Here is a 144,179-nt window from a genome sequence, read left to right on the forward strand (position 1 = left end):
TATGGACGTCATCATACCGATCTGCAAGACTCTACTAGACACTTGCTCATGACTTGTAGAGCCTATGAACCTAGAGCTCCGATACCAACTTGTCACAACCCAAAATTCACCTAGTCGTGATGGCACCTAACCCAACCCGTCAGGTAAGCCAATTAACAACTATCTAATTCAATTAATATTTAACTGACTCTAATACACTCCCCAAGAACTGGTAGTACAAATCATGAGCTTCTAAGATTAGAATTTACAAAATTGGTATAAAATAAACACATCATCTGTTCGAAATGTACATAAACAGATTCTTATAAATCTAAGGCTACCATGAACAAGAGGCAGCAACGACCGGAACGCAGGTACATCTTCAAATCCAGCTCCCGTCGATCACAGCAACATCAACATCCAATATCTGCACGCAAGGTGCAGAAGTGTAGTATGAGTACAACCGACCCCATATACTCAATAACTAACAAACCTAACCTTAGGTTGAAAGTAGTGATGAGCTGGAACACAAGTCGGGGTCCAACACCAATATCCAACAACATTTCATAACAATATAATTTTAAGCAGCACAAGTAATAACTCAACAATAACATGCTCAATTTAATCATGATTTCTGAAAATAGCTCTGCCATTCAAGTGTATCAGTGAAAACTCAAGCCTTTTACCGAAGTTGCCAAAAATATGAGTAAGTTTGAAACAGTATTTTTTCCAAAATTCCTTTCAACAATAAATAAGAAATTTCATTTTCTTTCCACATAGGAAGTGGAAAATGCATCAATATGCCTATATGCCAATATGTGTGAGAAGTCATGAATAACGTGATACCGTACAACATGAGAAAAATGCATCTCTATGCCTGTATGTCAAGTGTGCATGTCAACTCGGTGATAAAACCATATGCATACTCTCATAGTGTCATTTCACTCAGTCCTCCCAATCACTCAGTCCTCACAGTCACTCAATACTCCCAATCGCTCGGCACTCGCACTTAGTAGGTACCTGCACTCACTGGGGGTGTGTACGGACTCCGGAGGGGCTCCTTCAGCCCAAGCGCTATAACAAGCCAATCATGGCATAAATCAATGAAACATGCTGCGACGCGCAACCCAATCCCATAGATATGCTCACCATTAGGCCCTCAGCCTCACTCAGCCATCAATCTCTCCAGCCTCTCGGGCTCACAATGTCATGAAAATCAGCCCAAAGATGATGATATGATGAATCAATAAATAGCAACATATACTGAGAGATGATATGAAATGAATGAATATGACTGAGTTTCAAATTTCAATTTAAACAAATTCAACAACAATATGACCTCTGTGGGTCTCAATAATAATGGCATATAGCATCAACATGATTTTAACATGATTCTCAACTCAATATCTCTAGTACGTAGAGATTTCCATGATTTCAGATAAGTTCAGGTAACTACACAGTATCACAGGAATAACGGAATCACAGTTCACATGGTGCATACCCACACGCCCGTCACCTAGCATGTGCGTCACCTCAACAACAAATACATAACATGTATAATTTAGGGTTTTTACCCTCAGCTCTAAGATTATAAGAGTTACTTACCTCGAACAAGCCAAATCCAATACCGAGCAAGCTGTACAATACTCCGGAAATTCCATTCCACGCGTATCAACATCCATACGCCTTCCTATCTCTTCAATACAAGCCAAACGATTCGTATCTATTCAAACAACGTGCAAATTAATCACAATTTACTCTAGTCCTTACAATTTAACAATTTATAAAAGTTTCCAACTATGCTTAAAACATCGACAGTGGGGCCCACGTCTAAGAATCCGACGAAACAAATAAAAACCAAACACCCATTCCGATACGCGTCCAACCATATAAAAATTATCAAATTCCGACATCGGATTGACTTTCAAATCTTCATTTTACATTTTTTGAAGATTTTATAAAAATCGAATTTTTCTTCCATAAATTCACGGATTCATGATCTAAATAATATAGAATCATGAAATATAATCAATATAGGATAAGTAACACTTACCCCAATGTTTACCCGTAAGAATAGCCCAAAAATTGCCTAAACCGAGCTCCCCAACTCTATTTTTGTCAAAAATGGCTGAAAACCCTTGTATATAGGGACTCAGCTGTTTCGAGCGCCACAGGTAGCGTGGGGCGCTTCCTTTGGTACAGTTTCCAGAATTCCAAAATTTCCCAGCGCCCCACGCTACCCTGGGTGCTAGTGGCGATGGAAAATCATTCCCGACACGGAAATAGGCATAACTCTCTCATACGATATCTGAATTCGACGATTCTTTTTGCTATGGCTCCGTAATTTCAATGTGGATCTAATTATTCAATAAAAACTGAATTTGGATATTATTTTCTTAATGTGATACCACTTAAATCTTGAATAAACGACATCGAAACCGACTAGAAATATCCACTTCTACGTTCGATGACGAAACCTATCAAATCAAGTCTGATTGACCTCAAATTGTGCACACAGGTCATAAATGACATAACAGACCTATTCCAAATTTCCAAAATTAGATTCCGACCAAGATATCAAAAAGTCAACTCTCTGGTCAAACTTCCAACTTAAATTTTTATTTTAGCCATTTCAAGCCTAATTTTAATACGGACTTAAAATGAATATCCGGACACACTCCTAAGTCCAAAATCACCATATGGAGCTATTGGAACCATCAAAACTCCATTTCCAATATAAAATTCATTCTTCCGAACTAATCCCGAAACACCTGAAAAATCAGAACCGACGATTTACACACATCATAATTTATCATACGAAGCTATTCAAGACTTCAAATAGTAGAAAGGAAAGTGAAGGAAGAAAAATTAGGGAAAGAATAGAGAAGACGGAGAGAGAGAGAGAGAGACGGAAAGAGAGAAAGAGAGACGGAGAGAGAGGAAATAACTGAATCCCTATTCAATTCCTAATATAAAGGGATATTCATTAATACTAATTTGTATATAATTGATAAATTGTATATAATTAAGTTAAAACTTGGTTAGAGAGGATAAATAAGTTTCATATGTAGTATAAGAAGGTGAAAATCTCATTTCCTAAATAACAACCTTTTAGAGGAGCTACCTGGTGTCATTTTCTACCAATATCTTCGTTACTTCAAAAACTGGATTGCTAGTGTCACGACCCAAACTAACCCCTGTCGTGATGGCGCCTATCGTGGAACTAGTCAAGCCGACTCATTTCCAAAACAAACCGATATTTTTATTTCAAAGATAATTTTAATGCTATTTAACATAAAAACCTTCGTAAAGGAGTTCCAATCAAAATAAGAGTGCGGAAGGAAAAGCCCGACATCGGGGTGTCACTAGTGATGAGCATCTACTACAATCTGTCTAACAATATCAAGGCTAACTCAGCCTGGAAAATAGTTAAATACAACTAGAGGAAGATAAGAGGGAGAAGAGCAGGGGCTGCGATCGCCAACAGCTACCTTGCTATCTCCGAGAAAATCTGCAACCAGAACAATCAACAACCACTACCATGTCCAGCTACACCTGGATCTGCACACAAGGTGTAGGGAGTAACGTGAGTACGCCAACTTAGTAAGTAGCAACAATAAATAAAGACTGAACAGTAGTGACGAGCAATAAAGCATATAACGTTCATATCATGAAATCTCAGTAAAGTACAACATGCTTTAAAAATCAATGTTTGAATCAAATCATCTCGTTTAAACCCAGTTCCAGTAAAAAACATTTAAAGATATTTTTCCAACAGTTTTTCAAACAAAGGCTCAATGCAAAGGTGAGCAAAAATGATGAAATCATAAACATCCCCTCGGGCAAACCTCATAGTCACTCGTACCACTCGGGCATACCTCACAATCACTCTTGCCACTCGGGCATACCTCACAATCACTCATGCCTCCCAGTCACTCAACACTCGGCACTCGGCACTCGCACTCAGTAGGTACCTGCGCTCACTGGGGGTGTGTACAGACTCCGGAGGGGCTCCTTCAGCCCAAGCGCTAATAATCTGCACGGACAACTTACGTGATATAATAATAAAGTATGTTGCAGGCGAGCAGCCCCGATCCACACTCATCCTCACAATCAGGCCCTCAGCCGATATCAAACATGCTGCGGCGTGCAGCCCGATCCCATAAATATTCTCACAAATCAGACCCTCGACCTCACTCAGTCATAACCCTCTCAAGCCACTCGGGCATTTCAGTAAAACAGGGCATTCAGCCCAAAACATTGATGTGCATCAAAATAAAGTCATAAAACTAAGCTATGCGGTAAACAAGTATAAACATGACTAAGTACATATTTTCAATCGAAAACAATGAGAGGATAGTAAGAAAAAGCCCCTAAGGGTCCAAACAGCACTGGCGCAAGGCCCAAACATGGCATTCAGCCCAATATACATTGTGAAGAATGCCCAAAAATTCGCGAAGTGTTCGTATATACCTTCTGCCCAGGCATCTCGCACCTGCGGCCCCTTTTCTCGCACCCGCGCGACCGCACCTGCGATCCAAGAAGCCGCACCTGCGCAACTCACTTACGCGCCCAAACTCCGCATCTGCGGCAAACCCGTCGCACCTGCGAAGGTGCACCTGCGCGTTTCCTCCCCTTCCGCATCTGCGCCCCAGGTTTCGCACCTGCGGGATCGCAGATGCGACCTCCAACTCACACCTGCGCATCCTGCCTAGCCTAGCGTTGCCCGCACTTGCACACTCCCCACGCGCACCAGCGGCCTCGCACCTGCGACTCTTCCTTCCGCAGGTGCGAAAATAGTAGAAGCAGCAGCTCCAACTGCAAATTCCAACTTCGACAAATCCGTTAACCACCCAGAATCACCCCGAGGCCCTCGGGACCTCAACCAAAAATACCAAACAGTCATATATAAACATACAAACTTAGTCGAACCTTCGAATCACTCAAAACACCACCCAAACACCAAATTACCCTCGGATTCAAGCTTAAGAACTTTTAAATTTCCAAATTTGGCAACCGATGCCGAAACCAACCAAACCACGTCCGAATGACCTCAAATTTTGCACACACGTGACAAATGACACTACGAACCTACTCCAACTTCCGAAATTCTATTTTGATCCCGATATCAAATTTTTCATTGCCGACCGATATCGCCAAATTTTCAATTTCACCAATTCAAGCCTAATTCTACCACGGACCTCCAAATCACATTTCGGACGCACTCTTAAGTCCAAAATCACCTAACGGAGCTAACGGAACCATCAAAATTCAAATCCGAGATTGTTTACACATAAGTCAACATCCGGTTGGCTTTTCCAACTTAAGTTTCTACTTAAGAGATTAAGTGTCTCAATTCACTTAGAAACCACTCCGGTCCCGAACCAACTAACCCGATATAACATAATAAAGCTGAATAACACAAAAAGAAGTAGAAATAGGGAAAACGGGGCTATAACTCTCCAAACGACCGGCTGGGTCATTATATCCTCACCCTCTTAAACATCCGTTCATCCTCGAACGGGTCTAGAATTACACCTGGAGTCTCGAATAGGCGTGGATATATGCTCCGCATCTCCCGCTCGGTCTCCCAGGTGGCTCCTTCACAAGCTGACCTCTCCATTGCACCTTCGAACCTGCCGATCCACATCATAAGTCATGTCACCCTCCAACTAAACCGTGTTGAAATCCAAAACATGGGACGGATCTCCAATATACTTCCGGAGCATGGAAACATGAAATACTGGATGCACACTCGACAAACTGGGTGGCAAGGCAAGCTTATAAGCCACCTCCCCTATCCGCTGAAGCACCTCAAAAGGCCCAATGAACCGGGGGCTCAACTTGCCCCTCTTCCCAAATCTCATAACACCCTTCATGGGTGACACCTTCAGCAAAACCTTCTCCCAAACCATAAAAGACACATCACGGACCTTCCTATCCGTGTAGCTCTTCTTCCTAGACTCCGCCGTGCGAAGCCGCTCCTGAATTAATTTCACCTTATCTAATGCGTCCTAGACCAAGTATGTACCTAATAGCCTAGCCTCACCGGGCTCAAACCATCCAACCGGAGATCTACACCGCCTCCCATATAAAGCCTCGTACGGAGCCATCTGAATACTCGACTAATAATTGTTGTTATATGAAAACTCCACGAGTGGCAGAAACTGGTCCCATGAACCCCCAAAGTCAATGACACAAGCATGCAACATGTCCTCCAATATCTGAATAATGCGCTCGGACTGACCGTCCGTCTGAGGGTGAAAAGTTGTGCTCAACTCAACCTGAGTACCCAACTCTCGCTGCAGGGCCCTCCAAAACTACGATGTGAACTGAGTGCCCCTATCTGAAATGATGGAAACTGAGACATCATGCAGGCGAACGATCTCTCGGATGTAAATCTCAGCCAACCACTCTGAAGAGTAAGTAGTACCAACTGGAATGAAGTGCGCGGACTTGGTCAGTCGATCCACAATAACCCAAATAGCATCGAACTTCCTCAAAGTCAGTGGGAGCCCAACTACAAAGTCCATGGTGATCCGCTCCCACTTCCACTCTGGGATCTCTAATCTCTGAAGCAAGTCACCCGGTCTCTGATGCTCATACTTAACCTGCTTACAGTTGAGACACCGAGCCACAAACCCAACTATATCCTTCTTCATCCGCCTCCACCAATAGTGCCACCTCAAATCCTGGTACATCTTCGTGGCACCCGGATGGATGGAATACCACGAGTTGTGGGCCTTCTCAAGAATCAATTCTCGAAGCCCATCTACATTAGGCACACATATCCGGCCCTACATTCTCAGCACGCCGTCATCACCAATAGTCACATCCCTAACATCACCTCTCTGAACCCTGTCCTGAAGAACGAGCAAGTGGGGGTCATCATACTGACGCTCCCTGATACGGTCATAAAGAGAAGACCTGGAGACCACACAAGCCAATACCCGACTACGCTCCGAAATATCCAATATGACAAGCTGGCCCGCTAAGGCCTGAACATCCAATGCCAAAGGTCCCTCTGCTGCTGGAAGATATGCTAAACTCCCCAAACTCTCTGCCCGGCGACTCAAAGCATCGGCCACAAAGCATCGGCCACCACATTGGCCTTCCCTGGATGGCACAGGATAGTGAGATCATAGTCCTTAAGAAGCTCCAACCATCTCCGCTGACGCAAATTAAGATCCTTCTGCTTGAACAGATGCTGCAGACTCCGGTGATCAGTATAGATCTCACAATGAACCCCATACAAATAATGACGCCAAATCTTTAAGGCGTGAACAATGGCTGCTAACTCAAGATCATGGACAGGATAGTTCTTCTCATGGGTCTTCAACTTGCGCGAGGCATAGGCGAACACCCTACCCTATTGCATCAAAACACAACCAATGCCTATCCTCGAGGCATCACAATACACGGTGTAAGAACCTGAAACTGATGGCAGAACCAACACTGGAGTTGTGGTCAAAGCAGTCTTGAGCTTCTGAAAGCTCTCCTCACACTCATCCGACCACCTGAATAGAGCACCCTTTTGGGTCAATTTGGTCAAGAGCGATGCAATAGATGAAAATTCCTCCATAAAGCGACGGTAGTAACCCGCCAAACCAAGAAAGCTCTTAATCTTCGTGGATGAGGATGGTCTGGGCCAACTTTGCACCGCCTATATCTTCTTCGGATCCACCTGAATACCCTCACTGGACACCATGTGCCCCAAGAATGCTACTGAATTGAGCCAAAACTCACATTTGGAGAACTTTGCATAAAGCTTCTCCTCCCTCAATCTCTATAATACAATCTTCAAATACTGAGCGTGCTCCTCCTGGCTACGAGAGTACACCAGGATGTCATCAATGAATACAACAACGAATGAGTCCAAATAGGGCTAGAATACATTGTTCATCAAATGCATGAATGCTGCTGGGGCATTGGTCAGCCCAAAAGACATTACCAAGAACTCATAATGGCCATATCGGGTCTTGAAAGCTTTCTTAAGAATATCTGAATCCAGAATCTTCAGCTGGTGATAACCGGACCTCAAATCAATCTTGGAGAACACCCTCGCTCCCTGAAGCTGGTCGAATAAATCATCAATACGAGGCAAAGGATACTTGTTCTTGACTGTGACCTTGTTCAACTACCTCTAATCAATACACATTCTCATGGAACCATCCTTCTTCTTCACAAATAGAACCGGTGCACCTCAAGGTGACACACTAGGCCGAATAAACCCCTTATCAAGGAGTTCCTGAAGCTGTTCTTTCAATTCCTTCAACTCCGCCGGTGCCATACGATACGGTGGAATAGAAATGGGTTGAGTGCCCGGCACCAAATCAATACCAAAGTCAATATCCCTGTCAGGCGGCATGCCCGACAGGTCTGCAGGAAACACATCCAGAAAATCACGTACCACCGGAACAGAATCAATAACAGGAGTCTCTGTTCCCTCACAAAAGCCAAATAAGATAGGCAACCCTTCTCAACCATACACTGAGCCTTCAAATATGAAACTACCCTACTTGGTACATAATCTACAGAACCACTCCACTCAACCATCGGAATTCTTGGCATAGCCAACGTCACCGTCTTAGCGTGAAAATCTAGAACAACATGACATGGAGATAACCAATACATACCCAATATCACATCAAAGTTGACCATACTGAGCAGCAAAAGGTCCGCATGGGTCTCCAGACCCCCAATAGTCACCACACATGACCGATATACGCGGTCCACAATAATAGTATCGCTCACAAGAGTAGATACATGTACAAATGAAACTAAAGACTCACAGGGCATACCCAGAAAATAGGCGAAATACGAGAAAACATATGAATACGTGAAACCAAGGTCAAATAATATTGAGGCATCTCTGTGGCAAACTGAGACAATACCTGTAATCACAGCATATGAAACAATAGCATCTGGTCTGGTAGGGAGGGCATAGAAACGGGCCTAGCCACCCCCTGATTTGCATCCCCCTCTAGGGAGACCCCTAGATGACTGACCTCCACCCCGAGCTGACTGGGCGGGTGGTGAGGTAATTGGTGCTGAAATCGGAGGCTGACTCCTATGCTGAGATATACCTCCATGACGACGAGGGCACTTCCTCCATATATGCCCAAGCTCCCCACACTCAAAACAACTCCTTGGTGCTGGCGACGGAAATTGAAGGGAACCCCTAGCACCTGGATGACTGGTAGAAGAACCTGGCATGGAAGAGCCCTGAACAGGTGGAGCACGAGACAAACTCTGAACTGGAAGGTCACTAAGTGATGAGTGGCCCTGATGAGAACTGTGAGAACCATGGCCAGATGATGCACCCCGATGAAATGGCCGAGCTGACTGAGCCTGCCTGAAATGACGACCTCTACCGTGCTGGAACTGACCCCTAAAAGGAGCACCGCTGAATCCACCCTGACCACGAGGCCTCTTGGCCTCCCTCTCAACCCTCTCCTGACCGCGAACCATCTCAATATGTCGAGCAATGTCGACAACCTCATCAAAAGTAGCACCTGAAACCCTCTCTTTGGTCATAAGCAACTGTAGCTGATAAGTGAGACCATCAATAAATCTCATGATCCTCTCCCTGTCTGTGGGAACCAACCAGATAGCATGATGGGCCAACTCGGAGAACCGCATCTCATACTGTGTCACAGACATATCACACTGGCAAAACCGCTCAAACTGTCTGCGTAACTCCTTTCTGCGGGATCGAGGCACTAGCTTCTCCAAATAGACCACGGAGAACTGCTGCCAAGTAAGGGGTGCTGCGCCAACAGGCCTACGCCTCTCGTAAGTCTCCAACCATCTGAGTGCGGCCCTAGAAAACTGAAAGGTAGTGAATAAGACCCCACAAGTCTCCAAAATACCAGCAGTATGGAGTATCCTCTGACACCTGTCCAAAAGGTCCTTAGCATCCTGTCTCTCTGTGCCACTGAAAGGTGGTGGCTGGAGTTTCCCAAACCTCTCCAACCTATACTGATCATCCTCAAGCATAGCAGGAACCGCATAATCCTGAGCAACAACAATCGGCTGGGCTGGTGGTACCTCCGGTGTCTGAAGTCCCTGAATAACCTGCTCGGGTGTGCGAGCAACGGGAGTCTGAGTGCCTCCCCTGGCCTGAGAAGTGGATGCGGCCGTCGAAATAGAGATCGCCTAAGCAAGGCCAGTACACGCTGTCAGGCCAGTACACGCTATCAGAATCTGAGCTAGGGCCTCCTGAAGGCCTGGAATCACAATAGGCATGGGTGGTTCTTGAGCTGGTGCATCAACAACTGGAACCTGGTCTTGATCTGGGACAACCGGTGGATCTACAGGTACTGTCCCAGCTGTTGTATGGGCTGCACCTCTACCCCTACCACGGCCTCTACCGCGGCCTCGGCCTCTCGCGGCCCTGGCTGGCCCTCCTGACCAGTAGCACGAGTCCTCACCATCTGTGAGAGAATGAAATAACAGATATTTAGTTACTAGAATTAACAGATCCGCACGACAAGAATTCAAGAATGTGGAGTTTTCTAAAGGTTCTGTAGCCTCTCGAAGATAAGTACAGACGTCTCTGTACCGATCCGTAAGACTCTACTAAACCCGCTCATGACTCGTGAGACCTATGTAACCTAGGCTCTGATACCAATCTGTCACGACCCAAACTAACCCCTGTCGTGATAGTGCATATCGTGGAACTAGGCAAGCCGACTCATTTCAAAAACAAACCGATATTTTCATTTCAAAGATAATTTCAATATTATTTAACATAAACACCTTCTTAAAAGAGTTCCAATCAAAATAAAAGTGCGGAAGGAAAAGCCCAACATCGGGGTGTCACTAGTCATGAGCATCTACTACAATCTGTCTAACAATATCAAGGCTAACTCAGCCTGGAAAATAGCTAAATATAACTAGAGGAAGATAAGAGGGAGAAGAGCAGGGGCTACGATCGCCAACAACTACCTTGCTATCTCCGAGAAAATCTGCAACCAGAACAATCAACAACCGCTACCGTGTCCAACTACACTTGGATTTGCACACAAGGTGCAGGGAGTAACGTGAGTACACCAACTCAGTAAGTAACAACAATAAATAAATACTGAGCAGTAGTGACAAGAAATAAAGCATATAACGGTCATATCATGAAATCTCAGTAAAGTACAACATGCTTTAAAAATCAGTGTTTGAATCAAATCATCTCGTTTAAACCCGGTTCCAGTAAAAAATCATTTAAAGATATTTTTCCAACAGTTTTTCAAACAAAGGCTCAATGCAAAGGTGAGCAAAAATGATCAAATCATAAATAACCCTCGGGCAAACCTCACAGTCACTCGTGCCACTCGGGCATACCTCACAATCACTCTTGCCACTCGAGCATACCTCACAATCATTCATGCTTCCCAGTCACTCAGCACTCGGCACTCGGCACTCGCACTCAGTAGGTACCTGCACTCACTGGGGGTGTGTATAGACTCCGGAGGGGCTCCTTCAGTCCAAGCACTAATAATCTGCCCGGACAACTCATGTGCTATAATAATAAAGTATGTTGCAGGCGGGTAGCCTCGATGCACACTAATCCTCACAATCAGGACCTCGGCCGATATCAAACATGATGCGGCGTGCAGCCCAATCACATAAATATTCTCACAAATCAGGCCCTCGGCCTCACTCAGTCATAACCCTCTCAAGCCACTCGGGCATTTCAGTAAAATAAGGCATTCAGCCCAAAACATTTATGTGCATCAAAATAGAGTCATAAAACTGAGTTATGCGGTAAACAAGTATAACCATGACTGAGTATAGATTTTCAATCGAAAACAATGAGAGGATAGTAAGAAAAATCCCCTAAGGGTCCAAACAGCACTCGCGCAAGTCCCAAACAGGGCATTCAGCCCAATTTACAGAAACTCTTCTAAAACATATAAGTATCATATAGTTTCAACAAAGAATGCAACTTTACAGTTGCTATGGGACAGACCAAGTCACAATCCCCAACAATGCATGCCCACATGCCCGTCACTTAGCATGTGCGTCACTAAAAATAGTAGAATGATACAAAATTCGGGGTTTTGTACCCTTAGGACTAGATTTACAATCGTTACTTACCTCAAACCGATCAAATTTCTACCTTGCAATGCTCTTGCCTTTGAACTCGGCCTCCAAATGCTCCAAATCTATTCACAATCAGTACAATACCATCAATATAAGCCAATGGAATGAATTCCACAAGAAAAGCTACAAAATTAGACCAAAACCCGAAATTGGCTCAAACCCGGCCCCCGGGCCTACATCTTAAAATCCGACAAAATTCACAAAACTAGAAAGCTCATTCACTCACGAGTCTAACCATACCAAATTCATCAAAATTCGACATTGTTTGGTCCTTCAAATTCTTAAATTACTCTCCAAAAGTTCCAAGCCCTAACCCCTCATTTTCACTAATTACATGATTAAACAACGGGAAAATCACCATATATACGAGTATTAGGCTCAAGTAACTTACCTCAATGAAAACCCCCTTGATTCCCTCTTCAAAACTCTCCAAAATGCTCCAAATCCGAATAGAAATTGTGAAGAATGACCAAAAATTCGCGAAGTGTTCCTATATACCTTCTGCCCAGGCATCTTGCACCTACGGCCCCTTTTCTCGCACCCGCGCAACCGCCCCTGCGGTCCAAGGAGCCGTACCTGCGCAACTCACTTACGCGCTCAAACTGCGAATCTGCGGCAAACCCGTCGTACCTACGAAGGCGCACTTGCGCGTTTCCTCCGCTTCTGCGAAGCCGTCCCAACATTTCCCCATTCCGCATCTGCGCCCCAAGTTTCGCACCTGCGGGCTCGTAGATGCGACCTCCAACTCGCACCTGCGCATCTTTCCTAGCCCATCATTGCTCGCACCTGCGCACTCCCCACGCGCACCTGCGACTCTTCCTTCCGTAGGTGCGGAAATAGCAGAAGCAGCAGCTCCAGCTGCAAATTCCAACTTCGACAAATACGTTAACCAACCGGAATCACCCCGAGACCCTCGGGACCTCAACCAAAAATACCAACAAGTCATATATTAACATACAAACTTAGTCGAACCATCGAATCACTCAAAACACCACCCAAACACAAAATTACCCTCGGATTCAAGCCTAAGAACTTCTAAATTTCCAAATTCGGCAACCGTTGCCGAAACCAACCAAACCACGTCCGAATGATCTCAAATTTTGTACACACGTCATAAATGACACTACGAACCTACTCCAACTTCCGAAATTCCATTCCGACCCCGATATCAAATTTTCCACTGTCGACCCAAATCGCCAAATTTCCAATTTCGCCAATTCAAGCCTAATTCTACCACAGACCTCCAAATCATATTCCGGACGCACTCCTAAGTCCAAAATCAACTAACGGAGCTAAAGAAAAGATCGAAATTCAAATCTGAGATCGTTTACACATAGGTCAATATCCGATTGCCTTTTCCAACTTAAGTTTCTACTTAAGAGACTAAGTGTCTCAATTCACTCTGAAACCACTTTGGTCCCGAACCAACTAACCCGATATAATATAATATAGTTGAATAACACCAAAAAAAGTTAAAATGGGGAAAACGGGGCTATAACTCTCGAAACGACCGTCCGGATCGTTACAGCTAGCAAATGCAGATAAGCTGGTTGATTTTAGGAGCGCCACTGTGATGACCCAAAATGTCATCTTTAAATTTAATAATTAATTATGTTATCTAAGTACTATTTACCATTACTCGACTTGAGTGTGCAGTCCGTAAAAATTTTTCGGAAAGTTTTCAGGTGAAAAATGAATTAAAATGTGAATTAGAGCTTTAAAACTCAACTGAGTTGACTTTGGTCAACATTTTTAGAAAATAGACCCGGATCAGTGTTTTGACAATTTTGGTAGGTCTGTATCGTGATTTGGGACTTAGGCGTATGCCCGGAATCAAATTCCGAGGTCCCTAGCCCGAGATATGGAATTTTGATAAAATTAAAAGTTTAAGTTTAAATAGTGATCGGATGTTAAATTATGTGCAAACAATCCCAGAATAGAATTTTGATGATTCTAACAGCTCCGTATGGTGATTTTGGACTTAGGAGCGTGATCGGAATTTTATTTGGAAGTCCGTAGTGGAATTAGGCTTGAAATGTCGAAAGTTGAATTTTTGGGAAGTTTGACCGAGGGGTTGACTTTTTGATATCGGGGTCAAAATCCAATTTTAAAAATTTTCATAGCTCAGTTATGTCATTTATGACTTGTGTGCAAAATTTGAAGTCATTCCGAATTGATTTGATGTGTTTCGACACAAGATATAGAATTTGAAAGTTCAAAGTTCATTGATTTTGATTTGAGGTGCGATTCATCGTTTTGATGTTGTTTGATGTAGTTTGAAGCCTCAACTAAGTTCGTATGGTATTTTGGGACATGTTGGAATAATTGGTTAAGGTCCTGAGGGTCTCGGGTGGATTTCGGAAGGTAAACGGAATGGATTTCGGACAAAGTGCTGGAAATTTCTGTTTGCAGAAATTTCTGTTGCAGAAATTTCCTGCGTGGAGCCAACTTTGGAAGCTTATATCTCATAATTCATAAGGAATCAGAAAATGTTCAAAACATGAAATTTGTAGTCGTTTGATTATAGGTTCCAGAAAGTTAAACTATGCATTATCTGGACATTTGTACAGAAAGTTATGAGAGATTGAATGAAGGCTGGTAGAGCAGTTTCGCCAGAAATTTCGCTAGAAATTCTGATGCATGCAGCCGAATTTGGGAGCCTATATCTCGCAATACATAAGGAATCAGAATAATTGTAAAAATGAAAGTTGTAGTTGGTGGATTCTAGTCTCCAGAAAGTTAAACCATTTATCATTTGGACATTTGTACATAAAGTTATGATCAATTGAAGTAAGACTGGTAGAGCTGTTTTTGGTGGACTTTTAGTGACGAAAAATGGACTTTTAGTGACGGATTGGCAGAAACTTAAGGACCAAAAATGGTCATTTCATTCATTTCGTTTTGGATTTTTGGAGCACGGTTCTTGGGCGATTTTTGGGCGATTTTCACGGGAAAACATTGGGGTAAGTGTTCCTTATCCTATATTGATTATATTTCATGATTCCATACTCATTTACATCATGAATCCGTGAATTTATGGAAGAAAAATCAAGATTTTTGCAAAAATCTTCCAAAAACAAAAATTTAAGATTTGGAGGTCGAGTTGTTATCGGATTTTGGTAAAATTGGTATGGGTGGACTCGTAATTGAATGGGTTGTCGGATTTTATAAGTTTCGCCGGATTCCAAGATGTGGGCCCCACGGGCAAATTTTGAGCTAATTTCGGATTTTAATGAAAATGTAATATTTTCTTATGAAATTGATTACTATAATTTTTGTTGACTGTATCGAATTAATTATGACTAGATACGAGTCGATCGGAGTCGGAAAATCGAGAAAAAAGCATAATACTTAGTTAAATTGGAGCAAGTCGAGGTAAGTGACTTGTCTAACCTTGTGTGGGAGAAATTTTCCCTAGGATTGGTATTGATGTGATTATTGAAATGTGTTGAAAGTCGTGTGCATGAGGTGACGAGTGTGTACACGGACTAAATTGCGAAAGATTGTATTTTTAAATTGTGTAGATCACTGTTGCGCATTTATTAAATTATTTTATCTTGTTATATTCTTCATCATTGATCTGAGATATATACTTCAAATTTGTTTGATCTTTTCCTACTAATTATTTTACCTGATTAGTTGAAACTTGGTTTTTTTTATTCTGTGCATTATTTGAAGGTTGATTTTTTTTTAAATTAAATATTATTAATATGAAGTATTTGACATTTTTAAACTTGATATTGAAGCAACGTAGTAAAGATTTTGAAATATTATTTTCCTAAATTATTTACTCCTGAATATTTTTATACTCATTGGGAGGGAGCCGTGAGCTCTTTATTGTGGAAAAATATTATTGATGAATTATTTTGACATGAGCCGCGAGCTCTTTATTGTGAAAAACTATTATTGATGATTTATTTTGGCATGAGCCGTGAGCTCTTTATTGTGGAAAAATATTGTTGTTGAATTATTTTGACATGAGCCGTGAGCTCTTTATTGTGGAAAACTATTATTGATGATTTATTTTGGCATGAGCCGTGAGCTCTTTATTGTGAAAAAATATTATTGTTGGATTATTTTGGCAAGTTAAATTATTTGAGCACTTGAGGTGCAAATTGTGATATATTGTGATATTGATACGCATGCGGTGGTATAAGGTCTGGGTGTTGAAACGCATGCGGTGAGATAAGGGTGGCTTGATACGCGTGGCTAGTAGGGGTGACTACTAGAAGTCATGCGGTGTGATAAGGGTGGCTAAAACGCGGGATGCTATTTCGGGAAAAAAATATTTTCTTTAAATAAATTGTGAAGGCTCCCGCGGTGATATAAGGACATGAGATATTGTGAATTTATTTATGATTTGGGACTTCGAGGCAGTACCTCGGGAGTGCCCTTGTTGATATTGATTTATGGCCATAGTTGCTTTCGATTAATTGTTGTGATTTTCATAAAGTTGAAGAAAATTCTGCTTTGATTCCACGAGATATTATTTGTAATTATTTGATGTCATTAAATGTGACGTACTATTTGATTCATTTCCAATGTCATTTTATTTTACTACATTGATAAACATTTTACCATGCCATTATTATATTCCTGTAGGGCCTCACCTGACCTCGTCACTACTCTACCGAGGTTAGGCTTGGCACTTACTGGGTACCGCTGTGGTGTACTCATACTACGCTTCTACACATCTTTTTGTGCAGATCCAGGTACATTTTACCAGCCTAGACGTCAGTGAGTTACCTGCGCACGGAGACTTCGAGGTATATCTGCCAGCGTCCGCAGACTCCGGAGTCCCCTTCTATCATTTTATGTTGCTTCCTTATATTTTATTTAGACCTTGACATATAGAGACATTGAGAATAAATTCTTAGAAGCTTGTGACTTATTTCTACTGGGTTTTAGGAGTTGAAATTGTTTGAATTGTAGTTTATTTATTTCAGATATTTATTATTATTCCGAATTGATAGGCTTACCTAGTTTTAGAGACTAGGTGCCATCACGACATCCTACGGAGGGAATTTGAGGTCGTGACAAGTTGGTATCAGAGCACTAGGTTCATAGGTGTTATGAGTCACAAGCAGGTTTAGTAGAGTCTTGCGGATCGGTACGGAGACGTCTGTACTTATCTTCGAGAGGCTATGGAACTGTTAGGAAATATTTACTTCTTTGACTCCTTATCGTGCGGCATTGATTTAGCTTGAAACATATATCTTATATTCCTTTTTATCCACTCATGTATGACATTGCGCACTCAGTATCAGTTGTGCATCGACGGTTCATAATGCCGTATATGGACTATGAGGGAGCCAGAGATGCTCAAACATTGCCTCAACGTGTGGTTCCGACTGAAGATGCGGACGTATTGAGAGATCACCTAGTGAATCATGTGGGGGTGCAACGGACGTTGGCGTCTGGTTGATTTATACAAGCTGTGAAGGTTATTATTGAGGATCATTGGACGTTGTGACCTATGACTTTGCGCCGAGTAGGGGGAGTCCACTACCAATGAGTGGATTGCGGGGTCATGTATTATATCAGTTTTGGCCTGAAATGTATATATGTGGTACTGAAAGGTTCCCTAAAATTTACACATGTTTAAGACATGAGATTTTGTGGAGGATAAGGTTAGGACTTGCGGTATGTACGCCTCCTTAATAATCCAATACTTTAATATCAAAGGAGTTATAGAAACAACTCTAAATTTGTAGAAGGTCTACTCAGCGTGGACGTCACTGTTGTGGATTTTGGGGTGCTTCGGAGTAAGTACACTTGTTGACGAGAGTCTGGACTATGTGGTTCATGACAAGATTTGTCTGTATGGAGCTCTACTTTTGTGATCGTTGTGTATAAATAAGGGTAAGGGTTACCCTAAAGAAGAGTCGAAGAGTATGTTAAGAAATGGGTCAGCTCAACAATGTTAAGTCAGCATAACAAAAGAAGAAATTTGCCTTGGGAGAGATAATTCACCACCGGTGTTCGTGGTAAGCCTATGAAGAGGGCAGGCCAGCCAATGCAACACCGCCCACTTGGCTTAGTTCTCAGAAATGCTTTTGAAAGAGTTTGTTTCCCGGATTCTCCGTAATGCGTGGTGCATAGGGTTTGAACGGTTGCGTCATGTCACCATTGACGATGTCAGAATATGCCATAAAGTTTAATAAGTTAGCCCGTCATACTCCTACTTTGCTTCCTACAGCCAGAGGGCGAGTCCACAGACTCATTAAAGGACTTAATTATAATCGTAAAATTTTGTACGACTCGGGAGCTATAAGCTGATACTTCATTTATGCTAGTTGTACAAATTGCCAAAATATTAGAACGTGTTCGGGGTAAGGAAAAAGGAAACTAAGGAGACCAAGACGTCTCGAGGTTCTGGGGGATTCAGTGGATTCTACTCTGCAAGTATAAATCATTATGGCGGGGGCTCGGGCAGTCGGCCAGCCCATTCCGCACATCGGATTACTCGGGGTGCTCCAGTAAGTTCTTTTAATGCACCACCGACATGAGTTCCTACAATGGTTATTCCAGTTATCTGCACAGACTTAATATGAGCAGCCTAACCCGCAAAAAGGGTTGTTATGAATACGGTGATACTAGGCACATCATGAGAAAATTATTTCAAACTTGGGAGAGGCATATTTCATCAAAGCGCTCAGGCTACGTGCCCTATTGTAGTTACTACACCACCCACACGACCAGTTAAGGGTGGAGGACATACGGGTAAAAGGCGTCCTAGAGGTGGAGACCCAGCCGTTGATATATTTATTTTACGGTATGGCGGAGGTCGCTACATCAGATGGTGTCGTTACAGGTATGACCTCGATTTAATATAAAGGAATAATTTTCTTAAGTTGATTCGGTTCTCAATATCGAAATGAGTCTTCCTATTGTGCTCCAATTATGAATGAGCTTCATAATTCTATAATTTACTTATGTGTTTATCCCTGTTGGGAGATTTTATGGAGATAACTATGCCTATCATTTCGTGTTGGTCACTAATAAGAGCTGCGAGGCTAAATGTGGCTTTTTGTTACTCATTTTGGTAAATTTTGATGTAAATTCCGAATAATTAATTACAAATTATGAATTATATGCCCTACCGGTGTGGGGTTCATTATGTGTTGTGATTTGGTGTAACCGAAATTATTTAAAAGGAGAAAATAAAAATTTTCAGTTGGCACGATGTGCATATTACTTGTGATTCAGAACTGGGAACGAGATCCTCACATTTTTATATAAATTGATACGTTTAAACCGGGCTACGAGCTGCGGTGGAAGTTATATACGGACGAGATCCTTGTGAGAAAAATTCTTGTGTTTAAGTTCTCCCATGTGAAATTAAATTTGTACTATAGTACTAATAGGGAGTCATGCATGTTAGGTTTATTTGAAAATTCTTATATGAAATTCTCTGTGCATAGTTGTCAAATTCGTGTTGTAATTATTAATTTTTAACCTACGAGGTAGGTGCCCGCCTAGGTGGCGTTAAATGTGACTCGTTAATTCGGGTAAATAATTATGAAGTCTTCATGCCTCGCATCTAGTTATCAGTATTGTGAAGGTTTGCAACGAGATTTTTGTTAACATGAGGTTAAATGACGATTCTGTAATTGATTATGAACAACTATTAAGACCAAATTGATCCAAGAGGGTGCCCCATTTACAGGGTCAGACGAGTGTGAGTTAAGCTTTCAGAAGCTCAAGATCACTTTGACTCCGACACAAGCATTGGTATTACTTACATGTTCAAGGTCTTATACTGTGTATTGTGACGCGTCGCGTATTGGTCTCGGCGGGATGTTGATGCAAGACGGTAGGGTGATTGCCTACGCGTCTAGACAGTTAAAGGTACAAAAAAAAAAAGGTCCACGACCTTGAGTTAGCAGCTATTGTTCGTGCCTTGAAGAATTTGGCTCCATTATTTGTACGATGTCCATTGTGAGGTCTACACCGATCACCAAAATCTATAATATCTGTTTAAACAGAAGGATCTTAATTTGCGGCAGCGGAGATGGTTGGAGTTGCTTAAGGATTATGATATCACCATTCTCTATCATCTTGGGAAGGCCAATGTAGTGGTCGATGCCTTGAGTCGTAAAGCGGAGAGTTTGGGCAGCTTAACATATTTACCGGTAGCAGAGAGGCCTTTAGCCTTGGATGTTCAGCCTTGGCCAACCAGTTTGTTAGACTGGATGTTTCCGAGCCGAGCTGAGTTTTGGCTTGTGTGATTTCTCAATCTTCTATTTATGACTGTATCAGGGAGTGTCAGTATGATGACCCCCATCTGCTTGTCCTTAAGGACACAATTCAGCATGACGATGCCAAGGAAATCACTATTGGAGATGAAAATGTATTACGGATGCAGGGAAGGCTATGTGTGCCAAATGTAGATGGTTTGCGCCACTTGATTTTTCAGGAGGCTTATAGTTTGCGGTACTCCATTCATCCAGGTGCTGCAAAGATGTATCAAGACTTGAGACAACACTATTGGTAGAGGCGGATGAAGAAAGACGTAGTGGAATATGTATCTCGGTGCCTAAATTGTCAGCATGTGAAATATGAGCATCAACGACCGAGTGGATTGCTTTAGAAGTTGGAAATTCCAGAATGGAAATGGGAGCAGATCACTACGGATTTCGTTGTTGGGCTCCTACGGACTCGGAGGAAGTTCAATGCAGTTTGGGTGATTGTGGATAGATTGACTAAGTCAGCTCATTTTATTCCTGTGATTACTACTTACTCTTTAGAGCAGCTGGCTCAGGTATATATTCGCGAGATTGTCAGACTTCACGGTGTACCAGTATCCATCATCTCTGACCGGGGTACACAGTTTATCTCATGGTTTTGGAGGGCTTTACATAGAGGGTTAGGTACTCGTGTGGAGTTGAGTACAATATTTCACCCTCAGACGGACGGGCAGTCCGAACGCACTATTCAAATACTAGAGGATATGCTTCATGCGTGTGTGATAGATTTTGGGGGTGCTTGGGATCAGTTCTTACCACTTGCGTAGCTTGCTTACAACAACAGTTGTCAGTAAAGCATTCAGATGGCTCCGTATGAGGCCTTGTATGGTAGGTGGTGCCAGTCCCCAGTGGGTTGGCTCGAACCGGGCGAGGCTAGACTATTGGGTACAGACTTGGTTCAGGATGCCTTGAAAAAGGTTAAGTTGATTCAGGATTGACTTCGTACAGCCCAATCTAGACAGAAAAGTTATGCGAATCGGAAGGTTCATGATGTTGCATTCATGGTTGGTGAGCGGGTATTGCTCCGGGTTTCGTCTATGAAGGGTGTGATAAGGTTCGGGAAGAAGGACAATTTGAGCCTAGGTATATTGGGCCTTTTGAGATTCTTGAGAGAGTTGGAGAGGTGGCTTACAAACTTACACTACCACCTAGTCTCTTTGCCGGTCATCCGGTATTCCATATTTCTATGCTTCAAAAATATCACGGGGATCCGTCTCATGTGCTAGACTTCAGTTCGGTTCAGTTGGACAAGAATCTATCTTATGTTGAGGAACCAATGGCTATTTTGGATAGGCATGTTCGAAAGCTAAGGTCAAAGAACATTGCTTCCGGGAAGGTTCAGTAGAAGGGTCATCCAGTCGAGGAGGCGACTTGGGAGACCGAGCATGATATGCGCATATGTTATCCACACTTATTCACCATCTTAGGTACTTTTTCTAACTCCGTTCGAGGACGAACGTTTGTTTTAGAGGTGGAGAATATGATGACCCAAAATGTCATCTTTAAATTTAATGATTAATTATGTGATCTAAGTACTATTTACCATTACTCGACTTGAGTGTGCAGTCCGTAAAAATTTTTCGGAAAGTTTTCAGGTGAAAAATGAATTAAAATATGAATTAGAACTTTAAAACTCAACTGAGTTGACTTTGGTCAATATTTTTAGCAAACAGACCTGGATCAGTATTTTGACAATTTTGGTAGGTCTGTATCGTGATTTGGGACTTAGGCGTATGCTCGGAATCAAATTCCGAGGTCCCTAGCCCGAGATATGGAATTTTGATGAAAAATTAAAAGTTTAAGTTTAAATAGTGATCGGATGTTAAATTATGTGCAAACGATCCCAGAATAGAATTTTGATGATTCTAACAGCTCCGTATGGTGATTTTGGACTTAGGAGCGTGATCGGAATTTTATTTGGAAGTCCGTAGTGGAATTAGGCTTGAAATGTCGAAAGTTGAATTTTTAGGAAGTTTGACCGAGGGGTTGACTTTTTGATATCGGGGTCGAAATCCGATTCTGAAAATTTTCATAGCTCAGTTATGTTATTTATGGCTTGTGTGCAAAATTTGAAGTCATTCCGAATTGATTTGATATGTTTCGACACAAGATATAGAATTTAAAAGTTCAAAGTTCATTGATTTTGATTTGAGGTGCGATTCGTCGTTTTGATGTTGTTTGATGTAGTTTGAAGCCTCAACTAAGTTCGTATGGTATTTTGGGACATGTTGGAATAATTGGTTAAGGTCCCAAGGGTCTCGGGTGGATTTCGGAAGGTAAACGGAATGGATTTCGGACAAAGTGCTGGAAATTTCTGTTTGCAGAAATTTCTGTTGTAGAAATTTCGTGCGTGGAGCCAAATTTGGAAGCTTATATCTCGTAATTCATAGGGAATCAGAAAATGTTCAAAACATGAAAGTTGTAGTCGTTTGATTATAGGTTCCAGAAAGTTAAACTATGCATTATCTGGACATTTGTACAGAAAGTTATGATGGATTGAATGAAGGCTAGTAGAGCAGTTTCGCCAGAAATTTTGCCAGAAATTCTGATGCATGCAGCCGACTTTGGGAGCCTATATCTCGCAATACATAAGGAATCAGAATAATTGCAAAACATGAAAGTTGTAGTTGGTGGATTCTAGTTTCCAGAAAGTTAAACCATTTATCATTTGGACATTTGTACATAAAGTTATGATCAATTGAAGTAAGACTCATAGAGCTGTTTCTGGTGGACTTTTAGTGACGAAAAATGGACGTTTAGTGACGGATTGGCAGAAACTTAAGGACCAAAAATGGTCATTTCATTCATTTCGTTTTGGATTTTTGGAGCACAGTTCTTGGGTGATTTTTGGGCGATTTTCACGGGAAAACATTGGGGTAAGTGTTCCTTATCCTATATTGATTATATTTCATGATTCCATACTCATTTACATCATGAATCCGTGAATTTATGGAAGAAAAATCACCAAAAATAAAAATTTAAGATTTGGAGGTCGAGTTGTTATCGGATTTTGGTAAAATTGTTATGGGTGGACTCGTAATTGAATGAGTTATCGGATTTTATAAGTTTCGCCGGATTCCGAGATGTGGGCCCCACGGGCAAATTTTGAGCTAATTTCGGATTTTAATGAAAATATAATATTTTCTTATGAAATTAATTACTATAATTTTTGTTGACTGTATCGAATTAATTATGACTAGATACGAGTCGATCGGAGTCGGAAAATCGAGGAAAAAGCATAATACTTGGTTAAATTGCAGCAAGTCGAGGTAAGTGACTTGTCTAACCTTGTGTGGGGAAAATTTTCCCTAGGATTGGTATTGATATGATTATTGAAATGTGTTGAAAGTCGTGTGCACGAGGTGAGGAGTGTGTACACGGACTAAATTGTGAAAGATTATATTTTTAAATTGTGTAGATCACTGTTGCGTATTTATTAAATTATTTTATCTTGTTATATTCTTCATCATTGATATGAGATATATACTTCAAATTTGTTTGATCTTTTCTTACTAATTGTTTTACCTGTTTAGTTGAAACTTGGTTTTTTTTATTCTGTACATTATTTGAAGATTGATTTTCTTTAAATTAAATATTATTAATATGAAGTATTTGACATTTTTAAACTTGATATTGAAGCAACGTAGTAAAGATTTTGAAATATTATTTTCCTAAATTATTTACTCCTGAATATTTTTATACTCATTGGGAGGGAGCCGTGAGCTCTTTATTGTGGAAAAATATTATTAATGAATTATTTTGACATGACCCGCGAGCTCTTTATTGTGAAAAACTATTATTGATGATTTATTTTGGCATGAGCCGTGAGCTCTTTATTGTGAAAAAATATTGTTGTTGAATTATTTTGACATGAGCCGTGAGCTCTTTATTGTGGAAAACTATTATTGATGATTTATTTTGGCATGATCCGTGAGCTCTTTATTGTGGAAAAATATTGTTGTTGGATTATTTTGGCAAGTTAAATTATTTGAGCACTTGAGGTGCAAATTGTGATATATTGTGATATTGATACGCATGCGGTGGTATAAGGTCTGGGTGTTGAAACGCATGCGGTGAGATAAGGGTGGCTTGATACGCGTGGCTAGTAGGGGTGACTACTAGAAGTCATGCGGTGTGATAAGGGTGGCTAAAACGCGGGATGCTATTTCGGAAAAAAAATGTTTTCTTTAAATAAATTGTGAAGGCTCCCGCGGTGATATAAGGACATGAGATATTGTGAATTTATTTATGATTTGGGACTTCGAGGCGGTACCTCGGGAGTGCCCTTGTTGATATTGATTTATGGCCATAGTTGCTTTCGATTAATTGTTGTGATTTTCATAAAGTTGAAGGAAATTCTGTTTTGATTTCACGAGTTATTATTTGTAATTATTTGATGTCATTAAATGTGACATACTATTTGATTCATTTCCAATGTCATTTTATTTTACTACATTGATAAACATTTTACCATGCCATTATTATATTCCTGTAGGGTCTCACCTGACCTCGTCACTACTCTACCGAGGTTAGGCTTGGCACTTACTGGGTATCGCTGTGGTGTACTCATACTACGCTTCTGCACATCTTTTTGTGCAGATCCAGGTACATTTTACCAGCCTAGACGTTAGTGAGTTGCCTGCGCACGGAGACTTCGAGGTATATCTGCCAGCGTCCGCAGACTCCGGCGTCCCCTTCTATCATTTTATGTTGCTTCCTTATATTTTATTTAGACCTTGACATATAGAGACATTGAGAATAAATTCTTAGAAGCTTGTGACTTATTTCTACTGGGTTTTGGGAGTTGAAATTTTTTGAATTGTAGTTTATTTATTTCAGATATTTATTATTATTCCGCATTAATAGGCTTACCTAATTTTAGAGACTAGGTGCCATCACGACATCCAACGGAGGGAATTTGAGATCGTGACAGCCACCTAGAATAATTTTAGGTTGTTTTCTTCTATTTCTTTATAACATGAATAAATAAAGTTATAATTTAAATGCTAAAATTGAAGTTGGAGATAATATACATCCTAGTTCGGACCATAGGAATAGTCTGGGTCGAACACGAATTCATGATTTGGAATTTGGACAAAAAGAATTATTCATTGAACAGCCTAAAAGAAAAACACTACTCCTAATAACAAAAGAGCATCCTAACCTAAAAGCTTCTCGCTTCTTTTTTACTAGTCCCATTTAGCCCGTGCTGAGCATGTGCCCAATAATTTGAAGCTCAAATATTTAAACTCTTAGTGATTGTTTGAAAAGTTTTTATGTAATTGAATTTGAGTGTAGTTTATTGTAATTACACAATTTAATATATTTGTCTGTACATTTAATTACTTAGTCCACATAAAATTATGCATAATTAAAATGAGGTAACTACACTTTGCAATTATCAAAGGCAAAAATAAATTTATGGTAATAATATAGTATAATTACCATATGATATTTCAAATCTTATTTTTTTAAATATATTTTAAAAAAATTATTTTCCTCCTCAGATTTGTCTCTCGAAGCGTACTTCTTGCTCCTAATTCTAGCCCCGGTGCTCCTTTTGCCTTTTTTCTGCCTACTGCATACTTTCTCTTACTGTGATTTTTTTTAACCCTTTTTATTGTTTTATATATAGAGTTTTCTTGCCGCTAGTGCAATTGCTTGTACTCCTTCTTTCCCTTTTTCTCCTTCTAGATGGACTAATAAATAATGTTCATTTTTTTAATTGCTTGATCATGTAAGATTTCAATAATAAAGTAAAAATTACGATGTTGACAGACAATATATATGCAATGTAAGAGATAACTCAATAGAATTGATGCCAATAAATTTATTAGAGATTATTTTAATGACAGAAAATATTTTAGTTGCCAAGAAAATATTTGTGTAAATTATTGTGACAGAAAATAATATTTTAGTTGCCAAGAAAGAACCAACAAAGAAGTACACTTTTGAGATAATTAAAGTAAAAAAATCATATTTAGATATTAAAATTTATGAAGTATTGTTTTTTTGAGTAAATAATACTAAATATCACATATTAGTTACTCTGATCAATCAATACTAAAACAATATAAATCAAACGAAGAAATAGGAAAGATAAATGGGACCTCCGGGTGCATCACTGAACGATTAGGGAAAAAGTTGGGTGGGGTAGGACGTGGGGCCCACGTGAGGGATTGGAGTGTAGAAGTGTGTGTGATGTTTGATGACCTAAGCCCAGGGGCAATTTAGTCAAAACACTCAAAGATTATGTTGAAGCTACAGTAAAGTTCTTTTTTAAGCAATCATATTGCTCCATTTTAACCGAAATTACCAAAGCGCCCTTTTGGTGCCAAGCAGGCATGTTGACCATCAGCTGCTTATCGTCTCTTATATATGGCCAAACCCATAAGCGGCCCCTTAAAATTGGATCCACTTTTCATTTTGACACCTTTACTCAAATTTTTTTCATTTTGACATTTCAACTCATTTTCTCACGTGCCACTTAAACACAAAGCATGACCAGTTAAAAATACAAAGAGAGTGTAATTCACAAGCTGCTTATGTGGCAAAACAACAAATGAAATGATGACATGTGGCATTTGTTCCCAATTAATTTAAAGATAAATTTTGAGGAAAAAAAAAAGAAACTATATTTTTCAATTATCCCCACCCCCGTCATCTTCTCCGCTCACCCCATCCTCTGGTTCTATCATATTCCCACAACCACCAGAGCTTTCACCACCGAAATCTTCACTGGTTTCAATAAGAAATCTTCTATCACTGGCTTCAAGTTGTCATTTCACTTAGATAATTTCTCTCATTTCTCGAATTTATTTTGCCTTCAAATTTGACCATCATTTTTTATTTAGTTGATTCACTACAATATAGAGAACTGATATTTTGCATATCTGCATCAAGAAATCAAAGATGATATTCTTACATAACTAATGAATTTAACCAGTTTTAATTGGAAAGAGAAATCTATTGACATTATTGAATTTTGTAACATAGTTTTGTGCTCTGATGTTTCTGGATATCATAAATAGGAGTTACCCAGACTTGCTCATTTTTTATGTAATGATGGAGAAAAGATTTACAAGGACCGCGTACACAATTTCGTCGTTTATTTATCATATTAGTGGACATAGAAGTGAGAGGGAGGGGTAAGGGAAAATGAGGATGGCATTCGAAGGGTTGGTGGGTAGGGGAAGGTCAGAGGTGATGGTTGAGAGAGAGAGAGGGAGGAAGCAGAAAGAGAAATAAATCAAAAAATAAAAAAATGCAGCTTTCCACGCGCTCAAAAGAGGTGCAAATCACACAATGTGACAAGCCAGCTTTTCGTGTTTAAGTGGCACATAGAGGAATGAGTTAAAGTGTTAAAATGGAAAAGGCTTGAGTAAAGGTGTCAAAATAAAAGGCGGAGCCAACTTTAGGGGGCCGCTTATGGGTTTGTCCCTTATATATTAGTAGTAGATATACCGCAAATGGCTAAATATATTCTTGTACTATGAGAAAAGGTTTAAATATAGAAAAATTAACTCAAATAACTGCTCATCTAATCCCTTAAACTAAAAATAGTCGGCGAAAATATAATTAATATATATATATATATATATATATATTGTGTATAATCAATGTATACCGACTAGAAAAAGTAAATATTGAATCTGGTCGGCTATTTGTGTAACAATCCCTTAAATATACTTTTCGTTATACTTTGGGTCTAAATATACCCCTGTTGTAATACTATTGATTCAAATATACCACTCTTCTATTAAGTTTGTCTAAGGTGAACATCCAATCCTACGTGACACTGATATTTGATGAGGTGGATGTCACATGACATGCCACCTCAGTGCCCCTAATTTATATATAAAAGACTAAAATTTGAAATACAATATTTTCCATGGTAGCGACAATGGTGCAATAATGATGGAGGAGAAGAAAATTTTAGTGGTAGAAAAAAATAAAAGGAAAAGGTAAAATGAGTTAAGGGTGTTGAGGTGGCAAGCCACGTGGCATCCACCTTATCAAATATCAGTGTCACGCAGAATTTGATATCTACCGTGGACAAACTTAACAAAAAATATATATATTTAAATCAAAAATATAATAAAAGAAGTATATTTGAACTAAAAGTATAACGAGGGGTACATTTAAACTTTATTTCCTAATACTTAGAGTACATTTGACCTTTTCCGTTTTATGTATAACCTAATTCCTAATCCTAAAATAGAAGATGTGGGACATACATTATATACAAGTTGAGAAAGGGGAACATCGATTGTTACAGAGACATGTGTTTAAAAAGCTGACAAGTGTAAGATTGTGCTCTCCGGTTTTGCCAAGTAATCCGTGGTTGGTTTTATCCGCTTACCAGTCACGCAAATCAAGAGGTACACCGTCCGTTTCAACTCAAAGTGGTTGACTGGTGCAGTGGCCACCTAGAGACTAGAGAGTATTACTCACTTCACTTTTTAATTCGGAGGTATATTAAAAATAAATTTTTATTTTTATATATATATTAAAAAAAGATTTTTTTTTTTATTTTACCCATAATTTATTAACTAATATTTCTTGAATAAATAATAATTAATTATAGTTTTTCAATGTTCAATATTGAAATTCACAAATAACTTTTTATTATCACCATCCGTTAAATACAAAAGTCCACTAAATTCATCTTTAATTCTTTTGTTCTTTTTTTCTTCAGAAGTTATTTGGGATTTTGGATTCAATTATTGAGTATCAATTAATAGAGTTATTGTGGTAAAATTATCATGTAAATAATTATTTTTTAAAAGACCTGAAAAGTCAAAATGTGTGAAATAAAAGTGAATGTGAGGAGTATATGTTTGTTGAATATATTTTTTATTAACTAGAGCTTGTATGTATGTAATGTTCCAACAAAATTTATATTGCAATAACGTCAATTGTGCGCTACAAACACACTTACAAATTCATATTGTTTTATCTTAAACGATTACTGAGTTGCTTACAGGAAATTTTTTGATTTAAATGACAATTAAAAAAAAAAGAAAAACATAAGTACATACACAAGCAATACCACTAGACTGTTCTCATAACTCTTCTCACCCGTTGTATCAAACCCTTCCACCAACTCTGAATCCACTACACTCTTCTACAAAGCCCTTCAATCACTCAGTCAGATCGGACTTCGCTCCTCCTCTCATTTCTCAAAAATCATGGGTATTTCGATTCACTTTTCCTTTTTCTTTTCCTGGTTTCGCACACGAATTCTTCTTTTTACATCATGGACTCTGATTAATTAATCCTTTTGCTTTTCTTGTTTCTACTCTCACAGCCAAGGTTAAGATTGGAATTAACGGTAAGAGTTTGTGCTCGTCAAGTGAATTTTATCTAGCTTTGTTAGGTAATTTCCATGTTTTTTTGCTAAGATCGGTTTTGAAATATTGTTCTCATGATTTAGGATTTGGAAGAATTGGGCGATTAGTGGCCAGGGTTGCTCTCCAAAGAGATGATGTTGAGCTTGTCGCAGTTAACGACCCTTTCATCTCTGTTGAATACATGGTACTTGTCCCAAAAACCAGAAACGAAAATTTCAATAACTTCATTAATAATCTTGTGAAAGCTTAATTAGTTGATGGGTTATGTATGTCGGTGTTGTAGACATATATGTTCAAGTATGATAGTGTACACGGCCAGTGGAAGCACCACGAGCTCAAGGTTAAGGATGACAAGACCCTTCTCTTTGGTGAGAAGGCTGTTACTGTTTTTGGCTTTAGGTACTAATATTTGTCTGTTTACCATAGAGATTGCTTTAAAAATTTCTTGAGTCGAGCAGAATTCGTGATTGAACTTTCTTGGAATATGTGAAGGAACCCAGAGGAGATTCCATGGGGCCAGAATGGAGCAGATTACATTGTGGAGTCGACTGGTGTCTTCACTGACAAGGACAAGGCTGCTGCTCACTTGAAGGTTTGTAATCATTTTTAAATTGGTCTCTGTTCTTAACTGATGTTCCTTGTTTTAAATTATATAAGGAAAAAGTTCCACAATTATGTGCATTGTGTTTGTATGATCGTCAAGTTAAACATAATCACTCTGTATTACTGATGTTAATTGATGTTTGACGAGTACAACTTTTATTGTGATGATATACTGAAAACAGCATTGCAAAATTGGTTTCAGTGATGTTAACTGATGCTTGATGAGTACATCTCTTATTGTGATGACATACTGAACGCAGCATTACAAAATTGGTATTAGTGATGTTAATCATTGCTTGATGTGTACATCTTTTATTGTGATGAACGGAAGATCTATACCTGCATTTTGGTGAGCACGCTAGCACCTATATATGAATGATATTATAAGTATTTTCTTGGCAAGAACATTAACTTTTACAGAACATTTAATTTCGAGCCTTGGTGCAACTAAAGCAATTTAACTTTAGATAAAGCATATCTGATTGTTGAGTCAAATTAAGGACTCTGAATTAACATGGTATAGTGGTTACTACCCACCTCGGGCTCTGTATGCTAATTGCTAGTTGCTACTAATGCTATGATAGTTGGATTAATTGATTATTTTTCCTTTCGGCCTTAGCTTGAGTTGTTATCAGTGAATTAAGGGAGTTAATATATGCTCAACTTTTGTGAATCATCAGGGTGGTGCCAAGAAAGTCATCATTTCTGCCCCTAGCAAGGATGCTCCGATGTTTGTTGTCGGTGTCAATGAGAAAGAATACAAGCCCGAGCTCAACATTGTTTCAAATGCTAGCTGTACCACAAATTGCCTTGCTCCCTTGGCCAAGGTTCTACCCACCCGATTCTTCAAATTTGTTTTTTGTGTCATTGCATAACATGGATACGAGAATGAAACAACGTGTCACAATTTCTCATGTCATTCTGCAGGTTATAAATGACAGATTTGGAATTGTTGAGGGTCTCATGACCACAGTCCACTCCATCACAGGTAAGGGTAACTCTTGCTTTTACTTTTAAATATATTTCATTTGTAGCTTGCTCACTCAGTTCTGCAACCTGTTTTATATTATTTCAGCCACACAGAAAACTGTTGATGGGCCATCAGCCAAGGACTGGAGGGGTGGAAGAGCTGCATCATTCAATATTATTCCCAGCAGTACTGGAGCTGCCAAGGCTGTTGGGAAAGTCCTACCAGCATTGAATGGAAAGTTAACCGGAATGGCTTTCCGAGTCCCAACTGTTGATGTGTCCGTGGTTGACCTCACAGTGAGGCTGGAGAAAGAAGCTACCTACGATGAAATCAAGGCTGCCATTAAGTAAGCTTGTTGTCTGTACTTAATTTTCACAAGGGCACTAGTATGTGCAAGTCATTTTCCCCTTCCCCTCAAGGATTCTGTTATCGCATCAATAGTAGTTTGTAATGATGTATCTGTTAGTCCAAAATTATTCTTTTGGAGCTGCTAGATTGTATTGAGTTGCTAACGTTTGCATTGGTATATAACTTCTAAAGGGAGGAATCTGAAGGAAAATTGAAGGGAATTCTAGGTTACACTGAAGATGATGTGGTGTCCACAGACTTCGTGGGAGACAATAGGTGAGTTTGGGATTTTGAAGTGTTTCATGAACTATTTTCTCTCCATTTTATGTTCCACGAGCTCCACTAAAGTTCTTGCATGAACCTTGTCTACTGATCCACTTTGATCTTGCTCTTCTAATCAGACTGATCTGTATTTCTGAATGGAAATAATTTGCAGATCAAGCATATTTGATGCCAAGGCTGGAATTGCTTTGAGCAAGAATTTTGTTAAGCTCGTTTCGTGGTACGACAATGAATGGGGTTACAGGTAAAAACATAAGAGATTGTGTATATTTATTCATTATCATTCCAATTCAGTATATGCTCTGCGTGACTGCATTGTGTTAGAGTTTTGTGATCTGTACCTTCCTGCTAATAGTAATCCTTGATGGAATTGCAGCACACGAGTGGTGGACTTGATTAAGCACATGGCATCAGTTCAGTAAAAGTGGCAGTTTACTCATTGGTGGCCAAGTGTAGTGGTGCTGCTGTGAGGAGTCTGTTATTTGTTACTAGATAAAGCAGTTTAGAATAAAGTACTCACTCGGACTACAAGTGAGCGGCTCTTTGATGTAATTTAGGGATATCTGCACTCTTGGATATGGTTTGAGGTCATCAATTGGGTTGTTGTAGACTTCCCCACACATTCCGAGACCCAGTCTTTGCAACTCTGGATATGTTTCTTGTTTTTGTTGTGTTATGAATGTGTAATAAGTTTGGACCTTGCTTGGTGCTCTTTCTTTCTCATCTCCCTTTCCCCCAAATAAAGGAAAAACAAGATCACACTTACGAGTTATGACGTTCTGGCAAAGGAACCTGGTGCTTAGCCAACAGGTCCCAAGTATAAAATGCACGTCAGGTTCCTTAACAGCCCTGGAAAGCCAATGGGGAGAAGCTCAAGTAACCAAAATGTCTGCGGCCTCGTTCTCTTTTAAGCTTTAACTTGTTTGTTTGCTGCTATGGGGTTGACAGTAGAATTCTTCCTGGGATGTCCGCCTCCCAACCCCCCCCCCCCCCCCCAAACCCCCAATTCCACTCGATGTTCCTTTCTTCCGGTAGTATCACGGTGTCTTTTATGTTGTGTTTTCAGTTTCTCTTGTTAAAGAAATGAAGGGATGACTGTGGCGATGGCAGAGTTGGCAGGACTGCAGATCGTCTTGTGAATTTGTTTTAGCTGCCCATTTTGATCACGAGAATGTCAATAGGTTTGATGACTTTTGGTTGAGAGCTTAGGTGCTTTAACAACTAATAGTAGCAGAGCAGTTGTGTGGTAGATGAAATACTGAATTGACGTTTTGAATATATGGAGGTCGGGGTTCATTTAGCTCGTATTGTCCTTTTTAGCTAACGTTTAGCTCCCATTTTGGCTTCAATTTTTCAAATTTTATTTGAAAACATTGTTTGCAAAATGATCATGTTTTAGAAAGAAAAAAAATTCAAAAATTTTGTAGTTTCGCAGTTTTTGAGTGAAATTTTTTTCTACTGCTAAAAAATCTTCAATTTTTCTTTAAATAAAATGTATATCCAAACATAATTTTAAAAAATCCTTTTTCAAGTTTCAAACAAATCTATATTCAAACCAGGCCCAGATATGAAGAAACGTGAACTGCGCTCACTATTACACGGCCGTGAAAGCCCAAGCACGGACGCAGTCAGAATTACGCGTCCGCAAATTCACTAAGGACTTCCAAATAAAATTCCGATCATGCTCCTAAGTCCAAAATCACCATACGGAGCTGTTGTAATCATCAAAATTCTATTCCGGGGTCGTTTTCTATTATTTTTTTGTTCTTTCTTTGTTTCGGTTTATTTTTTCACTCAATTTATTTATGGTTTTGATCGAATCCGATGAGCGCCTACGTATCATGGCGCCGCATGAATCAGGTCATAACGTAGTTCAAGAATATTTGGAAAAGTTGTGAGAAACAAAGCCAGATTAGTTGCTCAAGGATACTCTCAACAAGGAGTCGACTATGACGAAACCGGGGTCAAACGAGCCAGGGCCGTTAGGACCGGTTTTAGTGGCCCTGGGGCCGGTCCTATATTTTGGGCCCGCCAAGGACTAGACCGGTCCCCTCGCAGGTCAAACGGTCCCAACAGTCAAATAAAATATATATTCAAACATAACTTTAAAAAATTATTTTTCAAGTTTCAATCAAATCTATATTCAAACCTAGCTTAGTACTTATTTTTCGGTTTGGGGTAAAAGTTCTCTTTTTTAAACAAGAGTTTCATCACGTATTCTGCTTAGTTGCGTAACTCGCAGTGGACTAGCTAACTCCCCAAAAAACACTGTTTTTAATATTTTGACAGCAAGATAAAATTGGAAAAATTCTCCAAATAATTTGAGGGAACAAAATCCATTTCAATTTCGAATTTCAAAATGGAGAGTACGGTATTTCTGCTGGACAAAAACAGTTGAAAAACAAAATATAAATTGAATGCTTCATTTCAATTTCAAATTTGAAAATGGAGAATAAATGATATTCCTCTGTTGGACCAGAACTGTTCTTTACAGTCAGTTTGAGATTTCCCTCTCCTTCCCTCACCCCCAAAATCTGGTTTAAAGTAGCATTTGTTTAATACCAAAAGACTAATGTAATCAAGGAATATTTCTTGGTCATAGCTCTGCATTAGTTGGTCAAATGTCACATTAATATCTGAGATTACAATTGAAGGTGTAAAACCGTAGGATAATATTTTATTACTGCAATTCGATTAATTGGGAGATTCTCATATATTTCTCATGTTCGTGTTTTCCGTCTATTAATTATTGTTAATTATTGGTCGCATTATTGTGAATTAATAAATTAATTATGACACAAATTTGATTGAATATTTTAGTGTGGACTAATAAGTCATTCAACTGTATCATTTCAAAATTTCTCCAATTTCGATACCTCCGCCAAATTTTCTTCTTCATTCTTCCTAATCATATACTCTTCTCTCTCTCTCTCTGAGCTGTTTCATCAAAACTCCATTCTCAGAAAACCCTCTACACCTCACTTCTCAAGTTCAAACCCTAACTCCATCCTTTTCTCTCTCATTAAAATACATTTAACTAGGTACACGGGCAAGACGCTCCACTATAAACAATTGATATTTGATTATTTTTAATCAAAATCGTTTTTGAATGGTTCTTCACTGATGGCGTCATCGGCGTTCAAATCCACTACTCGGAGAACCACCGTAGGTGGAAGTCCTGCCGGAGCCGACGACTCCTCCGGCTCCTCTAGTAACAAAGCTCATCGCCGTTCTAGAAGTCTGAGCCGATTCTCCCACGGGCCTCGGCGCTTTGAGGAGCCTGCGCAGGCTGACTTAGGCTACAATGCTGCTCCGCGTGGGAAATTTGTTAATACGACTAGAGGATCGGGAGTTCCTGAAATTAGCCTTGATGATTTGGCTATAGAATTCTTCTCTCAGGAGGAGGAGAGAGAAAATAGTGACCGTGGCCGGTCAGGAAAGCGTGCGTCGGGGATTGGGCATTGGGCGAGCGAAACGGCGTCGTCGACGAGGCGGGGTAGGTCAGTGTCGAGGCAGGGTTCGAAGACCTCTGCTAGTGATCGGAAAAGCGTTACTGCTGATCGTTCCCGGAGTAACATAGCTACTTCAGATGCCAGTTCGAGAAGGAGGAGGTCCGTTTCTGCTGTTCGTTATCAGATTAGCGACTCTGAGGTGAAACTTTTCTGCCCTTTCCTTCGCTTTTTGTCTATTCCTAAACTTTGATTAGGGAGTAGAACTGGAACATACCTCTACAACTGTTGGAGTGCTTCAAGTAATTTCACCAAAGAGAATGTTAAACTAGGAGCATCGTTTGGAAATGATTGAGATTTGCAAAAAGTAGTATTTGATGTTGAAGTTGAAACAGGGTAATTGGAATTTGAAGTTGTGTTTGGACACGAAAACCAAGTTGATGTTTTGTGAATGATTATTTGAAAAAACTTGAAAAACTCCTAAAACTATTTATATGGAAGTCTTTCACTTCTCTTCCCCTTTTTTAGTTTGTGTGGAGGCGAAGAGGGAGGGATGAAATTGAATTTAGCTCCAATGGACTAGGGAGGGATGAAACTGAACTTAGCTCAAATGGACTAAGTAATATACAAATTTTCTTTTACTGATCAGAATAAAGAAAATGTAATATACAAATTTTCTTTTACTGATCAGAATAAAGAAAATGTAATATACAAATTTATAAACACACTAGTTTCTGGACACGTGCGTTGCACGTGTATTTCATATTATGAGTATAAACTTTTGAAATGGCATAAATATTATTAAAAAAGTTATGTCAAGCATATATCATACAAAAAATTGAAGAGAAAAAATGCAAGCTGAAAACAACGAATGGTGAAAATGATATAGTTATTATGTGCTCAAAATGATTGGATAGAGTTTGAGTTGTAAAGGTAAACAATTCTATTTGGTTAGCTAGATATGTTTCTAATTATATTAATTTTCATTTTATGAGGTACAATCATGTTATATGATCATATATCTCACCTAATATATTTTTATAGACGATATTCTCAGAGTATGCTTCATTCTGACGAACGATTGCCCTATCATAACAAGAATTTTTGTTTACCGATTGACATTAGTATCATTTTTGAAAGTGCAATATCAAATTATCCATATAGCAAATATGGATAGAAATTGTAACTCTTTCGTACATACTATAGTTTTTCCGAAAGAATGTAAGAATAAGATGTTTGTACAAAAAATGCCAATTAAGTATAAAGCAACCAACAATAATAAAAATGGAACAAAAAGAAAATAAAAAATTTCCAATAAATGCGCAAAATGATACAATAATTAGTTAAAAATATGAATTGTATAGCCAATTTGAGCAACCTTACATCGACTAAAAATGGAAAAGAAGAACCAACATGGTTAGTATATTCAGCAAACTTTTCTCAAGGCATAATGCATTTGTTTTACTTCTAATAAACAAGAGAACTAAGTGAAGCAGAACCAAAAAGTATAAATGGATTGATTTGTTTTGGATGCTGCTTATTGACTCTACGATGGCCAGAGCTTTTCTCCTCTTCTTCTTATTCTTAACATCAGCTTGCCTTTATTCTGCTTTGCTGGCTTTTTGTCAACAGACTTCTTTGTCTTTGTAGCCATAAATATTCTAGAGAGGAAATTAGAAAGAAAAAAAATGAGTTAACAACATGCTAAACCAGAAATTAAAATTTAATGCGTAGATTTTAATAATATTTAGAGTCCTTTTTTTTAAGAAAAATAATATTTAGAGTCATATGCTATAATTTTAGCAGCAGAAAAAAGGAGTCATATGCTATAAGATTAGTATTCAAGTTAATGAAGTACTCCAATTCCTTGGACAAATGTGTTTCCCTTCTCCTTTTTTATTCCCCTTATTAATGAAAAGGCATCGAATACACTTCTAAGCAGAATATCAAGAAAAAAAATTATCGAACTTAGAACTTAATTCGAACTCCATGTCTGGAACTAAGTAATTGAAGCAAAAGATTAATTATACATGGGGTTTTAAGAATGCAAAATTAAGTGTGATGCATCTGAAAATAAACTTATTAATTGCCACTTCAATTTACAAATAATAACTATTGCCATTTTATTTTCAATTTCAACTACCATAAGAAGACAATAAGGAGAAAAAATAAGTAATACTGAGAACATTCAAAAAGAAGACTAACCATTAGAAGAATGTCTGCAGTGTTTATATTCAAGAGGTGGCTGCACTGACTTTTGAATTTATCAACTGGATACACCACAAAAATATAAGAATTGACTTAAATGATCCAGTAAGAGGTGTAAATAGCTCATGCTTTCTCCACTTAATCAGCATAAAATTCTCACTATTTAAACTTGACATGAGATTAATGTTCAAACGTGGTTTGATAAGTTTCTTTAGTATTTAGTGTTGGATTAAAGAGTCCAATCAATGTAGGAAGTGGAAGAGACTATCGGGCATAAAGGTGAATGTTACAAAATTTGAAGGGACTCTCGGGCATTAATACTGAATAGTGTAGCTGAAATTCTTTATTTAATTATATTTTTTCCTTTTTTATGAAGGTCAACAATAACAACCCAGTATAATTCCACTAGTGGGGTTTGGGGAGAGTAGTGTGTACGCAGACCTTACCCCTACCTTGGGGTGGAGAGGCTGTTTCCGATAGACCCTCGGCTCTCTCCCTCCAAGAACTCCCCACCTTGCTCTTGGGGTGACTCGAACTCACAACCTCTTGATTTGAAGTGGAACAAATTAATTTTAGATGGACATTTTCGTAATTTAACTTTTGATTTAGAGGCTTCCTACTTATAATATAGTATGATGATAAGTACACTGAAACCTAATTGGTCATGGCATCGGAAAGTAGACATCTCTTTTGGTTATTAATTTCCAAGCCGGAAGGGTCCTTTTTCACCAACACTGTGTTGATTGAGTACATTTGACCGGAAAGACTAAAATTTATGTCACTCATGTTCATCTAATGATAAATTAGCCTTAATGAACTCCTTCAGTGTCTTTATCAAAATATGAATTCCTTCAATATATAACTTCCCTGTATCATCAAAGAGAAACTGTGCATGAAATCCTATAACAAGAAACTATCAAATGAATGTTTTTAGTGCTCGTAAAAAATAAAGAAAAATTAAATTGAGGAGGCGTGCCTTCATGTACTATGTCTATATTTGTATGTTATTACCCTATTTTATGCAGAGATTTCTTCAAATGTAATGGCTGCCCCCTTTAACTTCTTTATTAGTGTTATCCTAAATGTCAGCATGTGTATTTAACTTAGGATGTTTGCAAATTTGTGAGGGTAATGTTTTCTTCTGAAAACTTTGAACTGCTGATAACTTCAGTAAGAAGTTTGAATCCGAAGTGCTTTAGAAGGTAGAACTAGCTGAAAACAAAATAATAAATGCTTGTTTCTAGCAATACATTACCTTTGTGGTGCATCTATCGAATGGTATTCTGTTACATTCTGTACTAAAAGTGTTTTTCTTGTTAACTCGGTTCCCAGTAGAGACAAAAGATTTAAGAGATTACTTTTAATCTGTTACGTCTTGATGGACTGCATCCCCGTACAAGTGCCGGTGAGAGGTAGCCGGTGGATTAGTCAGACGTGCGCGCAAGCTGGCCTGGCTATCACCGTCATAAAAAAAGTGTTTTTCCTACTTACTCTGTTTATAGTGCTCTTTTCTTCTGATGTAAGTGCTGTCCGGTGAATCAGTGACTTAATGTTAGGGTCAGTTTTATTATCCAAAAGAATATGGGGGATTTTCAGTGGTTTTAAGTGTTGAAATTGGATTTCTCCCATTGGATTGCAAGAGAATAAAGATGACTATATGTGGTGTGTAACATTTCCCAGTTTTTCGTCTTATACTGCGAACTTGTAACAAATTCTCTTAGGCTTTAAATTTTGTACTAATTGATGATGTCCTCCATCTTTAATAATTTTAGTTCTTACAATGCAAGCTCTCGATTAATTTTTAGGACAAGCTGACTGTGACTCAATTAATTCTGTGACAAAGCTCGCCTCGAACTTAAATGTCCTGGTTTGGTTCTTTTATTAAAGGTCTTTATCTCCAACCAGTGATTGGACATACCACAATAGGTTATTGCAATTTTAATACTGATTTGAAAACACACTAGTGCAACATGCAACTTCTGGCACATCTACATTTTCTATTGGTGTATGTCCAGAAAGCTTTGGGTTGTTTAAGTATTATCTATGAGTTCTTAAGATCACTATTTAAAAAGCAGAAATAAGAGAAAACTAAAGGTATCAGCAAATAAAATGTGCAGTGGAGACACTTTTTGATCAGCAATTTTCTTTGTTGTATGACAGAGTGATGCAGATCATTTTCGAAATTCCAGCAGCCGAATTGACATCAAGAAGAATCAGAGCATCAGGCTCACTGACTTCCCTTCATCGCTGAAACCAACAACTGTAAATAGTCCACAATTAAGGAGGTCTTTTAGCCAAAAAGACATGTCGCAATTGCATGATGGCTACTCTGTAAGCCACAACAATTTATATTTGCTTATCTTTGAATAGTAGGGAGCTTATTAGCTTAATGTATCATTTCTCAGTTGCTGTTGCCCTTTGTTCCCATAATGTTTTGATTTTTGTGTGTCACTACATGCCTTTTGGCAATTTACTAAATATGTAATTCTTCATTCATATTAGAGTCACTCTTCTGCCTTGACTGACGATGACACAAAGGATGCTCTTACCTGTAAAAATGGCATCGAGAAAACCATTCGAGCGGTTTATGCGCAGAAAAAGGTTTACTTTGTTATCTGTCGAAGTAGCACACACTGACTTTTTCTTATGCCTTATCAATCGTTTTAAAAAAAAATATATGTTTTTGTTCTTCAGGGTGAGCATCCAAATGGAGATGTTGTGAATGGTGAACTGTACGAAGCTATGAGAAAAGAACTCAGGCATGCTGTTGAAGAAATCAAAACTGAACTTGAACAGGTGTGTGATTTATTTGTTCCATGAAATAAGAAAAAATTACTTCTGCATAGTTAACGAGCTTGCTAACTATTTGATGTTTACTCATGCAGACCATGGGGAAGAAAATTAGTGGCGCCAAGTCAGGTCATGAGGCCAGAAAGAATCATGTAACAAAATTGGAGCAGGTATGTTTTCTCCATGCTTACATTTTCCCATCTTGTCGCACACGGGTCACTATGTTATGAGGTCTTTCTTCTAGTCTAATATTCTGCCTCCTTTTGCACACTGGTTCTGATTCTTCTTTGGCACTCACTATGTCATGCAATTTAATCCTTGGAAATTTAATGCCTCAACATTCTTTAATATTAAAGTCAGAGAAGTGTAATCAATATCTGCTTGATGAAATTCTGCAGGAAGACCAAAGAGGTAGGGCTGATACAAAAAATTCTGTTGTTGCGCAGAAACAACCACGTAGGAAGGTCTCTCCTTTTTTTTAGTTGAACGGCAATTTCCAACCTTCTTGATTAGCTATTATTCACCTCTATAGTAGATCCTTTATTACTAGCTTTTTACAATTTTCCAGAGAAGCAATGATAGAAACAGGACATCAAAACAATTGAATGAGGAGGCAGAGAAGTTTTTTGAGGATTTCATTGCAAATATAGAAGATACAGATTTTTCTTCTTTTGATGGAGAAAGAAGTGATGCAAGTTCAACATTAGGAGGAATAGCTAAGCCAAGGGACAGTTTTACTTATGGGGAAGCAGTTAACCAAAGTCCTGCAGGAGCTAATTGTCATCCTGTTGGAACTGATGGGGTTATCTTACCTTGGTTGCAGTGGGAGACAAGCAACGATGGTTCTTTCACTCCCAAGAATGAAGTGCCAACTCCTGTTAGTAGGAAAACGTCAATATGTGATGCAAGACAGGTAAACTGATACTTTGTTTTGATCTGGTATGCTTGTGTTGTGATGGGATATCAACTCCTATATACGCACTTAAGGCTAGATGTCTTTTATGGTTATATAGTTGGCAGAACTTAGTTCCTGTTAATTGCCCTATTAATTTTTGGGACTTCGTCAGCTCCTTAGCTTTAGCCTAGTTTTTGGCTGTAGAGCTGACTATGTCTTCATGTTTCTCTCTTTTGTACTCCTTGCATCTTCTTGATGCCTTTAATGCAATTGTCTTACTTCATCAAAAAGAAGAAAAAAAGGTGCTGCCTTTGGTATGACGTACTAGCAAGAAATTAGGTGCTGCCTTTAGCTATATTTGCTAGATGATTGGATTTCTTTTGGGAATTAGTTTCTTTGGTTGGCTTCAAGTGGTCAAACTAGGAGGATGTTGACTAACTCTGGTCAGGTGAGGAAGTACCATCATTTTGCCTATTTGGTGATTTATCTTGCTAATACTTCTTCATAAGGAAGACCTGGAAGCCTTTCCATCTAAAAATGCTAGACATTAAACAAATTCATTTACTTAACACAAATTGCTTGAAGTTACTTTTCCAGCCGTGCCATTTAAGTTTACGCGTTCACTGTAGTAGTGTGGTAGCCATATAATTTGTACATATATAGTAGTAGTAAATGCCATTCTATTCCCTTATGACATCTATTGTACTTTGCTCCAAATTACCTTCTTGTAGGACGTCACCTCCCCTCAGAATGATCGTAGTTATTCCATCAGCAGCCATGGGAGTTGGAGCCCAGCAATTCTGCACAGTCAACCGAAGAATAGAGCAATCTATACAGTTGAAGATGGTGGAGACGTATCCGGAGAACTTGAAAGTTGCCAAAGTTCAGGATTTGATATGGCTGAATATAACAGACTTCAACGAAGTGAAGAGCTATTGTTTGAAAGGTACAGAGAACGAAATAGAATTAGTTTAGGTGGTCTTTTACTTTGTGGCCATTTTCTCTAGTTACTTTATGTTGCTGATACTCATTTGCAGCTAGTAAAGTATATAAATTACTCGAGTTATTTTGGAGTACCAAAACTTACGTGTAGTCATTCTTGAAAGTTGGAATACGCTACAAAGTAGTTCATACATGCCCACACCGAGCATTCTATGTTTATTTTCCCTGCAATTTTGAAAATGTATCCTTCTGTGTTCATTATTTCTGATCACTATAATATGACGGTCAAATTCCCAAAAAAAAATTATGGATCAATTTGTTTTTTATTGCCAAAACTTTGTGACGAAGAGTTTCAATGATGTAACTAGCCATAAACTGAGAGAATTCTGTCAACCAGCCCCAACTCCTACTAGAAAAGAAAAGGGGATGATTTGTTTTTTTTTTTTTTTCATATTTTATGGCTAGCCCCAAAAACTTCATATTTTATGGCCATAAACTGTTTTTTTTCACAGTTTCAAAATTTTTCCTGCTTAAACGTCAAATATTTGCCCAAATGGGCAAATTTTGGCTTTTCTTCACATGCTATTCATTCATTAATTGCTTTGTTTGCTTTAGCTGATTACAGTCACGGAAGGATTTGCTAAAAGATATGACCTTAAATTAATAAGTAAATTCTGAGGTTTATTAAAGATCGTAGAGAATACTATTCTCGGGTTTGGAGAACTCGTAAATGGTAGATGCAATATTCCTTGGTTATGTCGCTAGAGCCTAGTAAGACAACTATGTAGTTATACTAATAGCTTAATAAAAATCCGACATTCGTTTTATATTTGGTTGGACACACACAATGGAAAGCGGGTTTCATTTTTTTCAATGCCAGGTCAATCGCATTTTGGTTTTTACCTGATTGTGTTTAACGGGCACATTTTCGGCAAGGTAAGATGTTCAATAGATTGAATACAAAGTGTTTAAATGAAAATAGTGCCTAATTTAGAGGGTAGTCATTGGTTTGGCCAAGAGCAAAAGGATAAAAGTTAAAATCTTCGCCGTATTGGCAAGTTTATAGATGTTTTTGACAGAGATGAATTCAATGCATGCGAAAAGGGATGATCGAAGTTTTCTGCGTCGTTATTGACGTGGATGAATCTATAAATTGAAATTCCTCCGCACTTCCAAGTTTTATCTTAAGATAAGTTTCAAATTTGGTAACATTTTGAGTTCTGTCATTTATTTTACACAGTTAACAGAAGAGGGAAAAAATTAACTGGATAGTAGTGTAACTAATAATGAGATTTGAACTCGTAACACTACAGTACAAATTAAATGAGAGAGGAACAACCTTGAGATGCTGAAACTATTATGTGGGTTAATGGGTTTCAATATTCCCAAATATATCATAGATACTGAATTCGGTAAAAAAAAATCTTAACATGATGCAATATAAGTGTACGTCCACATTATGAAACCACGAATTAAAGTTCTGATGTTTAATAATAGTGTTAATCCAATGTTAGTCGTCATCAATCGTAGAGTCATTTGATTTCATAGCACATTTGGTTCGTTTTACTGTAACCAACAATTTGCAAAAGTTCACTATGTGAATAACTGAATATGCATGCATGGACTGGTTAATTAGGTAGAACTCCCACCCTATCTTTGTATAAAGGGAATTAAATGTGGATTGTTATGTACTGTTTATCCGAAACACGGATAACAATTGGATTTATACGCGGCTCTAAGGATACGTGATATATTTTGGCACAAATTGAATATATATATATATATATATATATATATATTGAAATCAACTGTAAAAGAAATAAATACAAACCAAGTGAATCAATTAGCCTTGGCCCTCAAGTTCGATCACCCTCAAACCAAGTGAAGATTCCGCTAATATATGAACAGAGTAACCAAATATTGAAGGCCGAAAGAAGATAGTATATAGCTTTTTATTGTGTGAATGTTGTTTTTTTTCTACAAATGATCAGACCCCCTTTATATAGTAGAGAAGTCCTACTCTCAATATAATTCTAAATACAGTAAGAAATCTCATGATAGATTAATTAATTGGCCTCTCTTTGATATGCGCCGGGATTTCCGCCGAGATTCTCGCCCAATTACGGATATTCCGGCTTTCTGTTTTTTGGCTCGATAAGCTTTCCTCGATCTTGGCTGATCTCGATCTTTATCGGTCTCTATTTTGCTCGATCTCGATCTGGCCGATCTTGATCTTGATCGGTCTCTATTTTGCTCGATCTCGATCTTGACCGATCTTGATCTTGATCGGTCTCTGGGTCACGAGCCCGGCAATTTAACTTCACATCAGGGCTCAATATCACACGAGGTTGAACCTTGGTCTATCATATTCCTGTCTCGATTAGTCGTACGAAGGGCAAGCTCGATTTTGAACGTATACAGATAGTCCCCTCGTTTCTCGGAAAGAAGATGGCGAGAAACGATATGAATTTTCGAACTCCAACTCGATGGGTAATGACGTCAGCGATGAGTCTGATTATGACGTATGCGACGAAACGTCCCGTCAGTCCAGTTACCAAGGCATTAAATGCATGTCAGTTGCTGGTCGGCCATTACCGGTTCCGAACCGTCGCCAGCAACCTATAAGAACCTTATCTTTCCTCATTCAAACTTTACACTGAAAGCTCTTTCTACTCTTGCTTCTTCTTCAGAAAATTCCTTTGCTTCATAATTTTCACACCCAAATTTCTAGAACCCTAATCAAACCGCATATCATCCTAATTCTCTTTTCCCTTGATCATCAATGGCAAAAACCTCCAAAACCGTGCCGCAAAAAGAGGTCGCTTCTTCATCATGACCAACCGGTGGTGAGGATGCGGTGGAGCCCCACCCTGAGGAATTCATTCCGGTAGGGTGCCCAAACGTCTCGACTTTAAGGTCAAAAAAGCCTCCTCGGTACCGGGCCAATGTGAGGCGATCTCGAGGTACATGTGCTCAATCACCGAGAAAATCCTCGACAAAGTGAAAAAGGAATGCAACTGGGGAAAAAAGTATGTGGTAGTCCCATCGCCCGAGGAATCGATTACTACCCATGTGGAGGGGTTCCTAAGTGTTTACACTTAGCCTTTCATGTTGGGTCCCTTAGACCCGATCATCGTCGCCTTCTGCAAGAGATACGACGTGACCCTCAGCCAGATCTATCCTTCCTTTTGGAGAATAGTGATTCTCCTTCGATTCTTCTCAAGCAAAATCGAGGGGTGTTTTTTCACCCTCGATCACCTTATGTGCCTTTACATTCCCCGACTCTATCGAGGAGGGCTGATCAAGCCTGCTCGCCGAACTAACAAAGCCCCGTTCTCGAGCATAGATGAGACTCGTGACCGAGGTTGGATGGGCCGATTTGTCCGAATAAGGACGTCGGACCTAATCCCTGCTGAAGACATGTCGTTTCCTGAGAAATGGAACATGAATCGTAAGTAGTATTTCCCTTTGAACGTTCAATTTTGCTATTTTACTTTTCATTTTCTTTGTTGTGGCCCAGATGCCGGAACCGATTCCAGAACTCAAGCAATGGGTCGAGGGCCTAGTGTCGCAGATACCATAATCCGAGCGTGCTTGGATCGAGTTATCAAAGGGTCGATAAGAGGCCCGCAATTATGATAAGTTTCTCTCTTAGAACGGTTATCATTTGACCTTCTTCTCTTGATTACTCCCTTTTATTCCTTTGTAGGCCTCGAGAAGGATGTTGCAATGAGGCCCCCATATGGTGACGAAGAAGTCCTTCCATTTGCTCTGAAGCAGGCCAAAGAGAAGAAGAGAAAAGGGGCTTCGAGTTCCCTAGGCTCGGAAAAGAAAAAGTCGGCGAGGAAGTCTCGCAAGCTTAAGGGGTACGCTGGTGCTATGCCTTCGAACTTGATCCGCCGATTAAGGGATGAGCCCGAAGAAGGAGAAGAGGAAGATAATTCTAAACTAGTGGTGCGTGTGCGGGATGATGTTTTGATACAAAGGTCCTTCGAATCAGTGGAGGTTGATGAGAGAGCTTTGGCCGAAGTTCCTGAACCAAAAAGAGTTGAGGCCACTCCATCCCAAGCTGAGATGGTCGAGAGAGAGACCGGGGACGAGGCTTCCCGGGCAGCGGAAGATATCTCGACGGACGAGCTCGGACTAATCGATATTTCTGGATCCCCTCAGGTTTCGGACGCTATGATCTGTGAGGCCAATATGTTGGAAGGTCGCTCTTACTAGGGACTTCAGGGGGCGACTGATATCCATGGCTTCTTGGATGGGTTTGAGTCCGCTGCCTCAGAGGATGTCACCGAGTTTGGTGGTTTACCGGTACCGAAGAAGGTACCATCATCGGGCGTTATTGGGTCTTCATCGAGCCCAAAACTAGTGGACCGATTCCCGGCCCATAGTGTTAACCCCGACTGTAGGCGGAATATAGTGCTTTCTGTCCCGGTGGATGTCCGGATTTTCTCTCCCCCCGTAGGGATTGCTAGTTACTTTAGATCCTTGGTGACCGAGGAAAATCAAGCCGTGATGAACGCGATGGGAGCCACTTACTTGTTTAATGAGGCCCATCATGCTCTGAATTGGGTAACTTCGAGGGTCTCTCATTATTTCTTTTAAACTTTGGAGTTGTAGATAATTCTAACATCTTCTTCCTTATTTGTAGGCTTCGGTGTTGCATTATGAGGCTTTCCTTCGAATCTGGGAGGAGCACAAGGCTGAGGTTCGGGACCTCACTGAGAAAAATGATACTTACAAGCTTCTTAGTGAGAGGCTTTAGGCCGATTTAGTGACGGCTCGGGATGAGCATGTCGAGATGGCCGAGCAGGTATTCCGAGTTTTTCACGATAGTGAAGATAAATTGGAGATAACTACTAATGATCCGATTCTGCATGTTCGGCAGAGGCTCGAACAAATTGGACGGCTCCAGACGTATGTAGATGCGGTACAGGCCGAGGCGGAAGAATTCAAAAAGAACATGAACATCCTAGCTTCAAAAAAGGAAACTGTTCAAGTGCAATTGGAGTCGGCCGAAACCCAGCTCCAAGCTGCAAAAGAGAAGGCCCCAGTGCAGGTCGAGAAGCTCAAGGAGCTTCAGTCTCAGTTGGATTTGGCCGTTTATGATAAAGCAAGCTTGGCCAATGAACTCGAAGTGGCCAGATCTGAGGTGGTCGTGGCCAGATCTGAGGTGACCGTGGCCAATACAAAAGTTGATGCTAAAGTGGCCCAGTTTAGGGTCGACGTCGAGGCCATCCAGGGCAAGGCCAAGGGCATGGTGGATCATGCAAAATGGCAAGCTCGAAAGGAATCCCTCGAGAGAGTCATGCCCAGGGTTTCGATATTATGGCTGAGATCGAAAATGCCAAAGCAGAGGATGCCAGGGCCCGGAGGCTGGCCTTCCCTGAGGAAGACTCCGAGAGCTCAAGTGAATCTGAAGATGGAGAAAATCCCAACTTTTTTATTTATCTTTTGCATTTTTTCTGAGGCCGTTTTTGGCCGTTGTAAATTTTTGTGTTAAGCCGATTTGGTCTTTGTTAAAAACTATTATATATAAATATAAGGTTTTTCTTTCCCTTTCGGCTCTCATATTTTTCCTTTGCTTTGTTATTTTGTATTTACATGATTGAAATGCCTTAGTATGAAACAATAAAGTTGTGTTCGAGGGATCGAACAAACCTTGACTTTACTGCCTTTCTGGGTTAAGGCGTTATTGGGGTTCGATGTTACTAAAGTTTTTCTCGGAAAATATCTTAAGCTTGAGACTTTGTCGAGGGTAGACTTTAGAACCGGTTGTGAAAGATTTCTCTTTTTTGAAGGCCTATTTTTGTTACGAATTTCGGACGTCTCCGAGCTGTGTTAAGTTTCCCGTAGCCTTTTAGTTCGGGAGCTACCCATTGGGTTTATTTTCTCATTTTATCCGGGCTTGCCCGAGATAATAGTCCCCGAGTGGGGTGGCCATGACCTTTAGAAATCGGGGCGTTGCCTATTAGGTGTTTTGCTCCCGAGGCCCGATGACTTGGGCTGTTTGAGTCGGACGGCAGTCCCCGAGTGAGGGAGAGATCGTTCGTATTCCTGTTAAGTATTGCCCTTGGGCTCGTTATTTTCGGAAGTACGAAGCTCTTTAAGAGATGTAAAGAGATAAGATAACAAATTTTTAAAGCATAAGATGTTTGTAAGGGAGGTAGTTCTCTTTATTCTCGATCGAAACAAGGCTCGAGCAATCTGCGTGGGAACAGTTCGTTTTGATCGTTTGACCCTTACAAAAAATTCTATCTATCGAGACCCTCCCTTTATGAAGTAGTTTCGTCGCTAGACTTGATATTCGAAGATAACGCATATCTGAGGGTAGTCCCCCAGTATTCGAGGTTGATTGCAAAGGAACTTCAGATATTGTTGAATGGATCTTCGATGTCGATTCATAATCGGGCTTGATTCTAAGTTAGCATGATTCATCGTTGCCTCGTCAAAAACCTCGCCAAAAAAACCCATTTGGGACAAAATCGGTCTGAGGGAAAAAGAGTGCAACACGTACTTTCAAACCTAAAGACTTCGTGTCGTTTGCTGAAAAATCCATCATCGTTTCTTGTCGACCACCTGCAAGTGTTAATCTGAAATAAAATATGAATGGAAAAGGGGCGTACCTTAGCAGTAGTACTATTTTAGGTGAGATATGTTCTAATTGCTCGGTAGTCGTTCCCCATTCATCGTTCCGAGCTTGTAGGACCCTTTTTCCGGTGACCTCGAGAATTTGGTATGGTCCTTCCCAATTCGGACTCAATTTTCTTTCATTGGGATTTCGGGTGTTGAGGGTGACTTTTCTTAGCACTAAGTCCCCGACGTTAAAATATCGAAGATTGGCTCTTCGATTGTAGTATCTCTCGATCCGTTGCTTTTGGGCGGCCAGTCGGATGAGGGTTGTTTCACGCCTTTCATCTAATAGTTCTAGGCTGGTATTCATGGCCTCGTCATTTGACTCCTTTGTTGCATATCGGGACTGGATACTCGGCTCTCCAACTTCGACCGGTATTAGAGCTTCAACGCCATAAACTAATGAGAATGGGGTAGCCCCGATACTGGACTTCGAGGTTGTGCGGTATGCCTAGAGAACTTCGGGTAGAATTTCCTTCCACTTTTCTTTGGCGTCGGTTAACCTCTTCTTAAGATTTTTGGATGATGGTTTTGTTGGTCGATTCGGCTTGCCCGTTCCCGCTGGGATAATAAGGTGTTGATAGGATTCTTTTGATCTTTTGATCCTCGAGAAATTTGATTACTTTGGTGCTGATGAACTGTTTTCCTTTATCACACACAATTTCGGATGGCATCCCGAATCGACATATGATGTGATCCCAAATGAAGTCGGTGACTTCCTTCTCCCTAACTTTCTCGAAGGCATGTGCTTCAACCCGCTTAGAAAAATAATCAGTCATAAATAAAATAAATTGAGCTTTACCTGGTGCCCATGGAAGAGGGCCAACGATGCCCATTCCCCACTTCATAAATGGCCATGGTGATAAGACCGAATGGAGCAGTTCCCCGAGTTGATGAATCATTGGTGCATGCCTTTGGCATTTATCACATTTTCGAACAAACTCTTTTGCATCTTTTTCCATGTCTATCCAGTAATAGCCGTCTCTAATTACCTTTTGAACCAATGATTCGACACCAGAGTGATTTTCCGCAAGTGCCCTCGTGAACTTCCCTCAGAACATACTCGGTGTCTCCTGGTCCCAGACATATTGCTAATGGACTATTGAACATTCTTCTGAATAAGGTTCCATCTTCGGACAAGGTGAATCGTGCTGCCTTCGTGCGCAGGGCCCTCGATTCATTCGGATATGAGGGAAGATTTTCGGTTTCAAATACTCTATGTATTTATTTCTCCAATCCCAAGTCAAGCTTGTGGAATTTATCTCGGCGTGGACTTCTTCGACTACTGACTTCATGAGTTGCACGGCGGCCCCCGAATTGAGATCATTGTCCTCGACCGATGACCCTAAGTTTGCGAGGGCATCGGCTTCACTATTCTTATATCGAGGCATATGTTGAAAAGTCCACTCCTTAAATCGGTGCAAAGTTACTTGTAACTTATCTAGGTATCTTTGCATTCGTTCTTCCCTAAGTTTGAAGGTTCTGTTAACCTGATTCACCATGAGGAGGGAGTCGCATTTGGCTTCGATCACCTCTGCTCCCAAGCCTTTGGCCAGTTCGAGACCTACAATCATGGCCTTATATTCGGCCTCGTTGTTAGTCAATTTCACAGTTCTAATAGATTGTCTAACCAATTTGCCTATGGGTCGAGTCCAGACCCTTTCGCGTTCGAGGCACTGTCCGTGAAGAAGGTCTAGATTCCCGAGGACGTACCCGAGTTTATCAACAGTTCTTTTTCGACCTTGAGTACTAGGGCCGGCGTGAAGTTAGCTACGAAGTCGTCCAAAATTTGAGACTTAATTGCTCTTCGGGGTCGATATTCAATATCATGCCCGCTGATTTCTACAGCCCATTTGGCCAACCGTCCCAAAAGCTCGGGTTTATGCAATATATTTCGAAGTGGATAAGTTGTTACAACACATATGGGGTGATATTGAAAGTATGATTTTAGTTTCCTAGTGGCGCTTATCAAAGCGAGCGCCAATTTTTCTAGGTGGGGATATCGAGTTTCGGCCTCACCTAAGGTCCGACTAACATAATAAATAGGAAATTGTGTACCTCAATTTTCTCGGACTAGGACTCCACTTACCGCTACCTCTGATACTGCTAAATACAAGTAAAACTATTCATTTGCCCTTGGCGTGTGAAGCAGCGGCGGGCCCGATAAGTACCGTTTAAGCTCTTCCAAGGCCTGTTGGCATTCCGGGGTCCATGTGAAGTTATTTTTCTTTCTTAGCAACGAGAAAAATCGGTGGCCCTTATCGGAGGACCTCAAGATGAATCTCCTCAGGGCGGCCATGCGCTCGGTTAACCTCTTCACGACCTTTATGTTGTCTACTACCGTGATTCCATCGATAGCTTCGATCTTGTCGGGATTAATCTCGATTCCTCGATTGGATACCATGAATCCGAGAAACTTGCCTGACCCGACCCCGAATGCGCATTTTTCGGGTTCAGCCTCATGTTGTATTTTTTCAATATACTGAGAGTTTCCTGTAAGTGCTTCAAATGGTCCTCTGCTTGCAGGGACTTAACTAGCATGTCATCAATGTAAACTTCCATAGATTTCCCTATTTGTTCTTCGAACATCCGATTTACTAGGCGTTGATAAGTGACACCAACATTTTTTTAATCCAAATGGCATTACATTATAAGCAGTAGGTACCATACTTAGTGATGAACGAGGTCTTTTCCTGATCATCTGGGTTCATTTGTATTTGGTTATACCCGGAATAGGCATCGAGAAAACTGAGGATCTCGTGGCCGGCCGTGGCATCGATCATGTGATAGATATTAGGCAAAGGAAAAGAATCCTTGGGGCATTCTTTATTTAGATCTTTGTAATCTACACACATTCTAAGTTTGTTTCCTTTCTTAGGGACTACTACTATGTTTGCTAACTATTCAGGGTATTTTACCTCATGGATGGACCCTATTTTAAGAAGCTTGGTTACCTCGTCTTTGATGAAAGCATGTTTGACCCTGGACTGGGGTCTTCTTTTTTGCTTCACCGGATGGAACTTCGGGTCTAAGCTTAGTTTATGGGTGGTGATTTCCGGTGGGATCCCTGTCATGTCGAGATGGGACCAAGCGAAACAATCCATGTTAGCTATAAAAATTGAATAAGCCTTTTCCCGAGCTCGGGATTTAACCCCGTGCCCAGGTATACCTTTCGTTCGGGCAAATGTTCAATTAGTATGATTTGCTCCAGCTCTTCGACTGTTGATTTGGTAGCGTCGGAGTCATCGGGGACTATGAAGGATTGAGGGACTCTATAATCATCATCTTCGTCAGTCCCCTGCTTCTCTAGTTGGGTTGAGTCCGATGTTTGTGATTGCTATTTGGCCTCCTGTTTTCCTTTCGAATTTGACCCCTTCGTCGATGAGAGTGTTGATATCAGAATCACTTCGTTAACAGCAAACATTTCCTTTACGGCGGCATGTTGTGGATCCATGGTCTCCCGAACGGGGCGTTATACCTCATGTCGCCCTCGATCATATGGAACTTCATCTTTTGGATGGTACCGGCCATGTTTACTAGCAAAGTTATCTCACCCTTAGTGGTTTCACATTCCATGTTGAATCCGTTTAGCACTCGGGCCGCGGGCACGATTTGGTCTTGTAGATCGAGTTATTCTACGACCCTCGATCGAATGATGTTGGCTGAACTATCTGGATCAATTAACACATGTTTAACTTGGGTCCTATTCATGAGTACAGATATTACCAGTTCATCGTTATGGGGTTGTATGATTCCGTCTTCATCGTTGAAGGATAAGGTTCATATTGGTATGTAATCTTGAGCCCGAGATCGCTTTTCCTTTGTGATCGACACCTTAGTGCATTTTAACACTGGCCCTTGGGGAACATCGATCCCTCAAACAATCATGTGAATAACGTGTTGCGGGTCTTCTTGCTCATTTTTTCTGTTGAACTCTCTATTTTTAAATGATTCTTGTCCCGATCGCTTAGAAACTCCTGAAGGTGCCCTTCATTGAATAATCGAGCTACTTCTTCTCTTGACTGTCTGCAATCTTCCATTTGGCGGCCATGGGTGCCATGATACTTACATACTTGATTAGGATTCCTTTGGGTTGGATCTGTCTGCAGAGATCGGGGCCATTTAGTACCCTTGATGCGTCCGATAGCCGATACGATGGCGGATGCATCAACATTGAAGTTATATTCTGATAATCGCGGTGCTTCCTTAGGTCCGGTATGCCTGTCGAAACAATTCTTGCTCATGAGCCCTTGAGAGCGCTGGCCTCGATCATTTCTCCTTACACCTCGTACGGAGGTGTGCCCTGGTCTGTTGCCCCTACGATCTCTATTATATGGCTGGTATCGATCCCTGTTCGACCTTGGTTCTCGATCAACATCCCTTTTGGTAATGGGCCCGGAAGGAACCCCCAGCTGGTCGTCTTCTACTCTAATCTTCGATTGAATCGATTATGTACATCGGCCTAGGTAACAGTCGGGTACTCAATCAAGTTCTGCTTTAACTGTTGTGAAGCCACTGAGCTTCGTTCATTTAGCCCTTGAGTAAAAGCTTGAACGGCCCAATCATCGGCGACCGGTGGTAGATCCATTCGTTCCATTTGGAACTGAGACACAAACTCTCTGAGCATCTCGTTATCTTTCTGTATTACCTTGAAAAGGTCCGACTTCCTAGTCTCGACCTCTATGGCTCCGGCGTATGCTTTTACAAAAGAATCTGCAAGCATGGCAAAAGAATCGATAGAGTTAGGTGGTAAATTATGGTACCATATCATTGCTCCCTTTGACAGGGTTTCCCTGAATTTCTTTAATAACACGGATTTGATCTCGTCGTTCTCTAGATGATTCCCTTTAATCGCACAAGTGTAAGAGGTGACATGCTCGTTGGGGTCGGTTGTTCCATTATACTTAGGAATCTCGGGCATGCAGAACTTCTTGGGGATCGGTTTAGGAGCCCACTCGGGGGGAAAGGCTTTTGTACAAGCTTTTTGGAATCCAAACCCTTCAACATTGGTGGTTCCCCCGAGATCTGATAAACCATGGAGTTATAAGTTTCCACCTTCTTGTCGTTTGCTTCGATCTTCTTTTCCCCTGACTTTATCCGCTTTGTCAGTTCCTCGAGCATTTTTATAATTTCAGGGGTTAGTCCCCGATTCTTGTTCATTTGACCTTACCACAGCTTACCCTGTTCTATGGGTGACTTCTTGGGGTGGACCGGGCTTAGCCCTGCTCGATGCCTGGGTTTGGCTCTGCACCTGAGCTATCGCCACCTGTTGAGCTTGCAGCATTTCGAAGATCATACGTAGACTGATCTCGTCTTCTCCGATATTTTGGGTATTTCGAGCTGCATATCGAGTTCCACCATGGACGTTGTTTTCGGGACCAGTATGCTGGTTCGCGTCGATGGCCACATGTGAATTAATGCCAATTGAATCCACGGCCCGAGTCCCAACGGGGTTAGCTGGTGGCCTTACATCACCGGGCGTCACGTTGTTATTCTCACCCTGATGGCCAGATCCGTTGTCGATATGCAGGGGTAGTAATTGAGAGTTCGTCATCATTAGCCTAAAATCAAAGACACTTCAAAGAGCTAAGTGTAAAATTGTGTGTTTTATAGAGATTTGTATCAAATAACAACTATTATCCTTAGCCGCACGGTGGGCGCCAAACTGTTTACCCGAAAAATGGATAACAATTGAATTTATACGCGGCTCTAAGGATACGTGATATAACTTGGCACAAATTGAAATATATATATATATATATATATATATATATATATATATATATATATATATATATATATATATATATATATATTGAAATCAACTATAAAAGAAATAAATACAAACCAAGTGAATCAATTAGCCTTGGCCCTCAAGTTCGATCACCCTCAAACCAAGTGAAGATTCCGCTAGTATATGAACAAAGTAACCAAATATTGAAAGCCGAAAGAAGATAGTATATAGTTTTTTATTGCGTGAATGTTGTTTTTTTCTACAAATGATCAGACCCCCTTTATATAGTAGGGAAGTCCTACTCTCAATATAATTCTAAATACAGTAAGGAATCCCATGATAGATTAATTAATTGCCTCTACTTGATATGCGCAGGGATTTCCGCCGAGATTCTCGCTCAATTGCGGATATTCCGACTTTCTATTTTTTGGCTCGATAAACTTTCCTTTATCTTGGCCGATCTCGATCTTGATCCGTTTCTATTTTGCTCGATCTCGATCTTGGCCGATCTCGATCTTGATTGGTCTCTATTTTGCTCGATCTCGATCTTGATCTTGGCTGATCTTGATCTTGATCGGTCTCTGGTTCACGAGACCGGCAATCTAACTTCGCATCAGGGCTCGATATCACACGAGGTTGAATCTTGTTCTATCATGTTCCAGTCTCGATTAGTCTACGAAGGGCAAGAAATTATGTATACAATTCTGTTGAAGCTCGGTTTTTACCGTATACAATTTCGTTTCCTATTTTCTTGGGATCGGTCATTCATTATTTGTGGGAACTCACTCCCATATCAACAGAATTTCCTGAATTAGTAGAACTTAATTCAAGAAATTCTGTTGATACCATAAAAGTTGTACAAAATCCTCCCCTGCGGAGAATCTTAAGAATCTGAAACGCTATATGTAAATAACGAATTGCAGAGGTCATTTTAATTTCACTCTACCCGCGAATATTGCGCTGTTTTTATCCGACCGAATAAGTTTTTTTGGGAAGAATAGCGTGTATTGTATTGGTAGGTTAAGATTTTTACTACTTGCCTCCAATGTGTAATTTTTTTAGTTTAGATAAAATACATCGAAAGTTACGTAGATAATTATACTCGTAATTATTTGCATGAAGCCACTATGTTTAGGAAAAAAAATAATGTGGCAGGGATAGGTATAAAGATACTATAAATTTAGTCCAACTCCGAGTATGAGCAGGTTAATTATATATTGATATTTCAATAATTAAAGCGGCAAAATTTGGATAGAATACGAACTTTAATCCTTATAACGATAAAATAGAAACGCAAAAAGGTCATGAAACAATCCCAAATAGAGTTTTAAAAGGAAACAAACTCTTTATTTATTAAGGGGAGAAGGTTATCACGCTCTTGACACTTTCAACAGTCCTCAGTCTCTACGTATACTATCCTCAAATAATCCTCTAACAAGGAAATCTATATCCAGAAAATTGAGATTGAGAAAAGGAAAACAAAGGAAATTAAGAGAAGATGACTGAAGTGGAGAAGAAAAAGAGAGGATCAGGATCTGAGGGAAGCAGTAATAAGGATCTGAACGATTGGCTACCAATCACATCATCAAGGAATGCAAAGTGGTACTATTCGGCGTTTCACAATGTCACTGCCATGGTTGGTGCTGGTGTTCTTGGCCTTCCTTATGCCATGTCTCAGTTGGGTTGGTATGTTTCTCTACTACCTCTTCACTATTGCAAAATTATATGTCTCGAGACGGATCTAGGATAAGTTCTGTGGATTTCAACTTAACGAATTATTTTCAGACTCGCGCTATATATGTAGATTATGATCTGTTTTCTTCAAAATATATGCATATAATAAGATTATAGTACTCATCCTAAACTCACTTACTCTAGATCTTAACTTTGCATTCTATTTTGCTTATTGCTCTTTGAGGTTCATGAAATTAATTGAAACGTTACCCCGATTACCATACTCAAAGTTTAGGCTATTGATCATAGACAAACACGTACATAGTTATATTATGAGAGTTTAATTTGTTCATTTTCCATGCAAGGGTTACTAGCCTCCCCTTTGTTTTTAATCGGACAAACATACATATGTATAGTATTTGATTTTGGCGTGAGATATAATATTGAACATCATCGTTTTGATATGAAGAAAACCCACTGTGTTGCTTTCACTTGAATTTACCAGCTTGTTTACTGATCTTATTCTATGTGGTACTTGTTGATATATATCGAGCAGATTATTAGATGCATATATATTTATTGTAGCTTGTTTAGTGGTCTGACTCTTCCAAGTGTCAATATTTTTATACTATTATCAGTGTAGTTTAATATGCGTGATATTATTAATTACTCCATTCGTTTTAATTTATTTGAATCTTTTCAGAGTACGAGGATTAAATTGACTAATTTTCGATGTGAATTAAGACATAGATCTCTTAAATTCTTAAAGTGAAATTTACATACTTATAAACTGAATAAAAGATAATATATGTCACAATAGTTTATAACAATTCAAAATATTTAAAAACTATTTGCAAGAAATATGGTCAAAGAAAACGTTATTTGACTCCCCAAATAGTAAAATGTTCATTTCTTTTTAAAACGGAGGAATGTTTATCGTAAAATTTTAGTTATAATTAACTTAGTACATAAAAAACAGGCCATTACTAGATCTAGATGCTTCATAATTGCTAAATATTTTGTTAGTGGAGTATTAATTTCATATATACTATAATATTATGGCAGGGGTGCTGGAGCAACAGTAATGGTATTATCATGGGTGATAACATTATACACCTTATGGCAAATGGTAGAGATGCATGAGATGGTTCCAGGTAAAAGATTTGACAGATACCATGAGTTGGGACAACATGCTTTTGGTGAAAAACTTGGGCTTTGGATTGTGGTTCCTCAGCAGCTAATGGTTGAAGTTGGAGTGAACATAGTGTATATGGTTACTGGTGGCAAATCCATTAAAAAGATATATGACACAGCTTGTCCTAGTTGTAGACCATTGAAAACCACCTATTTTATCATGATGTTTAGTTCTATTCACTTCTTCCTCTCCTATTGTCCCAATTTCAACTCCATTACTCTTGTCTCCTTCCTTGCTGCCATCATGTCTCTCAGGTTATTCTTCCCCACTTAATTACCAGATTTTTCTTGCTGACTGTCCAAATCCCAATTGTAAGAAATCACCGAGTTTGTTGTTGTTGTATGCTGACCGTATAAAATAACCTAATTTTTTACACTAATAGGTCGGATAACTAATGTATTTTTTCATAAAAAGTGAGATCATTACTTGTCTAACTTTCAATATACATAAACTGTAGATTTTTTTTTTGTTTATTTAGAGTTTAAGTTTAGAGGAAAGGAATTGAATAATAATTTATTCCTATAAGTTTTTCCTACAAGGAATAATATATAATTGATTCCTATAAGTTTTTCCTAGAGAAAATCTAATAGAGCAAAAGATGTTTACACAACCACCAGATTATTGTAAAGATAATTACATGGAAGTGTACATAATGACTGAGCTAGTAATTAACCTGAGATATGAGATAGATTACTTGTAATAATATAAATAGTATCAATTTTGCCTATAAGATTTAACTTAAATAATTGTTCATCCAATCATTTAAACTAAAAATAGCCGTACAGATATATATAATTCATGTATAATATATGTATAACTATATACAATCAGTGTATAGTTTATGTATATAAAAAGTAAATGGTGAATCCCGCAACTATTTGTGTAAAGATCCCTTTTGTTTACATTCAGTTTATAGTACAAGTTAAATCTCTTTTCAAAGATTTTTCCTCTATATATTGACTTACAGTTCTTTTTTTCTGGTTATGTATATAAATTGTGCAGTTATTCAACGATAGGTTGGGGAGCATCAGTACATAAAGGAATAGCACCAGAGGTTGATTACAGTCCAAGGGCTTCAACAACAGCAGGAAGATTGTTTGGTTTCTTAAGTGCTTTAGGAGATGTTGCTTTTGCATTTGCTGGTCATAATGTTGTCTTGGAAATTCAGGCAACTATGCCTTCTTCTCCTGAGAAACCAGCCAAGAAACCTATGTGGAAAGGAGTCATTTTTGCCTATATCGTTGTGGCTTTGTGTTACTTTCCTGTGGCTTTTGTTGGCTATGCAGTTTTTGGGAAAAGTGTTGAGGATAATATCTTGATCTCCCTTGAGAAACCTGCTTGGCTTATTATCATTGCTAACGCCTTCGTTGTTGTCCATGTTATTGGAAGCTATCAGGTCAATAATCTTCTTCATTACCCTTAATTTTTTTAATATTTCGACCATCGAAACTCACTGGTCCGACTAATTCAGACACGCACAACATAGAGCCCACTAAAAGAAGAAATGCCTCTTATTACAAGAAGTTTTTTCATTCGTAAGGCTCGAATCTGTTACTTCTGGTTGAGGGTGACGGGATCTTATCCATCCTAGAAATTTTTGACAATCAGGGCATGGTTTGAAACTTTCTGGTGAATAATGAGTTCGCTCCTCAATAATTCTTCTACACTTATATTTAATCAAGTATAGAGTTTGAATTCGTGACGTGCGTCTAATCCATTTCAAAAGTTTAGCATAACATAATGGTATCTCATGCTTACTAATTGTTGTTTTATTTGCTTGATGTTGTAGGTGTTTGCAATGGGTGTGTTTGACATGGTGGAATCTTACTTGGTGAAGCAAAGGAAATTCAGTCCAACTAAAACGCTACGGTTCATTGTTCGGACTAGTTATGTTGGTATGTCACAGCATTCAACAATTTTAATGTTGATTAATTTGCTCAGTAAATTAAAGCTTGGACATAACTTATTGTTTTCTTATTTTGTGTTGTGCAGCCCTAACAATGTTTCTTGGTATAACATTCCCATTCTTTGGTGGGCTACTGGGTTTCTTCGGAGGATTTGCATTTGCTCCTACTACTTACTTTGTAAGCCAATTCTCTACCTAATTTCCATTTAATTTTTATTTCAGATAAAAAGGTCATATAACTAAAATAACATTTGTAATGAATTACAAAACTAAATCTTTCAGAAATTGACATGCGTTTACACTGTTGTTTGCAGCTTCCTTGTATCATGTGGCTTGCAATCTACAAACCTAAAAAATTTGGCTTGTCCTGGTTCACTAATTGGGTATGTTATATACAAAACTTGCAAATTAACTCTATTTGGAATTGATAAACTTTGATTGTATTAATTGCTAATAGTACTTTGTTTAATGCCAGATATGCATCATACTTGGTGTTCTTCTGATGATTTTAGCTCCCATTGGTGCCTTGAGGCAGATCATATTGCAAGCCAAGGATTACAAGTTCTATTCTTGATTGTATGGTCATCGGAAAATCTTTTAGAAAACTAGATAAACTTCCTCGTGACAAAAGATTTTTAGTATTTGTCAGACGATGTTTTAAATTAAATAATACTCCTATCTACTATCTTTTATTGTTGTAGTACTACTAGTTAATATTTCATACTATTAGACATTACTGCTTAAGGAAATTGGATTGAGATATAGCGCATATTTAGTACAACTTCATTTATAGTCTATAGTATGTAGATATGATTATTTCTGATCAAGTCTCTTATTATTTGTCAAATCTCTTAAGCTACACCGGCGACCTATAATCTAATAAAAGGATGTTTATTACACAATCTATATCTATATACTATATTAAAAGTACGAATACCCTTAGCGAAATGTCGTTCGACTTTTTTACCCTTTTTAAAATAAATTTCACATTAGACAAAATAGTCATTTGACATGAAATCAACTAAAATTTTGGTTATTAAATATTTACTTATTTGAATCATTTAAAATGTCCTAATATATTTAGAACTTTTGAAGTTTACTAAAAATATACGACTTTGACTTTTTCTACACCTTTTTACCCAAAAAAAAAACTTATCTTAGCTAAACCAATAGTTAGGAATTTGTATTTAATTTTAGTTCCTTCAAAATTGCGTAAGAAAGAATATGTATCTGTTATTGTTATGAAAAAACTTTTCTTGAAAAATTTGCTACTTATCAAGCAGTAAAAGGAAAAAGAGCCTTTGAAAACTTTCTCTTCCTTTATGTTAACCAAAAGATAGCAAAACAACATTCTATTGTTAATTTGATCCTTTGAAATATGTTCATTAACCCTATTTCTTTTATGTCAAAGTATCAAAATAATTTTTTTACGAAAAAACAAAAAATATCCAAAATGTAAATAAAAAATATATCTTTTCAAGAAGGGCCAAAATTATCCTAAAAGTATTTAGCAATTCCTAATTTAAATAAAAAAACATATATTGAGTATAATTACAATTTTATCTAATATGAAATCTACTTACGAAAAGTAAAAAAGTATCCATCTACAAGTTAAAAGAAAAAACAAAACATTCCTAAATTTCTAACGTAAATAAAAGAAAAGTAAAAAAATTGCATTCCTAAAATTCATACATAAATAAATGTGAAAAATATGTTTTCAACTAGGAATTAGATTTTTTTTCAATTCCTAAAATCAAAGTAAAGAGAAAAATATCTTTTCAACAAGAGAAAAATACTTATTAAAAAAGAAATTCTAATTACTTTTGTTATGGGATTTTTTTCCGGGAACATTGATCCTTATCAAATAAAAACTTAAGAGTCTTTTCTTAACCCTTTTTATTTATGTTTTGAATTTTAGAGATATTATATTTTTAATTTGAATACAATCTAATTTCTTTTTAAAAGGTTTCAAATCCATTCTAATTTGATGTAAGAAACGAACCATCATTACCTTTCTGTAAAATTATGTCCCTTACCTAAATATTATTCGCTTTTTTTATCCTTTAAAAACAGATTTCATACTAGATAAAACAGTCATTTAATTATTTTTTAATATTTAAAAGTTCAAAATCAAATAATTTTTTTTATATATAAAAACTTCTTATTTAAACTATATAGAATGTCCTAATATTTAGGACTTCAAATTCAATTAAAATTTACCTTACTTCAATTCTTTCCTTAAACCAACATTTATATGCTTGTGGACGTGCTTTTAGAGTTTAATGTGTATTTTTAGTCTCCAGTGTATATAATTGTTAGTCTCTTTTTCTTTTACAAATACTTTCAATAATTAATTACCTAAAATACATCACCAATGCATGTTAACTTTTTTCCTTTTTTTACTTTTAAATAGTTTTGATTTAACTTTAGGTATAAATTTCTAGAAGTCAGAATTTTCAGTGGTAATGTTAATTTAAAAATAAATTAATTTACATCCATAATATGTAAAATTCTAATTATAAATGATATTTAAACTTTAAATAAAATTAATATACTTGAAACTTTGAAATAACTATAAATTTGAAAAATTGTCCTGAGCGAACTTGATTTTGGAACTTCAAAATCGTTAATGGAAGAGTTTATCCGGAATGAATTTAAGGTAGTGTTAACTTTTATTTGATCTTGAATGTATATGTTAGAAAGAATTTAGACTTAGACCAATAAGAATCTAGCCAATATATTTTCTTAAGAAGAGGTTCCACTTATCGTATTTATAGTTTTGATGAACTTTATGTCACGACCCAAAATTTCACCCGTCGTGATGGCGCCTATCTCAATACTAGGCAAGCCAACATCACCAATAACCTACAATATCTTTTAAATACGGAAAACATCATAATTTAAGCTTAAGTGAAAATCCCACAAATACTAGGTAAAACATATTCCCAAAACCTGGTGTCACTGAGTACATGAGCATCTATACATTACAAGTCTGGGAAAATCCGGTCTATAATAATCTAAGACCAAATACAATAAATAAAAGGATAGCGAATGAGAGACAAGGTCTGCGAAACATAACAGCTACCTCTAAATCTCCGGAAAATCAATTGTGTGAAAGAATCAACATCCAATGTGCCCAGGATCACCTGGATCTGCACATAAAGTGCATGGTGTAGTATGAGTACAACCAACTCAGTAAGTAACAATAATAAATAAGGAACTGAAAGTAGTGACGAGCTTCTCAGCTAAGTCCAAATACAATACTTTCCAATCATAAAAGGGTAGTCATGCTCTCAAGTTCAACATTTAAAATTTCACAGAAAATTCATATCAAATTTGACTGAAACAGAAAATAATGTTCTTTCGAATTTCCAAAATAGTGATATATGACAGCTGAAATGCAGCAATTAATGAAATCAATGCATCATCACAGAGTAACAGTCACTCAATCCTCCCATTCACTCCAACCTCACAGTCACTCTTTTCTCACAGTCACTCGCACTCGGCACTCGCACTTAGTAGGTACCTGCGCTCACTGGGGGTGTGTACAAACTCCGGAGGGCTCCTTCAACCCAAGCGCTATATCAAACCAATCATGGCATATAACAATGAAACATGTTGCGGCGTGGAGTCCGATCCCATAAATATCCTCACAGTTAGGCCATCGGTCTCACTCAGTCATCAACTTCTCCAGTCTCTCGGGATCTCAAAAATCATGATAAGCAGCCCAACAATAATGATATAATGCATCAATAATGAATAAGAGAGACTGAGGTAAAAATGTGCAAATACAACTATGACTGAGTGCAAATAACAACTTAGCATATAATTTCATAAGTACACGACCTATGTGGATCCCAACAGTATAAACATATGATTTAAACATGATTCATAGATCAATTTCTCTAATACGGGAAAAAATGTACGGATATCAACAGATTTTTCCACTACACAATTCCATGGAATTGACCAAATCATAATTCCTACAGTGCATGCCCACACGCCCATCACCTAGCATGTACGTCACCTCAAAACCAATCACATAATATATATATACCAGGGTTTCATACCCTAAGGACTAAATTTAGAATTGTTACTTACCTCAAACCGTGTAATTCTTTATTCTGCAATGTCTTTGCCTCGTGAATTGGCCTCCAAACGCCTCAAATCTAGCCACAAATAATTCAATTCAGTCAATAAAATTTATTAAAATTAATTCCATAAGAAAATATTAATTTTTCATCAAAATCCGAAATTTAACTCAAAACTCGTCCGTAGGGCCCATGTCTCGGAACCCGACAAAAGTTAAAAAATGCGAAAGCCCATTCAACCACGAGTCTAACTATACCAATTTTTCAAAATCCGACCTCAACTCGACCCCCAAATCATCAAATCTTATTTTCAAATCCCTAAGTCCAAATTCCCGATTTACACCTCAAAAATATGTAATCTAGTCAGATTATTCGATGATAATTCAATATTATGGAGTAGAAATGATCACAAGTGACTTACCTCAAGATTTTCCGTGATTTTCCGCTCAAGAATTGCCTCAACTCGTGTTTGGAATGTCCAAAAAATGAAAAAATCACGAACCCCTCTATTTTTGTACACTATCTAGAGGTTCCGCACCTGCAAAATTTTTAACCGCTTTTGCGCAACCACTTTTGCAGATTTTCCCCCTCTTCTGCGCAAATTAATGCTTCTGCGATCCCCCACGCGCATGTGTGTGTCCGCACCTCCGAGATGCCTTCCGCATCTGCGCTCAGCCCAGCCTCCGCTTCTGCGCATCCTAGCTCACACGTGCAAGCTCGCTTTTGCGAGATTTTTGTCCGCTTCTGCGGACCCTGCGCACCTACGATGGCCATTGCGCTTCTGCATGCTTGCACCTGCGAGCCAAGTTACGCATGTGCGATTGCACCAGAAGGCAGAAACTTTAGCCTTTTCTTTTAAGTCTGAATTTGATCTGTTAATCACCCGAAACTCAACCGAGGCCCCCGGGACCTCAATCAAATATATCAACAAGTCCTAAAACATGATACGAACTTAGTCGAGTTTTCAAATCATATCAAATAATACTAAAACTACGAATCACACATAGATTCAAGCCTAATGAACTTTGAAACTTCTAATTTCTACAAACGACGCCAGAACCTATCAAATCATGTCTGATTGACCTCAAATTTTGTACACGAGTCATAAATGACATAACGTAGCTATGAAAATTTTCAGAACTGGATTCCGACCCCAATATCAAAAAGTCAACCCCGGCCAAACGTCCCAAAAATTTGACTTTCGCCATTTTAAGCCTAATTCCACCACAGACCTCCAAATAATTTTTCTGATACGCTCGTAAGTCCAAAATCATCATACGGAACTATTGAAATAATCAAAATTCAATTCCGAGGTTGTTTACACATAAGTCAATATCCGGTCAACTTTTCCAACTTAAGTTTTCAATTATGAGACTAAGTGTCTTATTTTACTCTGAAATCTTTCCGGACCCGAACCAACTAACTCGGTAAGTCATAAAATAATTGTAAAGCATAACTTGAGCAGTAAATGGAAAAATGGGGTTATAATACTCAAAACGACTGGTCTGGTCGTTACATTCTTCCCCTCTTAAACAAACTTTCATCCTCGAACTAGTTTAGAATCATACTTGGAGTCTCAAATAGGTGTGGATATTTGTTATACATCTCCTGCTCAATCTCCCAAGTAGATTCTTCGACTGGCTGGCCTCTCCACTGTACCTTCATTGATGATATGTTCTTTGACCTCAGCTTTCGAACATGCCGGACTAAAATAGCCATCGGCTCCACATATGAGACGGATCCCCGACATACTTTCGGAGCATGGACATATGGAATACTGGATGAACACGTGATAGACTAGGTTGCAAAGTAAGTTCATAAGCCACCTCTCCAGTTTTCTTAAGTATCTCAAAAGGCCCAGTATACTGAGGGATCAACTTGCCCTTCTTCCCGAACCTCAACACACCTTTCATGGGTGAAATCTTAAGTAAAACCTTCTCCCCAACCATGTAAGCAACATCACGGACCTTTCTGTCGGCATAACTCTTTTGTCTAGACTGCGCTGTGCGAAGCCGCTCCTGAATCAATTTAACCTTCTCCAAAGCATCCTGCACTAAGTCAGTGCCCAATAGCCTGGCCTCACCCAGCTCAAACCAACCCACTGGAGACCGATACCATATCCCGTATAAAGCCTCATACGGAGCCATATGAATGCTCGATTGGTAGCTGTTATTGTAAGCAAACTCCGCGAGTGGCAGAAATTGATCCCAAAAACCCCCAAAATCAATGACACAAGTGCGTAGCATATCCTCCAATATCTGAATAGTGAGCTCGGACTGTCCGTCCGTCTGAGGGTGAAATGTTGTACTCAACTGAACCTGTGTGCCCAATTCTCGTCGCACTACTCTCCAACACTGTGATATAAACTGTGTACCACAATTTGAAATGATAGACACTGACATACCGTGCAGACGAACAATCTCGCGGATATAAATCTCAGTCAACCATTCCGAAGAATAAGTAGTGCCAACTGGAATAAAATGCGCGGACTTGGTCAACCGATCTACAATCACCCAAACAGTATCAAACTTCCTCAAAGTCTGTGAGAGCTCAACTACGAAGTCTATGTTAATACGCTCCCACTTCCACTCCACAATTTCAAGTCTCTGAAGCAATCCGCCCGGTCTCTGATGTTCATACTTCACATGTTGGTAATTTAAACACCGAGCTACAAACCCAACTATATCTTTATTCATTCACCTCTACCAATAGTGCTGCGTCAAATCCTTTCGCGACATCTAGATGAATAAAGTACCGCGAATTGTGAGCTTCCTGGAGAATCAACTCACGCAAACCATCTACATTAGGCACACATAGCCTGCCCTTCATCCGTAATACACTGTCATCTCTAATAGTGACTTCCTTGGCATCACCGTGCTGAACTGTGTCCTTGAGGACAAGCAGATAGGGATCATCATACTAGCGCTCCCTGATGCGATCATATAAAGAAGACCAAGGAACCACACAAACCAAAACTCGATTCGGCTCAGAAACATCCAATCTAACAAACTGGTTGGCCAAGGCCTGAACATCCAAAGCTAAAGGCCTCTTTATTACCAGTAATTATGCTAAGATGCCCAAACTCTCCGCCCTATGACTCCAGGCATCGGCCACTACATTGGCCTTTCTGGGATGATAGAGAATGATGATATCATAATCCTTAAGCAACTCTAACCACCCTTGCTGCTGCAAATTAAGATCCTTCTGTTTAAACAGATGTTGTAGACTCCGGTGATCGGTATAAACCTCACAATGGACACCGTACAAGTAATGCCGCCAAATTTTTAAGGCATGAACAATAGCTGCTAACTCAAGGTCATGGACCAGATAATTCTTCTTATGTACTTTTAATTGTCTGGACGCATAGGTAATTACCCTACCATTTTGCATAAGCGCTGCGCCCAATACGCGACGCGTCACAATACACAGTATAAAACCCTGAACCTGTAGGCAACACCAATATTAGAGTTGTAGTCAAAGCTGTCTTGAGCTTCTGAAAGCTCTCTTCACATTCATCTAACTACCTGAACGGAGCACCTTTCTGGGTCAATTTAGTCATAGGCAATGCAATAGACGAGAAACCCTCCACGAAGCGACGATAATAACCGGCCAAGCCGAGAAAACTCCGAATCTCAGTAACTGAAGATGGTCTGGGCCAACTCTGAATTGCATCTATTTTCTTCGGATCCATCTTAATTCCTTCACTATACACTATGTGTCCTAAGAATGCCACCGAACTAAGCCAGAACTCACACTTAGAGAATTTGGCATATAATTTCTCCTCTCTCAGCCTCTGCAATACAATACCCAAGTGTTGTGCATGCTCCTCCTGGCTATGTGGGTACACCAGGATATCATCAATAAATACCACGATAAATGAGTCAAGATACAGTTGGAATACACTATTCATCAGGTGCATAAATGATGATGGGGCATTGGTTAGCCCAAATGACATCATAAGAAATTCATAGTGACCATAACGAGTTCTGAATGCCGTTTTTAGAATATCTGAATCCCAAATTTTCAACTGGTGATAACCCGATCTCAAATCAATTTTGGAGAATACCATCGCTCCCTGAAGTTGGTCAAATAAATCATCAATACGCGGCAAAGGATACTTATTCTTGATTGTAACTTTGTTCAACTGTCTGTAATCGATACACATCCGCATAGTACCATCTTTCTTTTTCACAAACAGAACTGGTGCACCCAAGGCGACACACTAGGCCTAATGAACCCCTTATCAAGAAGTTCTTGAAGTTGTTCTTTCAATTCTTTTAACTCCGCTGGTGCCATATGATACGGAGGAATAGAAATGGGTTAAGTGTCCTGCACCAAGTCAATACCGAAATCAATATCCCTGTCGGGCGGCATACCCGGCAGGTCTGCAGGAAATACATCCGAAAAGTCTCTCACAACCGGTATTGAATCAATAATATGAGTATTTACATCAACATATCTCACAAAGGCCAAATATGACAAACACCCCTTCCCAACCATACGTTGGGCTTTCAAATAAGAAATTACCTTGCTGGAAGCATAATCTAGAGAACCTCTCCATTCGATCTTCGGCAACCCCGGCATTGCCAACGTCATGGGTTTTGGCATGACATGGAGACAACCAATCCATACTCAGAATTACATCAAAATCAACCATACTGAGCAGTAAAAGATTAACTCTAGTCTTCAGTCCCCTAATAGTTACCACACAAGACCGATATACATGGTCTAAAATAATAGTATCGCCCACCGGCGTAGATACACGAACTGGTGAAACTAAGGACTCACGGGGCATATCCATATAATGAGTAAAGTACGATGATACATACGAATAAGTAGAACCAAGGTCAAATAATATAGAAGCTTCCCTGTGGCACACTGAGACAATATCTGTGATAACTGCATCTGAGGCAACGACATCTAGCATGGCAGGAAAAGCATAAAATCGGGCATGACCGCCACTTGATCGGTCTCCCCCTCTTAGGCGACCCTTGCTGACTGACCCCCACCCCAAGCTGGTTGGGCGGGTGGTAAAGTAACTGGTGCTGAAGTCGTAGTCTGACTCCTTTGCTGCACTGGACCTCCCGAGTGATGAGGACACCGCCTCCACAAACCCCCGCACTCAAAGCAGCTCCTCGATACTGGTGGTGGTGCTGACTAAATCGGACCCCGAGAACCACAATAACTGCTAGAAGCACCCGATGCAAATGAACCCTGAACTGAAGGGGCACGAGATGAACTCTAGGCTGGAAGGGCACTAGGAGATGACTAACCCATATGAGAACTGTATGAACCATGGCTGGATGATGCACCACGGTGAACTGGACGACTCGTTTGTGCGTGTCTATAAGGACGACCTCTACCACGGTAAAACTGACCCCCTGAAGGAACACCGCTGAAATCACCTGGACCACGAGGCCTCTTGGCCTCCCTCTCTCCACGCTCCTGACTATGGACCATCTTAATCTGCCGAACAATGCCAACTACTTCATCAAAAGTAGCACCAGATACCCTCTCCCGAGTCATAAGTAATCGCAGCTGATATGTGAGGCCATCAATGAACATCCTAATCCTCTCCCTTACAGTGGGAACCAACCAAGCTGCGTGACAAGCCAACTCTAAAAATCTCATCTCGTACTTCGTCACAAACATGCCATTCTGACATAACTGCTCAAACTGTTTGCGCAGCTCCTCTCTGCGATACTGCGGCACGAACTTCTCCAAAAAGAGAACAAAGAACTCCTGCCATGTAAGTGGTACTGCACCAACCGGCCTGCGCCTCTCATAAGCCTCCCACCATCTGAAGGCAGCTCCAGAAAATTGAAAAGTAGTGAACTAGACCCCACTGGTCTTCAAAATACCCGCTGTCCAAATCATCTGTTGGCACTTATCTAGAAATCCCTGAGCATCCTCTGACTCAGCACCGCTAAATGATGGAGGTCGAAGACTCCCAAATCTCTCAAGTCTTTTCTGCTCATCATCTGCCATAGCAGGGACTACCGAGGCCTGAGCAGCTGCAACTGGTTGGGCTGGTATTGCCCCCGGTATCTGAAGTCCCTGTACTACCTGATCTGGAGTACGGGCAACAAGGGTATGAGTGCCTCCCCCAGCCTGAGAAGTGACAGGTGCGGCCTGAGCCGAAACCACCTGAGCAAGACCAGTGCAAAATGTCAATATCTTGGCCAAAGTCTCCTGAAAGCCTGGAATCTCTATGGGCACATGTGGTGCCTGGGCTGGTCCTGTCGGCTCACCTATATCTGGAATCTGCTCTTGAGCTGGAGCAACTGATAGTACTACAGGTGATGGCCCAACTATGGTACGAGCTACACCTCGACCTCTACCTCTGCCCCAACCTCTACCATAGCCCCGACCTCTCGCGGCCCTAACTGGTGGCACTGGTGGCTGACCGTCCGATCCGGTAATACGTGTCCTCACCATCTGTGAGAGAATAGAATAAAAGAACTTTAGTTTCCGGAATCAACAAATTCGCATGACAGAGTACAAGAAAGTAAAATTTTCCTAAGGGTTCGGCAACCTCTCAAAGATAAATACATACGTCTCCGTACCGATTTGCAAGACTACTAAACATGCTCATGACTCGTGAGACCTATGTAACCTAGGCTCTGATACCAACTTATCACGACCCGAAATCTCTCCCGTCGTGATGGCGCATATCTCAATACTAGGCAAGCCGACATCATCAATAACCCACAATATCTTTTAAATACAGAAAATATCATAATTTAAGTTAAAGTGAAAACCCCACAAATACTAGGTAAAACATATTTCCAAAACCCGGTGTCACTGAGTACACGAGCATCTATACATTACAAGTCTGGAAAAACCCGGTCTATAATAATCTGAGACCAAATATAATAAACAAAAGGATAGGAAAGGAGAGACACGGTCTGCGAAACATAGCAGCTACCTCTGAATCTTCGGAAAATCAATTGTGTGAAAAAATCAATACCCACTGTGTCCGGGATCACATGGATCTGCACACGAAGTGCATGGTGTAGTATGAGTACAACCAACTCAGTAAGTAGCAATAATAAATAAGGAACTGAAAGTAGTGACGAGCTTCTCAACTAAGTTCAAATACGGTACTTTCCAATCATAAAAGGGTAGGCATGCTCTCAAGTTCAACATTTAAAATTTCACACAAATTTCATATCAAATTTGACTGAAACAGAAAATTATATTCTTCTGAATTTCCAAAATAGTGATATATGACAGCTGAAATGCAACAATTAATAAAATCAATGCATCATCTCAAAGTAACAGTCACTCAGTCCTCCCATTCACTCTTTCCTCACAGTCACTATTTCCTCACAATCACTCATCACTCTGCACTCGCATTCAGCACTCGCACTTAGTAGGTACCTGCACTCACTGTGAGTGTGTACAAACTCCGGAGGGGCTCATTCAGTCCAAGCGCTATATCAAGCCAATCATGACATATAACAATGAAACATGCTGCGACGTACAGCTCGATCCCATAAATACTCTCACAATTAGACCCTCAGCCTCACTCAGTCATCAACCTCTCTAGTCTCTCGGGCTCTCAGAAATCATGATAAGCATCCCAACAACAATGATATGATGATCAATAATGAATAAGAGAGACTGAGGTAAAAATGTGCAAATAGAACTGTGACTCAGTGCAAAACAACAATTTAGGAGATAACTTCACAAGTACACGACCTCTATGGGTCCCAACAGTGTAAACATATGAATTAAACATGATTCATAGATCAATTTCTCTAATACGGGGAAAAAAGTACGGCTATCAATAGATTTTTCAACTATACAGTTTCATGGAATTGACTAAGTCATAATTCTTATGGTGCACACTCACACTCCCGTCATCTAGTATGTGCGTCACATCAAAACCAATCACATAATACATATACCAGGGTTTCATACCCTAAGGACCAAATTTAGAACTGTTACTTACCTCAAACCGTGTAATTCTTTATTCTGCAATGTCTTTGCCTCGTGAATTTGCCTCCAAGCGCCTCGAATCTAGCCACAAATAATTCGATTCAGTCAATAAAATTTATTGAAATTAATTCCATAAGAAAATATTAATTTTCCATCAAAATCCAAAATTTAGCTCAAAAATCGCCCGTGTGGCCCACGTCTCGGAACCCGACAAAAGTTACAAAATGCGAAAGCCTATTCAACCACGAGTCTAACCATATCAATTTATCAAAATCCGACCTCAACTCGACCCCCAAATCATCAAATCTTATTTCCAAATCTCTAGGCCCAAATTTCCGATTTACACCTCAAAAATATGTAATCTAGTCAAATTATTCGATGATAATTCAATATTATGGAGTAGAAATGATCACAAGTGACTTACCTCAAGATTTTCCGTGATTTCTCGCTCAAAAATTGCCTCAACTTGTGTTTGGAATGTCCAAAAAATGAAAAAAATCATGGACCCCTCTATTTTTGTACATTGTCTAGAGGTTCCGCACCTGCGAAATTTTAACTGCTTTTGCAGATTTTCCCCCGCTTCTGTGCAATTTAATGCTTCTGCGATCCCCCACGCGTATGCATCTGCGCTCAACCCAGCCTCCGCTTCTGCGTATCCCAGCTCGCACGTGCAAGCTCAATTTTGCGAGATTTTCGTCCGCTTCTGCGGACCCTGCGCACCTGAGATGGCCATTGCGCTTCTGCGTGCTCGCACCTGTGAGCCAAGTTACGCATGTGCGATTGCCCCAGAAGACAGAAATTTTAGCCTTTTCTTTTAAGTCCGAATTTGATCCGTTAACCACCCGAAACTCACCCGAGGCCCCTGGGACCTCAACCAAATATACCAACAAGTCCTAAGACATGATACGAACTTAGTCGAGTTTTCAAATCATATCAAACAACACTAAAACCACGAATCACACATAGATTCAAGCCTAATGATCTTTGAAACTTCCAATTTCTACAAACAATGCCAGAACCTATCAAATCACGTTCGATTGACCTCAAATTTTGCACACGAGTCATAAATGACATAACGGAGCTATGAAAATTTTTAGAACTGGATTCCGACCCCGATATCAAAAAGTCAACCCCAGTCAAACTTCCTAAAAATTCGACTTTCGCCATTTCAAGTCTAATTCCACCACAGACCTCCAAATAATTTTTCACACACACTTGTAAGTCCAAAATCACCATACAGAGCTATTGGAATCATCAGAATTCAATTCTGAGGTCGTTTACATATAAGTCAATATTTGGTCAACTTTTCCAACATAAGTTTTCAATTATGAGACTAAATATTTCATTTCACTCTGAAATCCTTCCGGACCCGAACCAACTAACCCGGTAAGTCATAAAACAACTGTAAAGCATAACTTGAGCAGTAAATGAGGGAATAGGGTTATAATACTCAAAACGACTGGTCGAGTCGTTGCACTTTAAATGAACAACTACGAGTTCTATGTACTTAAGTTACACCGAACAAATTTCACATGCTAAAAACAGACATCTAATATTTAAAGTTTTAAAAATTTAATGTTAGACTCAACCCAAGAAAAGAAAAAAGAATAGAGCAGAACACATTTTTAAACTTTTAATATCTTTTGTTATAAAAATAGCTTAAATCAATTTTCTACATAAAATATTTATTTTAGAATCTTGATAAATTTATTTATACTATTTTATTTTTGTATTGTCTAGAAAAATTGAAAATTGATTTATTCCTTATACGATGATTAGCATAAAGTTTTTATACTTCATTTATACCAACTCAAAGACTGTGCGCTTAATTGCGTTAAAAAAAAGTTTGTCCCAAATTGACAATTAATTAAGTAATACTCCTCCGTTTCAAATTAGATGAGCTACTTTCCTTTTTAGTCTGTTCAAAATAAATGACACATTTCTAAATTTGGAAATAATTCAATTTTAAACTCTTCATTTTACTCATTTTACCCTTTAATGAGAACTTTTATAACCACACAAATGTCATGACCCACAAAACTTTTACCCCTTAAACTTTTAAGACCACAAGTTTCAAAAGTCTTCCTCTTTTTTCTTAAACTGTATGCCGAGTCAAACTACCTCATGTAAATTGAAACAAAGAAAGTAACTATTTTATTATTTTCTTGTACTATGATATTATTAATATAATATTAATAAAAGAGATGTTGAATGAGATATAACAACATAGCATATTTTATATCTTATATAATAATGATAATAAAATCTCTAAACTCCAAATACCATATAACTAATTTAACCAAATATCATCTTATATTGAATTCAGGTATTGTATAAATGTAATAACATTCATTTTGATCATTTGAACAAATATCACATTTAGTATAACATCAATGGCTAATTTTTAATAATTTATTCTTCTTACACGTTTTATATTAATTGACGTGACGTGCAACGCATGTAAACTAAAAGTAGTTTCTTCAATAGTATAATTAATCAACTTGTCAGAGAAGGAGTACGTACTTTAAGTAGTTTATATCTATGTGTTCACAACATTCTCTGTCTGCATTGGCTTTTCTAATTATCTGAAGAACAAAAATTGCTGTAGTACTCCACAAGTTAACAATAGAAAAGCTAGCAAGTACTCTTCGTTTTTATTTGATTTGAAATAGTATGAATATCATGAAATCTCGAAGAGTAACATGAAAATTTTGACCTTTATACCTTGTTGAGGCAACAAAGGAATAATAATATGAGGATTATTTAATAACACACACTATTATTTAGTGATATACGTTTTTTTTATAGATGTTTGATTTATTGAATTAAAAATGAATATACGGGGATAAAATATAGAGTATGTGTTTGATTTTACACAAGTGTAGATGAATTTATACATATTTTTATTTTCAATTTTAACCTTGATCTTCTTAAATGATTTCGGAAGAAGAGTTTTGAAGTTGTCTTATGATTATTTTATCTTGAGATAGCTTACTTTGACACGTAAAGTACAATATAAGAATAATATCAAAATAATGCTATAAATAATCTCGGAATTATTATACCCGAATAAACAATTCAACCAAACACATAATAAAATGATAAATATATTTGCAATGTATAGAATATAGGGTTATACAAGAACCAACTTGCATTGGATCTCTTGCAACCAATTTGCAACAGATCTCTTGTAACACTATCCAAAAATATACCTTTTTTATTTTCAATCATGGGCTATCATCCCTTTCTTTTGCTATCTTAAAATAAAAATTAAATAAGCATTTTTTCAAACTTAAAAAACAAGAAGAAGAAGTGAAAAAGTGATAAGATATTCTTAAATTAACTAATCTCCATTGGTTTCAACAAAATTATGGTATTCATAATTGATGCATGTGATTATTGTTACCCCACTTGCCAGTAATTAAGTCTTTGAAGGAGCATAGACATGGCCTCCTCCCTCCCTCTCCCCAGTAATAATAATAATAATAATAATAATAATAATAATAATAATAATAATAATAATAATAATAATAATAATAAGGGAAAATGCCCAAAAATGACTTTGTGGTATTCGAAATGCATCAATTATAACCTCGTTTAAATTTGATCCAAAATGACTCTGTCATTATAAAATAGGTCTACTAATGCCCTTGTATTATTCAAAATAGATCAATTATAACCCCCATTTAAATTTGAGCTCACTAATCACCCTGTCATTAAAGAATGGATCTAATACCGCTACTTCCCTCAGTCAATAATGATTAGGGGTGCAAATGAATATTTAAGAACCGACTAAACCGACATAATCGTACCGTGCCGAACCGATTTTTAGGTTTTTTTAATAAAACCGTATGTTTTTATATAAATCTATAACTGTACCGATAATTATGGTAGATTTTTTATTTTATAAAAATAAACCGAAAAATTATTGAACCGTCAAATTTAAAAAAAAGATTTTGCAAAATATTTTTATTTTTTAAAAACTAATGCATATGTAGTCCACTGCTTTAGGAGAGTTTTTTTTTCAGTTTAAAAAAAAAAAAGAATTTCCAGTTTTTACAAAAAAAATACTGAAAAGACTTAAAAATATATATTTTGCAAATTCCTTTCTTTTTCTAGTTTTTACAGAATATATATTTTTCAGTTTTTAAAAGTATTTTTAAAAACATATTTTGTTTTCCAGTTTTTACAAAAGCAAATACTTTAAAAAAACTGAAAAGACTTAAAAATATATATTTTGCAAATATTGAACCGTACGGTTCAATATTTTTTCAGTTTATTTTTATAAAATAAAAAATCTACCATAATTATCGGTACAGTTATAGATTTATATAAAAACATACGGTTTTATTAAAAAAAACCTAAAAATCGGTTCGGCACGGTACGATTATGTCGGTTTAGTCGGTTCTTAAATATTCATTTGCACCCCTAATCATTATTGACTGAGGGAAGTAGCAGTATTAGATCCATTCTTTAATGACAGGGTCATTAGTGAGCTCAAATTTAAATGGGGGTTATAATTGATCTATTTTGAATAATACAAGGGCATTATTAGACCTATTTTATAATGACAGAGTCATTTTGGACTCAAATTTAAACGAGATTATAATTGATGCATTTCGAATACCACAAATTCATTTTTGGACCTTTTTTTCTAATAATAAAGAAATTGAACAAACCAACTTTATCTATACAAAAACGAAGCAATCTAGATTCTAGGGGAGGGAGGCATTCCAATCTCCCGCTATCGCCTGAAGATGCAAACTCTTCAAAGCTCTTCTTTGTTCTTCACATTCCCATCTTCTAAAACCCTCCTTAAACCCCAATCTTCAAAATTCAGTTCTTTTTCTTTATTCCCCTCTTCTTTATCCAAGCCTTCCCGACCTCTTACACTTCACTGTTTCAGTTCAGATGAATTCCCAGTAGGTGATGACGACGCATTTCTCGAAGCATTTGGGCCCAAGGAGAAAGAATCCGAAGAAGAAGCCCGTCGCAAAAACTGGGTCGACCGTGGTTGGGCTCCATGGGAAGAAATCCTTTCACCTGAAGCTAATTTCGCCCGAAAATCTCTCAACGAAGGAGAAGAAGTCGCCCTTCAATCTCCTGAAGCTATTGAAGCTTTTAAAATGCTTAGCCCAAACTACCGAAAAAAGAAAATTTCAGATATGGGTATAACGGAAGATGAGTATTACGCTAAGCAATTTGAGATTAAAGGTGAAATTTCTGAGCCTTTGAGTACTATGTGGGCTGGGCCTTTAGTGGTTCGTCATGTGCCGCCTAGGGACTGGCCGCCGAGGGGGTGGGAGGTTGATAAGAAGGAATTGGAGTTCATTAGGGAAACCCATAAGCTGCAGTCAGTGAGAGTGGACTATGATAAAGTGGAGGAAATGGTGAAAATGGAGACTGATGATATGGGGTTGGACCGGTATAAGATGTTTCTGAAGCAGTACAATGAGTGGGTTGCTGCTAATAAAGATAGATTGGAAAAAGAATCTTATAAGGTAATACAGGGTTATTTGTATCCGTTAATGAGGTTTTATGTTAATGTTAGGCTATTAATGCATTGCTGAAGTCTTTAATTCTTGCTGTGCTATCACAAATACTGTATTTAGAGGTAGCATGTATTGGTGTTCAAGACTGCAACTAGCTTTTATCTTTAACATTGAGTTAATTTTTTTGATGTAAAGTTTTATCTTTTTTACGCGCTTCACTTTTGTCTGAAAAAATGCTGAAAAAAGAATGTATTTTTGGATCATCAATATCTACTACTTACGTGCAATTTGTGATGTCTGTGCAGTATGACCAGGATTATTATCCTGGGAGGAGAAAAAGGGGAAAGGATTACCAAGATGGAATGGTATGATAGTGTTGCATTTCCTATTGCTGTTGAATATTTTTGCTCTTTATTTTGGGTTAGTGATGTATGTTTTTGTCATAACTTTTCCCCCTATTCATTTGTTTGCAGTATGAACTCCCGTTTTACTACCCAGGACAAGTAAGTTGCTTTCCTTTCCCTTTCTCTGATGATAATACCGTGAATCTTACTTTTGACTATTAGGAACTCTGTTTTCATACATCTCGATGGATGAATATGAAAATTTGTGCAGTTATTGAAGAGATTACGAAGTGCTTTAGCCATATTTTACTTTTAAAAGTCTGAGCGGGATAATCCTGATAAAAAAATTGTTTGAGCAGGATAATTTGATTCTTGTATATTTTTATTCAACCAAACGAGCTTAATGGTATTGTAGTCTGTAGTTCCACCTTTTTTCTCTTTTGTCTTTTGGTTCTTTTATGTTTCTCCCTGTAGTTTCTATCATCTTTGAGTAGTTTCTCCTACAGTTTGGCGGTAAAAATAAACATGTATGCACTTTTGAAGAGAAATGATAGAACATTATCTTCTAATTTTACTTTAGCCACATTTTTTTTGCCGGTATCCCATGCTACCCCTTTTTGTCAAAGTTTGATACGATCCTTTGTTATCTATAGGTGCACATTCATTTTCTCTCTAGTTTTAATTACTAGAGCAATTTGACATGCATTTTCAACGTCTTTGTAATATGTAAACTGTAAATTTATGTCTCACACAAAATCTAGGAAACTGTAAATTAACACAAAACTAAAACCTCATCGAGGATTAGTGTTATCCATTTCAGATTGTTAGGACATAGAGCTACTTTTTGTAATAGGTCTTGCATTGCTCAATTCAATTGGAAATTATATCAATTTATTAATCATTGTGACACATGAGTTTTAAAGAAAGGCAAGCTTATAGGAAGTCTTTTTTCAGATTTGTGCAGGTAAGGTGACAGCTATACATCTTTATCAAGGAGCATTTGTTGACATTGGAGGTGTTCATGATGGGTAAGCTTGTTCATATGACCTGTATAACAAAATTCCGGACGTATAGATGAAAACTTCAGATTATTGTGTTTGATGATTCCTTTGTCAATGCATTTCAGGTGGGTGCCAATAAAGCGAAATGACTGGTATTGGATCCGCCATCACATAAAAGTTGGTATGCATGTCATAGTTGAAATTCTGGTGAGTGATGCTTAATATAATCTGAATTTCTGTACATCAAAGAACAACATCCGAGTTTCTAGTCAATATCATATCATTTGACTAGCAAGTCACTTGGGCTACAAGAGTATATTACACTATTCTGCTGAGAATCATGCTCCATTATGCACTTATCATCAGTTATCTTGTTGGTTTTTGGCTTCTCAATGAACTTGGAATTAAGTGTATTAGTTAAACACCAGATTGCAGATTTAGCCTATCTTCATATGTATTCAGAGGTTATAGGAATCGATACATTGATTGCCATGCATTATTGAGAAAATCTGACAGATTTAGGGGCCAGTAGGAGCCTTATTTCTGGGATGTCATTCAATATACACAATTATATTACGCATGTGTATGAGTTTAGGTTACAAGACATATAGCTGCTGTTAGTTTGGCTGTCTCGGAAAAAAAGCACGTAGCCCAATCAGTTTTTTGGTTCATTTGCGCTTATTCTTACCTTCTTTCTTTTAACCATCTTCATGAAATTGAGATAATTTTCTGGAATTCTGTGATAAAGTACAAAGGCAGGACATCTGATCTTGTATGCTCATGTAAAAACTTATGTATATCTTGTAGTTTCACTTCTCCTTTCTGGTTCACAACTATTTTCATATTTAAGATGCTTGAGACACTCTCAATTATGGTGGATTGATGCCTTAATATTTTTTTGTTCCTTTTCAGGCTAAACGCGATCCTTACAGGTTTCGGTTCCCTATTGAGATGCGCTTTATTGATCCTAACATAGATCACCTAATGTATGTAGATTTGCAAATCTTAATTTTCTGGTTTTTAAGTGCATTTATGATCTTTCTAAGACATTCATTTCCCAAATTTCGTCAGTGTTCATACTATGCTTCCAGAAACACATAGATGCTGCTTTGGGTCATATATTCTGACACTAACAGAGAGAGTTATGATTGCAGCTTTAATAGATTTGATTTTGCGCCTATATTTCACCGTGATGAGGATACAAATCTAGATGAATTGCGCGTAAGTACCATTTTATTTTGGCCGACTTTTGTATTTCCTATTAATGGTCCTATTATATGATGCCTGATTTGGTTCATATTTCGTAGGATGTTGGATTCACTTTATCTTCTATATTATGATTTTTCTGTCTGTCTCATTTCACTTCATAGCGTGACTGTGGAAGACAACCTCTTCCTAGAAAAGACCCTGGAGTCAAAGTCGAAGAAGAACCACTATTATCAAATCACCCCTACGTGGACAAGGTATGCCTCTTTGTTTAAGCATTTATACAGCTTTGAATGCTGGAGCTTAGTTCTGCATGAGCTCTTCAAACCTAAGTTGCTCCGACACGGCAGTTTAGGTGCCGTACCCGTGTCGACACGACACTGGTATGGGTGTGGATATGGGATCTGTACCGGATCTGGTCAAACAATTTTGGGTACTTTGAACACGACGGACGGAAAAGTTCGAGATGATATACAATTTGATTCTCGAAATCAGAACCAAAACTAGGTAAATTTGAAGAAATAGCATACCTTATCTAGGAAATCAATCCTTTACTTATCTACAACTTGAGAATAAAAAAGAAATCCACACTTTACAAGTTATATGCAAGTATTCCACAAAATTTCTCATAATTTAGAGATTATTTTATTTTTTTATTTTTTTGAATTGTTTTTTGCCGGATCCCTGTACCTGTATCAGTACTAGGATCTGTATCCCATCTTAGAATTTACATCTCGAAATATCCGACCTCTAGATCCACACCCGTGGCGGACACCCGCACCCATGTCCAAGCAACTTAGCTTCAAACTAGTTACGTTTAAATAGCCATTGCTATATGTCTATATACCTATAATAGCCATAAAATTCTGCTTAAGCTTCTTTTGACAACTTTAACTAAGTTGTTCACTAAAATCTCCTTTGAAGTTGCTATGTGTTGTATGAATGTGCTTAAAAATGGATCAAACTGATCAATGTTAACCCCCTTTACTGAAGTAATTGATCCGTGTCTTCATATTTTTAAACTGCTGACCCCAAAATTTATCTCTTAGCAACATGCGTATTGGTGCACCTTAGATCATCTCAGCTAACAAGTCGTGATTAACATTTCTATCTTATTCTGCAGTTATGGCAAATCCATAATGCTGAACAAATGATTCTGGATGACATGGAGGCAAATCCTGTTAAATATAAAGGCAAAAACTTGACAGAGTTAACTGATGATGAAGATTTTGATGAAGAAAATCGCATTGAATACTCCAAAGCTTATTATAAGAAAGCGTTGCTTCCTAAAATGATTACGGTGAGCAGCTTATCAAGTCGTTTTTCTATGTTTCATGCATCTATCTGACAAGATTGTAACTTCTGCAGAAAGTCAGTGTAAAAGAGCTTGACTTGGAAGCTGCATTTGCCGAGCGTCAGGTTTGAGATAATATTAGTTACTTTGTTGTGACTAGTGATACCACTGTTATTACGTTTAGGGATGAATTAGTCGATTTTGAGATTGAAATCAGGTGCTTATGAATCTAGCCTTTGACAATAAAATTAGAGACTTAGAAGTTACATGATACACTTGTTTAAAGAAAGAAAAAGAGATAAACTACATAATACATGCTACAATTTTGAACCTTTTGAGAACCTGTTAAAGAAAATTTAAAGAATCTCAATCTAATGTCTGACCTTGGGAAGAGAACTTTTGTGGAGAGCAGGAATATTCATTACTGGTATATTACATGCCATATTTAAAGTAAACATCTGCGGTGTACAAGCAGGGTAGACTGAATTGTCTAATTCATTACAATGAGTAATCAGCTTTTAGTAATGTAGAGTTCAACAATGGTTTATATATCTTGGGGATAAGTATAGACAAAAAATGATAATCATATAGGCTCCTTTGGGTTAGAATACAGGATGACTCAGTCCTGCTAAAAGTTTCAATTTCAAAAGAGCCTGCATTTGTTGTTAACTTATTAAAGAAAATTTTCTGTACAGATGATGTGGAGCAACACATATACATGAGAAAATTTCTGCTTATCGTTTCCTTTGTTCACGTAAAAGGTTTTTTGTATCTAAAAAATTTCTTCTTAAAGGCATCTAATGACAAGATATGTCCTCTTTGTGTGGCTTTTGTTATTGTAATGCAGCACCATAATAAACTAAGAATGGAAGCACAAGAACGAGGAGAGGTGTACAAAATTCCCAAGCTGAGACGAAACATTGAAATGGATGAATATGACTTTATCCATTGGCGTCGGTCCCTTGAGGAAAGAGAGGCTATGTTAAGAGATATAAGCTGGTATTCCCACTGGCCTTTCTCCCCTAACTTAACAGTGCCAGGAAAACCTTTCCCCACAACACCAACCCCCTGGAATGAAGAGAATAATTTGTTTTTGTTAAGTGTCTCGCGTTGTTTGAGGGATGGGCTGTTTGTGGCAATCCTCACCTCATGAGCTAGAATTTGGGATTGAGTTAGGCCCAAGGTCGAGCCAAGACCCATCCCAACTCTTGGTTTACCCAATTGTGGACCCCCATGTTACATTGTCTATGCCCCAAATGTCCAGTCTTGGCGTGCGAGGGGGTGATAAGTGTTCCACATTGGTTGAGGGATGGATTGTTCTCTCCTTATATAATCTTGGGCAATCCTCACCTCATGATCTAGCTTTTGAGGTTGAGTTAGGCCCAAGGTCCATTTTCTTCACAGTTTTATTATGCAATTGACATTCATATATAATACTCCCTCCGTTTCAATTTAGATGATGTAGTTTGACTTGGCACAAAGTTTAAGAAGAAAAAAAAGATTTGAAATATGTGGTCCTAAAAGCTTAAGGGGTAAAAGCTTTGTGGGGCTATGACGTTTGTGGCTATAAAAACTTCTCATTAAGGGTAAAGTGAGTAAAATGAAAAGCTTAAAGTTAAATTGTTTCCAAATATAGAAATGTGTCATTCTTTTTGGAACGGACTAATAAGGAAAGTGTGTCATTTAAATTGAAATGGAGGGAGTATTAATTTCTCTACTGAAAGATTTGTTTACCTTCTCGGTTGGTTTTTGTTCAAACCTGAATTGCCTCATCATGTCTAACTTGTGGGGTTTTATCTGTATCGTGTTAATTTACAGAGCTTAGTAGCATCACTAAAGGTGCAGCGGTTGGATCTGGATATAAGATTGGAGACTGAGTGATAATTGATGCTTTAGTTATCTCAAGAATTCTTCAGATTCGTTTATGAATACCCAATACTCCAGTAGTCAGTTACTAAAAGTTTTGCTCCCTCTAGTTTGTCTTAAAAGACAAACAATGGATATTTTGGTTCGTACAACTGACCTCAACTAGTTTGTGATTGCGGTGTAGTTGGTCAGTGAGTTAACATGTCATGGTGTATGCAATGCATGAGTCACATTATACTGTCATGTTTTACCTACCCTTTACAAGGCTGCCAACAAAGTATGGACACGGTGGTCAGTCTATATACAAAAGAATGACTGTCAACACATAAAAGTCAGAATGGTCGTATAAGGACATGTGCACCGCCCCGCCGTCACACTTATTAATTTTCAGCAATTCCAACGACAGCGTGGCTTGTCCGAGCCCAAATCTCGGACTACCATCAGTGGGAAAACATTTGGGGCCACACAAAAATCATGAGATGCCATCAGAAGGCACCTTTGGCAGAAAGTCAGCAGACCAAGAGACAAGCAGCCGAAAGTGGGAAGGCATCTTTGACATTCTTGGCTATGGTTGATAGCAGGATCCCTCAAAGTCTTCCTTTCCAGCTTTCCATGCTGGAATAGCCTTACCAGCCCTGCCAACCACCCCCTTTGTATAGCCATTTTAGTTTCTATAAATAGGCTTTATACTCATTCTTTGTAAGCATCAGATATTGCATAATACAACAGAAAATTGGCACTTGCCTCCCAAATTCGAGTCTCTTTCTTTCATAGCTTTCTTGCTTGTTTCGTGTGATTGCCATCGCTTTAGCACGATTGTGCTATTTATTGTCTAAGGGCTGAAGCTAAGTAGCGGTCAGGCTAACTTCGCTGCCCTCGCCGAACCCTCAGAAAAATGGTTCCGCGACAATTGGTACCGGAGCCTAGGTGCATGGCTAAGAACTCACATCGCAACATAGACGAAACCCAGATCGAAGAGAACCTAGAACCACAGAGGTATGGGTCGAAAGCGCGACAAAAGTAAGGCCAGAGACGCATCTCCACCTGATAGCGAGTTGCTGCCCTACGATGGACCGGAACCTTCCGAAGCTACATCCCTCGATGAGAGAGTTGAGTTGGTAGAAAAGGGTCTGAAGGCCGTACACCGTCGTATTTCCGCTGCCGAAAACAATATCTGTTCACTTGAGTCAGTTGCCCTTGATGGACTTGGAGAAGTCAAAGGGAACGTTCAGGAGCAAGATGAAGGGCTAACCAACCTTGAACTCAAGCTCACTGAGGCTTTGTCTGCCTTACAGGCAGAAGTTGAAACTTTAAAATTGCGTCTAGAGGAGACAGCAGGAACCACTGGGCGAGGTCCCATCACTGTCCGAGAAACACATATTGAGGCTCCTAAACCCAAAGAATTTCGGGGTGAAAGAAGCGCTCAAGACATGGAAAACTTCTTGTGCCAGCTCGATGCTTATTTCGAACATGTAAGCATTACCAACGATGTTGCCAAAATCCGAACGACAGCCATGTACCTAGCAGAAACTGCCATACTTTAGTGGCGCAAGAAGAAGGCAGATATGGAGAAAGGAACGTGCTCCATTGACACTTGGAAGCAGTTTAAAGAGGAGCTAAAACGACAGTTTTATCCTCAAAACGTTGTGCACGAGGCTCGCCGACAGTTGAGGGAGCTTAGGCAAACATCCTCCATCCGTGAGTACTTGAGGGATTTCACAAAACTCACCCTTCAGATCCCCAACTTGACCAGTGAGGATCTATTGTTCCATTTCTTGGATGGCTTGCAGCATTGGGCCAAACAAGAATTGCAAAGGCGATAGATCGACAACGTCGATGAGGCTATTGTAGTAGCCGAATCATTGTCAGATTTCCGGACCGGAGCGTCTAAGGGAAATAACAATCAGAGCCAAGCTGTTGCTGCTCCAAAGACGGACACCCACCGAGGCAAAGGCAAATTTGTTCCCCGTCGGAACAACGATAACAGAGGCAACCGCAACCACTCTTCTAATTACCGCAAGGATTATGATGAGAAGAGAAAAGGAGGCGCACATAAGGCTGCTCAGCGAGATGTTTGCTATCTTTGCGGAGACCCTTCTCATGCTGCTCGAAATTGCCCTACAATGAACAAATTAGGAGCAATTGTTGCAGCCCACCAGTAGCAAGGACAAACTGCTGCGCCTACTGACAAGCAACCCGATGAGCGAAGAGCATCAGCTGATGGTGCAGGACAAGGGAAGAACAAGGCCGTAGGCTTGTTCAATCATATGGCCTTGATAAACCATATGACCATTGCCGATGTTGCTGCCCAACCGCCTCGTGTGAGGCCCCGTGAATCATTATTTGTCGATGCCAAATAAAACGACAAAGACGTGCGCATCATGGTAGACACATGTGCGACACATAATTTTGTGACAGAGGAACGAGCTAGGGAGCTTGGACTTGTCTTTATATCCAGCGACACGCTGATGAAGACCGTCAATGCCCTTCCCACTACCGTTCATGGCTTTGCTCCTAACGTGCACATTGCTTTTGGAGGCTGGCAGGGATTGACGGACTTCACCGTTGCTCCCATGGACGTCTTTGACATCATACTGGGATTGGACTTTTGGTACGAGATCAACGCACTTATTGCACCACGTATCAACCAGCTTCACATAAGCGATCCCGGAGGCTCGTGTATTGTGCCCCTTGTTCGGGTACCACAAACTGGAATGCATCTGTCAGCGATGCAACTTGTGAAAGGTTTCAAGAAAGGGGAACCAACATTTCTTGCAACCTTGACGGGAATTGTTGAGAATTCCCTTGAGGCAGTAGCATTGCCTCCCTGCATTGAGCAAGTCCTTGATGATAATAAGGACGTGATTCCGGAAGAACTTCCCAAACAATTGCCACCACGAAGGGAAGTTGATCATCAGATCGAGCTGGTTCCAGGGGCAAAGCCACCTGCCATGTCGCCTTATCGCATGGCGCCCCCAGAATTAGAGGAATTGAGGAAGCAACTCAAGGAGTTGCTAGAGGCTAGCCACATACGACCATCCAAGGCACGTTACGGAGCTCCTGTCTTATTTCAGAAGAAGTAGGGTACCATGCGCTTATGGATTGATTATAGGGCCCTTAACAAGGTCACTGTGAAGAATAAGTACCCTATCCCTCTCATTGCTGATTTATTTGACCGCTTGGGGTAGGCTAAGGTGTTCACCAAGATGGATTTGAGGAAAGGTTACTATCAAGTTCGGATTGCCGACGGAGACGAGCCTAAGACAACTTGTGTTACACGCTATGGGGCTTTTGAATGGTTGGTAATGCCATTCAGTTTGACCAACGCTCCTGCAACCTTCTGCACTTTGATGAACAAACTATTCCATCCTTTCTTGGATCAGTTCGTTGTCATCTATTTAGATGATATTGTGGTTTACAGCAACAATATGAAAGACCATGCGGAACACCTTCGCAAGGTATTCAAGGTACTAAGGGAAAATGATCTGTGCGTAAAACGTGAAAAATGCAGCTTCGCACAGCCCATAGTACAATTCCTCGGGTATACAATCAGCCATGGGGAAATCCGGATGGATAAGGACAAGGTGGAAGCTATCCAGGACTGGGAAGCTCCAACAAAGGTACCAGAACTTCGGTCCTTTCTCGGCTTAGCCAACTATTATCGGAGATTCATCTTCGGTTACTCGGCTATTGCATCCCCCCTCACTGACTTGCTGAAGAAAGACAGAGAGTGGTTATGGAGCGATATCTGCCAGGAGGCATTCGAGAAACTCAAGGCAGCAATCACCAAGGAACCCGTATTTGCACTGCCTGATTTCTCGAAAGTTTTTGAAGTCCAGACTGATGCGTCTGACTTTGCTATAGGAGGCGTACTGATGCAAGAGGGCCATCCTATAGCCTTTGAGAGTCGAAAGCTTAACGACGCTGAGAGGCGTTACACGGTCCAAGAGAAAGAAATGACTGTTGTAGTCCACTGCCTAAGGACTTGGCGTCATTACTTGTTGGGGGTACATTTTGTTGTCAAAACTGACAACGTTGCAACAAGCTACTTCCAAACACAGAAGAAGCTATCTGCCAAGCAGGCCCGTTGGCAAGATTTCTTGGACGAATTCGACTACACCCTGGAATATAAACCGGGGAAAGCTAATGTAGTTGCCGATGCTTTGAGTCGCAAGACAGTACTGGCAACTATGGTTAACTCAGCAAGTAGTGGCATCATCAAGACCATCAAAGAGAGCATGCAACATGACTCCGTGGCGAAACAGCTTCTTGCCTTGGCCAGTCAAGGCAAAACTCAGAGATTTTGGGAAGAAGATGGTCTCTTGTACACCACTGGAAAAAGAGTTTACGTGCCCAAATAGGCAAATCTCAGGCGTACTCTGCTGAAAGAAGGTCATGACTCTGCTTGGGCAGGTCATCCAGGGCAAAAACGCACATTGGCCCTGATTGAGTCTTCTTATTATTGGCCTCGGATGCGGGACGACATCGAGGTATATGTACGCACCTATCTAGTTTGTCAACAAGACAAGGTGGAATCCAAGCTTCCTGGGGGTTTACTTGAGCCGCTGCCAGTTGCGGCGAAGCCATGGGACAGCATAACCATGGACTTCATCACGTGTTTGCCAAATTCAGAAGGATTCGGCACCATTATGGTGGTTGTCGATAGATTCACCAAGTATGCAACATTTTCGGCCACCACTGCCGGTTGCAAAGCTAAAGAGGCAGCACGTATATTCTTGAGGGACATCGTAAAATATTGGGGCGTGCCTAAGCACATCATAAGCGATCGAGACCCTCGTTTCACCAGCGCATTCTGGAAAGAATTGTTCAGCTTGTTGGGAACTCAACTGCACTTCTCAACAAGTTTCCATCCGCAAACAGATGGACAAACGGAAAGGATTAATGCCTTGCTCGAATGCTATCTGAGGCATTATGTCAGCGCCAATCAAAGAGATTGGGCTAAGCTACTGGATATAGCCCAATTCTCTTACAATTTGCAACGCAACGAGGCGACTTGGAGTCCCTTTGAGCTTGCAACCGGGCAACAGCCCAACACTCCTCAATCATTGCCCGCCAACGTTGGATTGAAAAATCCAGGGGCTTATCACATGGCCAAGTTTTGGGAGGAACAAGCCGATCTAGCCAGGTCATATCTTGACAAGGCTGCCCGCAAAATGAAGAAATTTGCGGACCGGAAGCGTCGTCCAGTCAACTATAGGCTTGGAGACAGGGTCATGGTGAAATTGAATCCACGGCAGTTCAAATCACTGCGAGGCGTACATCATAGTCTGATTCGCCGATATGAGAGCCCATTCGAAATTGTTGCCAAAGTGGGTATAATATCTTACCGACTGAACATGCCGCGTCATCTGAAAATCTATCCAGTCTTCCATGCTAGCCAATTGAAACCATATTTCGAAGACATGGAAGACAAGGATCGGGCGCAGTCCAGCCGAAGCCAAATTTTTACTACTCCACCAGCAACAGACAAGCAAGTGGAAGCCATCATAGACCATCAGTTGGTCCGTGGAAAAGGATGGGGCAATTCGAGCGCACAGTTCCTTGTTCACTGGAAAGGAACTTCGCCAGAGGAGGCATCATGGGAGAAGTACGAAGATTTGTGGCAGTTCAGGGAACAAGTCCACAATTATCTTCAGTTGTGTGGCACCGGGGTCGTCGCCATTTCAAGTGGGGGAGAGTGCACTGCCCCGACGTCACACCTATTAATTTTCAGCAATTCCAGCGACGGCGTGACTTGTCCGCGCCCAAATCTCGGACTGCCATCAGTGGGAAAATTCTTGGGGCCACACAGAAATCATGAGATGCCATCAGAAGGCACCTTTGGCAGAAAGTCAGCAGACCAAGAGACAAGCAGCCGAAAGTGGGAAGGCATCTTTGACCTTCTGGGTCATGGTTGACAGCAGAAAGTCAGCACCATGCTGGAATGCACCAGGCTGCTGGAACAGCCTTACCAGCCCTGCCAACCACCCCCTTTGTATAGCCATTTTAGTTTCTATAAATAGGCTTTATACTCATTCTTTGTAAGCATCAGATATTGCATAATACAACAGAAAATTGGCACTTGCCTCCCAAATTCGAGTCTCTTTCTTTCATAGCTTTCTTGCTTGTTTCGTGTGATTGCCATCGCTTTAGCACGATTGTGCTATTTATTGTCTAAGGGCTGAAGCTAAGTAGCGGTCAGGCTAACTTCGCTGCCCTCGCCGAACCCTCAGAAAAATGATTCGGCGACACATGTCACTCATTAACGGAGTCTGCAATAACCAGGGATTGGATGACTAAAGTTCTAATTTTCTCCTTTGTTCACTGGATTGTTATTGCAAGACATTGTACAATTTTCTAAAATGCAATTGCTTACAGTCTGTTTTTGATGTTATCATGGTAAGAGTATTTGAAGGGATAATAATAAGCTACCAGCAAAGTCCCAGACATAACCTACCTAGAGAAAATAGAAGACAGAATAGAAGTAATTTACACGAATAACGTGTATATTAAAAAATTGAATTGATGTCTGGTCAAAGAGTTGAAAGCATTTAGTGTTAATATGACGTTCTCTTTAAATGAGAATATTTGACTACCTGATCTACTGCCATTGATGTCAATGTTACCTATTATGTCTTACAGCTCTTTTGCTGTTTCTTATTTTACTAGTATCTCATCTACACCCAAGTGGCACAAATAAATTTCATGTTAAATGAGTCATAGAATGGTTCACCTGTTCAGTTTGATCAGTGATTGGTTATATAGCTTTGTAGCCATTTATGTCCTTGATGTATTAAATGTTTACACATGAGGGTCCGTAGCATTATAGATTATATGGACTCTGACTGACATGTCTTTTTTATTTTTTCATCTGCTTTAAAACAATGGTTGTGTTTCTCCGAGCTGTCTTTTTTTTTTTCTCATCTACGTTAGTAACATTTAAAGAGATCCAACTTTGTCTCTCTGATGTGAAAAGTCAATCTCTAAACTTAGTTTTTGATTGTGTACTTGCTTGATGCTCTTGCAGTCGCCGAGCACTTGGGCTTCCACTGGAAGAGCCCGGTAGGTATGTGGATCCAAGTGCTTTTGGAAAGGATCAGTATGATCCTGATAGTCCCTTGTATAGATATGACTACTGGGGTGAGCCAAAGAACTCAGAGAAGAGCAAGCAGGAGCGAATGACGGATGTTCACAATAAATCTATTGTTGGTAAAGGTACTGTTTGGTATGAAATGGCATATGAAGATGCCGTCAAGGAGCGGATGCAGATGGAGGCTCAAGGAATAGTGCGGGAATTGTATGATGAAGATTCTGACAGCGATGAAGTTGGTACAGATGATGACGATGATGATGAAGAAGACTTTGATTACAGCATCCTTGGCGACCCAAGTGCGAATATATCCAACCAACCTTACGTCAATGGGACTGAATCTCGGCTATCAGATGAAGGAATGTTTGAGGATTAGTCACAGATAAAGTAGACTGATAGCAACAACACTGTATTAGTATTTGTACAGTTAGGGACTTCATGAAAACGGAGGCAATAGGTGAGCTTACTCATTCTTACTGAAAAACGGGCTGTTATACTGTTGTCATCAAGAAAGATGCACTTGTTGCTGTCAATAGAAAATCAAACAATTTTGTCTTCAATTACAGCCTTGTTGGTTTCGTTAAGAGCCATTTTTCTGGGAGGTGGAATAATATAATCTCAAGTTTGATGAGGTAAGGTGGGATATCTTGTATTAAGACTGGGGGATAAATTTATACCGTCAACCAAACATGGTATAAATTTAATCTCACCTTATGCCGCGTACGAAACAACCACTAATGGGTTATAAGGATAAATTTACATCATCAATCAAACATGATATAAATTTAATCTCACACCTTATTCCACCTCATGCCGCATACCAAACAACCCCTAATGGGTTTTCTTGTAAGCTATCATGTAGCTGTGTGGTACTGTTCCCAGGTTTTGAGCTACAGTTGAAGCTAATAACATGAGTAGATATATAGCTAAAATAACTAATGCTTAGCTGGAGTTTTTATTTGTGTGGGAGAAGAAAAAGAACAATGATTTGTAAGCCTGGCTTCTCTTAGTTCGTCCTATAGCATTACCTAAAGTACTAAGAAGAAATTAGGATGTTTTTTACATATTGGATCTAGTAAACTCAGATTGTGTTAAATGAAAGTCAGTCTTAGTAAAACAAAGTAAATCACTCTGTCTTTTTAGATCAACAAGTATTTATTCTTCATTTTCTGTCTTGTGTGGCGAATTTGATTAAAAACTTAAGACATTCAAGAGTTGGAGCTAACACCGATAAAAACCAAGACACCTTGAATTTAAGGAGATTAATAATCGAATATTCTCCTCTAAACACATTTGACTAGCAATAGTAGAGTGCATTTTCAATTTTCATTAACAACTTGTTTGGATGGTTGTTACATATTGTATTGTATCGTATTATTACTTTAAATATAATATTTATTTTGATTGTTACTTAAATTTTATTGTATCGTATCTTTAAATTCATGATTATGTAATGACGAAAAGTGCCACTTTATGACACATCGTTTCCTTGCTTTTTCCTCTCATCTTGCTCTTCCTTATTATTAAATAATCATATTTTATTCTTTACCCTATTCTTTTTATATAATAGACGTAATAACAATCCAAACAAAAGTTGTAATGAAAGGCAAGCATTAACAATCAACCAATACTAATTAAGTACGTCTCATCTCCATATTAGCTGGGTGTGGGTCACATATATCCTCTGTTTTCATAATTCTGTATTCAGGTTTAACATTACAACCCGATTAAGACAAATGCATATTTAACTTAATTACTCCATTTAGAAGATCCAATTAACAAAATCCCAAAATTAGCATAGTTGGAAACAAAGGCTCTTCCCTTAATTCTGCCTAGATTTCATCGGAGCGTTGCAATTAAACGACCTTCATTGATCTCATCTCCCTTTCATTCCCACCTAGCAACTTTCTCCGTTCGATGGGTTCTCTCGCCTTCAATTCCGTCGCCGCCACCACCGCCAATTTCCGTCCGTCCGCCGCCGCACGCTCCTCCGTCCGCAGCCAACTCTCGCATCTCCGCCTTTTCCCTTCCCTATCCGCTCCCTTACAATACCGATGGTCCTCTTCCTCTTCTCCCGCCTTTTTAGGTACATCACTCCCCATATTTCTGCCACATTTTACGTGTTTTATATGTGTGTTGATGGATAATGTGATCGTGATATTATAATCAGGTGTAAGAGCTGAGGTGGCGGCTACCGAGCAAGCTGGAGTTGATGGTGCCGCAAAACTGGAAGCTCCCGTCGTTGTTGTTACCGGAGCTTCTAGAGGAATCGGAAAGGCCGTTGCTTTGGCTTTGGGAAAAGCTGGTTGCAAGGTCATTATTCGTTCATTCATCCATCATGTTCCATTACTACCGCAATATTAATTTTCAGATAATTTTGCATTTATCTACTTAATCGCCTTATGAGGTTTTGGCTTACTGTCTTGTTATTGTTAGATAAATCTAGGACCCTTTGGCCTTGAAATTGCGAGTAATTTGGAAAAAATCTCTTGCGCACTCTTCCAACCCACTTGATATTTTGTTGTCAGGTCCTAGTGAATTATGCGAGATCTTCAAAGGAGGCAGAAGAAGTTTCCAAAGAGGTCTGTGTTCCTTTTTCCAGTAAAAATTAGGTGTCATTTTGTTGCTTTACTGCAAATTTGGTATGATATGAGTTGAGCGTGAATCACGAAGTGATATTCATATAGCAGACCCATCACCTCAACTTGTTTGGGATTGAGGCATACTTGTTGTTGTACTAACAAACAACAACAACAAACCTAGTATAATCCCACAAGATAGTTGTTGTTGTACTAAATCCCTCCAATTCCAAGTGATATATTTGTCTTTTGTGGTTGAAAGTTGAGGCCATGGAACTGTATGTCTGACTTCAGAATGATGTTTGGAAGTGTATTTCTACACTTCTTTCACCATCCTGAGTGCTCAATGGTCCATATTGGGGTGGTCACTTCTTTTTCTTTTTCTTTTTTGTTTCTTTTGGGGAAAATATGAGTTGACAGACCACAGCAAGCAACTTTCATCCACTAACTACACTAACGCAAAATTCAAATTTATAAGTTGGATCTCTTTCTTTAAGATCTGAAACCCTCTTCTCCTAGCTGTTGGCCTTCTTGTTTGTCTTCTACATTCGTAGACCTGAAGTGAAATATGAATCTCCAAGTCGTTGGAGGAATTTCTGCATGTTGGGTCAGTATCAAATCTTAAAAAGCTGGACTCTATCACTCGACCTATACTGTGAGGCATGAAAGATAATACTCCAACAACACCATAAAGTGGGAAAGCATGACTCAAAACACCATAAAGTTGGAATGCATGTGGGATCTAGTTTTCGAAGCATTTCTGGCGGATGACTTAGAAATAGTACTAACATTAGCAGTGCATAAAATAGAAAATACGGTGTATCTTTACAGAAAGCTTACAGTTATTTATTGTTCTTCTATTTTTGATAACTCTTATATCGTTTCAAGTAATTCGCTTTAGATGGTAATAAAAAATATTTACAACTGTTTATATATGCTGCACTTGGTCTCCTACCAACTCTTAAGCTCTTCTCCCTGCCTTGAAGCATCCTCTTGGTCTTTCCTTTCCATACAGTTCAAAAAAGGTGACTAGCTTTCCATGCTACTTTCATCTTGGTTTATGTTGCTCGGACTCTCTAAAAATGTCGCCGGATCCTCCAAAAGTAGTGTATTTTTGGAGGATCCGACACGGGTACGGCAGCATTTTGGAGAGTCCACGCAATATAGAATTCTTGGTCCCAAGGTTCCTTACTTCTAGCTTACTATAATCTCTAGCATTCTCTTTGAAAATGCCTAATAGATGACAAATGAGGATAACATTGCCCAAAACTGTGAAGTTGCTCTACAATGTAATGCCATTGATCTTCATCTTTCCCTCTCATCTTTGATTCTCTGAAAAAAGGAGTTCTGCTTAATAGTGGTCGTCAATTCTCCATCTTAGAGTACAACTTCTGGTAATAGTAGGTTATGTCTTCTCTAATCCGCTTTGCCTGAAAGTTCTGACCATCCGTTGATTCTTTTTTATGTAGTTGTATCTCCTGTAAATATTGGCCGTTATTATCTCCTTTCTTAGCCAGATGCTTGTATTTTATCTCTGAATCCCTTCTTGTGCCACAAGCAACCTTCCCAGCTGACCTTTTAATTATTCTCTTTGAATTTCATCGGCTTTCAATATAGTTTTGTTGATATCTTTTTTTGAGAATGGTAACATACTATATAATTGTAGCACAAAAGGCTGTGCTAAGGCCATATATACAGATATCAAAAAGAACAAAAACCAGGGCTATCTTCTATCTCCTACTATGGTGATCCTATGATATCTATCATTGAATCTACATCATGTACAAAATCTTCCTTACACCAGAAGTGAAACAAAAAAAGACAGTTCATCTTGATCTTCTCTAAGGAGTTGCTGTTTCTTCAAAACATCTACTGTTTCTTTCCGTCCAAATGGTCCACCATATATACCCAGGGATAGTCTTCCACCACTTTTTTTGTTTGATCAGGTCTCCAGAGAAATTCCAGCAAGCAAAGTAGCTCCACTTTGCTCCTGGGCAGGGCCCATGACAGTCCTTTCATACTGAAAAATAGGTGTTCTAGAGCTCTAGCAAACTGACAGTTAAAGAATAAATGGCTACTGCTTTCAGCCTCATTTCCACATAGATAGCACCTTGAACACAATGGCATACCTCTTCTCATCAGATTGTCTTGTGTTAGACAAGCATCCCTGGCTGCTAACCATACAAAACAGGCTACTTTAGTTGGTAAGCTTGCCGTATTATTTTCTAACTCCACAGCTGAGTTTGCTGACCCTGGTTGAGCAGTTTGTATGCTGAGTTCACTACAAAAGATCCATTACTATGCCTTGTCCATTTAACCCTATCCTCCTCCGCTGTAGTCCCCTTGTACTGATCAAGAGCATTCAGAACTTCAGTGAATCTAGGCAGTTCCCAGTCATTTAGCTCTCTTCTAAAGTTAAAAATCCATCCCTGTTGGTCCCAACTGTCTTCCACTGTGACTTCAGGATTCAGACTCAAATCCTTCAAGCCGGTGAAAAGGTCTTTCAGAGGTCCATGTCCTAGCCAACTTTTGTGCATTAAAATTAGGTAACAGTTTCATTTAAATTATTTTCTGGTGTGTGGCAACTTTTGTGCTGTTTTCCTGCCAACAACTGAAAATGATGCCATATGTCACTTAGAATTACTGGAGATTTGTTAGGTTTAAAATGATTGAGCTCCACTCAGATTTGGGTCCTTACAAACCAAGCTGTTGCTCCTTGTATTTCACCTCCACAATTATTATATATAATCATGATAGGTATTGTAGCAAGTAAACATCAGTTTGCTAGAAATCAGAAAACCAGAGTAGTAATACCTCTGAAATTGCAGAAATTTAAGTAGGAAATTCTTGTTTGGACTTTAATAGGACCTGTGGCAAATACATCATATATACTTGGATGCCTTAAAGGATACTCTCAGTTCTACATCTTCTGAAGGGGAGAGCAAGGTCTCCTATAACTTCAGACACTGGTAAGCCATGGACAAAGTGGTTCTGCTCTCTGTATTTTAGATAAAATTCAGAATTGTTCTGATGAGAAAATAGCTAGCAATTAATCTGATGAGTTCATATACTGAAACCCAATAGTGCTGTTAGAATACCTTTTTGGAGCACTTGTATTGATTACTGTCTTTTTCACGAAATGCTGAGTAGTCTTGACAACCAAAGTCATATGGAGATATCTCGTGCCAGTTAGGTCATGATACTTGCTTTGTTTAATTTGTACTACCAGAAGGTTGGTTGTTCTTGTATTTAGTAGCTGATGCTATCAAATATTTCAAGACTAAGTTTTTATTTTGCGCGTAATGGTAGTAATGGTTAAATACTTGTTTGATGAATGATTTCCAATTCTTTTGTTAAGTGCTATGTAGAATGTTAACACTACCTGAAGGAGTACTTGTTTCAACTAGCAATCTGATAACAGCGATAAGGTTCATCTGTAGGCCGTTTTACATCTTCCCCGAAATTAATTTTAATTTCCTTTCTTGTTGGCAGATTGAATCATGTGGTGGCCAAGCGATGACTTTTGGTGGTGATGTTTCAAAAGAAGAAGATGTAGAATCGATGATGAAAACCGTAAGCAAACTCCTTTCCTGGTGAAACTAGTTTTATATGTATCTTACTGCAGTTGTTTCTGGATAATTTCACCTTGTAAGGATCATGCATGCAGGTGGTTGATCGATGGGGAACAGTCGATATCTTAATAAATAATGCAGGTTCACAAAAGTCATACTGTCTTGAGTTAGTTTATTAGAATGACCTCTCAGTAATTGTCTTGTTCTTCTTTCCAGGTATAACGCGTGATACGTTGTTGATGAGAATGAAGAAATCTCAGTGGCAGGAGGTTCTCGACTTGAATCTTACTGGAGTGTTCCTCTGCACGCAGGTCTATACAGTTGCGGTGTTTTTAATTCGACTTGAACCTGAGTCTTTTTCAAAGAAGACATTTTTTATGAGAGATCTTTTTCCTTGTTGCAGGCTGCCGCTAAAATTATGATGAAGAAGAAAAGGGTAAATTATTTGCGCCTTCCCTATTGCAATTCATGGAAAAATGATATAGTCTGGCAAGGTTAAAGTTTTAGCTAATTGCTGCATAAATTACCAACCCACTGTTTGATTTGTGCCTTTCAGTCAATTTGAAGCTGTATTTATTCATACAAATCATCAAAGCATTCTTTTATATTGTTCCATATACTCCAGAATTTTATCTAGAAGCCTTCTCTAAATTTTTGTAGGGGAGAATAGTCAACATATCCTCTGTTGTTGGTTTAGTTGGCAATGCTGGGCAAGCCAACTATAGTGCAGCAAAAGCAGGAGTGATTGGATTAACTAAAAGTGTCGCAAAAGAATACGCCAGCAGGAATATAACTGTAAGTGCTCCTTAATCCGACTGATTATTTACTCCTGTTAGTATTTTCTCTTAATATAAGCAACCTTGAGACATATGAATGTCAACTAGAAAGGAATTAGTTCTTTTCTACAAGGACAAGCTACTGACTATTTAACCACAATCTTTGTTTTTCATCAGGTTAATGCTGTGGCTCCTGGATTCATTGCATCAGATATGACTTCTAAGCTAAGTGATGACATTGAGAAGAAAATTTTGGCTAGCGTTCCCTTAGGTAAGGGCTAATCTCCTTAAGACTATGATTGACAACTGTTTGATGCGCAGGACTGTTTGATGCGACGCTGTCCTGCACATCAAATATGGAAACATATAGAAATTGACTTCTTAGACAACTGATTAAGTGGCTGCTGTGCGAGTGTTTGGAGATTTTTTGAAATGTTTGCGAAAATTATTCAAACATATTTTTTGTAATAAGCTCTTGCAAGTTGAGAAACTCAAAAAAGGGTGTTTTTCAACTTGCATTAGGGTAGGTTGTCTACCTTACATCCCTTGGGGTGCGGCCCTTCCTCGGACCCTGCGTGAATGTAGGATGCCTTGTGCACCGGGCTGCCTCCCTTTTTCCATTGTTTATTGTTTAAATAAGAAAAGTATTATCTCACCGTTTATTTATAGGAATCTGTCAGTAAAACAACTCTGGAATACTTTAAAATTATTGGTATTTTGTTTGTTGGAAGGCTGGGACATAATTGAATAACACTCATGGATCAAGATATTCAATTGATCAGATAAGTTTCTGAGTAAAGAGATTGTGTTGTGATGCATAAATCTGCTCGTTTTGGTGTGAGGTTTGGAAGTGTCACTACGAGTATTTTTTTCTGTATTCAGTATGAAAGTTAATGATATTTCACTTCTGATTGACTATGATCAGTAAGATCAACAATATCAGTAATTTGTTTTTTTAAACTACTAACAAATTTTGTTGCAATGACAGGAAGATATGGTCAACCAGAAGAAGTTGCTGGATTGGTGGAATTCCTTGCACTCAGTCCTGCAGCCAGCTATATTACTGGACAGGTATTAAAATCATATCTCACTCTATCCTCGCTTTACTAAATATATTTTTTTCTCGTTGACACAATATTTATAATAGCGTTTATTGTCCTTGCAGGTTCTTACTATTGATGGTGGAATGGTTATGTAGAAATTTTCAGCTTCCCCGTTGTGTCTCCTTGTCGTGGGTGTGATTAAAAGGTTGATTGATTATGCCATGCTGTAGGTATAGGTCACTCTGTCCTATCGAGAAGGGTAGACTCAGTAGTAATATCATAGGAGCAGACGGCTTCCTTTTTTCTTCCTCTTTTCTGGTTTAGCTTGTTAGCTTTTCCCTAACTAGGGGATAAAATTTTGTAAAGAGTTGGCAGGCTTTTCCCGTTATTTTTGTCGAACTGTTGCAGAAGCAAAAATTGGGTCTTGGATTGGACGTTAGATATGTTCCGCACCATTTGTTGTTTGACTTTATTAACAAAACGTGAAATTTTTGGACGGAAAAGCCAAGGAATCCTTTTAACAACATTTTTCTTTTACTTATCGCTGCAATCTAGTACTAAACTATGTAATCATGCATCTGCCTAGCGCTAGCCACCCCCTAGTACTTTCACTGGACATATAACCAACTCACGCCATTCCAACTTCTACACGAGCAAAAGAATCTGGAATATAAATATAAGATGGCTGGCTATATTGGCCAGACCCCACAACCAAGTCTTCTGAAGAAGCATCCAAACTGGCATCAATTACAGGGAGACCCAAAGTCAATAAAAGCTCATGCTTCTCATTTGTGGACTCCCAACCCTATTTCTTCCAGTTATACCAAATCACCACGCAAGGATTCAAAAGAAAATCACCCGCTCCAACTTGTCGATTGGCTAAAGTATTAAAGGCGACATTAATCAATCTCTCCTTCCTCCGGATCATTCGATACGGCAGGAACGCTATGTGGTTCAGTTTCTTCTTCCCCCTCGTCATCCTTTATATATAATCCTAGTTGCTCCAACGGATTACTATTTGCCTTAAATTTGAAACTGCCAAGAACATTCTCAGAATGACCAGGACTCGTTTCCTCAATGAAGCTCTCTAACTGTTCATCTGGAGCAGCTTTAAACAATTCCAGATCCTCCAAAAATCGACTGTTCTCATTGATTTCAACAGTCTTCTCCATCTGCGAACATGTGATTTATGAGTTAAACAGTGACAGTAAAAGATGATCCCGATGAATCCACCTCATCTGTCTTTACCTTCTGGAGTGCCTGACGGGCAGCTTCTCTTTCAAGTTCTCGTTTCCTTTTGGCTTCTGCAGCAGCTTCTGCATCGGCTCTTCTACGAGCCTCTTCGGCAGCCTTAGCTTCCGCTTGTAAGCGAGCTTTCTCTGAATAAGCAGATAAAAAAATAAAGCGGTGGTTTCAGAGATGTCATCGTGGAATTCCGTGCATGCTAACAACAAAAAAAACAAACCTTCACGCCTTCGCCTTTCAAATTCCTCTCTCTCAAGCTTTAGCCTTTCAGGGTCCCGCACTTCACCCTAAAATCATAAAAACATTCTTTAGCTAAACAATAGGACACCCTGGATGAATGGAACTAAAGAATCTAACTTAACACAGGCAACAGCAAGTAAAGTTTGACAGACCTTTTCAAGGCTCTTCTCCTGAGCTTTTAGTATGATATCCGCAAACCGACCTCTTAACAAAGCTGCGCGGTAAAGCTTCTCAGGAGAGACTTGCCTCTCAGGTTCAGCACTCTCCTCTAAAAGGTTACAGCACAGGATGTGTGAGATGATGCTGCAAAACTAGTACCAGACATTTTCTTCATCTATTACCATTGCTTACCCTCTCGATGATCATCGGGCTCAGCAGAAATGGACTTTTTCTCGGAAGTCAGCAGGTCAGCCAGGGAATCTGTATGACACAAACATAAACACAAACACTATCAGCACACATACTGACCAAATATAGCTATCAAAATCTTCCCACTACCCACAGATTTAAAGAAAAAAAAGCAGCTATGACAATCATGATATTTGATTCCACAGGTTGACAACCTCTAGTCTCTGGAAGATCAAGCTCATCTTCCTGCTCGGTTCTCCTCCATGAAGCCGCTGTTGCCTGCGGAAGAACAAAACGGATTTAGAAGGCAATAGAAGGCATAATAATTATCAGATAAGAGAACCACATAAATAATAAAATTAGGCTACAATATTCACACCTTCTGAACAGTTTTAGGAACTGAATCTTTACCAGCATCCGATTCATCACCAGATGAGCTTCCGGAATCTGTACCAAAGAAAGACAAATGGTAACAGTTTTAGGAAGTAACGATACATAGCGCCTTAAGTTCACAGTAAATATGGCAGTCAAGACAATACTAACATTCCAACAGTCCAGACTTCATATAAAAGCAAAACCATTCCAGACAAATAAGAACTGTTGAACCTTCTAACATGCACTTTGAAAGGCATCTATGGCTATTCGAACTAATTCTCTCCATTAATACGGAGCGTAAACAATCTAACCCGTTGCTGGACAAAGTAACTCTTTTTTCTTGGGGGGTGGGGGGTGGGGTGGAGGGGGGATTAAGTGAATCTTAGACAAGTACACATCTGATTTTTTTAATACTTTGGCTATATCCTCCCAAATAAGAGAAAAATGAGAAAAAACAAGCAAATGACGGGCATCACAATCTCTATTCAAATATATTTCTGAAATCTATTTAGCAAAAGGACATTAACCAATAGGATTAGAATATGATAAGAGGTATGGTCCAGGCACATACACATTTGAGCATATAACAAAATTTGTCACCATAGGAAGTTCACACAATAATTCAGAATAGAAGATTTAGAAACAAAGTTTAGAATCTAAAGGCCATAGCAAATAAAGCATGATTTCGTTTTGAAAGACAAATACACTTCAATTTCAAGCTCTTCAGCCAAAAAATCACACTCACTACTATCTCTTTATACATCTACATCTGCCAACTTGTGCAACAATAAATTTTGATGACAGAAGGCAATCAAGCATCAAACTTCTAACTAACACTTTATATTCATAGTAATTGAAAGTTCAAATAGTTACCGCAGATAACTACGTAATACTGTCAAGACTCATTGTCATTCATATAGCATGCTAAAGAGCTCTAACTTACTTAAACGTCAAACTTATAGTTATATCTGGTTCAGCCAATTTTATACAACAGGGAGACACCACACCACACTCTCACGCCCAAGCTCAAAAAAAGGGAGATGAAACCCAAGAGAACATACCATATCAAAGTAATATCAAGTTAAGAATTTTTCATTACCTACATTACCTAGCTAGCCTGCAGGACAAATTCACAAGGACTTTCTATTACCTAGCCAGAAGAAATACTACATTTTCGCTGGCCTACTGACTTATCATGACAGCAGCAAGGTGCTTCAGTGTCAAAATGTCAAAGTACTAATGCCAAGTTTTATTTCTTATTCACAAAAAGGTTCGGCAGCATGAAAGAGCAAGGGGGAGCAGAAAGCTTCTAAGCTTCACATGGGAATGACTCAAGTGGTAGAGGTTCAAAGCAAGATGTTTCTTTAATCAAGAAAAAGAAAAACTGCTGAGCAAGATGTAAAATAAACTTCTTTGTAGAAGTTGATTTCTCAAATAGAAAGAGCAATCCAGTTATTTCTCTCAATGTTTATGTTTATCTTCTTTCTTATTTGTATTACACTTTGACACCTTTCTTAAATTATAATTCAGAATAGTGAAACATCCTACCATAGATATGTCATTTCTACAAGATGCTGCTACTATAAGCAAAAAGTGATACCTTTTGAGTAAAGTCAATATAAACATGCATTTGATGAGTAGTATTTAACATAAAATTAACACCCTATTCCGTAGGTCATTCATTTATGCACCAAAAGTTTCTGTCATTGCACCAGTCCATTCTTGAACTCCTCTGATTTCCTTCTGACATTTTACGCCTCCTATTCCCACAATTAGTTTGATCTCGTAAATTATCACCATATTTACATTAACCATAAAAAACACCTCCATCTTGGATATAAGAATATCCCAGCCACATTAACCTTCTGATACCCTATTTACTTCAGAACACAATATATATATATATATATATATATATATATTTTGAAGTCTGGAAAAAGTTCGAAAGCCGCCAATGTCATATTTTGCTGAAAACGAAAAACAAGCAGGATGCAGTAGACCTCTCCTTGTGCTTAAACTGGAGCATGGTAGCCTCTAATAGTTTGGTTCTTGTGACAAGATCTCTGGAAATAGTTCCAAAACGTGCGTAGAAATGTCAAAGAGAGGGAGAACAGTTGCAGTGTACATATGGAGTCAATGGTAGGTTTGATGATGGAGGGAGAACAGGACAGGATCTTTTTTTTGGCTGCTCGCACTACCCTCCCCAGACCCCACCTTGTGGGATTACACTAGGTTTGTTGTTGTTGTTGCTAGCACAATTCTATGCACAAACACTTCAGACTCTAGGCATCGAGAAATTACTCAAGATATCAGCATTTACAAATTAAGGTGGGAGGCAATTGTAAGAAATACAGTGGTTGTAGATTCTATCATCAAACCAATTAGAAAAACAGGGGCATACAGGTCATAGAAAGAATGAGCAACAATATAAACAAACATCCTCTCTTATTTTTTCCTTTTGATAACCAAGAAATCCCCAACGGTCATGTGGCACACAATTTCAGAACTCAGTGGATAACGGGCCTTCCCCTCTACCCTTCTCCACCCCATCCTCTGGTTAACATACGGAAACCAGCTAAAAAGATCTAAATATCAAACCCCTAGACCGACCCATGGATGAAACTCTAGTGGAATAAATGAATAAATTAGTGGATATCAAGTATGTAACGCATGCAGACTTTTCCTGAAAATGCAAAAACAAGTCAAAATAAAGGTCATAACTGAAGTACTTCTCTTCTCGGGTGTCCCATTATGGGACGAGACAGTGAGCATGCATGGATAAAAGGAACAACTTCTTATTATTTACAATGAACAAAATTAGTAATAAACATGCAAAAAGGTCACAAGTTAGGAAAACGTTCTTAATAGCACGAACCACAAGATGAAGAGTCAGAATCACTACTCGAACTACTTGAACTACTGCATTTATTGCTCCTGCGAGCTCTATCCTTCTCAATCTCCACAGGTGGGAAGCTTGAAGCAGGTGGATCATTCCCACCAATATCCACTTCCTCATCTGCCGGATCATTTCCTGTATAAAGAACGAAAACACAAAAAAGGGAAAACGGAAGAAAAAAAGAAAGACCAAAGGATCAGAAACCAGAAACTCTGGCAAACATACTATATCAACTGAAAAGCTCAAATTCTTCACATCTACGGATTAAACTCACCTTTGCACGGTTGCATGGATGAATTGCTGAATCCAGACTCATCGTGAAGCTGCAGAACAACAAAAAATATGACATTATAATTTGCACAAAAGGAGGATTTACTACTGTAATGTAGCATATGAAGTAACACATTAGGTATCCACATAACTGTATTTACCTCCATCTCACAGGGTTCACCTTTTGCCTGCTTTTTCTGTTTTTCCAGTAGATACTCATCCAAAAGCTTCCGTAGCTCGTACAAGATATCATCATTAAGAGCATCAAGATCAATCTCGATCTCGTCTTCACTGACTTGACTTCCATTGAAGCTTTTTTCTCTCAAGAAATCAATTATATTTTCAGGTAATTCAGCCAGTAAAGCTTCAATCTCGGCAGTGAGTTTATGCTTATCAGCATCACTCATGACTCGCTTTACGGGCTCTGGTGTAACCTTGTTGTCCAGCGGAGCAACTTTCTTTTTCTTTGAAGGCGGCATTGCTAGAGGAGTATCAGTTTCAGTTTCTAGGATAACACTCGACTTAGAAGGTAAAGGTTCCTCTTCTATTATAGGAATCTTCTTTTCTAAGGGTTTCCATCTAACCTCGAAAAATTTACTAAGTGTTTGAGCCATGAAATGAACATCATTTCCTGGCGGATTATATGTCATTGCATTTTTAAAAGTGAGCCTCACATCTGCGGCAAACTGTAAAGGGCTCAAATATTCTCCGGAATGTAACTTTGATTTGACGGTCCCTAGGTCCATTGGTTGCTTAATAACAGTGAAATAGTCAGGGATTTTTAACTTTACGACATCAACTGGAGTATTAAAGACCCAACCATGCTGATGTGACATCAGTCGGTTTAGCAGTGTCTCACACTGTTTCATCAACATGACAGTGCTGGTATCTGAAGGGACGGCCGTTTTCATTGGCTTAGGCCGCTTAGCTCCTGATCCTTTAGTAAGAGGTCCATTTCTTCCCAGCGCAGCCTTTTTCTTCCCAGGAGGCACCACTGCTTCAGTCAGATACTTCTGAGATATCTCCGATCCTGACCTCCTCTGCCCATCGGTGCAATTCTGAATATCGCTAGCAGGTGAATGAACTGAAATATTAGAGTCGACAGAAGCAATCTTCTTCTGCAGTGCCCTGATTTGTTCAAGTTCATTCCTCAACCTAATTCCCAAACCTCTTCTCTCAGAATGTGACATCTTGGACAATGACATTACTTGAATAGGTACACCAAATCGATCATAACCATCAGCATTCAAACAAAAGGATTTCCTTTTAGGTGCACAAGAGTCTTCCGAAGCAGTCCTTTCAGTATCAACCCGTCCTGAGCTCCCAAAACCCTCCGATTCTGCCATTGTCTCAACAGCATTGCAAAAATCTGGCACAATCCTAGAAGCGTAACCCTTAAAAACCTTGCGAGATTTTCCCATCATATCACCTGAATCCTTTTTAAACAACTTCTTGGATTCTCTCTGCCCAATGTAATCTATTGGAACAGTAGGTGCCATGTGGATAACCCCCCAAGTCTGCACATATCAACTATTTCTTCTCAACATTTTGATCCCCTCAAATTACACACAAACACGCCAAGTCGACAATTATGTAAGATATCAATAGCATTGGTATATGACAACTTTCACCATTTCGCGCAATGCAGAGTTCAATTAATTCGTCGTTTTCCCCTTTGTTCAAGATCCAGATTTAAGACTTGCCTTGTGATAGCTCAGAATATATTCACATTCATTTCCTGTATAGTAACTCAATCACAGAATTCTGATTTATTCTGGGTTATGAAATTAACGAATTGGGAATAAATAAAAGAATAACAGATTTAGAAAAACCCTAACCTCAAATCAAATTCCCTTCATTCAGAGACAACCCCTAAAGAAAAAGATCCTAACTTTTAATTAAAGCCCTAATTTTTTTAAACTAAAAGGATAAATTAAGACAACCCAAGAAGAATCCAATTGAAAACCTGGATCTCCGCAGATAAAGGCCTGAGATCTTATCGGTTCGGGTCGACCTACCAACCCTAATCAAGGACCAAACCCTAGAAGGTAAAACCCTTCTATGCTTACGCTTGTGAGTTGCGAAATAAATATATAAAGGCACACAAGATTTGGAAAAGAGGAAAAGCTAACGCTAGAGAGAGAGATGAAATGAAATATATAAAGAGAGAGAGAAAGAGAGAAAGAGAGAAAGAGAGTACTTACGAGATTGTCTTGTTGGGTCTCTTGATGCCACCCCTCTACTTAAAGGTAGTAATTTGCAGCCCACCCTAGCCCGCCGCTCGTTAACTAATCTAAACCGTCTGTTTTTCCTGTTTATTTGATCGGACGGTTGACCGTCAGATTCAGACTCGCGGCTATGATTGTTATTGGCCACTCTTTTCAGATCTGTCAAATTGTTTTCCAGTTGGGTTAATATATCAATCTTACGCGGCAATCATTCATTTAAGAGGTACTCTATATTTCACGCGCGCCGAAGGAAAATGTGTTACACTTGTAATAGCATTTGTTTGGTTATTAAGGATCAATATAGTTTAGGCAAAACCAAAATTAAATTTTCGAATTTAATTTTTATATATTTTGGTTTTCAGTTTGGATTTTCGAATATCCATCCGAAACTTGTATATCTTATATTTAGATCAACACATTAGACATTAGTCCATATACCTTGTATTAAGTGTAATACCCTACAACTTTTTAGATTTTATTTATGTCCATAATACTCCCTCCGTTCCAGTTTATGTGAACTTATTTCTTTTTTGGTCCGTTCAAAAAAGAATGACTCTTTTCTAAATTTGGAAATAATTTAACTTAAGTTTTCAATTCTACCCTTAATGAGAAACTTTTATAATCACACAAATATTTTGGACCCCTTTTTGATTTGTTTATGACCACAAATTCTAAAAGTCTTCATTTTTTTCCTTAAACTCCGTACCCAGTCAAACAGATTCACATAAATTAGAACGGAGGGAGTACTTTTTAGTTACACATATTTTTACTATGTTTGGACATGTTAATTCTCAAGCCCTTATTTGTTGCTAGGAATTTCACTTATAATTATTTCATTGTTTGCATGAATACTTATTTGAATGATTGTAGTGAATTGTATTATGTAGGAAATCTTACATTAATATTTAATTTAGATGTTAACTTTTGTAAAAAGAAGAAGAAGAAGAAGCAGCAGCAGCTCAACTTATATACTTAAATTTGAAAACTCAAAATAACAAAATGATTAATCCGAAATTGAATTTGAAAAAATCGATCATTCCAAGCTTTTTTGGATTGGATTTGAATTTTATAAATTCAAAAATCCAATACGATATTTTCATATCCAACCTGAACTATCATAATGCCCGTACCTAGTAATAAATTTTAAATTTGTGACTTTAAATATATAATAATATTTATATTGTCATAAAAAATTCATTAAGGACAGAATAAAAAAAATGAAATTAATTTTTTAAATCAAAAAATCTATCATTCTTTTTTAAATACATAAAAAAAATATAGTATCACATAAATGGAAACACAAGAAATGGATGAAACTAAATTTCATTAAGGATAGAATGAAAAATATGAAATTAATTTATTCAAATCGAAAAATACATATTTTTAAGAAATGGATGAAACTCGCGAGTTTACAATTGAGTTTTTGTCAGCGAGTTGTTGCCACTTCATGCTTGAGAAGAGGGGTTTGGCCGTTGGCGTGAATGTGAACGCCGTACAATTTCGGAGGCTGGTAGATATTTGACCATTTACCGCCATGTGACGCTGCAAGTGGGTCCAATGTAAGTTGCCACGTGCGCCAATTTTTACTAAAACCCACTTACTGTTTGTGAATTCCGCCGCCAGCATTTGTCTTGGACTTTTTATGTTCAAATTAAGGTTTGTTCAATTGAGGAAAAGTACATTATGGGCCGGGCCTCGAATGTTTCTATTCTTGTAAACAAACGTTTTCCAGACCCAATCTATGAACGAATTAGTGATGTAGTTGCTTGTGCGTGTAAAGTGTAAATTGTTTATCCGTAAAACGGTACAGTTAAATTTGTTATGTGGTTTATACAAGCGAACTGATTTGATCCAAAATGATAAACAAATTGGATTAAAAATAAGACTTAGCGTTGAAATCAAAGGGAATGGCAGGCCTGGCTCCGGGAGCGATGCTTCCGAGGATAGAAATAAGGGCAATATAAAACAGAAAGTAAAGTTGTATTATTTAGCTTGAGAATAGAATGTAGCATAAGTTTTGCCAAAGATTTCGTCCCTCTACAATGGTTGTTGAAATTGCTATTTAAAGCTATACCTAGGAAACAAGATCCTAAGATCAAGCCCCCTCTTAAATGTCAATAAAGGGGGTCATTGATGAATGTGTAACGACATGCCATGAATACAAAAATTCTCTACAATGGCTGCCTATTTAATACTAGGGAATATTCTTCATTAAATATCATCTGGTGACAAACATTCAACCTGCTCACGTTGATTATGCACCATTCGGGGCCTATCCGATGTCAACTGTAGCTATTGTTCCCGGTATTAGTTCTTACTTGATTTTTCTTCTGCATCATTTGATTATTTAATATAAATCGAGTTTACCCTATATAGATAGTCCCTCTACTTTTCGGTGGCATATCTTTGTGTCACCGGGAAGTTGGTAAAGATCCCTTTCCTGGCGGGAAATCTTCTAAAAACCTTCTGAACATTCTCCGACGCTTGACAAGACGCATGTCTTCTCACATTTAATACCCCGAACACATATTGCCCCACGATTCAGCAATATTTTTTGCCGGTTCTCGAAGCAATCATGACCACGATTTTAGCCGTCTATATCTTTACTTATACTCATCATTTTACCTCTTTAACTTCTAAAATTTAATACGTTCTTTTATCCTCTTTGCACTTAACCTCCTTCTGCTTTCATCTCTCTCCGATTTTCTTCAAAAAAACTCTATCATATTCTTACTATTATGGTTTCTTTTACTGAATCTTTTAAGAACTCTAGTCTTCTCTTTGGTGGAGGCCCAAAGAGAAGCAAAGATAAAGAGGTTGATGTTATTGTTGATCCTCTTACGGTAAGCACCATCATACCCAAACACTTGAGCACCGTTAATGACTTCCAAGAGAACTTCCCTTCTACGAATCCTCGAACTTGGGCTGTTAGCAGGGATCCTTCTTCTATTCGCCCTTCTAGTATTCCTACTGTGAAGGAGGATTGTAACTTTCCAGTCCTAAACATCATTGCTCCTGACCTGGTGGAGCATGTTACATTCACCAAGAAAGGTTTTATGTATGTCTATACGTACCCTTTCACTTTGGGCCCATTTTCTTTAAGTGGGGGACTTGACCCCGTGATCTTGGAGTTATGCCACTGGTACCAGGTCTGCTTGGCACAAGTAGGCTCTTATGTGTGGCAAACGGTGGCTTGTTTGCGCCGGCTGTGCACGGAGACGGGGAAAACCCTAACTCTGGCACACATGATGAATCTTTACTCCCCCAAAATCTTTTGTGGGGGAGTAATAAATTTTAGTAAACGTGGTCACCATGCCTTACTTACCAGCATAGACGATGATAATGATTGTGGATGGATAGAGAGGTTTGTCATCATTGCTACTGGGGATATCACCCCGGCACACAACTCCATCTTTTCCTGAATTATGGAGTCGTTCACGTAAGTTTGTAATCTACTCATCTCTTTTTCCGTAAAAAGACTGTTCTCTGCCATTGCTAACCCTTTTATTTCCATTATTTTAGCTACTCGGTGGACACGACCAAGGGTTTAAGGCCTGGATCAATAGGTTCAGAAGATTCTGATATTACTACACCAAAACTCCGTCGGTGGAAGGAGATAGGCCCCAAATACTGGTGGAAGGCCAAGAACCACGGTAAACTGAGTCCTTCTACCTTACACCTCCATGTGTACATAATACAATTTACTAACCATATCCTTTTGTTTGATTCAGGACTCCCACGGGGCACTGTTACCTACCCCGAAGTCGAGGTTTTGGCCGATCTTGTGGACGCTGTGAGATTGCTGCAGGATGCTCTTACTCGGAGCGGTGCCCTTAGGGCTGCTTCCGATACAAGCGACCAAAAAGGTGACACTCTTCCTCGATTGGGGATAAAAATAAGAAAATATAGAAGGCCACACCTGAGCCAGTCGTGACCGTAATGGTCATTGAATATGCTGGGGAAGCTAGTGATGAAGAGGCTTCCATTCAAATGAGACAACTACCTTCATCAGCTCAACCAGATGCTCAATCGAGAGAGCTTTTAAAACTGACAGATGAAGAGGCCTAAGAACTATAGGGCGAGATGGATCTGGTAGATAATGCCAGCTCATACTATCTTGTCCCCGTTGTTGTTCGTGGTCCAAAGAGTTTGGGATCCGGACCTTTTCTGCCTTCAGTTAATGAGCAACCGATAATCAGCATTGCCCTTGTTGCAGCTGCTTCTCAACCTACAACATCAACGACTTCACGCCCCTCTACACAGCTGCTCCTATGCCACCAGCATCCGTTGCATACCCTCTACCGTCTGCAAATGCCTGAGATGAGGGTGCTTCTCCTCCCTAGTCCCCCGACCACGGGAATTTGGGGCACAATTACTCACCCCCTTCTCCAGATCCCCGAGGAATGAGGAGTGTCACTCTCTCGGTTTCGAAAGGGTGCCATATGTTGTCCAGGTCGGTGAATCTTGCCAACTATATGAAGAAGCTGGCTTCAGATAAAGATAAAGATGAAGATACACTCTCTTTTCTGGGGAGTGCATATTGAACAACGCCATACACAATGCGGAAGTTGTACCGTACAAGTTCTCTTATTGTTTGTTCTTTGTTTATCTGTTATAATAGGTTTCTGACTTTGATATACATTTTGCATGCCAAATTCCTTACGTCTGAGGGCCTTCAGATATTGATCCTTGATAAATAAGGACTTATGTCCGAGCAGAATCAGTTATTGGCTGAGAGGGACCAACTTACTGCTCGTCTCCCAGTGCTGGAGGCAAAGGATACTGAGGCTAGTGAGCTTGAGGCTCGGTTGCAGCTAAGTGAGCAGGAAGTAATGGCCCTTAGCCAAGAAGCCAAGAAGCCACTCAGCTAAATATACAGTTTCAAGAAGCTAAGGCTAAGCGGGTTGAGGTTCAAGATATTGTGCTCGCTGCTGTCGAGCACGAGTTTGCCCCAATTGAACGAGTGAATAATTTTGAGGCAGCCTTAAACTCCAAAGCCGAAGAGGCTGTTGTTGCTGAGGAGAAGCGGGCCCAGATAGAAGAGAGGTTTTAAAAGATCATGGAGCAAAATCGAGTTCACATATCTATAATCCGTGATTTTGATCTTAGCCTTAGCGCCACAAGGTCCGAGTGGGATGGTCTCTAGGCCGAGGTTGACCAGCTTAAGTTAAAACTCTAGTTCCAAGAAGATTCCCTTATGTTTGGAAAGACATACGTTATGTATCATATAAGGAGAAAAACCTTGGAGGAGGCCAAAGTGGGCATCGTTGATATTTATGATGCAATTTCCAAGGCATGAGCGTTGGGGTTAACTGCTCGAGAATGTCTCCCGGCTAAGCCTGACACAATTGACTCTTCGAGTACCGGTTCCGAATATTGGGGAATCGAGGAGGAACTTGAAGGGAATGATGATGAAGGCCAAGATCTTGCACCGACGGTAGATCCGCCTACTTCTTCGGGGGAGGGAGGGGGGGCGTAGATGCCTCTCTCCCCTCGAGTTTAGGTGGCGATGAAGTTTAGATTTTTCCTCTTTTCTTTATTATTTTCCTTTGTTATTTTATACTTATGTCGTTTGTCATGTTGATAAATAAAGAAGACTTTTGTTTAGGTATCGCGCAAAGTTTATTCTTTTTGCGCCAAATTAGATAAGGCTTCGATTGTATTTTCGTTTGATAGCTTTTGGGTTCCAGGAATAAATTCTTCCAGAACCAACTCTTTACTATGAGGGTTTTATAAGAGAGGGCCCTCTTATGTTTGTGGTTCTCTTGAAGAGGACGTCTCATGTTCATTCCGGCATAAGTATTTAAAGTTTTCTGTTAACTTTCAAATGATAAAATCAACTCATCATTTGGACGAGAAATAAAATAAAAATAAAAGGACTTTATTTTATTCCTTCCATCTTCAAAATTACATAAGCATTCGTTTGCTGAAAAAAGAAATTGCTAATACATGTGGCTAACTTGCACAACTTGTTCCTACGGGGATGGTCATGCAGTCCCCGGTCCCGATGAGACATTATTATTCTTGGGTCTCATAGTCCCGATTTTTGTGGAAATCATGTTGCCGTATCCAATACTATTGCCCTCCCCCCTAGATGCGAAGTATGCGAATTAGTACGCTGGAAGTCTTGCTCTGGTAGGTAAAGCACTTATGAACGGTTGAATAGCCTTTGGTTTGATGGCAAGCTTTACTTCCCATTAGGAGATTTCCATCGAGCCAAAGACTATTTAACCATCACATAGTGGATTGTTGTTTCAATGCCTTGTCATTTAAAGGTCTTAATTTTGCCAATGACGCTTCCTTCGTAGTATGCTTTCTGTTGTTGCCTCATTAAAAACCTTGCCAGAAAAATACGATTAGGACAAAAACTGGTCGAAGGGAAAACGAGTGCATCACATACTTTCAATATAGGTAGGATCCATCAGCAATGATACCTTTTGATATGAGTCACGTTCTAGTTGCTAGGCAATTTGACTCCATCTTGATTCTCCAACTTGTATGATCCTTTATAGGTAACAATTGAAACTCGGTAGGGGCCTTCCCACGTCGGACCCAGCTTTCCAACGTTGATTTCTCGAGTGTTCTGAGTCACTTTCCTTAAAACCAAGTCTCCTACTTTAAAGTAGCGGAGATTGGCCCTCCGGTTATAGTATCTTTCCATACTTTGTTTCTAAGCCACCATTCTCACGTGTGCCAAGTTTCTGCGTTCATCGAGCAGTTCCAGCTTCACTAGCAATGCCTCATTATTTGCTTCTTCATCTGTTCGGAAGAACCATAAGGTTAGTTCTCCTACTTCCACCGGGATCAGAGCTTCTGCGACCGTATACAAGAGAGAAATGTGTCTCTCTCATGCTTGATTTTGTCGTTACCCGGTACGCTCGTAGCACGCCTAGTAACTCTTCGGGCCACTTACCTTTAGTCGTTTCTAACCTCTTTTTGAGGTTTTGAATAATCACCTCATTGGTTGATTTCGCTTGCCCATTAGCGCTCAGATGGTATGGTGAGGATGTAATCCTTTTGATTTTTAGGTCATCAAGAATTTTGTGACTTTGGAGCCTATGAACTGTGGTCCGTTCTCACGGGCAACCTCCTTCGGAATTTCGAACCGGCAAATTATGTTTTCCCATAGGAAGTCGACTATTTTGCGCTCACCTATATTTTGGCAAGGACCTGCTTTGACCTATTTAGTAAAGTAATCAGTTAAAATTGAAAGAAATCTTACCTTTCTGGGACTTAGCGGCAGCGACCCAACTATATACATTCCCTATTTTATGAACATTTATGGGGATAGTACCGAATGCAAGAGTTTTGGTGGGTGGTGTACCAATTATGCATGGCGCTGGCATTTGTCGCATTTCTGAACAAACGCCTTTGCATCCTATTCCATACGGGGCTAGTAGTATCCTGCCCTCACCAGCTTTAGCACCAATGAATCTGCACCGGAATGGTTCCCGCAAATTCCTTTATTGACCTCTCTCATTACGTATTCCGCCTCCAAGGCTCCTAAACATTGGGCTAACGGGCCTGGAAAGATTTTCTATATAATTGTCCACCCAAGAGGCTGTAGCGAGCAGCTTTGGTGCGTAGTGTCCGGGACGCCTTCAGATCTTCGGGCAACTTTTTATGCTGAAGATAATCGATGAACTCATTCCTCTAGTTCCAGACTAGGTTGGTTGTATTTACTTCACAATAACTGTCCACATCCAGCGCCGAATGCATTATTTGAACGACGATACCGGAGTCGGATCCTTTCATCTCCGTGGACGACCCCAAATTGGTCGATGCATCTGTTTATATGTTCTCTTCTCTCGGGATGTGTGTGATTGACCATTCCTTAAATTGTGCAAGCAAAGTTTGAACTTTAATCACATATTGTTGCATGCGTTCCTCTTTTACGTCGAAAATCCCATATATTTGGCTTACTACCAGCTGGAATCACATTTGATCTCTATGATCTCGGAGTGAAGTCCCCGGGTCAGTTCGAGTCCTGTAATCAAAGCCTCATACTCGGCTTCATTGTTAGTTAATGAAACAGTTTTAATGACCTGCCTCAGGGTTTCCCCCGAAGGCATTATTAGGACCATCCCGAGCCCGGACCCTTTCATATTGGAAGCTACGTCTGTGATCAAGGTCCAAACTCTTGATGTCGTTTCCGACACTATCTCTGCTTCTTTAGTAGCCAAGGGTAATAACCCGGGACTAAAATCGGCCACAAAGTCGGCCAAAACTTATGATTTGATCGCAGTCCTAAGCTTGTACTCCAAATTCGCTAATTTCAACTACCCATTTGGCCTACCGACATGACAACTCAGGTTTGTGAAGAATATTCCGCAAGGGAAAAGTTATCACAATGGCTATCATATGGCACTAAAAATAGGGTCTAAGCTTTCAAGAGGCGACTATGAGAGCTAAGGACAACTTTTCAAGGTGCGTATAATGAGTCTGCGCTCTCGACAAAATTTTACTAACATAATAGACAGGAAATTGCGTACCTTCATCCTCTCGGACTAGAACGGCACTTACCGCTACTTTCGAGACCACCAGGTATATTAGCAATTATTCACCTTATCCAGGTTTTGATACTTGATAAATAATATTTCAGGTCTTTTAAGGCCCATTGATATTATGGAGTCCATTTGAAAATTTTCTTCTTCTTCATAAGTGAGAAGAAGTGATGACATTTTTTCGAGGATCGTGAGATGAACCTGCTTAGAGCGGCCAATCTTCCGATTAGCCTTTGGAGTTCTTTTACTTGTCAATTGGTCTAGGATGTCCTCGATGACTTTGATTTTGTAAGAAATTTACCTCTATCCCCCTTTGTGAAACCAAGAAACCCAAGAACTTACCGGAGCCAACCCCGGACACGCATTTTTCTGGGTTGAGCTTCATTTTGTGCTTCCTCAGGATATCACAGGTTTCCTGGAGGTGTTTTAAATGATCATCTGTATTCAAATACTTTACCAACATGTCATCTATGTATACTTCCATTATTTTACATATTTGTTTCTGGAACATCTTGTTCACGAGCCTCTGATAAGTGGCTCCATCATTTTTAAGCCCGAAGGGCATCACATTATAATAATATGTGCCAAAGTTTGTTATGAATGAAGTTTTTTTCTGATCCTCTAGGTTCATCTTAATTTAATTGTACCCGATATAGGCATTGAGAAAACTCATTAACTTGTGCTCGGCCATTGCATCAATCATTTGTTGGCAGTGGGAACGAGTCTTTAGGACACGCCTTATTCAAGTCTTTATAATCTACATATATTCGAAACTTGTTATTCTTTTTCGGAACTACAACTAAATTAACTAGCCATTAGGGATACTTTACCTCCCAGATAGAACCGATGTCAAGATCGAGTTACCTCTTCCTTAACAAACCTGTTTCTGACCTCGGCTATCGGGCATTTCTTTTGCCTTACCGGAGGGACACTTGGGTCCAGGCTTAGCTTATGCATGACCACCCATAGTGGGATACCTGTCATAACCGAGTGCGACCATGCGAAACAATCAACGTTAATTTTAAGGAAATTTATAAATCATGACCTGAGCTCGGGATTAAGTCTTGTTCCCAAGTGAAATTTTTTCTCCAAGAGTTCCTCAAACAAAGCCACTTGTTTGAGTTCTTTTGCCGTGGATTTGGTCGCATCTGTCTCTTCCGGTACCTGAAATTATCTCGATACAAGTGGGATTTCGATGACCTCTCACTCGGCTGGGGAGTAGGCATCGGTTCATGTAATAGCTATTTGCTGGGTTCCTTCCCTTTACTATTGGAAATTGACACTGCGTTCATTTCTCTTGCTGCCGGTTGATGTCTTCTTATTTACTTGATTCCCTTTGGGGTCTAGAATTTCAGTAGTTGGTGATATGTTGATGGTACGGCCTTCATCTCGTGTAACCATTGTCTACTAAGAATTATGTTATAACCAATGTCACAGTCCACCACTTCAAATAAGGTGGTCTTCATAACCCCCTCAGCATTCGTGGGCAGCAGGATCTCTCCTCGGGTTGTCGCACTTGTCAGGTTGAACCCTACGAGGAGCTTTGTTGCCGGAATAATACTTACGGTTAATTTTGCTTGTTCTAGCACTCTCCATTAAATGATGTTGGCAGAGCTTCCTGGGCCAACCAAAACACATTTAATCTTAAAATCTAGAATATTAAGAGAAATTACCAGTGTTGTAAGGCCACGTAAAATTTTTACCTAAAACCCGAGGTTTTGTGGTGCCGAGGTAGGCTAATGTATTTGAGGTTATGGACTTTTTGGATTGAACAGAGCGTTGGGGAGTTGAAGAAAAAATGTTGCAGAACAAGGTGTTTCTGCGGTCCATTATGCGTCTGTAGTTCCGCCGCAGAGTGAAGCAGAGAAATGGGCTAATTTTGGAGGTTGTTTTGCTGTCAACTATGCGACCACATAGTCGTTTCGCTGGCCGCACATCCGTCGCAGAACCAGCATGAAGATTTCCGAGGGGAGATTCTGCGGTCCATTTTGCGGCCGCATAGGTGGTATGCAGGCCGCATACCTGGCCACAGACTGGACCAGACCAACCCAGTTTTTGGGACCGTTTCTGCGGTCCATTTTGTGGGCCACAGACCTGATCTGCGATGCACTCTGCGACCGCAGAGTTGAGTTCGGAGGGTTCATTTTCCTATTTTTATGGCCCGGCCCTATTTCGTTTTATTTATCTATATGGGTCATTTTTTAGGTATTATATGATATTTTAGAGCGAGAAGAGATTTATTCTAGAGAGAGAAAGGGGAGGATTCAAGGATTTCACTACTCAACTCTGATCAAGCCTTGGAATTTTATCAAGAGGAACTTGCTAGGATTTCTAAAAGGTAAGAATTTCTTCCCCCAATTTTTCAATTTCGGATTTGGGTTGGTTATGAGTGATGAGAGTATACTTGTCACATGCATGAGCTCATATGGATTGTGGGGAAGTTGTTGGACAATCTTGGGTGGTTTTGTTGTTGAATTGGTTGAGGAAGGGTTGGGTTGTCATTGTAGCAGCTCTTGCCATACGAATACCTCAAACTGTGCTTGTAATTCTCCCCTCTTCTATAAATTGGCATCGTTAGGAGTGTCGGGACGTTATTGTTACACCACGGAAAGCTCTTTCGAGGTATGAAGGCAAAACTTTTCTTCTAATATCGAAATTTTCGTATTCTTACAAGACTCCATCGTGTGTAGTTCGAACTTGAAACACTATTGAGGTAGGATATTCAAGCTAGTAAATTGATTCTAAAATTGCTTAACATGTCAGAACCCTCATGTATTAATGATTCTCTATTTTTCCTTAATTATGTTATACCCTTTTGGGGAAGAAAGTTTTGTACGAAATCAATGTGATCAAATTCGTATTTCTCATATGATGAAATCTTATGAACTTATGCTTGTTAAGGACAAAGGTGCAAAAGGGTTTGATTTGAAAAGAAATATTTTGTACAAACTATTATCGTTTTGAGAATCCAAATTGTGGCATTATGATTACACCTCCACCCGCATATATTGGGGTAAGGCGGCAGGGACACTTTGTGTAGAGATTGCGGCATTGTAATTACATCTCCATCCGCATACATTGGGGTGAGGCGGCATGGCCACTTTGTGTAGAGATTGTGGCATTGTGCGTACACCTCCATCCGCACATATTGGGGTGAGACGGCAGGGCCGCTTTGTGTAGAGATTGTGGGGTCATTGAACAACTAGAGTTCGAGGCATGACAAGTACGCCGTTTAGCGGCAGAAGAAGTCCATCAACGACTTCCTCCGTGAAGGTAATGACGTCTTCGACGTCTTCCTCCGTGAAGGTAATGTTGTGGGTCACCAATAATTTTGTCTTCTTGGCCGCCGAGAAGGTTACACCGTTGATTTCATTCCCTCCGAAAATCATGTTGATAGTCTTTGAGCCATTTGATTTGTAAGAGCGCCGGGATGAATTTGGCCTCTTCCATTTGCGTTGTTAGAAGTACCTGATAATGCCTGCTTCAATTCCGTCATGACCTGGTCCTGCCTCGAGAGATGGCCCATGATGGCCTTTTGTTGCTCTCTCAAGATCCTTATTATTTTCGTAACCTGTTCGTCCTCCGCATCATCGGCAGTTGTTTCTCGCACATGTCGAGAATATTGTCCGCCATGGACCGGAGTTTCCATGTCCCTCACGTACACGGGCTATTATTGCAAAAAATCCTGTTTAACCTTTTTAAATCATAAATTGCTCCTCTTATTATGTTGTACTAATATGTTTAATTAGTTTAGACTAGAAAAGCATGCTTACGTGTTTTAACTGCCTAATTGACATTCTGTGCGTCATGTTTAGTTAAGTCCTTATTTGCCTTATCTGTGTCCAGTATAAACTGTATAACTCGACGCCATACCTGTCATTTTATCTTGCGTTGCATATTTAAATTGGGACTACGGACATATTCCGGGAGATCCTCATGTACTGCATATTTACTTTGGGACTACGGACGTATTTCGGGAGATCCCCCTCTACTGCATATTTACTTTGGGACTACGGACGTATTCCGGGAGATCCGCCTCTACTGCATATTTACTTTGGGACTACGGACGTATTCCGGGAGATCCCCCTGTACTGCATATTTACTTTGGGACTACAGACGTATTCCGGGAGATCCTCCAGCACTGCATATTTACTTTGGGACTACGGACGTATTCCGGGAGATCCCCATGTACTGCATAATTACTTTGGGACTACGGACGTATTCCGGGAGATCCCCCTGTATTGCATATTTACTTTGGGACTACAGACGTATTCTGGGAGATCCCTCTGTACTACATATTTACTTTGGGACTACGGACGTATTCTGGGAGATCCCCCAGCACTGCATATTTACTTTGGGACTACGAAGGTATTTCAGGAGATCTCCTTGTACTGCATATTCATTTAAAACTACGGGACGGTATCCCGAGAGATTTCCCACTGCGTTTACCTTGTTTTGAGCTGAAGGCTCCCTTAACTGTTAAATTTTCAAAAATTTCTTTAATTGTCTTACCGTAAATTCTACTTATATCTTTTACTGTTTAATTTATTATATTTACTTCAGTAGGTCCTTGATCTGACCTCGTCACTACTCAACCGAGGTTAGGCTTGGCACTTATTGGGTACCATTGTGGTATACTCATGCCTTTCCCTGCACATGTTTTCGTGTGCAAATCCAGGTACGAGCTATCAGCCTTGGGGTTAGTGCGTGCTGCTAATTCTAGAAGACTTCAAGGTACTTCTACTTGCATCCGCAGATCTTCGGAGTCCCCTTCTACTCCCTCGCCTAGATACTTTCTTTATTATCCTCAGACTTTTGTATAGAGCTACATAGATTATCGCAGCTTGTGACTTAGTGATATTCCGGGTCTTGAAAAATTATTTTGTATATGCCGAGTGGTACTACTCTTGGCTATTTATAATAGGTTGTTTATCTTTAAAATGTTGTGTTTCTTTATATTTTTCGCAATATTAGGCTTACCTAGTCGTAAAGACTAGGTGCCATCACGACACCTTACGGAGGGATAATTTGGGGTCATGACAGATTTATGTTAAAATTGAGAGCTTGTGGCTATTGCCAGGCGGATTATAAAATAAAATGTGGGCACGAGGTGCGGTGAGTAAATAATGAGAATATTTGGCATGCGAATTGTTCGTGCAATTGTGATATAAAATATGGGCATGAGGTGCTGTGATGAAATGATAATGATAATTGGCACGTGAATTGTCCGTGCAGTTGTGATATGAAATGAGGGCACGATGTGCTGTGAAAATATGATGATTTAATTATGGGCACGAGGTGCCGTGGAAATATGAAAATGGGCTGAGACCCGTATTTTTATGATTATAAAATGAGGTGTCACGTGGTGACTTTTTAATTGAAAGAATTATATTCAAAATATTTATTTGGAAGGATTTTTACTTAGAAAGTATTATATGAAAGAATTTTATTTGAAAGATATTTATTTGAGGAAATTATATTTGAAAAGATTTATTAAAAGAATTATATTTGAAAAATAATTATTTGAGAAAATTATATTTGAAAGAGAGTTATCTGGAAGAATTATATGTGAAAGACATTTATTTGAAGGACTTGATTTAATTGGGTGTACTTGTGTTTATTAATTGTTGAGTGATATTAATGGCATTCTTGTTGTCTGCTGTGCATATCACTGGTTGTTCCATGTTGTCCTATTGTTATTTGTTTCATATTATTTTGTATATTATATTGCACATGTTATTATACTAGTGAGTGTCTTGACTGTACCTCGTCTCTACTCCATTGAGGTTAGTCTTGATACTTACTGGGTACCGACCGTGGCGTACTCATACTACACTTCTGCACATTTTTGTGCAGAGCCAGGTATTGAAGATATCGGACTTGAGCAGAGTTAAAGCGCGATCATAAGGATTCAAGGTAGAGTTTCTTGGTCGTCGCAGTCCCTTGGAGTCTTTTCATTTTATTGTACTGTTAATTTGTAATCAAACAATATTGTATATTCGGTCCTCGTGATCATTCCATGTATTTAGTTAGAGTTCGTGACTCAGTACTACTAGTATTGGAAGGTTGTGTATTGTAATTATTTCCGCTGTTAGATTTTAATTCAAAAAAAATGGCTTCAAAATGTAATAGAAATCGGCTTACCTAGTCTTAGAGACTAGGTGCCATCACGACGCATATGGTGGAATTTTGGGTCGTGACAATCATAGTCTTGGAAGGGCATTTCAATCAAGTCTGCATGGAAGACCAGATTTTGAATCGTGAATGGACAATCTCGGTAAATCCTATTAACAACAGTCTGATGACCTAATGGACTCGCGACTAGCACATCAAAGTCAAGTCTCAAAGATTTAACAATATCAGGAAATGCAAGTGATGAGCAAACATAAGAGTGCGAAGATCCAGGATCAAATAATGTAATAACAGATATGCCAAATAAGTGAAATTTACCAACAACCACGTCCGGGCCATCTTGGTCATTCTTCTGTCTCATAGCATATACTCGTGCAGTAGATCTCGACCCACTAGCCTGATTAGCTCCACCCGAACTTGCCGCTTGCATATTTCTAGGTCTTGTACCTCTATTAGCTTGAGAATGAGTAGTGATAGGCTTTTGAACTGAGCCCTATGTATGTGTATAAGAAAGAGGATTAGGATTAGGACAATCCTTCACTTTATGATCCATACTTCCACAATTAAAACAAGCACCAGAAGCTCTTCTACAGGCACCATAGTGATTTTTTCCGCACTATGCACAAGTAGGAGTATAAGTTTTGCCTTGGACATAACTTAGAGTACTAGCAATAGAGAAATTTGGCTTATTCTGCTTATGATATGATGACTTATGTGCACTTTCAGTCTTGGAATAGTCAACCTTTCCCTTCTTGGATGGACCGCCATAATCTGAACTACCCTTCCTAAACCTATTTTCTCTCCTACTAGCTTCTTCCTTGTCAATTTTTTCCCAAGTAACAACAGTTGAAATTAGCTTGGAAAAATCCTCAAGTTGCAAGATTGCCACAGACTTTCGAATATAACCATTCAAACCTTCTTCAAATCTTCTGCACTTGTCTCTTTCACCATCAATAATACCTCCAGTATAGCGAGAAAGCTTGAGAAATTTTTGTTGATACTCTGCAATAGACATACTCCCTTGTCTTAAATTCAGAAACTCTTTTTTCTTTGCATCACAGTAGACAAGGGGGACATATTTCGCACGAAATACTTTCACAAAGTCATCCCAAGTCAGCACCGGAGGTTTTGCTTTTGCATTTGGCACACTTACCCACCAATCATAGGCATCGTTTTTTAAAAGAGAGATAGCATACTGAAATTTGGTAGCATTAGTACACTCTAGTTGTTCAATGACCCTCTCCATGCGCTCGAGCCATTGTTCAGCTACCGTGGAATCAGTAGTGCCTTCAAATTCAACTCCACTCATTTTCCTCATCTTCTCAAAATTCATTTCACTAGGTTCTAACATTGTCCCAGCCAAGTGACGAAAGAACTCAGCCATCTGCTGAAATAGAGAAGTCATAATAGGAGTACTATGACCCATTGCTCTTGGATTATTGTCCACTTCATTTTCACTAACATGATGACGATTTAGGTTAGGCAAGGGTACCTCATCTCCTGCTTGGAGGTGAGGTGGAGCATTATAATGGGCCTGACTTTCGTCAACGGATTCAATAGCTCTATTCGAAGAAGAGGTCATATTAAATTCCTATAAAAGATAAGATCACACTGCATTAGGGACATGTACATGATGCATATACACAAGTAATACATCAAATTACATTAAACAAGTATGCAAGCATTTATAATCTCCAAGTCATTTTCAAGAAAGAAAATAACAAAACTATTAGGTACGATCACAACAAAAATCCTAGAATCACAAACCAAGGCTCTAATACCAAAACTTGTAGTAACTCCTTTGGGAGGGTGCTACTTACGAAACAAATCTAATTTACTACTTACAACATTAAGAAGATATTAATTAAAAAAATATTTAGAATAATTTAGTAGCGAAAATAGGCCCATGCGATGAGGTCCAAAGTGCAATATTTTTATTTTTGAAAATACTCTTCATAATTTTTATTTTATTTTTAAAAACAAATAAAATACAATGTCAAAATTTCAACACAAGGTGATATAACCCTTCTTGAATAATCAACACGTTAAAGCAACTTCCTAACAAAATTATACTTTTATTCGACATCACCGCAAGTTTGTATTGTACATAAATTTTAAACTATCGGGTATAAAAAGGAAAACTAGTTTTCTCCTTTGTACATATTTACAAGACAAAGTGTAAATTCAGCATATTACAAAACTTGAGTTATTAACACACTCTAAAACAACAAAATAAGTTACCAAATTCAAGTTACAAGATTTGTGGTCTTAAGATCCAACAAGCCTCCAAATAACATACATAAGAGTGACATATATATCATGTACAAGTCTCAAAACTATACAAAATCATGGTGCTTATGCAAATGTGATCTCCATAAGTGCTCCCAAAAAGACTACTTCATAAGGCCGTCTTCAAATTTTATCTCGTACATTACCTACGATAGAAAATAACTATCGCTGAGCATAAAGCTTAGTGGCGTATAAACTTTGGGCTTGGAGCCATTAACTTTTTCAATTCCCATTTTCAGTCATAGGTAGCTCAAATGAAACATAATTTAAAATAAGTGAACAAATATATCAAAAGTATCAAATATCAACCCGTGAAGTGTTTTCAAATATCAATAACAATGTTCAAGATTCAAGAGTTGAGAAAGCGTATACTATCAATCCAAGAAAGCTTGTCAAATATCCATTTTTCGCCCAATGTGTACGTCATGCCATCACACTAAGCAAAATCAGATATTAAGATGGACCGAAACCCCAAATCAAGTAGGGTCAAAACCCAATAGTCAAGAGAATCAAGAACCATATTAAAAATGGCTTTATGGTTTGTACTTAACACGGACAAGTTTCATAATTTAAGATGAACTATAAATCCAAAGTCAAGATGGCAAAAGATCCAAATCAAGAGGCATGCTAAGATGAGTGACAAAGTCACTTCCACAAGAAGGAAAAAGTCCCAACAAGAATGCAAAATGATCAAACAATCCGTACGAGTGGGCGATTTAGCAAATATCTTGCAATACTTGATATAACACGAATACAATGCTATTAATTAAAAACAAGAAAAATAAAATATCATGTTATTTCAAAATATTCCAGCAAGTAAAAAGATTACAAAGTTTATATACAAACCTTGGTGTTTTACCACAAAATAGTTCCACCACAACTTGAGGACGTTCGAATCGTCTACGCCCTAGACAAACCAAATCCGTTCACTTTCTCAAACACTTCCCCTTAGCTTTTACAAGGATATATATATATATATATATATATATATATATATATATATATATATATATATATATATATATATATATATATATATACCTTAAATACATAATAAAATATCTATATAAGTTTAGTAATCTAACATATCAAACTAAACATGATATTGGTAAAAATTACCCAAAATGTTTGAAACAGAAATTATGGACAATATCACTGTCTCGTGTTGTGACTCGGACTTGAAGATGAAAAAGGAAAAACTAGACTGTGTGTTTTCATTATAATTGTAGATATGTGTCTTAGCGTTTCGGAATATCTTGAATCACCCCCATATCAATTTTGTACAAAATGTTATGCTAAACTTACTAACAGTAGTACAGGGAGGGTTTGTAAAATAGAAGATCTGGGCAGCACTTGTCCTGTACTTCATCACCTATTTTCGAGTAAATAAAGGACAAACTAGGTTTTGGTTCCTTCATAAGAGTTATAGATCTATAAAATAGCTTTTCAGAAAGTCTTGGATCACTTTAAACGGATCTCTATTTAAAAAGATATGAAGAAACAACTAATAGTTATCTAGTGTAAAAACGGATTTAGTAACTTACCACAAAAGAGAGGAGCAACTTGAGCTTCACCAAGAACGAATTTTACTGGTTGGTTTAGTGAAAAATTATGATGGTTTTCATGGAGTTTTCAGGTGATAATAAGGAGAGAGGGTAGGAGTTTTCTTTTTTTTTTTCTTGAAAGAATGAAAATGGGGAGTTTATGGAAGACTAAGTCAATCAAAGTTATCTTTAAGAATTTTGGATAAATATGAAATAAAAATGGTTGCCCAACTACTAAGTATCCTTAGATAAATACAAAAGAGTGGCAGCCCAAAAACTTAATTATAATATATTTAATAATAATTCATCAAAATAATATTAAGTGTTATACATAGCAACACCATGGAACTTCTTTGTCAATAATATTAAGTGTTACACATAGCAAATTTCATGTTTAGGAAGTGCGAAGTAAAAATATCTCTTCATTATAAAGATACTCAATCGAAAATACAAATATTAGTAAAAATTTGGGGTGTTACACATGAGATATCCGGGTAGTCTTAGATTTACATCATACCTTGATTGTACTGTTATGTTTATTATGCATATTAATTGTCTTAAATAAAGCTGAGATTAGGGATTGTAAGGTTGAAACTTTCTAAGTTTGATTTCTTATTTTTGGAAAGAGTTGAGGAATATATAATAACTCTGAGAAATCCATGTCCACCCGCGTCGCAAGTACTTCCGCGAGCGAGGTAAACTTCTCTACTCTCGTAGGAACGGGTCATTCACCTCGGCAGGTTAATAGATGCATCTATAGCTAGTGTCGTGCGACCCTCGACAGTGCACATCGTATATATATTTTTGGATCGGATCGTACGACCTCGGCATAAATCGTGCGTAATAATACTCGGAGACTGATTTCACTTGGTATTACTTTGTGGCTCGAGAGGTTGTAAATTTATTTAATGACAAAAATTAATCTGGGGTTAGAGATGTTGGTTAGAGACTTTGAAATTTGTTATCAGTTAATGGGTCATTTACCTACTGCCTGACATTGTATTATTGGTATTAATTCCATGGCTTATACATGTTTAGAATTCCTGTATTTTCTTGTTGGCCCATAGTAAGTGTCGATGTCGACCCCTCGTCACTACTTCTTCGATGTTAGACTGGATACTTACTGGGTACATGTTGTTTATGTACTCACACTATACTTCTGCACTAATCGTGCAGGTTCTCAGGCAGGTGCATCTGGTAGTTATCCCGGCGCATACCCCTGATACTTCGAGACTTTGTGGTGAGCTGCTTTCCGAGTCCGTTCTGCAGCACCTGGAGTCTCTCTTTTGCTTTTATTTTCTGTCTACACCATTTCACACAGTAGTTTAGTGTTTTGTATATTCTACTAGTAACTCATACACTTGTGACACCAGGTCTTGGAATTATGCTAGTAGACATTTGATGGTTTTGAGTATTTACTTCACCACACTGGATCTTATATTAGTTTAAGCTTTACTTTTATTAAATTTTCACCTCTTACTTACTCAACAAATAAAAATTTACTATTTCAAAATTGTTAAAAAGGAATAAACACATGGCTAGTTCACTGTTGGCTTGCCTAGCGGCGATGTTGGGCACCATCATGGCCTATAGGTGAAATTGGGCCGTGACACTTGCTATCCATTATCCAATATACCTTTTTTCCCACAAAATAAATTCCATAATGCTTCCCCTTTTCGCTAGTCTCAAATTTAGGAAAACAAATAAAAGACTTTTGAACATCATAGAATGCTTTAGGCACGATTTAATCTATTATTGTGATTGTGTACACATTCATGTGACATAACAATTTCCGAAATAAATCAAAGTACGCGTTCGCGCGACTTTGGCCAAACAATCTTAATAAATAATTGGGTGTTATTAGTCGTATACACGTCCACATGATATGATTTCTAGCGCACTAAATAAAATGAATTCACACATACGTGGTCCGTTTCAAAGATAATTCATAATGTGATAATCAAAGTAATTTAAAAGCAGTAAAAGATAAAATGCACATAGGTTTAAAAATACGTGATTAACAATTAATTAAGCCCGATATAATCATAAAGCGACCGCGCTAAAACCGCGGAATTCGAAAATACCTATCACCTTCTCTCGGGTTAACAGAATTCCTTACCCGATCTTTTGTATTTTGCAGACTTTAAACATAATCAAATTTTCTTGATTTGGGATTCAAAATAAATGGCGACTTGGGACGTCGTAAATAATTATTCCAAGTGGCGACTCTAATTAAAATAAATTAATCTCATTTTAATAATGTCATTTAAATTGAAAAAACTCCATTCCCCGTAAAAAGGAGGTGTGACATTCCTACCGGTGCGTCCCAGACTATTTACCCGGCCCACCTATTAGCTATTTGCCTTCGCATTTGACGTACAAAATATTGAAACATCCAGCTTCATTTTTGCAAAGTTACTTAGTAGGATCTACTTCTCCTCTGCCAGATCGATCTTCATTAAGAGGCTCAACCCAGGCTATTGCTCTACCTCCTCTCCTTATGATTTTTGTTTGTGTATGAAGACCCACGAGCTTGAAGCTCCTGAATTTGATATTTTATTTTAAAGATTTATTGTTTGATTCGATGTGAGTACTATAAAATATTGCTTATAGTACCTTCGAGTAGGCTTCTCGGATCTGAATTTTTATATGTATTTAAATATCCACCATTATAAGGCTTAAAGCTCTTGAATTTAAAATTTTTATTTTGAATATTTCTTGTTTGATTCAAAGTGGATGTTATTAAATATTACTTATAGTACCTTCTGGAAGTTCATACTGAAATTTGATCGCATTTGGAGCTGATTTAAGTTGACTGAGATCGAATTTTTCAGCTGAAAATCAAAGAATACAGTTACCTAACAGTATATTGCTACGGTATATAATATATTGTAGGAGTATATAGCTATACTGCAACAGTATACTGTTATAGTATATAATATACTGCAACAGTATACTGTAATAATCGAAAAAGAACACAGTTACCTAACAGTATACCATTACGGTATACAATATAATGTAGGAGTATATAGTTATACTACAATAATATACTGTAATGCTATATTGTAATAATAAGCAATATACAACTACAATATGATGTAATAGTATATAATATTCCATAATAGTATACTAGTTTAATGTAATAGTATAATGTTGAATGAAGAACATAAGATATCATTTTGATATATTGTATGTTATTTTGGTATATAATATATAATTTAATAGTATATAGTTTACTGCAATAATATCTTGATAGTATACAATATAATGTTATAATTGGATCATTTTTTAATTTTTAAAATTTTTTAACTGGATCCTTTTTAAATATCTTAACAAAATTCTCGTGCTTTTTACAAAAAAAATTCTTAAAAGAGGTGTTTGATTGAATTCCATGAAAATGTTATTTATTGCATTAGAAGTAGATGTAGAAATAGACATAAAGTAGTAATATGCCTATTTGGTATATTCATATACTACTGTGCAACATATTTTACAATAATGTTAGATACTAATATGTGAACCGGTCATCTATGATACTCTATCAGTATATGATATATACCACGTTGGTATCATAGAGGATTGATTATTTTTTTGGAAGAAATAAACCAGGCCTCTATGATATTATACCATGTGAGTATTATAGGGGATTGGGTGTGTTATTATAAGGTATGAACCACACCTCTATGATACCGTATTAACATATGATATATACCATATGGGTATCATATATGACTGATGAATTTTTTTTGTTGTTAAAGAATTGAACCATTCCTCTATGTACCCTGTAGGTATATAACATATACCAGATGGATATCATAGTATATTACAACAAATACTTCAACTGCTATTAATATATCTTTTTGATATACTATATGCTATAATAAGTTATTTTTTAATAATTAATATATAAAAAATATTTAAAAAATACTATATCAGTTATTTTTTAGTATAGTGAAAAATGAAAGAGAGAAAAATATAAAACAAAAACAAAAATAAAGAAGCAAAAAAGGTGTGCAAAATTAGATTATGGAAAAAAATCGAAAATAAAGAAAAAATGATTTGAAAATAATAATAAGAAATAAAATTAGAAAATTAGGAAAAAAATGAAAGAAAAAAAAAAAGAAGAGAAAGCGGCTATAATGTATAAGTTGGTCTAATAACATATTTAGAGAAGAAAAAATGAGAAAAAATGATAAATATATCTGTTATATTAATAAAGGTGAACAAATATTTACTATATCAGTTATCTTTTGTTATCGTATAAAAAAAAAGAAGAATAAAGAAAAGGAGCAAAAGAAAGTGAATAAAATTAAATTATAAAAAAAATAAAAATAAAACAGAAGTTAAATAAAATTAGAAAAGGAATAAAAAAATAAAGAAAATGAACAAAAGGAAAGAAAAGGAAAAAAAAAGAAGTAAAAGGAAATGATAGATTATGGTAAAAATAATAATAATAATAATATAATTGAAAAATGGAGAGAAAAAGTAAACCATAGAGAATAAACGATAAAAAGAAGTAATTACATATAAAAGCTACAATGGGTAGAAAGAGTAATTAGTTTAATGGGTAGAAAGGTTAATGAGTAGATAAGGGTAATTAGTTTAGTTTTTGTGCGTAAAGTTATAAAACTCCCTTTATAAATCACATGAATTGTATCAGTCTCATAAAAGAGGGCACAACCCACTCTGGCCCAAATTAATCAAATCCAACAAAGGAAGTAAATAAAAGTGCACATTTTTAAATTTGAAACAATGCAATAGTAAAAAAAAAAAAAAAAAGAAGGTGAAAATTATTTACATCCCCCAAATTTACTTTAAGACTCAAACTCATCCTCAAACTTTGAACAATTATCATTTTCATCATTTTATCTTACGCAATGTCTATTTTATCTTTGATATTTTCAAGTCCCCATATATATACTACCTTTTTATATTGTCTAGTTATTTTTTAATGCAGGTATTTATTCATAATTTAAATAATATTATATCTTATTATATAATTTAGTCTAAGTTCACTAACATTGTAAATAAAATAATCATATTATGAATATATTACAAAATGTATTGCTACTTTATTATCATTATTATTTTAATATTATGTATATTAAAATGCATATAATGTATGTCTGTGTGTGTTTGTGAGATTTTAAATTTTATTATTTATTATTCTTCAAGTGTATATATATTTTTGAGTTTTGATTGTTATTAGTAGATTTTTTCTAAATTATAATTAAAGTTCATGTAAAGTGTTAATAGATAATTTCTACAAGTTTATTATAAAATTTACCTCTATTTTTCACCCATTATTTTTTATTACCTGTATTGTATAATTTATAAATTTTTACTCTCTTTTATTATCAATTTTGTAAATAGATTGAGTTTTGATTGATATTAATAAAATTACTAATACGAGTAAATTATTTATTATATTTATTTTTATTATTTATTTCACTATTGAACATTTTAACTTATATGCTTGACTATTACTTCTAACTTTTTTTTAGTTTTGAAAAAGTTTCTTTAATTTGTCTATAGGTAAGTCGATAACATAAATTAAAATAAAAAATATCATTATATTAAAGAATAAAAATAAGAGAAAAAAATTATAAAGGGTAAAATAGGTATTTTAAGAAGTAACTTTCGATATGAGGAGCAGAATGACAATTGTTCAAAGTTGGAGGATGAATTTGATTTTTAAAGCAAACTTGGGGGATGCAAATAATTTTCACCCAAAAAATAATAATGCTACGGAAATTCTCATTAAATTGAAACGATAAATTCAAATGAAATATAATAAATCAGTGCATGGGGAGAGATATTATACAAATTTCATCTGATTTTAGAAGCGTACTTTTGACTTCTTTTTTTGTTTGTGCATATTGATGAAGATTTCTGCTCTTTCAAACTGTGGAACTCAATGCAGTTGCTCATCCTGGAGCCTCTCCCAATTGGCATCAGTGGCGGACCCAAATGGTGGCTAGCGGGTTCAGTTGAATCCGTTTCATAAAAAAATAATATTGTGTACATGTATAAATTAGGATTAAAATTGCGTAAATTTTGTATAAATATTTTATTTGAACCCATTTGACAACTATTATTTTATCACTAAATTTATATACTTCTAAGATTGAATTCGTTTGCACAAAATTCTGGGTCCGCCGCTTATTGGCATGCCTCATATCCTCAAGCCGGATTGGTCGATCTTGAAAGTTCTTGCATGAGCCTTTAATTTATATGATCATATCCTCTTTCGATCTTCTATTTGTTTTTAATCATCCTCTTTTGGAGTCGTGTATTTAATTCGGAGAAGCTCCTGGAAATCACATATCATTAACACACACAGGGAGTAAATTTATGACAATAACAATCACAATAACAAATTCAATGTAATCTCACAAGTTGAATCAAGAAAGAAAAATGTATATGACATATCTTACCCCTATCTTGTTAAGATAGAGGTGTTGTTTCCTTAATATTTTCGATAAACTCTCAACTCGAATAACTTTATGACACTATCTATCATAATTTTAAAGTTATAACCATTGTGTTTAACTTAAAAATAAACACTTCTCAGAAATTAATATATTTGAGAATTTAAAACCATTGTACAAGAAAATCATGGTTGTATATAGTTTAAAAATTTATGCTTATGGAGTGTCTGTGACGTGAAATTCTTGCAAAACGAATATAGTTTATGTATATGGTAATATCGGGTTATATTAAATGATCGAATGATAGCGTGATACGTGAAACCGGAGACAGGCGGAAGACAAATCAAGTAAGAACCAAGATCGGGAACAACAACTGCAGTTGACATCGGATAGGCCCCGAAGGGAGCATAATCAACGTGAGCGGGTCGAATGTTTGTCACCGGATAGCATTTAATGAAGAATATTCCCTAGTATTAAATAGGCAGCCATTGTAGAGAATTTTGGCATTCATGGTCTGCCATTACATATTCATCAATGGCTCCTTTTATTGGCATTTAAGAGGGGCTTGATCCAAGAATCTTGTTTCCTAGGTACAACTATAAATAGCAGTTTCAACAACTATTATAGAGAGATGAAATCTCTAGCAAAACTTATGCTACATTCTATTCTCAAGCTAAATAATATAACTTTACTTTCTGTTTTATATTGCTTTTATTTCTGTCCTCGGAAGCATCGGTCTGGGAGCCATGCCTATCATTCCCTTTGATTTCAACGCTAAGTCTTATTTTTAATCCAATTTATTTATCATTTTGGATCAAATCAGTTCGCTTGATTATAAACCACATAATAAATTCAACTGTACCGTTTTATGGGTAAATAGTTTGACGCTCACCATGGGGCTTAGACGATTGCGTAATTGAGTTGATCCTTGCATCTATTACTAACTCGTTTGATTCTTTGTTTTATAGCAAAAATCGAAAATGGCAGCTAACGATGTCAACATCGCACACAACGTTGAGGCGCATGAAAATTTGCCTCAACATGAGGATTCAATCCGACTCCAAATGGCCCGAATCTATTCAAAATAGTACAATACCATCAATGCGCGCTAATGGAATGAATCCCACAAGAAAAACTACAAAAATTAGGCCAAAACCCGAAATTGGCTCAAACTCGCCCCCCCGGGCCCATGCCTCAAAATCCGACAAAATTCACGAAACTAGAAATCTCATTCACTCACGAGTCTAACCATATTAAATTTACTAAAATCCGACACTAAATGGTCCTCCAATCCACAATTCCAACTTCCAAATCCCTAGCCTCCAACTTCCAATTTCCACCTTAGATACACATTAACTAGGTGGAAAAATACATGGCAAGGCAAGATTATTGATCAAAAATAAGCACAAGGGCCTTACCTCAAGAAATGCCTCGAAAATGCTCTAAAGAATCACCCTAACCCGAGTTTGCAAAGCCAAAAATGATAAAAATCGCGAAGCCCTTCGGTTTTAATCACTGCCTAGGTATTTCCGCACCTGCGGAACCTGGGCTTGCACCTGCGGGTGCACTTGTATGGAAAACGTGTGCATCTGCGCAACTCACTTACCCCCTCTGCCTTCGCACCTGCGACGAAAGGGCCGCACCTGCGCACTTGCGCCTGCGGACGTCCCTTCCGCTTCTGCGCAACTTGTGCATTTGCGAACAGCCTTGTGCATTTGCGGGCATCGCAGATGCGGAACTTGCTCGCACTTGCAACCCCAGGACAACTCTCGACTTCTCGCATCTGTGCTTCCGTCTTTGCATGTGCGGCTCACGCACCTGCAGTCTATTTTCCGCAGGTACGAAACACCTGAACCAGCAAAGGCGCACGATTTTCCTAAGTCCAAATTTCTTCCCATTAAGCATCTGAAACAAATCCGAGGCCCCCTGGACCTCGACCAAACATACCAACAAATCCTAAAACACCATATGAACTTAGTCGAGTTCTCAAATCCCATCAAACAACGCTAAAATCATGAATCACCCTCCAATTTAAACTTAAAGAACTTGAAACTTCAAAATTCTACAACCGATGTTGAAACCTATCAAATCACGTCCGATTGACCTCAAATTTTGCGCACATGTCATAATCAACATTACGGACCTACTTTAACTTTCGGAATCGGAAAATGACCCTGATATCACAAATTTCACTACCGGCCCAAAACTCCAAAAATTTGACTTTCGCCATTTTAAGCCTAAATGAGCTACGAACCTCCAAAACACAATCCGGACATGCTCCTAAATCCAAAATCACCTAACGGAGCTAACGGAACCGACGAAATTCCATTCCAGAGTCGTCTTTATACAGTTCCGACTATGGTCCAAATCCTAAGGCTTAAGCTAACAACTAGGGACTAAGTATCCCAAAATACTCCGAAACTCAAAACCAATCATCCCGGCAAGTCACAATAGCAGAAAAAGATTTGGGAAAAGTAGTTAATAGGGGATCGGGGCTATTACTCTCAAAACGACCGGCCGGGTCATCACATCCTCCTCCTCTTAAAATAATCGTTCGTCCTCGAACGAGTATAAAGACATACCTGAAACTGTGAAAAGATGAGGGTACTGGCTGCGCATATCCTGCTCGATCTCCCAACTTGCCTCCTCGACCAGCTGACCCCTCCACTGGACCTTTGCTGAAGCAATATTCTTTGACCTGAGCTTTCTTACCTGCCTGTCCAAAATGGCTACTGGCTCTTCAACATAAGATAGATCTTTGTCCAACTGGACTGAGCTAAAATCCAATACATGAGTCGGATCACCGTAATACTTCCGGAGCATGGACACGTGGAATACCGGGTGAACTCCTGCTAGGCTAGGAGGCAAGGCAATCTCATAAGCAACCTCCCCAACTCGCCGCAATATCTCAAAAGGACCAATGAACCTCGGGCTCAACTTGCCATTCTTCCCGAACCTCATGACACCCTTCATAGGCGATACCCGAAGCAAGACCCTCTCACCAACCATAAATGCTAAATTACAAACCTTACGGTCTGCATAACTCTTCTGCTTGGACTGGGCTGTGCGAAGTCTCTCCTGAATCACCTTCACCTTATCCAGGGCATCTTGGACCAAATCTGTACCCAACAATCGGGCCTCACCCGGCTCAAACCATCCCACTAGGGACCGGCACCGCCAACCATACAAAGCCTCATACGGTGCCATCTGAATGCTGGACTGATAACTGTTGTTGTAAGCAAACTCTGCAAGTGGAAAGTATTGGTCCCATGACACTCCGAACTCCATCACACAGTCACAGAGCATATCCTTAAGAATCTGAATTGTGCGCTCGGACTGCCCGTCCGTCTGATGGTGAAAGGTTGTGCTCAACTCCACCCTAGTACCCAACTCCTGCTGTACGACTATCCAAAACCGGGATGTGAACTGTGTACCTCTGTCTGAAATGATGGATATTAGAATACCATGAAGGCGGACAATTTCTCTAATATAAATCTCAACCAACCTCTCAGAAGAATAAGTGGTCAATACTGGAATAAAATTAGCTGACTTGGTCAGCCGATCCACGATCACCTAAATAGCATCAAACCTTCTCAAAGTCCGTGGAAGTCCAACTACACAGTCCATGGTGATCCGCTCCTACTTCCACTCTGTGATCTCTAACCTCTGAAGTAATTCACCCGGCCTCTGGTGCTCATATTTGAATTGCTGACAGTGGAGACACTTGGCCACAAACCCAACTATACCCTTCTTCATCCTCCTCCACCAGTAGTGCTATCTCAAATCCTGGTACATCTTCGCGTCACCGGGATGAATGGAGTACCGTGAGCTATGGGCCTCCTCGAGAATCAACTCCCGAAGCCCATCTACATTGGGCACACAGATCCGGCCCTGCATCCTCATCACACCGTCATCACCAATAGTCACATCTCTGGCATCACTTCGCCAAACCCTGTCCTAAAGAACTAGAAGATGAGGATTATCATACTAGCGCTCCCTGATACGGTCATAAAGAGAAGACCAAGCAACCACACAGGCTAATACCCTGCTAGGCTCTGAAATATCCAATCTCACGAACTGACTGGCTAAGGCCTGAACATCCAAGGCTAAGGGCCTCTCAGCTGCCGGAAGATATGCCAAGCTCTCCAAACTCTCTGCCCGGCAACTCAAGGCGTCGGCCACTACTTTGGCCTTCCCCGGGTGGTATAATATAGTGATATCATAGTCTTTAAGTAGCTCCAACCACCTCCGCTGACACAAATTAAGGTCCTTCCTGGACAAGTACTGCAAACTCCGGTGGTCAGTGTAAATTTCACAGGGAACACCGTACAAATAATGACGCCAGATCTTCAGGGCATGAACAATAGCTGCTAACTCGAGATCATGAGCTGGATAATTCTTCTCATGCACCTTCAATTATCTAGACGCGTAGTCAATCACCCTACCGTCCTGAATCAATACTGCTCCAAGGCCAATCCTTAAGGCATCACAATAGACAGTGTAGGACCCTGAACCTGTAGGCAATACTAATACTGGGGCTGTAGTTAAAGTTGTCTTGAGCTTCTGAAAGCTCTGCTCACACTCCTTGGTCCACCTGAACGGAGCACCTTTCTGGGTCAGCCTGGTCATAGGTGCTGCAATGGATGAAAATCCCTCCACAAAGCGACTGTAATACCCCGCCAAACCAAGGAAACTGTGGATCTCCGTAGCTGATGATGGTCTAGGCTAACTCTGCACTGCCTCCACCTTCTTCGGATCTACCTTGATCCCATCACAAGACACTATGTGGCCCAAGAATGCCACTGAATCAAGCCAGAATTCACACTTAGAAAATTTTGCATACAACCTCTTCTCCCTCAAAGTCTGAAGCACGGTCCTCAGGTGCTACTCATGATCTTCCCGAGACCGGGAATATACTAGGATGTCGTCAATAAACACAATGAAGAAGGAATCAAGATTAGGCTGGAATACACCGTGCATCAAATACATAAAGGTTACTGGGGCATTGGTCAGCCCAAATGACATGACAAGAAACTCATAGTGACCATATCTGGTCCTGAAGACTAAAAGCAGTCTTCGGGATATCCGGCTCCCGAATCTTCAACTGATGATAGCCAGAACGCAAGTCAATCTTGGAAAACACCCTGGCACCCTGTAACTGGTCAAATAAGTCATCAATACGAGGCAATGGGTACATGTTCTTCATTGTAGCCTTGTTCAACTGCCGATAATCAATACACATACGCATAGAACCATCCTTCTTCTTTACAAATAAGACCGGAGCACCCCAAGGTGATACACTAGGCCTGATGAAGCCATTATCAAGCAACTCCTGCAACTGCTCCTTCAACTCAGGAGGAGCCATACGGTAGGGAGGAATAGAAATGGGATGAGTGCCCGGCAACAAATCAATGCCGAAATCAATATCTTTATCGGGCGGCATACCCGGAAGATCAGCTGGAAGCATATCTGGAAAGTCCCTCACTACTGGAACTGACTCGACTGTAGGGGTATCAATACTGACATCTCTCACATAGGCCAAATATGCATCACATCCTTTCTCAACCATTCATTGAGCCTTAAGAAATAAAATGACCCTGCGGGGAGTATACTCTAAGGTACCTCTCCACTCTAATCTTGGCAAACCTGTCATAGCCAGCGTCACGGTCTTAGCGTGACAATCAAGAATAGCATAATGGGGTGACAACCAGTCCATGCCCAAGATAACATCAAAATCTACCATACTAAGTAATAATAAATCGGCTCTGGTCTCAAAACCACTAAGAGCAATCAAACACGACCGATATACGCGGTTCACAATGAGAGAATCTCCCACAGGAGTAGATACATAAACAGGGGAACTCAAAGAATCCCGAGATATCCCCAAATGTGGAGCAAAAAAAGAAGACACATATGAATACATAGAGCCTGGGTCAAATAATACTGATGCATCCCTATGACAGACAGGGACGATACCTGTGATGACTGAATCTGAAGCAATGGCCTCTGATCAGGCTGGAAGGGCATAGTACCTAGCTTGGCCTCCCCCTCTAGGGCGACCTCGACTTCCCCGACCTCCACCTCTAGCTGGCTGAGGAGGTGGGGTGGCAGCTGGTGCTAGAAGTATGGTCGGAGGACCCGGTGGACCACATGGAGGCTGATAAGTTTGTGGAGGTGCACCCTCCTGGCTCTGGGGAAATCTCTAACCAGGTGACGAGTGTCACCACACTCAAAATAACCTCTTGGAGGACGCGGCGACTGAGACTGACTCGGACCTGGCCTGATGGACTGGCCGATAATAGCACCTCGAGTAGGAGGCATACTGGATACTGGCGGTGCATAATAGGGCTCCTGAGGTCTAGGAGGAGCTGGGACACCGCTGGCTATTGGAAGAGCTGAATGAACAGGGCGACTCACAAAACCCCTACCATAGCATGCTGCTGGTGTACGAGCTCCTAAATAATGACTAGTCTCTCGAGACCTCTTGGCCTCTCTCTCCTCTCGGTCACGGGCGAACATGCCCTCCACTCTCCTGGCAATGCTCACTGCCTGCTGATAAGTGATGTCCATCTCCAACTCCCTGGCCATACTGGTCCGAATACTGGGGTGGAGTCCCTCAATGAAGAGACGAACCCTCTCTCTGACTGTAGCAACCAGAGCCGGCGCATCATCTGAATCTAGTCCGCTGAAAGTAGGTGGGTGGTACTTCTTGTACCCCTCAAGTCTGAGCTGCTCTACCTCAGAAGCAGCTACCCTGATCTCATGCTGAACCGGAGCCACTGGGGGCATAGGAATATACTCTGGGGCCTGATCAACCTGGACCCTCTGCTCAAGAGTGCGGGCTGCGGGAGCCTGTGCCCCTCCTATTGCGGGTCCTCACCATCTGTGAGAAAGAATAGAATAGAATCTTAGAATTTTTGGTGTCAATAACTCGCACGACAAGGAAATCAAAGAAATGTGATTGTTCTTAACAGTTACATAGCCTCCCGAAGATAAGTACGAACATCTCCGCACCGATCCGTGAGACTCTAATAAATCGGCTTGTGACTCGCGACTCCTACGAACCTAGTGCTCTGATACCAACTTGTCATGACCCCAAATTATCCCTCCATAAGGTGTCATGATGGCACCTAGTCTTTACGACTAGATAAGCCTAATATTGCGAAAAATATAAAGAAACACAACATTTTAAAGATAAACAACCTATTATAAATAGCCAAGAGTAGTACCACTCGGCATATACAAAATAATTTTCCAAGACCCGGAATATCACTAAGTCACAAGTTGCGATAATCTATGTAGCTCTATACAAAAGTGTGAGGATAATAAAGAAAGTATCTAGGCGAGGGAGTAGAAGGGGACTCCGAAGATCTGCGGACACAAGCAGAACTACCTTGAAGTCTCCTAGAATCAACAGCACGCACTAACCCCAAGGCTGATAGCTCATACCTGGATTTGCACACGAAAACATGTGCAGGGAAGGGCATGAGTACACCATAATGGTACCCAATAAGTGCCAAGCCTAACCTCGGTTGAGTAGTGACGAGGTCAGGTCAAGGCCCTACGTAAATATAATAAATTAGACACTAAAAGATATAAGTAGAATTTATGGTAACACACATAAAGAAATTTTTGAAAATTTAACAATTAAGGGAGCCCTCGGCTATAAACAAGGTAAACGTAGTGGGAAATCTCTCGGGATACCGTCCCATAGTTTCAAATGAATATGCAGTACAAGGGGATCTCCCGGAATACGTCCGTAGTCCCAAAGTAAATATGCAGTACTGGAGGATCTCCCGGAATACGTCCGTAGTTTCAAAGTAAATATGCAGTACATTGGGATCTCCCGAAATACGTCTGTAGTCCCAAAGTAAATATACAGTACAGAGGATCTCCCGGAATACGTCCGTAGTCCCAAAGTAAATATGTAGTATAAGGGGGATCTCCCGGAATACGTCCGTAGTCCCAAAGTAAATATGCAGTGTTGGGGGATCTCCCGAAATACGTCCGTAGTCCCAAAGTAAATATGCAGTACAAGGGGATCTCCCGGAATACGTCTGTAGTCCCAAAGTAAATATGCAGTAGAGGCGGATCTCCCGGAATACATCCGTAGTCCCAAAGTAAATATGCAGTAGAGGGGGATCTCCCAGAATACGTCCGTAGTCCCAAAGTAAATATGCAGTACATGAGGATCTCCCGAAATATGTCCGTAGTCCCAATTTAAATATGCAACGCAAGATGAAATGACAGGTATGGCGTCGAGTTATACAGTTTATACTGGACACAGATAAGGCAAATAAGGACTTAACTAAACATGACGCACAGAATGTCAATTAGGCAATTAAAATACGTAAGCATGCTTTTCTAGTCTAAACTACACAATTAAACATATTAGTACAACATAATAAGAGGAGCAATTTATGATTTAAAAAGGTTAAACATGATTTTTTGCAATAATAGCCCGTGTACGTACTTGTCACCTCACGTACACGGCGCCTACACACCAAATAATATCAAGATATCCTAAGGGGAAGTCCCCAACACAAGGTTATGCAAGCCACTTACCTCGAACCGCTCAAATCAACTCGATATCACGTTCTTGCCATGGGTATCCGACTCCAAATGGCCCGAATCTATTCAAAATAGTAAAATACCATCAATACGCGCTAATGGAATGAATCCCACAAGAAAAACTACAAAAATTAGGCCAAAACCCGAAATTGGCTCAAACTTAGTCCCCCGGGCCCATGTCTCGAAATCCGACAAAATTCACGAAACTAGAAAGCTCATTCACTCACAAGTTTAACCATATCAAATTTACTAAAATCCGACACCAAATGGTCCTCCAATCCACAATTCCAACTTCCAAATCCCTACCCTCCAACTTCTAATTTTCACCTTAAATACATATTAATTAGGTGGGAAAACACATGGCAAGGCAAGCTTATTGACCAAAAATAAGCACAAGGGAATTACCTCAAGAAATGCCTCAAAAATGCTCTCAAAAATCGCCCTAACCCGAGTTTGCAAAGCCAAAAATGATAAAAATCGCGAAGCCCTTCGGTTTTAATCACTGCCCAGGTATTTTCGCACCTGCGGAACCTGGGCTTGCACCTGCGGGTGCGCTTGTGCGGAAAACGTGCGCATCTGCGCAACTCACTTACCCCCTCTGCCTTCGCACCTGCGACGAAAGGACCGCACCTGCGCACTCATGCCTGCGGACGTCCCTTCCGCTTCTGCGCAACTTGCGCATTTGCGAACAACCTTGCGCATTTGCGTGCATCGCAGATGCGGAACTTCCTCGCACCTATGACCCTAGGACAACTCTCGACTTCTCACATCTGTGCTTCCATCTTCGCATGTGCGGCTCGCGCACCTGCGGTCTATTTTCCGCAGGTGCGAAACAGCAGAACCTACAAAGGTACCAGATTTTCCTAAGTCCAAATGTCTTCCCGTTAAGCATCCGAAACATACCCGAGGCCCCCGGGACCTCGACCAAACATACCAACCAATCCTAAAATACCATACGAACTTAGTCGAGCTCTCAAATCCCATCAAACAATGCTAAAATCACGAATCACCCTCCAATTCAAACTTAAAGAACTTGAAACTTCAAAATTCTACAACCGATGTCGAAACCTATCATATCACGTCCGATTGACCTCAAATTTTGCGCACAAGTCATAATCAATATTACGGACCTACTCCAACTTCCGGAATCGGAAAATGACCCCGATATCAAAAATTCCACTACCGGCCCAAAACTCCAAAAATTCGACTTTCACCATTTTAAGCCTAAATGAGCTACGAAGCTCCAAAACACAATCCGGACATGCTCCAAAATCCAAAATCACTTAACGGAGCTAAAGGAACTGACAAAATTCCATTCTGGAGTCGTCTTTATACAGTTCCAACTACGGTCCAAATCCTAAGGCTTAAGCTCACAACTAAGGACTAAGTGTCCCAAAACACTCCGAAACTCAAAAACAATCATCCCGACAAGTCACAATAGCAGAAAAAGATTTGGGGAAAGCAGTTAATAGGAGATCGGGGCTATTACTCTCAAAACGACCGGCTGGGTCGTTACAAAATCATATTGTTATCAATTTACCAACATCAAGACAAGTTGTACAGGTTATAGAAATAAACATAAGAAAATTACAACATCACATGAAAATTATCAATACCACAACCCCACGTCATCACATATCGTCCCTGACAATAGCCACCCTTTTCGCTCCTATTGCCACCCTTATCACTCCTATAGCCACCCTTATCGCTCCGCCCAGACAATATCAATAGCCACCCTTATCGCTCCTATTACCACCCTTATCGCTCCTATTGCCACTCTTATCGCTCCGCCCAGACAATATTCCAACAAACACAACAACAGTGAAATGCCACCCTTATACCCACATAATATCAACGGTGAAATGCCACCCTTATCTCCCCAAAATAGTAACTCACACAACACAACAATTTACATGGGAAATTAACACGATAATATAATAATATCAATTCATATCACAATTTACCCAATGGCCACAACCAAATTCCAAAGATATAACAAAATCAATTAATTTCACAACAAATAGCCCAAGGCTCCACACAATGTATATAACACCCAAAAACAGTCAATTGAGATAGAAATTACTCAGCATAAAGCAAAACCTTCATTAATGAAAATTTAGTAATTATATTTACACTTATTCTTAAGCTCGCTTAAATTAATTATTTGCATAAGGAGATTCATATTGGAATTAATTTCCAAGAAATATTAAACCAACAATACTCACGAAATTTTATAAATATTTCAAGTAACAATCACATCAAATTATCATATAAAAACAAATTCAACAATAAGGATTTAGGCATGGCAAACAGATGATTTAATAATTTTTCATAATTTTCCAATTTACTACGTAATAATGCCTAAGACTTTATTTCAATGAATTTTGCACGTTTAAGCCCGAATACGTACTCGTCACCTCGCGTACACGGCTTTTCATATTTCACAAATAGCACATAAGACTCAATGCCTAAGGGGTAATTCTTCCACTCGAGGTTAAGCAAGACACTTACCTTTTTGAAGTTAGGCCGATATTCCAAAATAGCCTTCTTGCTTGAATTGGCCTCCGGACAGCTCAAATCTATCCAAATTAATTGTATAACTTCATTAAAATTTATCGGAAACAATTCCGGATAATAATACGTCGACTTAAAATTTTATTCTAAAAAGTCAACAAAAGTCAACGCAAGGCCCGCCCATTGGAACCCGACATAATTTTCATGAAATCTGAACACCCATTCCGATACTAGTTCAACCATACCAATTTTATCAAATTCCAATAACAACTCAACCTCCAAATTTTAAATTTTCGTTTTTGGAAGATTTTGTAAAAATCTTGATTTCTTCCATTTAAATCCGAATTAAACGATGAATATAATCATAGATTCATGAAATATAATCACTTTAGGATATAAAATACTTACCCTGGTCGAAGTCGTGAAGAAATCCTCAAAATCGCCCAAAAACCGAGCTCCAAAATCCCAATCGAAAATGAAGAAATGACAGATTTTCAATCCTTAAGTTTCTGCCCAGGTTCGCATTTGCGGACAAAAACTTCGCAATTGCGAATGAACAGTACCTCACTTGAATAGTGTTTTCGCAATTGCCATAAATGGTTCGCAATTGCGAATGAACAGTATTTTCGCAATTGCCATAAATGGTTCGCAATTGTGAATGGACAGTATTTTCGCAATTGCCATAAATGGTTCGCAATTGCGAATGAACAGTGTTTTCGCAATTGCCATAAATGGTCCGCAATTGCGAATGGACAGTGTTTCACTAGAAATCAACAAACTCAAACTTTTTCGAAATGATTTGAAACCACCCTGAAACTCATCCGGAACTTCCCGGACACAAACCATATATGAATTTCAATCATAAAACATGCTACGGACCTGCTCGCGCACTCAAAACACTAAAAGGAGGTCGTCTTGACCCGATATTGACTATGGTCAAACTCCCAAATTTCTTAACTTTACTAGTCTTTCAACCAATGATCCAAAAATACACCTAAGCCCCTCGGGACCCGTCAATTCATACAAAAAAAGTCCTAAAACATCATACGAACATAGTCGAAACTTCAAATTACATCGAACAATGCTAGAACCACGAATCATACCCCAATTCAAGCTTAATGAAACTAAGAAATTCCAACTTCTACATTTAATGCCGAAACCTATCAAATCACGTCTGATTGACCTCAAATTTTGCACACAAGTCATAAATGACATAACAGACCTATACAAATTTTCAAAACTAGATTCCAACCCCAATATCAAAAAGTCAACTCCCCGGTCAAACTTTTCCAAAATTCTATTTTCGCAATTTTAAGCCAAATTCCACTACGGACTTCCAAATTATTTTTCGGACAAGCTCCTACGTCCAAAATCACCATAAAAAGCTATTGGAACCATGAGAATTTGAATCCGAGATCGTTTACTCAAAAGTCAACTCTCCAGTCAACTCTTTCCATTTATGCTTCTAAATAAGGATTGTTCTTTTAATTTAATTCCGAATCTTCAGTAAATCAAACTTGACCACACCCGTGGGTCATAATACATATTGCGAAGTTGCTCGAGACCTTAAGTCACTGAACGGGGCGTTAATTCTTAAAATGACAAGTCGGGTCGTTACAATGATGTTATTGTTGGTATGGATTGGCTCCATAGGCACCATGCATTGGTTGATTCTAGGTTGAAGCAAGTGACTTTTAGAAGTCCTGCATACTCACACATAGTAGTTCAAGGAGAAATATCATTGACAACTAATATTATTTATGCGGTCTTGGCAAGGAAGATGATTTGTCAAGGTTGTGATGCCTATCTTGCTCATATAGTCGATGGACGATTGGGTAGTCCAAGTCTTAAGGACATACCAACCATGTGCGACTTTCCTTCTGTATTTCCTGATGATCTTCCTGGGTTGCCTCCAGAAAGGGAGATTGAATTTCCTATAGAGCTTGTCCCTGGAACTTCTCCTATTTCTATCACTCACTATAGAATGGCTCTAGCTGAATTAAAAGAGTTGAAGGCTCAATTACAAGAACTTCTTGAAAAAGGTTTTATCCGTCCCAGTATTTCGCTTGGGGAGCTCATATTTTATTTGTGAAAAATAAAGATGCCACTCTTAGGCTTTGCATTGATTACCGACAGCTGAACAAGGTAACAATCAAGAACAAATGCCCTCTGCCTAGAATCAATGACTTGTTTGACCAACTGAAGGGTGCCAACTTGTTCTCAAAAATTGTCTTGAGGTCTGGATATTATCAGTTGCGCGTGAGGGAGCAAGATGTTCCTAAACCTGCTTTTAGGACCAGGTATGGCCATTATGAATTTTTGGTAATGCCATTTAGTTTGACAAATGCTCCTGCTGCATTTATGGATCTAATGAACCGTGTATTCAAGCCTTACCTTGATCAATTTGTGGTGGTCTTTATTGATGATATTTTATTCTATTCCAATAATAGAGAAGATCATGATAAGCATCTCCAGATTGTCATGCAAATTCTGAAAGAGAGGCAACTCTACGCGAAGCTGTCCAAATATGAATTTTGGTTGAGTGAAGTGGTGTTTTTGGGGCATATTGTATCAGCTGAAGGTGTGAAGGTTGATCCTAGTAAGATTCAAGCTATTGTTGATTGAAAACCTCCTAAAACTCCAATTGAAATCAGAAGTTTCTTGGGTTTAGCAGGATACTATATGAGGTTCGTGAATGGCTTCTCTATTATAGCTTCTCCTTTGACCAAACTTTTGGGGAAAGACGCCAAATTTGTGTGGGATGAAAAGTGTCAAGAGAGCTTTGAAAAGCTCAAATCCTTGTTGACACAAGCTCCAATACTTTCTTTGCCAGCTGAAGGGAAAGATTATGTGGTATACAGTGATGCATCTCACCGTGGCTTGGGTTGTGTTTTGATGCAAGAAGGGAAAGTAATTGCTTATGCCTCTCGAAAGTTGAAATCGCATGAGTTGAATTATCCCACTCACAATTAAGGGTGGCAA

General features: G+C 39.0%; 6 protein-coding genes across 7 annotated transcripts; 5 read left to right on the plus strand and 1 right to left on the minus strand.

Annotated features, from left to right (window-relative positions):
* Positions 1–29,380: 29,380 nt before the first annotated feature.
* On the plus strand, positions 29,381–32,583 carry LOC104108680 (glyceraldehyde-3-phosphate dehydrogenase, cytosolic-like). Its single transcript, XM_009617773.4, has 11 exons — positions 29,381–29,522; positions 29,638–29,661; positions 29,764–29,864; positions 29,964–30,079; positions 30,173–30,272; positions 30,964–31,110; positions 31,211–31,271; positions 31,359–31,599; positions 31,794–31,877; positions 32,038–32,127; positions 32,260–32,583. Exons 1-11 carry the CDS (start codon positions 29,519–29,521, stop codon positions 32,303–32,305), a joined length of 1,014 nt encoding a protein of 337 aa, XP_009616068.1. The 5' UTR covers positions 29,381–29,518; the 3' UTR covers positions 32,306–32,583.
* Positions 32,584–34,738: 2,155 nt separating this feature from the next.
* On the plus strand, positions 34,739–42,366 carry LOC104108679 (uncharacterized). The gene is made up of 8 exons (XM_009617772.4): positions 34,739–35,534; positions 39,701–39,871; positions 40,043–40,141; positions 40,235–40,336; positions 40,426–40,500; positions 40,729–40,794; positions 40,899–41,243; positions 41,957–42,366. The coding sequence occupies exons 1-8, from the start codon at positions 35,007–35,009 to the stop codon at positions 42,230–42,232; spliced, it is 1,662 nt and encodes a 553-aa protein (XP_009616067.1). The 5' UTR covers positions 34,739–35,006; the 3' UTR covers positions 42,233–42,366.
* Positions 42,367–55,884: 13,518 nt separating this feature from the next.
* On the plus strand, positions 55,885–60,061 carry LOC104108678 (lysine histidine transporter 2-like). The gene is made up of 7 exons (XM_009617771.4): positions 55,885–56,223; positions 57,277–57,660; positions 58,409–58,802; positions 59,196–59,301; positions 59,399–59,490; positions 59,627–59,695; positions 59,788–60,061. Exons 1-7 carry the CDS (start codon positions 56,036–56,038, stop codon positions 59,884–59,886), a joined length of 1,332 nt encoding a protein of 443 aa, XP_009616066.1. The 5' UTR covers positions 55,885–56,035; the 3' UTR covers positions 59,887–60,061.
* A 15,981-nt stretch (positions 60,062–76,042) lies between these two features.
* LOC104108677 (protein PLASTID TRANSCRIPTIONALLY ACTIVE 10) lies at positions 76,043–90,200 on the plus strand. Its single transcript, XM_009617770.4, has 12 exons — positions 76,043–76,848; positions 77,145–77,204; positions 77,313–77,342; positions 78,138–78,211; positions 78,310–78,391; positions 79,097–79,170; positions 79,339–79,405; positions 79,555–79,647; positions 80,514–80,690; positions 80,759–80,809; positions 81,532–81,683; positions 89,578–90,200. Exons 1-12 carry the CDS (start codon positions 76,105–76,107, stop codon positions 90,014–90,016), a joined length of 2,043 nt encoding a protein of 680 aa, XP_009616065.1. The 5' UTR covers positions 76,043–76,104; the 3' UTR covers positions 90,017–90,200.
* A 1,128-nt stretch (positions 90,201–91,328) lies between these two features.
* LOC104108676 (3-oxoacyl-[acyl-carrier-protein] reductase 4-like) lies at positions 91,329–98,134 on the plus strand. Its single transcript, XM_009617769.4, has 11 exons — positions 91,329–91,726; positions 91,811–91,953; positions 92,169–92,222; positions 95,712–95,792; positions 95,887–95,932; positions 96,008–96,102; positions 96,195–96,227; positions 96,452–96,586; positions 96,745–96,838; positions 97,556–97,638; positions 97,733–98,134. Exons 1-11 carry the CDS (start codon positions 91,558–91,560, stop codon positions 97,763–97,765), a joined length of 966 nt encoding a protein of 321 aa, XP_009616064.1. The 5' UTR covers positions 91,329–91,557; the 3' UTR covers positions 97,766–98,134.
* On the minus strand, positions 98,054–105,199 carry LOC104108675 (transcription factor GTE10-like). 2 transcript variants are annotated; one of them, XM_009617767.4, is made up of 10 exons: positions 103,146–105,199; positions 102,989–103,037; positions 102,694–102,849; positions 99,823–99,890; positions 99,659–99,722; positions 99,447–99,515; positions 99,248–99,363; positions 99,076–99,142; positions 98,859–98,989; positions 98,054–98,782 (listed from the first exon to the last, which is right to left on the minus strand). In XM_009617767.4, exons 1-10 carry the CDS (start codon positions 104,481–104,483, stop codon positions 98,510–98,512), a joined length of 2,331 nt encoding a protein of 776 aa, XP_009616062.1. In that variant the 5' UTR covers positions 104,484–105,199; the 3' UTR covers positions 98,054–98,509. The 2 variants fall into 2 exon arrangements, with proteins under 2 accessions (XP_009616062.1, XP_009616061.1); XM_009617766.4 differs by having other exon boundaries at positions 103,137–104,716.
* Between the last annotated feature and the right edge of the window lie 38,980 nt (positions 105,200–144,179).

This window comes from Nicotiana tomentosiformis, chromosome 3 (genome assembly GCF_000390325.3).
Source record: "Nicotiana tomentosiformis chromosome 3, ASM39032v3, whole genome shotgun sequence".
In the NCBI taxonomy this organism is placed as follows: Eukaryota; Viridiplantae; Streptophyta; class Magnoliopsida; order Solanales; family Solanaceae; genus Nicotiana; species Nicotiana tomentosiformis.

Bases quoted from the DNA above. Each gene is read 5' to 3' on its own strand.
- LOC104108675 (XM_009617766.4), bottom strand. From the start codon at position 104,483: ATGGCACCTACTGTTCCAATAGATTACATTGGGCAGAGAGAATCCAAG. The intron at 99,143-99,247 runs GTCTGTCAAACT...TTATGATTTTAG, and splicing joins AGGAGAAGAGCCTTGAAAAG to GGTGAAGTGCGGGACCCTGA. The intron at 98,990-99,075 runs GTTTGTTTTTTT...CTGCTTATTCAG, and splicing joins TGAAAGGCGAAGGCGTGAAG to AGAAAGCTCGCTTACAAGCG.
- LOC104108678 (XM_009617771.4), top strand. From the start codon at position 56,036: ATGACTGAAGTGGAGAAGAAAAAGAGAGGATCAGGATCTGAGGGAAGC. The intron at 56,224-57,276 runs GTATGTTTCTCT...ATATTATGGCAG, and splicing joins GCCATGTCTCAGTTGGGTTG to GGGTGCTGGAGCAACAGTAA. The intron at 59,696-59,787 runs GTATGTTATATA...GTTTAATGCCAG, and splicing joins TGTCCTGGTTCACTAATTGG to ATATGCATCATACTTGGTGT.
- LOC104108679 (XM_009617772.4), top strand. From the start codon at position 35,007: ATGGCGTCATCGGCGTTCAAATCCACTACTCGGAGAACCACCGTAGGT. The intron at 40,142-40,234 runs GTTTACTTTGTT...TTTGTTCTTCAG, and splicing joins CGGTTTATGCGCAGAAAAAG to GGTGAGCATCCAAATGGAGA. The intron at 40,337-40,425 runs GTGTGTGATTTA...TTACTCATGCAG, and splicing joins TCAAAACTGAACTTGAACAG to ACCATGGGGAAGAAAATTAG.
- LOC104108676 (XM_009617769.4), top strand. From the start codon at position 91,558: ATGGGTTCTCTCGCCTTCAATTCCGTCGCCGCCACCACCGCCAATTTC. The intron at 96,103-96,194 runs GTCTATACAGTT...TCCTTGTTGCAG, and splicing joins GAGTGTTCCTCTGCACGCAG to GCTGCCGCTAAAATTATGAT. The intron at 96,228-96,451 runs GTAAATTATTTG...AAATTTTTGTAG, and splicing joins TTATGATGAAGAAGAAAAGG to GGGAGAATAGTCAACATATC.
- LOC104108677 (XM_009617770.4), top strand. From the start codon at position 76,105: ATGCAAACTCTTCAAAGCTCTTCTTTGTTCTTCACATTCCCATCTTCT. The intron at 80,691-80,758 runs GTGAGCAGCTTA...TAACTTCTGCAG, and splicing joins TGCTTCCTAAAATGATTACG to AAAGTCAGTGTAAAAGAGCT. The intron at 81,684-89,577 runs GTATTCCCACTG...ATGCTCTTGCAG, and splicing joins ATGTTAAGAGATATAAGCTG to TCGCCGAGCACTTGGGCTTC.
- LOC104108680 (XM_009617773.4), top strand. The intron at 29,865-29,963 runs GTACTTGTCCCA...TCGGTGTTGTAG, and splicing joins TCATCTCTGTTGAATACATG to ACATATATGTTCAAGTATGA. The intron at 32,128-32,259 runs GTAAAAACATAA...ATGGAATTGCAG, and splicing joins GACAATGAATGGGGTTACAG to CACACGAGTGGTGGACTTGA.